At 41.9% G+C, this 144179-nt stretch overlaps 2 protein-coding genes, 1 long non-coding RNA gene and 1 pseudogene across 4 annotated transcripts; 3 read left to right on the forward strand and 1 right to left on the reverse strand.

The window, feature by feature from the left end:
• Nucleotides 1-42427: 42427 nt before the first annotated feature.
• Nucleotides 42428-42778, forward strand: LOC311626962 (mitochondrial import inner membrane translocase subunit TIM14-like; the record flags this gene model as incomplete). The annotated part of the gene is made up of 1 exon (XM_084892999.1): nt 42428-42778. One exon carries the CDS (start codon nt 42428-42430, stop codon nt 42776-42778), a length of 351 nt encoding a protein of 116 aa, XP_084749125.1.
• A 17501-nt stretch (nt 42779-60279) lies between these two features.
• Nucleotides 60280-101511, reverse strand: SP3 (Sp3 transcription factor). The gene is made up of 7 exons (XM_084892656.1): nt 100807-101511; nt 100045-100196; nt 99363-99491; nt 90167-91526; nt 70481-70673; nt 65086-65282; nt 60280-62005 (listed from the first exon to the last, which is right to left on the reverse strand). The coding sequence occupies exons 1-7, from the start codon at nt 100811-100813 to the stop codon at nt 61689-61691; spliced, it is 2355 nt and encodes a 784-aa protein (XP_084748782.1). The 5' UTR covers nt 100814-101511; the 3' UTR covers nt 60280-61688.
• On the forward strand, nt 85093-86061 carry LOC311626306 (RNA transcription, translation and transport factor protein-like; annotated as a pseudogene). The gene has a single exon. The product of its transcript is annotated as an RNA transcription, translation and transport factor protein-like (transcript).
• Nucleotides 101512-129058: 27547 nt separating the features above from the next.
• Nucleotides 129059-139788, forward strand: LOC311626808. The gene is made up of 3 exons (XR_014795772.1): nt 129059-129191; nt 130776-131041; nt 138799-139788. It is a non-coding gene; the product is annotated as an uncharacterized lncRNA (long non-coding RNA).
• The last annotated feature ends 4391 nt before the right edge of the window (nt 139789-144179 follow it).

Below are 144179 nucleotides of genomic sequence, written 5' to 3' on the forward strand. Positions count from 1 at the left end.
CCTCATCAGGGCATATGCCCAGGTTGCAGGCTCAATCCCCAGTGACTGGGTGTTCAGGAGGCAGATGATCAATGATGTTCCTCTCTCATCGATGTTTCTATCTTTCTATCCTGCTCCTTTCCTCTCTCTCTCTCTAAAACTCAATAAAAACATATTTTTAAAAAATAAGTTATCAAATCAAAATAATTAGACATTCTCTTCCTCTCTCTGAAAATACTCAAAATTTTACCAATGGAACTTTGAGAGACACAATAATGAAGCAATAATGAAACATTGGTTCAGAAGATAAAGGCTTTGACTAAAATCTGACTTTCACCTGATATATGTCTTTGGGCAAGTCATGGAACTCTGGTTCTCAGCTGCCTTATCCCTACAGTGAATATGCTGAACTGATCGGAGAAAGTAGCTTTCCTGCAGGGCCAGTTCAAGAAAAAGAAACATGTCAATGGGCCAAATGTGTTCCTTTGTTCACTCAAAATGCAAATCATTTTATTGATCCCCATGGCAAAAAAAAAAAAAAGAATATTATATCAATTATTTTATAGATAGAGGAATATTAATGATAATATAAGCATTGCTTTTACTCTATTAAAATATTAATACCTGGACTTTTTTAGAAGAGACAATAAGGACACGATCTTCTAATTTCTCAATCCTTACACCTGTTTAAATTGCACCCGAATATTCACAAAATGAGTTCATCACCATTACTTCTTTTCTTCCTCCAAAACACCCTGAAAGAAAAGCATAATGACCACCCCCATTTCACACATGTAAAAACTAGAGACTAGAAAAGCTAGAAATAACTTTTTAAAGACAGTGAATTGAAAGCAGAGTTGAAGCTAGAGTTCATTATGTACAATGCATAGCACAAATGTGACTTTAAAATATTGCATAACGAAATGTGTCAGCATTTAGAAGATTTGCATAGTTCTGTGAACTAATATTTTCCAAATGACCAATGAATAACATAAAATCATGCACGGGTAAGAGATCCATTCACGGTACAAGTTGGAGCAATAGGTTTTAATGTAACAGAATAAGAAAAGTTCATTGATCTGTTGTCAGATTTCATAGTCTAACTGACCTTTGAAGAACCACTGCTCGGGAGGTTTAGAGCAGTATCAAAGCTGGAGACCCACAGTCATCTGGAAAGGCTATGACAGGGCTACTTTCTTCCAACTCTGTATCTGTGTGGAGCTGGATTTTCCACATACTCTCCAACCTCGACCAAAACAAGATATCCCAGCAGATTAGATGCAGAAACAGATATGAGAATCCAGTCTTGTAATAAACCGGGCATTAAGGAGACTTACAAGAATGTAAACAATGCCACTCTTCTCACTAGTTTTTGTTTCAGAAAATCTAATTTTTAAAATTTTTTTAAATGTTAATTATGTTAACATGTAATAAGTGTATTACTGTGCTTGTTACTGAATTAATAAATAAATATTTAAACTTACATGTAATTAAAAAAATAGCCTTAAAATATATAAAGGGAAAAATATATAAAGCATAGAAATTGGCAAATCCACTGTCATAATGGAAGATTCCCACCCGTTATTATTAAGGCAAGTAGGCAAAAATGAGTCTGGAGAGTTTAGCCGTTAGGTCCTAGCAGAAAGTGATGCAGCACTCAGATGAGGTGAAGAGAGAGAGCTTAATTAAATATTCACAAGTTATGGGTAAGGTTAAAGGACCCCAACCAAGAATGGATGGCGAAGTACACCCAGGGCTAGCAATAAGAGCAGGCCCTTAATCCTAAAGGGTCCCGAGAGAGGGGCTGGTTACCAGCACCAGTGAGAGCTGTAGCTAACAGAAGAGGGTACCAGACAATCTCTCTGGCCTCTGACAGAAGACTGCAGTCTTTGCCAAATGGTCCAGCAAGAGGGAGCTGGATGTGTTAATATGCCGGCCTTTCCAATCTCTGCCCATGGCTCCCATTGGCTGATCCCAATGAAGTTTATATGATCAGCCTCCTGACAAACAAAGCAGTGTGAGGAGACTTAGGAAGCCCACCTGGAGGGTAAAGGCAGGAGATTCAGCACCGATATAACTGACTGGCATCATTTACAGCTTTGGTTTGCTGGATGAAAATAGAACCCTAGCTCCAACAGTTAAAGAACATGTGTTCTTTCCAAGCATACATAGAACATTGTATGACCACAATTCTAAGCCAACAAAGTAAGACTCAGCAAATTTCAAAAAAATCCAGGTCCACTAGAACCTGTCCACTGACCACATAACAATTCAATTGCAAAGGATTGGAAGTTAATAACAAAAGTGGCGGAGGACCCACATATTTGGAAATTTTAAGAACAAACCTTCTGGTAATGCAAAGAAAAAAAAATCAGAGAAATTTAGATATACTCAGAAATAAATGATCATAAAAATGCTACATATTAAACCTTGTGGATGTAGCAAAAGAACATGGAATGAAATGTGTATCCTTACAAACCTCTGATAGATAATACAAAAACTAAAAATTAAAGAGCCAAGCATCAAATTTAGGACAATGGGTAAAAACAAATAGGATGATAAAAATGTAAATGCAAAAATGAATGAAACAAAACAAAAATAAGATAGAGACAACCAACAACGCCAAGGGCTGGTTCTGTGATAAGATTAAAATGGACTTTTATCAAATCAATTCTTTTAAAAGATGAGTAAGCATGAATACACAAATACATGTTTCATATCTGCTCCTTCCTTCATGGTCTCAGTCCCCACATCACCAACCTCCAGCTGTCAGTTCTTTTGCTCTAGGAGAGCTGAAAGAGTGTGTTGGAAATTTCATCCTAAATGAGCAACGTACACAACTGATTAGGTGGCCTTATAGAGCCTGAGGAAATTCTACAGACTCGGCTGCACCTCCTGGCTAAGCAACAATCTCTGGGTTCTGTGCTCCTGGGCGCATGAGGGCCCCAGGGTGCTGGGAGGACAGGCCTCACCATCTAAAGGAGCACAAGGGATGCTGAGCACCTGAAGTAGAAGGAGCCGGGAAGTGAAGCTCCTGAAAGAAAAACCAGTGCCGGCCTGGGAGGCTACACAAGCAAAGGACAGTCAGGGACCTGCCTCCTTCCTTACTTATCCAGAGCCAGCCCTACACGTTCTACTCATGAGGCTGTGATCACCACTGTGGCTGCGGGATCTGCGGTTCTCTGTGACTGCTTAAAAACCTTTTTGTTATGCTGTTTTGTTGTGTATTTCCCACTTTTCTTCTGCTGCTTTATCATTCCTTTACTATAGGGAGTGCAAATCCCCTCGCGGTCTTGTGTTATCTTCACAGAATGGAGGCCCATTTACAAGGGCCATCTCAAGAAGTGGAGACCAGAAATAAAACACTCACCAAATCACCCAAACCCCGGGGTTTTATATCCGTGCAAGACTGTGAAGGGTACAAAGAACTGTGAACCAGGCGCACAGAGTCATTTCAGCTTCATAATTACAGATGGGAAACGGCATTTCAAAACCATAGGTGTGGAACTGAGGCTGGCAGAGGACAGAGGTGTGATTACACAGGTTAAATAATTGCCAACTGCATCAGCCATTATAAATTAGCAATATTAACACTCTAACTTTGAAATCAACTTGTTGTTAATGTATCTCTAACCACAGCTGAGTAAACTCTTAAAATGGAAATACAGTAGCTCATTTTCTCACATCAAAAGTTGATTCCAGTCCTGTTGACCCTTGAAATGATCAGTCATTAATCCACTAAGATATTCCATGTAGTTGGAGAGAAATCCCTGCATTTCAATTTACTACATACTCAAATCAGAATTCAATTAAAATTATCAATATTCGCCATTTAGAGAAACATCCCCCAAATAACTCTTTCAGTTCCAATTTTAATTAAAAGAACTCTCTAAGAATTGTATGTTCTGTTGCTTCCCATACCCATTAAAAAATAAAAATGGACTAAAAATGATTGACATTATCCTTGTGGTAATGCCATTAAAATTCTCACCCTCGTCATTTATAATCACCATAAATAAGTGAAATATTTGTCTCTATTTATTTAACTACTAAGGAAGGAGACTTCATTTGCTCCCCAGTAATTTCTTCAACATAATTAAACTCTGATTTGAATAAAAATTGTTTTTCGGTTTCGATATCTAGGTATGATGAGATCTCTATGGACCACTATAGTCTTTTTTTTTATCTTAAATTTTAATTTATTCCTAGAAAGCTACCTTCTATACTTTTTAATTCTGTGACACTGAAATCAGAAATATTTATAAACAATCTCTGAAGCTGCCCCATTAATACAATACATAATGATTTGACTGCTCCAAGGTTTGTGTTATATTAGCATTTGTATTCTTACTATCTATTAAATTTAAGAGATGAGTAAGGTAATAAATCTCTAGGCTAAAGCTTATTACATGAGACTGTAATTCTTATGCATTCTTTTTAAAAATTACCATAAACAAAATATAAATATTTTCTTGTTTCAACCTATTTTCCTCCTTTGAAACCTGGGCGTTGTTTTGGTAAAAATTGTAATATAATTCCATGATAAGTCTTCCTGCGAATAGTTTAGAAATACATGTATAGGCTTGTACTCAGGGTAAAAGGGTTTCATCTTATTTAAATAAAACATGGCTCACATGCAAGAGTAATACTGAATTTTCACCCAAAATTATCTAGCATGTAAATGAGGTGTAAATGAAGTGCTCCCAGAATAGGCATTAAATGAGCATTAAGAGGGAAGACCATAACAGTCCATCATTTCAATGGTCCCAGCCCAAAGGTGCTTGAGTCGCTTTGACACAACAGAGTGTGACAGCTTCATAGGCATTGTTTCGGGCCGCTGAGTCCAAACTCAGTGGGAAAGAGGGAAAGAAAATAAGACCCAGGGTCACTGACGGCTGTAGCCTGGGACCCTCGCCCTGGAAGTCACAGTTGATCACTTTTCCAGATTGGGCTCACCAACTCGGTCCACAGGAGGGAGGATTGCCTGTGGTTTCCCTTTAAGTAAACAGTGAGCACAGATATGGAAATAAGCCAATAGGTTGACTTTTTGTTTGAATCCAAATCCTGGACAATGTTCTGGAGATGCTCCCCAAAATGATCCTGAGTGCTCCCTGAAGCAGCACTGGGTTGCAGAGCCCAGCTTTGCCTCACATGTTGAAGGTGTACAGAGTGACTGTAATGATCATCTTCTCTATGGGGGTTTAGAATAAAAATGTTATGCCTTTTGCCAGCCAAGGACTAACATTTGCACATCTTTCTCCATAAAAGGAGTCCCCATACAGTAGTCCAACTTCAGTAATAATGCATCCATCAATATAGGAAACTAGGCCCAAGGCTATTATGAGATCCACACACATCCCAGTATTTACTAATAAGCCTTGAACATGGTAGGTAGCTCCTCAAAATTGTATTAAACAAGACAATCTCGAGAAACTTATTAATTATTGAGGATGGATTTATACCATCCATCCACCCACTTGTATCCAATCCCTAGGCCTGCAGCTGCACCATGTCCAGATGGAGATGGGAATGAAATCTGTGTCACAATATCATCACTCAGTTTATGAGAAAATTATCCATAATTTGACATTATTATTATCATCTCTACTTGTGTCATCAACCCATTAAATATTCTACTCCTTGGTTATATTGCTAAAGGAATATGTTTTAGATCCATAAGGAAATTAAATATATAAATGTCAGCACTGAAGATTATATTTCCAGAATACACACACACACCCCTTATACAAGAGACACACACACATTGATAATCATCTGACCTCATATATTAGTTTATTTTCCAAGTGACTTTTTTCCCAAGAGCAAACCTGGATTTTCATTATTTTTATGACATTTTTTTTAATATATGAATACAATGAAGTAATTTAACCTTTGCTTAATATTTAGGGCTAACCTTAGAAAAACAATTTACTGTTCTCAAACAGGGGTGCTCTCAGTTCAATGTACATAGAACTCCCTTTTTAGTTACACTGAAAGGTTTCAATTTGGGGGGAAGGAGTATCTGTTTTGAGGTTTTTTTTTTTGCTTTCTGAGGATTTGTCTCCTCAAACAAGAGAATGAAAAAAAAATTTTTTAAATAAATAACAAGAGAACAAAAGATTATTACCTCTCTCTGCTGGCCCAGTGTCTCCCTCTAACATTCTTCTTTCCACCTCGCCCCAACCCCCACATCACCGGATTTTCTGCTTCTAAAATGCTTGTTGGAACTGTTCAGTCACTCAGCTCTTCATTCTACAAGTATTTAATGAGCCTGTACTATGTGCCAGGCGCTGTCCTAGGGATAACATAAACCCGTTCTCAAGGAACACACAGCTGGTGGGTGCAGACAGACATTAGGCAAAGAATCTTATGAATAAGTGCAGCATCACCTCCAAGGTATGAGGGGGCAATGGCCCCAGAATAGAAACCAGGACTTGTCAGGAAGCCCTCCTAGAGCAAGTGATGGTTGAGCTGATTTCCTGAAGAGTAAACTTGGTGCACAATGACATGAGAGCATTCCTAGTTGGGGAAACACATGTGCAAATGCATTGTAGTGAGAGAGACCAAAGAGAACCCACAACAAGGGGTCCTTGTGGCTGGGACTCAGATCTCTTGCTCTCTATTCCAAGGGCAATGAAAGGCGGATGAGGTATAAGTGTGAGGGGACAGGTGACAACAAATTTTTGCATTTTGAAAATATCACCTTGGCTGCATAGTAGAGGACATTTTGGACATGGATAAGTGTATCCATCCAATAAAAAAAAGTGTGGCAGTAGATCTAATGAAAAATGATGGTGGCTTGGATAAAAGCAGGAGCTCTCAGTCTAGACTTCCCAGAAAACTGTGAATCAGAGTAGAGGGGAAAAAAGCCCATTTTTACTCTCACCAACTTCTGATTGAAATTCGGTATTTCCTTCCACAAAGAATGAAACACCAAGTTCCTGGAGTATCAGCACCACCTGCGCCTTTGCAACCAAGAGGAATGGCAGGTGTTTTCAGATCACATTAGCATTGTTGTGCATAGGTGAGGGTGTCATTTATGCTCATCACTACTGGAAAGTTACTGTGGGTGTTGGGCTTGTTACTATATAATGTTGCACAATGCATTCATAAAGAAGCACATGTTATTATAACTCAGTTGTTTTTTTAAAATACTTTGATATCTGTACTTTAATGTAATTGGTTTCCAGGGTAATCCTATGTATTTTACTTAATGAGATAAGTATTATTCTGAAAACGGGCCCACATGTTTCACAAGTAAAGAACCCCTGTGGGAGAATCCAAGATGGCTGCTCGGGTAGGCAACTAGCCGCAGCCGCACACAACAATTTTAATAAAATACAACTAAAATATAAAATGGACATTACCCAGAACTACAGGAAAGTCGACTGACTGGAAATCCAACAAGAAGCAAGGAGAAAACCAGAAGGAAGCACGGAGGAGCTGTAAAAGCCTAAGGTACGGAGACACGCAGCGCACGCGAAGAGGACGGAGCCGGAGAGGAGGGAGGCCGAGTGCCTGGCGGGCGTTCCCTAGCGGGAAGGAGATAAAACTCCGACTGTGCTGGGCCCCTGACTGCTCTGAACCCCAGATCTGGGCCAGACCCCGGGGACTCAGGCTCAGCCATAGGGAGCTGGGCTGTAAGTCGGAACCCCGGGGTAGCGGAGAAAGGAGGTCCCGGAGGCGCACACACTGCCCCCAGAGAAGGGACGGTCGGCTGTGCCGCGGGATTGCCCTGACGGGAAGGAGACTGGGGCTCCAGACTGCTGTGAACGCCACCTCCAACTCCACTTCCAACTGAACTGAACCCCAATACCGGGCTCATTGTGGGAGAGCACAGACTGTTTGGCAGCAGGCGAAAATCGAGGGCACCTTTCTCTCAGAGGCGCCGGCAGCGAGCACTGAAGGACCCGCATAGGGCGGGGCTGACGGAAGCCAAAGCTGCAGGCTCCACCCTGAAACCCCGTCCCATCTGTAACTGCGAAATGCGACAACAAAATAGATCACAAACGAAAGAAATGGAGGACAAAAAGCGTCTGGATATAGAGTTCAAATCTACGCTTATAAGGTTTTTTAAGAATTTCCTAGAAAAGATGGATAAGGCCTATGAGGATATGAAAAGAGATCAACTAGAATTAATAAGGAGTCAACAAGAAATGATAAGGGATCAACAAGAAATAAAGAATACATTGTCTGAAATAAAAAATATTCTACAGAGTCCTAAAAACAAAAGGGAAGATCGCAAGAATCAAGTCAAAGATTTGGAACATAAAGAGCCAGAAGACACTCCTCCACAGAAGCTAGAAGGCAAGAGAATCCAGAAAATTGAAGATAATGTAAGAAACCTCTGGGACAACTTCAAGCGAACCAACATCAGAATTATGGGGGTTCCAGAAGATGAGAGAGAGCAAGATATCGAAAACATACTGAAAGAAATAGTGACAGAAAACTTCCCCCACCTGGTGAAAGAATTTGACTTACAAGTCCAGGAAGCGCACAGAACTCCAAACAAAAGGAATCCAAAGAGGACCACACCGAGACACATCATTATTAAAATTCCAAGAGCAAAAGATAAAGAGAGAATACTAAAAGAAGCAAGAGCAAAGAAGGTAGTAACTTATAAAGGAGCACCTATACGATTGTCAGCTGACTTCTCAACAGAAACCATGCAGGCCAGAAGGGAATGGCAAGAAATATTCAAGGTGATGAATAGCAAGAACCTACAGCCAAAAATAAGCTACCCAGCAAAGCTATCACTCAGAATCAAAGGCCAGATAAAGAGCTTCACTAATAAAAAAAAGCTAAAGGAGTTCATCACCACCAAACCAGAATTATATGAATTGCTGAAGGGGGTTCTTTCAGAAGAGAAAGTAAACAAAGATAAAAATTATGAACAACAAATACGTAATTATCAACAAGTGAATCTAAAAACCAAGGAAATTAAAAAAATCTGATGAACAATATTAACTGTTGAATATAATAGAATCAGAGGTATGGAAGGGGAGTGAACTGACGATTCTTGGGGAAAAGGGGAGAGGGGGGCGTGGGAAGAGACTGAACATAAACTGTGCACCTATGGATGAGGACAATGGGGAGTGGGGAAAGGGCAGAGGGTGGGGTGGGAACCTGGTGGAGGAGAGCAATGGGGGGGCGGGGGGGGAAGGAACATTTGTAATAATATGAAAAATAAAAACTTATTAAAAAAAAAAAAAAAAAAAAAAAAAGAACCCCTGTGGGTCAAGGGGAGTGGGAAGTTGGAGAGCTATTTAGAAGGCCAATGTGGCATGACCTGGATGGTGTGCTAGGTGGGGGAGGCAGGTGTCTGGGATAATCCCTGGAGGCACGGTTTATGCAAGTGGGTGGACTGTGGAACTCTAGTGTTTTACTCAAGACAGAAAACACTAGAAGAAGATCACAAGAGCATTCATGGATAAAGTGCAAGAGCTTTAGTTAACAGAGTTGGGGGCATTCAGTTCAGCCATTTTTTCTCACTTTTGGGTTTCAGCTAAGTTGCAGATAATTGAGTAAGCTCAGTGTCACCATAAGCAAACACACATATATATAAACTAGGGGCCCTGTGCATGGGATTCATGCACTGGTGGGGTGTGGGGGGGGTGGGATGTGGGGATTGCCTGCTGTGGAGCACTGCTCATCCTGGGGTCTGCCAAGTAGCTGTGGACCTGCCATCTGAGCAGCTGCTCCCTAGTCCAGCATCTTCCATGGAACAAGAGCACTAGCCTCTCCAGAGGACCTGGTCAGGGCCAAGCCTATGGACAATAGCACTGAGAGGCAGCAGAGTAGGTCTCAGTCCCACTGTGGCCACAAACCCGCCTCCCAGCCTCTGGGGTCAATTCTGCGAGCTTGGCAGCAGCAGAACTGCACAGCCTGCAGGCATCCAGAGGAGGTGGCAGAGAGTGAGGAGGAGCCTGGGGTAAGGAGGCCAAGATCACTGTCCAAGTTCCTGCCCATTGGCCCGAGGATCACAGCAGGAGCAGCCGCTCATCCCAGTCAGCCAAGCAGCACTCTCACTGTGGCAGCACACTGACCACCAGGGGGCAGCTCTTGCATTGAGCATCTGCCCCCTGGTGATCAATGCGCATCATTGCGACTGGTTGACTGGTTGTTCTGTTTGTTCCGCTGTTCGATCGTTGGGCTTTTATATATAGGATAGGGATTGTTATCATGAAAATTACAAGCTTCTAATCACACAAAACTTCCCAGTTACAAAATATTTTTGAAATTCACAAATGAAACAGTTACCAAAAAGCCTGCCATTTCTTCTATATTATAGGATTATTTTCCAGAGGATTGATTCTAGTTTTCATTTAAACCTTTTAGTTAAGTGAGGGATGTCATCACTCAGTGTCTTCCCTGGGTCCCAGTTCTATCCTACTCTTCCCCCACCCCCTATTCATTTAAGACCAAAAAATTCTACTGCATCTCCTCAAAAAACCAGGATGACATTAACCCAAATATCCTCATTATTTATATTGCTGCACATGAGCAACATATTGACTTTGCCAAAATAATTACACAAACTTGAAGCATGAGTCACTAGCCAGAGAGTTCCTTTAGTGATTTCATCTAAGCCTCCTGCCAGCTCTCCCATCTGGCATCTGGCCAGGGTAGGGCTGCAAACAGGGGTTTCAATCCAGTAAATATTTCCATTTCTGTTTACCTTCAAAATTGATCAACCTTCTTAACACTAATGCATTCCAAATAAAGTTTTCAATAGGAGAGTATTATGCTAAATGAAATAAGTCAGAGAGAGAGAGAGAGAGACCGTATGATTTTACTTAAATGTAGAATCAAAAAAAAAAAAAAAAAAAGCAAATGAAAAACAAAACAAAACAGAAACAGACCCACAGATATACAGAACAAGCTGAAGGTTGTCAAAGGGGAGGGAGTGGGAGTATGGGAATAAAAATGTTTAAATAAGTAAATAAATCAAAAAAAGTGTCAGGTCATGTAGGTAATGGTTTGTCCTTGGCTCTGCAGAACTTGATAGAAATTTCTCATTGTCTGCTGTTTTTCCTTGTGCCTGTAGAAAGCACACTTCAGGCAAAAATAAATTCAAAAGCTGATAGGCTGTGTTTGAGAAGAGGTCTTCCCTGTCCTTGCCTTTCCCAGGTGTCCATGAACATGGTGCCAGCATTAAGGCCACTGCAATGACTTTCTTTCATCTGCTCACCAGGCTTCAGCTCCTCTTGGAGAAAAATCGCAAGGAAATCAAAGCCATGGAAATTTTATTTTGTTTCCCCCCATCAAGAACTCTATGAGGTACACTATGCTCAGTGAAATCCATTTCAGTTGTCCTGCTTCAAGTTTCCAGGGTTTCATACAAAATGTATGTATTTTATTTGATTAATGTACCTATTATTACTTTTGATCATGTGCACAAGAAAAATTATTTTTCAAAGGCAAAAATAGGCGGGCTCTACTATAAAAAGGTGGTTCTTCATACTATAAAGCACTTCAACAAAACTTTTTGCATCAAACTAGTTAGGTGTTTTGTTTTTTTGAGTGTGTGGATTTTTTTTTTTCAGGTTAAAATCTGTCTGGCTAACTAAACTTACCTGGCAATTGGATGAACTTAGCCAAGTGACTAGACACATTTCTCATGCTCTACTTTTTAGATCACCTGTTACATAAAAGATACAGAATCTATGTTGAAGTAAGAGAGAGCCTAGAAATAATATACAGTAGGTCCTCAGGTTACATCGGAGATCCATTCTTAATGGTGAGATGAGACATAACTCGATTTTCGCCATAAGTCGGACCCCACCTACATAAGTACCTGTGTCACTGACATAGAGCACATGCACAGCAGTAATGAAGTGAAACAGTAAAAAATTAAAAAATTAAAAAAATTAAATAAAGATAATTTCTGACCTTTACTTATGATAAATAAATAATAAAAAATATAAAGCACATATGTACAATACATACGTCAAAATGACAGAACTTTTTTTAAATGGGAGATGGCGACATAACCACAAAACAATGTAACCTGAGGACTGCCTATAGTGTCCTTGCAAATACCTGCCTCACACAACGGGATCTCCATCCTAGGGTAGAGAAGGCACATTTGTTCAACTTATTTACGTAACAAAGCAAAACATAATTTGCATGTGTGGGATATTTTGAACAGTCATTTGCAACGCTTCAAAACACAAAACCAGTAAAAAAAAAAAAAAAAAAAGAAAAGAAAAGAAAAAATAGGCATCAGTGTCTGATTCCAGACTACAGGAAGGGAGGAACCTCAGGAGCAGCTAAGCCAGGGTCTCTAACGCTGTCAGAGATCTCCTCCCTGCTTCTCTGCTTCTCTCCACTGGCCTGCTTCATTTTCACAGGTATCCTTTGCCTACCCTGCTAGAAGCAGAGCCTCTTGCAATTCAGATATGAGTACCTTCTCAATGTCAAAACAAGAAAGTAAAGAATCTCTTTTACTCTTCTACTAGCTTCTTTCTTTAAAAAATGACCTGACACCCGACTGAACTGACTGTTGATTGAGCATTGTCCAATGCACCAAAAGGTTGCCGGTTTGATTCCAGGTCAGGGCGCATACCTGGATTGTGGATTCAATCGCCAGTCGGGGCTCATATAGAAGGCAACAGATTGATGTTTCTCTCTCATGTCAATGTTCCTCTCTCTAAGCATGGCCTCAGGTGAGGATTAAAAATAATAATAACAATAAAAATAAAAATAACAAGGAAAGACTTGGATTGGCCCACTTTCAGACATATGCCCATTTTCAGACTAATCATTGTTGCCAGGGAATATGCTGCTATGATTGGCCCAGCTCATGCCAACTTCCTGCTGTATGACCAGCACAATGCAGGGAGCTGAGGTCAAATTTTAAAAGTGCAACTTCCTTTTGAATCATATGTTAAACCAACCATGTTCCAAAACAAAGTCTCCAAAGGAAGAGGAAATAAGCAAAGAAAATAATAAGTGCTCACCCATTTACATGGCAATCATGATTCTACAGTCTCTATCAGGTAAGTTGTTGCCCTGGTTTGACATTTTAAGATGCCAGAGACAAACATAAATTACTTTATATTGTCCCCCCCCCAAAAAAGTTATAATTATGTGAATTATTAATAATGATTCAACATGGAAAGAAATAATTCTAGAGAGCAGCAGTCTGCAGAGATACTGGTGAATGGGTACAGTTTCAATTATGCATTTTTAATTATGAATAAATTCTGGAAACCTAATGTATAGCAGAGTAACTAGTTAATAATGCTCTATTGGGTATTTGAAATTGGCTATGAGAGTAGACCTTAAATATTCCCACCACAAATAAAGGTAGCTATGTGAGGTGACGGATGTGTTAATTGGCTTGATTGTGGCAATCATTTCCCAATGTATACATGTATCAAAACATCATGTTATACACCTTAAATATGTACAGCTTTTATTTGCCAGTTATGCCTCCATGAATCTGAAAAAAACAAATTGATATAGCTCATTTTCAGGTTTTCACAAAAAAGGAATAGTTTTATAGCAGCATCAGGTGAATTCCCCTTCCCCTTCAAACATTCTCTGATATTCAAGTAGGTGTTCCTATAAGTAAAACAAAACATTAAAGATTCTTCTTCTCATGTAATATAATGTAATCAGCTATACTAATAATTTTAGAGTGCCATTAATGATCTTTCCACATAAAAATAAATGCTCTAGAATGATTCTAATTCAGCAAAGTCAGCTGTGCACATATCACTAAATGAAAGTACCATAAGCATGTGTTATTAGTGGAAGTGGCTAGTTCCTTCATCACACAGACATGTCTGGGCAATTCTAGGAGCCAATAGAAAGGTGTCCTTTCCATGCAGTGTTGGGCACCACCGTCAGTGGCACACAGGACTCTGAGCTGGAGGCTGACCAGCCCACATGCAGGCGACTTCCACTCTGGACCATCCTCTCCTTGGCTACAAGAATCATAGGATTGGGTAGATAAACTTAAAGGTGTTTTCCAGCTCCAAAATGATATAATTCTAACAGAAAATTCATTTGCATAATTTGGACATAAAAAGTGCCATTTGTTTTATCACGTAGAGTAAAGCCAGTTGTCAGCCTCTCATTTATTAAACTTTTACAGGCCCCCTTCCCACCCTCTGGGCCAGGCGGCAGGGGCATGGGATGAGTACTATATTGCAGTCCTTATCCCCAAGGAGCACACAGACTGGGTGTGCAGATGGGAGCAGGTGTGGGAAAAGATCATTGAAACGCAATGTCGCAAGGGCTCTGTCACAAGGGAGGTTAGCAGACAAGGAGCACAGGGAGGAAGTGACCAACTCCCCTGGCAGGTGCCTAACAGAGGAGGTGCTATTCGAGAGGAGCCTGGAAAGGTGAGGTCAGGAGACCATCTGTGCAGATGGCCAAGCTCGAGGAAAGAAAATCTGGGCAGGGGAGAAGGGCGTGCCAAAGGAAACCCTGGGCTCTGAGAAAGGAGTCTGGTGGGGATGGGAAGGAATGCTGGAGAGAACTGGAGCGGGGAGTTAAGAGACCAACCGAAGGGCTTGTATGCATGCTTATAAGCATAACCAATGGACGCAAGACACTGGGGCAGGGGGTGGGGGCTGGCAGAGAGGCCAGGGGAAGGTCAATGAGGAAACAAAGGAGACATATATACTACTATTTGTCATACTTTAAACAATAAAACAAAATTAAAAACAAAAAAAAGAACTTTTAACTGACTTACCAAGCCTTGTCTGAACGGTTCCCCCCTATTCATCCTTTCATCCTCACAACCCTCGAAGTAGACACTGCCATCACCCCCATGTTAGAAGTGAGTGAGGTGAGGCTTAGTGATGGTGAGGAACTTGAGTCAAGTCATCCACCCAGTAAGAGCCCAGCTATCTGATGTCAGAGCCTCCGGTGCTGGGACAGGACGCTGGGAGGCCAGGGGAGGGGTGAAAATCCTGACCTCTTCCTCTGAGACCAGGGGGCACGTGGAGAAGGTTAAGTAATTTGGAGTTGCTGGGGGAAGAAGGGCGTTGAGGTTGTTGAGAGTAGACAGCCTATGTAGTCTCCGAAAAGCCAAGCTTGGTTTATGTGAAAGAGTTGGAAGTGGGTAATGGTGGGAAAGCATGAGGCCAAAGAGTTCCTGGAAGAGGCCTGGGACCCTGAAAGGCTGAGAGAAGGGCTTGTGACGGGTGCAGCCCTAATGAAGACAGGGCCTTCCTGGGGCAGATGCTGCTTATAAAGTCAGGAAGCCCCAGGTCTTTAACAAGACCCAGCTGCAGAGCTCTGGTCTTTTGAAATTGGGAATTCAATACAATATTGGGCGGGGGTGAGGGTGGGGGGGAGCATTCTAATGTTTGCCTGTAGAGAGGTTTGTACTAGAACCTTGGTATTTATGGTGTGACCCCAATTCAGCAGCAGCATCTCTTAGAAGCTTGTGAGAAAGGCTGGCTCTGGCCCCCACTGGATTTCCTGAGTCAGAGTCTGCACTTTCACCAGGCCTCAGGTGGCTGCTGTGTGCATCGGGCGAGAAGGCCTGTTCCAGAAGGCAGCATTGCCAACCCCAAAGCGGCTGTTCAGGCCTCAAAGTCACTCAGGGTCTACGGTTTCATTGCCCTGATTCTCAAGACATAAACCTCCGGGGAAGTGCCTGAGTGGGCCATTCTAACGCAGCCTGGAGAGCTCCGTGCAGATGAAAGATGGAATGGATGACTCCCTGGTGTTCTCCGAAAGGAGCCGCAGGGGCGCAGCCTCCTCGTGCAGGAGAACATTCCCACCGGGTGTTCTGAAGCCTCGGAGCAGGGTTTCTCCCCTCATCCAGTCATTGCTGAACACCTACTGTGTGTCAGGCCCTCTCCTAGCTGCTGGGGAAACCACGGCAAAGGAAACATGAAAAAATGCTTGCCTCCATGATGCTTACGTTCTACAGGGGAAAGAAAATAAAGCCAATCAATCAAAATATGCAGTTGGCTAGATGGTGTAGTACGATGGAAGTGTGTAGCAGGAAGGGGTATAGACATTATCAGTAGTAATTTGCCCTTTTTTATTTATGTTCTTAAGGAAGAAGTTGAGTGTTTTATTGTTAAACTTTCTTGTTTTCCTACAAGACTGCTACTTCACTGTATAAAAATAGCACTAGCAAACTCAGTCTATGGCAAAATTAAGGTAGTATCATTTGGCATTTGACACTAAACAACTAATAAAAACTTCTCCACTGCCAGTTATTTCCAATGGAAAGATCATTATTTTGACCCAAATCAGATATGTATATTAGTAAGTTATGATATTATATAAGGCTTAAGATGTTATCCTTGAATTATATTACTTTTATAACTAGATTTTACCACAGGTAATTTCAGGAATTCTGATATTATTATAACTGTAGCCTCGCCTAAAAGTGATCGTGTGTTGTGAAAAAAAAAAAAAAAGCATATTGTGTTAATCTGTAATCATTAGAAAGTTAAGGGGTATTTTCTTCCAATAGCATTGTTGTAGCTTTTTCAATTGATATCACTAAAAGTTGCTATTTTTAATCTTCTATTCACCACTAATATTTAAGACAACTATATGCTAGGTCCAGTTGTTTCATGCTACTTTATTTAGAGGGTTCCATTTTCCCTCTTCAATAGGTTTTATGTATTTCTTACGCTTCTTCACTCATTGATTCATCTGGTTCTGAAGGGTTACTCAGTGTCATCTTGATCAGCCAACCATCTTCATACAAGATTTGTTGACAAGTCCTGGATTTTCTGCAAGAGCTCCATTAATTCCAGATACTTCTCCAGATGGAGGAGAGTAGAGTTCACTAGCAGCTTTCATACTTTCCAAAGCACCCAAGGCATTTTGTTTATTGAATTTTACCTCAATTTCAGGTAGACTACAATAAACAACATCTCCCAAAGCTTCCTATGCAAATTGCTGACTCCCACTGCTCCAATACCACTTCCTATTGTTATCCATCCATGTTTCTCTATGTATTTATGCACAAAGAACAGATTGGGGCAGGTGCACAGCCTCCGGACAGCACCTGCCCTCCAGCCCCGGGGGGAGGGGGGGAGGGGGAGGGGAGCATGGGCAGGGCGTCGCTGGCACCAAGGCTGTGCCCAGCCTGCAGGCCATGGCGAATGCTCCTCACAGCTGGGTGGTAGCTTGCACTTTTAGATAGTGGAGCTCTGTCGGCTTCTCTGAGAAGGTGGCATTAAGTCAAACCCAAAGGAGGTGACAGAACAAGCTAAACAGGTATCTTCATGGAAGAGCGTTGCAGACAGAGTAACAGCCAGTGCTGGGCCCTGGACCAGAAGGGAGGCTGGCTTGCTTAAGGAAGAAGGATTCCTGTATGGCTCGAGAGGAGTAAACGAGAGAAGTTAGGAGAGTTGGTCAGAGTCGCACAAGGCCAGAGGTTGCTGGGCCTTACAGAGCACGGTCAGAATTTTTGCTTTTACCATGAGTGAGTTGGCAAAGCAAAGAGGGTTTAGAGCAGAGGCGTGATGTGGTCTGACTTATGTCTTAACAGGATCACTCTGGCTGCTGGGTCGAGGAGGGGCAGAAGCAGGGAGAGCCCCTGGGAGCTGCTAAGAGTCCAGCCCAGGGCTTGGAGATGGGTGATGCAGCGGCTGTGGCGAGGAGAGGCTGGATTCTGGATATGGAGTTGAAGGTGGAGCCAAGAGGATTTCCTGGCCAGTTGACTGTGGAATGACTCCAGGGTGTTTTGCCTGAGTCACTGCAAAGCTGAAGTTGCCATCATCTGAAACGGGAAAGACCACAGGCGGATCAAGCCAAAGAAAAGAATCTGGAACAACAGAACATTCTGCAAAGCGCTTGAGGAAAAGCACGTCATGTTCTAATCTCACCTGTTCCAGGAGCAAGTCGTTTTTCGTTTTCGCTGGGAAAGGTAAGTTAGGTGTTTCCTCTCCCCTCCTTAAAAGCATGAGCGTTTCAGATTACCAAGCCGCTGCCAAATGTCAACAGGGAGCTGGCACCAAAAGCTCCTGAGCCAGTACATCCATCGCCCTGGGCACAAGCAGTGAAGACCAGCTCCCTGCGAGGGAAACGTGGGCTGGATCTAACCGGAGCCCGGCTGAGCACCATCAGTCACGCTTCCTGCACCCCTGCAGCATCGCGGTTCCCTCAGAACAAACCTTTAATGCCCGGCATCTTCAGTCCCAACTGAGAAAAGCCTTTCTGTGCCTACAAGGCCCCCAGTGGGGCCAGGAGAAGACCTGCCCAGGGGACAACGCGGCCAGGCTGATTGGCAGTTGGAGAACCCTTCTCTCCCCGCCCCCTGAGATATAATTGACATATAGCATTGTGTAAGCTTCAGGTGTGCAATGTGATGATTTAAAACTGTATGTGTTGTGAAACGTTTACCGCAGTAAGGTTGCTTAACACCTCACATAATTACCATTTTGTTGTAAGTTGTTGCTATGGTGAGGACAGCAACTTTCAAGTACACAATGCGGTATTGTTCCTACAATCACCGAGCAGCACAACACATTCCTGAAGCTAACTCACCTGGTAACTGGAAGATTGCACCCTCTCATTAACATCTCCCCATCTCCCCATCCCTTGGCCCCTGGCAACCACCATTCTACCCTGTTTGTAGGAGCTCAATGTTTTTAGATTCAACAGATAAGTGAGATCATGGGATATTTGTCTTTCTCTGTCTGACTTATTTCACTTAATATAATGCCCTTGAGGTCCAACCATATTGTTGCAAATGGCAGCGTTTCCTTCTATTCTATGGCTGAGTAATATCCCATTGTACGTGAATGCCACATTTCCTTTATTCATTCATCTCGCAGTGGGCACTTAGGGTGTTTACATGTCCTGGCTATTGTGAATAATGCTGCAGTGAATATGGGAGAGCAGATATCTCTTCAAGATAGTGATTTTCTATCCTTTGAATATGTACCCAAAAGTGGAGTTACTGGATCATGTGATAGTTCTATTTATAATTTAAAAATATATATATATATATATATATATATATATATATATATATATATATATATATATTGATTTCAGAGAGGGGAGAGAGAGAGAAACATCCTATCTAATAAAAGAGTAATATGTAAATTGACCATCGCTCCAAAATGGCTGACCTCATATGGACACAAAATGGCCACCACAAAATGGCCAGCAGGAGAGGGTAGTTGTGGGTGATCAGGCCTGCAGGGGAGGGCAGTTGGGGGGGACCAGGCCTGCAGGAGAGGGCAGTAAGGGGCAACCAGGCCTGCAGGGGAAGGCAGTTAGGGGCAATCAGGCTGGCAGGGGAGTGGTTATGGGGTGATCAGGCTGACAGGCAGAAGTTAGGGGCAATCAGAAAAGCAGGCAGGTGAGAGTTTGGGAGCCAGCAGTCCTGGATTGTGAGAGGGATATCTGACTGCCCATTTAGGCCTGATCCCAGTGGGACATCCCTCAAGGGGTCCCAGTTTAGAGAGGGTGCAGGCTGGACTGAGGGACACATCCGCATGCACAAATTTCATGCACCGGGCCTCTAGTCAATAATGAGAGAGAGAAACATCATTGATTGGCTGCCTCCTCCACGCCCCCTATTGGGGATAGAGCCTGCAATCTGGGTATGTGCCCTGACTGGGAATTGAACTGTGATCTCCTGGGTCAGAGGTCAATGCTCAAGCACTGACTCACACTGGCCAGACTCTATTTTTAATTTTTTGAGGAACCTCCATACTGTTTTCCATAGTGGCTGCACCAATTTACATCCATCAACAGTGCACAAGGGTTCCCTTTTCTCCACATTCTCATTTGTAATCTCTTATCTTTTGGGTAATAGCCATTCTAACAGGTGTGAGATGAAATCTCACTGTGGCTTTGATGTGTATTTCCCTAATGACTAGTGATGTTGAGCACCTTTTCATGTATGTGTTAGCCATTTGTATGTCTTCTTTGGAAAAATGTCAAGTACTCTGCCCATTTTTTAATTGGATTGTTTGTTGGTAGTGGAGTTTTTTTTTTTCATTTTGTTTTGCTTTTGATATTGAGTTGTATGAGTGCCTATGTATTTTGGATATTAAACTTATCAGATAGATTATTTGCAAATATTTTCTCCCATTCCATAGGTTTCTTTTCTTTCTTTCTTTTTTTTTTTTTTATTGTTCCTTTTGCAGGGCAGAAGGTTTTGAGCTTGATGTAGTCACACTGATTTTTCCTTTCATTGTTCATGCTTTTGGTGTCTGATAAAAAATAAAAAAAAATCATTGCTAAGACTGATGACAAGAAGCTTTCTTCTAGTTTTTCTGTTTTGGTATTTTTGTTAAGTCCTTAGTCCATTTCAAGTTAATTTTTGTGAGTGGTATCATATAGGGGTTCAGTTTCATTCTTGTGCATGTGGATATCCAGTTTTCCCAGCACTATTGAGGAAATTGAAGAGATTGTCCCTTCCCCACTGAGTATTCTTGGCAGCTGGAGGCCTCTTTATTGAACCTTCTTGAAAATCAACAAGAAATATGCCAAGAGCCTCTGACATTCAAATCTGGTTGTCCTCTTAAAAAAAAAAAAAAAAAAAAAAAAAAAAAAAAAAAAAAAAAAATCACTTAATTTTATATACCACCCTCTGAAGAACATTTGGCTTATATTATACAACTAGAGGCCTGATGCACGAAATTTGTGCAGGAGGAGTGGAGGAGGGGGTGTCCCTCAGCCCAGCCTGCACCCTTTCCAATCTGGGACCCCTCGAGGGATGTCTGACTGCCCTCTCACAATCCAGGACTGCTGGCTCCCAACTGCTTGCCTGCCTGCTTTCCTGAATGCCCCTAACCGCTTCTGTCTGCCAGCCTGATCACCTCCTAACCACTCCCCTGACAGTCTGATTGATGCCTAACTGCTCCCCTGCCAGTCTGATTTCCCCTAACTGCCCTCCCCTGCAGGCCTGTTCCCCCCAACAGCCCTTCCCTGCAGGTCCGGTTGCTCCCAACTTCCCTCCTCTGCTAGCCTGATCACCCCTAACTGCCTTCCCCTGAAGGTTTGATTGACCCCCACTTCCCTCCCCTGCAGGCCTGGTCTCTCCCAACTTCCCTCTCCTGCTGGCTATCTTGTGGTGGCCATCTTGTGTCCATATGGGGACAGCCATCTTTGACCTCATGGGGGCATCCATCTTGAGTATTGGAATCAATTTGCACATTACACTTTTATTAGATAGGATTTCGGCACTGGAATACTTTTTAAAAATCGTCAATTTTATGAGTTTACAGATGGTGAAAAAGAATATATAGGTTAGCCAGAGTTAGTTACACAGTTGGTTAGGGGCAGAACTGAAACAAAATTCCCACCCTGCTGACTCTGCCAACCCTGTCACAGTGATCTTCGGGACCCTGCCCAGCAGCTCACCACAAGCTACAGGTGTGCTACAGATAGGCCAATAACTGGCAGTGTCCACCAATTCTTGCAGAGAAAACTTTGACCTTGTTTCTTAAACTACTGAAATTACTGTAACATTTGAAACACTGGCAAAGCCCTCTAGTTAGAAATATGCAACTGTCCATTAGGCAAGCTTACACACTTTGACCCTCTATGAATTCTCACAGAATTTCCATTGTACACAGCATACTTGATTTCTTTAAAACGTTATTTGGTTAAAAGTTTTATTTCTGCTCTTATATTTAAGCTCTTCTACTTCTTTCTTTTGGGGTAAGGAAGAATGAATGGTCCATAGAGTATCGTACCATATGGATAGGCAATCAATATTACTCAGGCAACCCCAAATAACTTACACAATATGTTTTTCATAAAATCAAACTTTTGCTACTCTTCATTCACAAACACACACATCCACACACAAACACTCTAATCCCCTACAAATTAATTATGTGAGTTTCCAGAAATATTCATTAAAACAATACCCTGGGAATCATTCTAGCCTGGATTCCTGCCCCTTTAACACACAAAGGGGGGCATTCTTTTGCCTGTCCGTGAATTTCTGGAATATTGTACTGTGTTGATAAGTACATCTTGTACTGCTCATCCATCCCTCCATCTTCTTCCGTATTGTCAGAGTCTATGCTAAACGGTCCTTTAATACGTCACCCTGCAGTACTGACCAGTGACCAGTGCTGCATGCCACGTAACACCTCTCCATTCCTTGATTGGAGCACACAAAAGACTTCTCAAGTCGCAGGTCCTTGAAGTGCACATGGCTGTGTGACCTTGTGAAAAGGAGGGAGTGTCATTTCTGGACCCAGCACCGAGAAGCCCAGGTGGGATCCTCCAGGGTGATGAGGAGGCAACATACTGCAGTGATTCAGCTACGAGAGGGTGGAGCCTCTGGCACCGTGGGTTGAAGTGACTGTGGAGCAGAGTGCCCTGCCAGTTTGGCTGGGACATAAATGGAGCTAGAAATGAAGGTGACTGTGTGAAACCGCCGAGCGCTGGGGCTGCTTGTTGCTACAGTATTCTAAGGAGCCCACTGACTGTAGCTGGTATTGTTTCAAACCACTTGGACCAGGTATCCCCCTATAAATGTCCTGCACACTTTCCAGTAAGCCCCAAGCTCAAGCCCTGGGGAAGGACACACAAATCCAGGTGCACAAACCAGGGACTCCTCCAGGAGGTGCCTTCTACCTCAAGAAATGCCACCTGCCTCTGGCCCGCGCCACACACCTCTCCAGCGCTTCCAAACACACTCATGGGCATTCAGGGAAGACCATTGCTGGCAATGCCGGGTGCAGCCAGGACTCACTTCCAGGACCCTCCCCCCAGGCAGCTCATGCCCAGACTCCAGCTCCCTTAGGAAAGTATCCCGTCCTTGGCTGGCCTCCTGGATCCTCTCCAGCTCATTCAATGAGTTCAATTCACAGACAGTTTTTTTAAAAAGCAGTCTAAGACTCACTTCAGTACTTGCTAGAGGTGCTATTTTCTCCCTCAGTCCATAAGTAAACACTCATATTCCTGCATTTCTCTCTCTTCTACTGTAAAGGAATCAGCCACCCTCCATTGAGAGCTGACGCTGAAATCTGAAATGCAGTCCCGAGGTCACTAGGATGATCTCATAGGTTGTATCATCTGTTCCAGTGCCGGCAATTCCCAGGCAGATACTTCCAACCGAGCCTCCTCTAGGCTCCACTTCTGATTTTCCAGGGTTTCCTTGTCATTTGGAGCTGCCCTCTCCTATTATTTTTAGATTTGATTTCCCTTTAAGAATATAAAAGGCCAGGGGTGGGGATGGGGAGAATTTTGTTTCTTTTTAATTAAAAACAGATGACAAAGACAACTCAGTCATGGAAAATAATAGGAGTCACTATGTCTTGCTGGCTCCCATTCATGTATTTCCTCCACCAGCCCCGAATGAGCAGAGAAGCAACAATGCTAATTAAGGCTCCTCTGCCTTCCCCAGAAGATACACATTGTCTAAGCAGATGTCTAACTGGGATTCCATTGGGGAACTGCATATGCTGTTCTTCCCTTTCCAGCTCACAGAATGACTGTATTGTAGAGCTGGAAGGAAACTTGACTATATGTTCTGTGACTATAGGGAGGAGCCCAAGGCCAAGCGAGGTGACGGAGAGGGTCCAGCCTGTTGAGGTCTCTCCATTCCCACCTTCTCATCACTGAGCCTCTGTTGCTTCCACGTTTCTGAGCTGCCCTAACAGTCAAACTCAACAGAGAGTTCCTTCAAGTGAGGCCCCACCTTGTATGTTCTGCTCCTCAAGTTCTCAGGAACTCGCAGGCCAGATAGATGCCTCTGGGCTCTCAGTTGGTCTCCCACACACTCTTGTTTCAGTTCACCTCCTTTCCAATGATATTGTCTCTCTCTCAGTCATATTTAGCCTTGTGCACATTCAACGAGCTTGGATGGGTGTGTTCTCCCCTGTTTGTTAACTCCAGATTTACTTCCTATGCTTTATTTAAATTCAGTCTTCAAAGTTGCAGTATTCAATGTGTTTACAGTAAAGATGTTCTATTACCATACTATATAATAAAAGGCTAATATACAAATAGACCGGTTGCTATGATGTGTGCTGACCACTGGGGGGCGCATGTGGAACATGGCGGGCATTGGCCTCAGTGGGATGATGGAGCAGGTGAGTAGGGGCGCCAGACCAAGTGGGGGGGGGGGGGGGTGAGGCTGGTCTCTGTAATCAGCCTCTGGCAGTTACTAAAAATTCTTTGGTGCCGCATGCCCTGGTCCCACCCAGTGCTCACACCTGCTGCTGGCACCAGCCCTGATCACTCAGTACTATCAGTGGGTATGAGTGGCAGCTGCCAGCCCAAAATGCCCCTCAGGGCTTCTCCACTTCCCCTGCTCCTGAGGGATGATTGGGGCCAGCAACCGCCTCTTGCACCTGCTGCTGGTTCCCAGCACCAGTCCTAATTGCTAGGCTTGTGTGAGAGATGGCTGCTGACTTAGATCATCCCTGAGGGCTTTTTCATCTCCCCCTGGTCCTGAGGGGCGATCAGGGAAGCAGCTGCCACTCGCATCCGTTTTATGAGAGGAAAAATAGGCTTCATATTATACATTTCTTAGGTAAGATTGCTCTGCCAATGGAGCGCTGAAATCAAGAGGTCATAAAGTCTCCATGGCACCAGCCCCACTTGCACTTGCTACTGGTGCCAGCCCCAATCGCTCTACACTGTCAGCCGGTGTGAGCGAGGCCAGCGCTGGTCAGCACATGGGAGCAGCTGTGGGAGTGGGGCTGCTGGCAGACAGGGGACTAGGTCCATGGCAGAAAGGGTGGGAAGGGGTGCAAAGGATGGGCTGAGACCAGCCCCTGGAAGCCCAAAGTTTCTTTCAAGGTGCACGAATTCATGCCCTGGGCCCCTAGGGTATAATAATTCTAAAGTTCTGCTCTCTGTGCTCAGATAACTTACATGGCACAGAACCCAGCATTCACTGTGGCCATAGCATGGAATTTGGTTTTGTATTGTCAAACTCTTGCCTTTCTTCCTGTTTCTCCAAATGTAAGAAGGCCATGGGACAGGTGTGACCAGATGAAATCACAAACAGGTCATACACGAGATGAAGCCAGGAATGGCCTGATGAAGACAACCTCATGCGTGTCATTTGGCCCAGAAAAAGGAGGTGTTCTGGAATTCCTTGTCTCACTCACTAGGAAAATAAAGACTCTCAATTGTCAAAGATAGAGACCTAAACTAGCTTGAACAAAAGGAAAAAAATATTGGAAGACTAATAACCTCATCTGGGAAGAACATAGAAGCCTTTGAACATCAGAGACGGCTGGGCTAGGCTGGGACCAGGGACCGCACGCACCCAGAATGCTCTTTTCTCTGCAGCTCTCTTTGAGACAGCATTAGTTCTCCCAGGCCAGCTTTGTCCACACAGTGAAACCGTGAGCTCGCTTTCATCTCCAGCTCAACGACCCAGGAGAAATTCGATTCCTCTTCCCAATTCCAGACACACAAACCCTGACGAATGACTCGATTGGCCTGATGAGGGGCACGTGCTACTCCTACCTCTGGGTGTTGGAGGGCTTTCTCAGAAGAGGGGAACTCATCGAGGCTCCACAGTCACCTTCATTCGAGTCCACAACTTTTAATTTCCTTAACTTCCCTGAGCCCCATAAAATGAAAAAGTTTGAATGGAGCAAAAATAATACCTTCTTCAAAGAGCTATTGATCATTTTACATAGATAGCCAATGTCAAAAGCTGGTGCAGTATCTGATTTGTATGAAACATCAATAAACGTTCGTTTTCCTTTCAAGGTGAGTCTTAAAGTCAAGGAAGAAGTCAGCATGTTCAAATAGAGAGGAAAATTATTTGGATCACAGGGAACTGAATGGGAAATGATATACAATTCAGAGTAAGAGGCACTACAGGAGTTGTTAAAAGGAGGGTAATTGAGCCTTAAATCACTCCCACTCATAAATCACCCACAAGATCTATATTCTAGAAAAAGGAGGACCAGAATTGGCTATTGGGAACCTAGGATGTCAAGTTGACCAATTAATCTGCAGCTTGTGAGACATTCTTCGCTGTCGAGGGGAAGATTATCTCAGTCCAGTAACGTTTTAGGGCCCACATAAAAAGAACTGTAAAAGGTCTGGGCTTTGATGAACTCTGAGGAGCAAAAGCTGCATTTGCTCATAACTCCCTTTATAACTTATTGGAGTCAGGCCAATGAGCATACCCAGCTGTGCGAGGATAACTTAAATTTACTACTAGTTCTCCTAAAATATTCCCTGTGTTGTCTTCCCTCATACATCTCATCCTTAAGTTTTATGAGAGGAAAAATAGGCTTCATATTATACATTTCTTAGGTAAGATTGCTCTGCCAATGGAGCGCTGAAATCAAGAGGTCATAAAGTTTCCAGTTTTCCCAAAGCCTAGAGAGTTCAGTACATCTAAGATTCGGCATTTTTTTTTTGGTATTTGAATCAATTTGACTCACACCAACATCTGTTCTTGATAAAATAATATAAAATGTAATGTCTTCATGGTGGTGGGGAATCAAACTCCACCCCTCTCCTTGCTCCTCATTCCTTTTTTCCAATGTTCCCATAGTGTCTGCCTCTCTGGTTGGTAAGTGGCCATGATGCCTGACAACTCACTAGAACTCACCTGCTCCAGGCCCCCATTTCCCGAGACCCATGTGGGCTACTCATGGCAGTGGTCACAATCCTGCTTTTCTGAGGTGTGTGGCATCTTGTACAGCAAGCATGTCGAACTGGTGGCCCATGGGCCACATGTGGCCCTCAACGAATATTTTTGTGGCCCACCAATACAACAGTAGGTAAGAAATATTTTAATAAAAATTTCGTAACTTAGTTTTTACAATATCCTGTTACACATAATCTATAATGACTAGACCAGATGTCCTTCCAGATGACCTTCCGGATAAAGTTGTGGCTTTGGGGGCTGAGGCAGAGGCAGCCACAGTGGCGGGTGGGGGCCAAGGTAGAGGCAGCTGCCGCGGTCGTGGGGGGCCGAGCCCTTTGCATGAATTTCATGCAATGGGCCTCTAGTTATTAATAATGAACTACAAGGTTCGCTAATGACTGGTTTTGTGTTGCATTCATTTCCCTTCCACACTTACGCGCAGGCACACCATTTCTCGCCACTAATACTAGCTGAATATTTTAGCAGCCGATTGCCATGTCATTAGTCTTGGACTGACTTGCTTGGTGTGCGCAACAGGAAATGCTTCACTTTTGGAGAACAAGAAAAATAGTTTTATTTGCATTGTGCTTATTAATATGTGCAGTCATTCAGTGTCTGATAAAGTTAATGTTCGAGACAAAATATTAATTTTTATTAAAATGTCCTATTATTTTATGTTAACAATGACGCATTTATTTTAGCCCTTTGTATTCAGCATGTCTCTATTGCAAAAAACCTGTTTCTATGAAAATAGAAACTTCTGTTGTTTTGCAGCCCACATAAACTTAAACCTTGTTTATTCGGCCCGTATTAGCCTTTGAGTTTGACATGCTTGCTGTACAGCATCCCAGAGAGGGAGAGCACCAGACCTGGGAAGGTCCTGAAGCTCCAGCTGCTTAGGTAGCACCCTATTTGGATCAAATCAGAACAAGATTAAAGATGCTCAAGGGATTCTGAGATAGGCAGTGATCCAGGACAAGAGGGACAGGGAAACTGAGACAGACAGTTAACCAGCCAAGCAGTTTACAGCTATCTAGCAAATCGCAAAATCCTATCTGCCCTAAACCAAGGACACTTAAGAGTACATGGTTTACACTTCTCCCCAACCAGAGGATAAATAGCTTAAATTACCTGGCTCAGGGAGACAGATAACAAAAATCCAATTCGTGTCATTTGTGCCAACCACAACCAAGGATGGATAAAGTCAGGGAAATAAATCTCATTTTGGCACATTACCATAAAGCTAATGAATATTCTATTGAGATCCTCCCCCTAAACTGCCAGCCTTTAAAACCCTTCAGAGGAAGGGCCCAGTGCATCTCTCCTTCTCTGGAGCGACCCCCGAGCCTTTCCCTACCCCCTCTTCTTGCCAGGCATGACCTTTGCCTTTCCCTCTCCTAAGCTTCAGGAGCCTGTCTTTTGTCTCTGTAACTTGTTTCCTGAGCCCATTTCTTCTACGGCTCACTTTTACTACCTCGGCAACTTGCTAAATAAACTTTCTCTTATAATTTGAGTTCTTGGCTCTGAATTCTTGCACCGACGTCCAACTTCGCTGATAACAACTGGTGTCGTTTTGCCGCCAACATGTACACAATTCCAGTGTGTAGAGAAGTTTGGGAACCACTGCCGTATCACGCAATAATGCCCCTGAGATCAGACTTCCCAGAAAATATAAGAACAACAAAATACAGACGCGAGGCTAGGGGAGCAATCCTTTCCAGAATAAAATGACTAGAAGCTGCTCCCAAAAGTCCCTGGAGGATTGAGAACACACACTCACCCCCTTGAATGACGGGCCAGAGTCAGCAAGAAAGCGAATAGGTCAAAACAGGAAGGGTAAAGGTCGCTCCCCTTACCCCCACCCCCACCTGGAGCACTATCAGCATTGTCATTATCATCTGACTCCCTAATGGGGTTTGGTAAATAGCTACTGGGCAGACTGGGTCCCTGGGTGCAGAATGAGGAGGAGGAGGAGGAGAAGGAAGAGAAGGGGAGGAAAGGCCCAGGGGGGAGAAGGAGGAGAGCTAACCTCAGTCACTTTCTTATCTCACCTCACACAGCAACTCCATTTCCCAGTGGGCAGTGCACAGTCTGAGGCCAGGGCAGGTAGGAACTTGCCTCTGGTCACCTCTGTGAGTGGCAGAAGCACTCGCTAATCCAGATGTAAAAGGGGCGAGGATGCTAGGGGGCAAGAAAGAGGCACTGAGAGAGCAGATGGAAAAGTCTGGAGGCTTGCTGGGGCCAGATCTGTAGTACGATGAGGCCCTTCAAAATTCAACTGATCCACGTGTGATATTCTGGATCATGGGAACACGATGAGGGGGTTCCTCTGGGTTCCAGAGCAGCCAGGATGGGGGGTGGGGGGATGGCACAGGGCTTGGGGCAGGGGCAATCTACCAATGGGCACAGGCAGCTTTCCACCTTCAAACAACCAGCAAACTGTGATGCAAATACAGTGCATAAGGTCTCTGTGGTTTAGATTTAAATTTTTAAAAAGCCCTTTGGCATCCTCTTCAACCCATCTTTAATGAGGTCCCAGGTGTCTCAGCGGGGCCACCAGCACAAGCACATCAAACTGCATCCGTGGCTCCTCCTCCCTGCACCACAAGGCCACCCTGGGCTCTGTTTGGAAGCCGAAGCCAGTCATTGCTGCGTGTGAAGAACCTGGCAAGTAGAGTGGTAGGGGGCGAGGAGCTGCAGGTTTATTTCAAACTTCACATCTGAGCTGGGAGAAACACGCCCAGCATGTAACCAAGAAGCCCAGCTCACTGCTTGTGTCGCACGTTTTCAGTCTGCTGCGCAGTATCACAGTTTGGGCAGCTTCTGAGAAAATGTCATCCACACGCAGGGGTGCAAAGAGGGAGAGAGACAGGAAAGAGGAAGGAAGGAGAGGTGGGAGAGGGAGGAGGGAGCAGGGAGAGGAGGCGGGAGGAAGCCCAAAGGAAGGTCAGAGGATTTCGACAGAGCTGGGTGCCTCAGGAGGTTACAGTGAAAACAAATCACGAGTTTGCTGCTTCAGAGATGTTAACCAAATTCCGGAAGGAAAATTCGTGAAGAAAAACATGGGCTGCTATCGCTTGTCTAGGCAATGCTCTGGCGGTCACTGTGCACAGACCGAAGGAACTCAGCACAAGGAAAGGAGGCCAATGCCAGTGTCAGGCAAACGGGTAAGAGGCCTGGCTTGAATTTAAGCCAAACATCAAGCCATCAGTCAATACTCATAGGGTAAGAATAAAAACTGAGCTCTTCCCAAGTGAATCCACCCAAAAGCTGAAGGTTTGCACTGCCAATACCCCAGTTATGGACACAGCATTTGCAGTAGGAACAGCCAGCACTCACCGCTCATCATGCACAGCTCCTATCCTGACAGGATTCTAGATGCCATCACATGCAAGGTGCCAACTCTAGAACCATGTGCTTTTGTTTGTTTGTTTGTTGTTTTTCCTTCAACCTGAGTTATGGAACATAATAGGAATCTATAGACAGTCACGTGGACCTGCTGCTGCAAAACAAGATCCTTACGAATATTTTAATGTCAGGCCATAGAGCGTCCAAAAGCGACTTATCCTAAAGCACGTTCAGTAAATAGCGTCACACTGAAACTTGAGCAGTGTGTGAGAGGGTTCACCAACAGGCCTGCGTCCCTGGGACAGGCTGCTGGAGAACTGCTAGAGGCGTCAAGGGGTCCATTCTGTGCACGGCCACTGTGATGCCGTCATGTTTCTGGGTCATAAAGTTCCCATTATCTGACTCTAGACACACCACCCCAGGAGTGTCTGTGGGGTCTGAGGTTAGCTCAGGTGCTTGCTGGGCCGGAACAGATATCACCCAACATGCTCATCTGACAGGGTCCTAGGCAGCCAGGCTACGTCCTTGGGAATCTGCTCAAATTCCAGCACTGGACTGATTCTTCATTGTGTCTGTTCTCCAAAGTTGCCTCCATCCTGCCCGCGTTCCACCCTGACCCAGGGCCCCACTGCACGCCCCCTAGTCCCGTGTTACAAAGAAGGAACCAAGGAGACCACACAATGGTGCATGGCCAGTCAAGGTCTCTCAGACAGCCGGGTTCCAGAGCCCAGCATCTCCTTCTGTTTATGTGCCCTTTTGCTGATAATGTCAATCACCAACTTTTCCTGGGCACTTCCTATGTTCCAAACACTGTCCTAAGTGGTTTACAGGTGGCTTTCTCATTTAATTCTCATTGTTGTGAGATACTATTCTCGTCCTTTATTTACTTGTTTACTTATTTTGACAAATGGGAAAACGAAGGCACAGAAAAGAGAGGTAAATTCCCAAGATCTCACATTTAGTACTTGGTGGAGCCAGAGTTCAAAACTTGTAGCCTGGTCCCGGGATTCATGCTCCTGCCCAGCCAGTGGCTGCCTAAGAAACACACCTCAGGGTTGAGGGAAAGCAGTCATTGAGACCTGAAAGCATTTGAGAATTCTGCTCCCTGAACTCCGATCAAGACCATGAGTGGGCAAACTTCCATCTGGCTGCCTACATGAGGGACACAGGGATCCCGTATGAGCTGGGGCCCAATATATCAGATGTGGCATTGCCCTGGGAACCACCCTCTTGGCACAGGTGGGATGGTTCTCCACCCAGGTCAGCCCACTCCCTTTGTTGTCTCAACAAGATAGCGTCTGTTTACTTTACCCAGCACGTGGGTCTGCCCTGACTAGCACCTCAGGCGCTGAGCACTCCAGCCCTCACCAGGCAGCCGTAGAGCAGGCCGGCTGCCAGCAGCTCCCCCCCAATCCCTTCTGGAGGAAGCACGATTACAGAGGACATGCTTGTTCTAGGACCAATCCTTGCATTTAGATGAAGTGCTGGAGAGCAGAGTACCTGGGTGGTGTTGTCCTGGTAGCTGGCAGAATTTATTTCCTTGAGTTGCATTTAGATATTTTGCTGTGAACATTTATCAAAAATCCTTTGTGATGCAGTCAAATGAAACTCTTGCAACATTTGCAATGGGAAAAATTGAGGGGATATGGTCCAGTCCCCACAGGAAAGACCATATAAAAAACTTATTTTAAGCTGAGAAAATGTTTATTTACCTTGAGGAACTCCTATGTCTTATCATTTTTTGAGGATAAAAAATATGTCCTAATGGCTCATCCATCTCTCTCTCTCTTTTCTCCCCTCTCCCCCCCCCGCCCCCTCTCTCTCTCTCTCTCACACACACACACACATTCTCATTTTTTAAAGCTGCTAGGGCATTTGTAGCCTGTACCGGGCCTAAAACTTTGTTTATCTCATCATCTCCATAGGGAACAATTTAAGAACAACTCTCTAGTAAATGTTTATTTATCTATCTATTTATTTATGAATTATATGCACCTACCTGATTACATATTATTACCTGATATTTTAAAGCATAATATACACAAAGGCCAAATTCATTGCTAATGACTGAGGATATAAATCCATGTTTCAAAAAGCTTTTCTCTTTTTTTTTTTTTAATCAATATACTTCTATTGACTTCATGGAGGAAGGGAGAGGAAAAGAGAGACAGGAACATCAACGATGAGAGATTGAGTGGCTGCCTCCTGCACACCCCCTCCTGGGGATCGAGCCTGCTGGAATAAAACTCAGGACCCTTCAGTTCCCAGGCTGATGCTCTATCCACTAAGCCAAATTGGCCAGGGCTCCGAGAGCCTTCTTAAGAAATTAAAAAACGGTTTTAGCTTCTCTCAGCCCCGACCAGACTGAGCTGTCGTTGCATTTATGTTTAACGACGCTGACGAGGAGCTCGTCCAAGGAGCACAAGGGACACCAGCTTTGCCATGTTTCTCTTCCCCTGGAGATGAGACCAGATGACAAGCAAAAGCTGCTGCTTCTTTGCAGGAATATTTGGAAGCTCCTGTGCTCCTCCTGCGAGGCTGTGCTTACCTGGGTGACATAAAGCAGGAATCCACGCAACTGGACACACGTGGGAAGCGAGATGTCACAGCCTGCCCAGAGCAACGGAGCAACGGAGGAGGGGCTGTGGCCTCAGGATACCTGCGTCTCAGCCTCTGCCCTGTGTCTCCCGGAGATCCCCCTGGGGAGAGGCAGCAAAAGGAAGGAAAAGTGACAAGTGCAAGTGCGTGATCAACAGCCCCAAACCCTAGCTCTAAATCCCAATGCCTCTCATTTTAGGAAGAAAAGCATTCCTAACTAAACATTCTGTGTGTGTTCTCTTCACACCACAATTGGTCTCAGGTGTACTCACCCGTTTGGAACCCGCCTTTCTATATCCCTGTCCATTCCTACCTTTTCCTGGCCCTGACCTCCTACTCACTCTGTTTCCAATCACACTACTTTATTTGGGGGCTGTGTTCTCATGAAATCCTTTAGGAAATGGGAGTGCATACCTTCCTATGTCTAGTGAACAGAACAGACACAAACCTGAATGACTCCTTCTCAATGTGCATTTGGTTGTTTCAGCTCATCGTACGTGTGGGAATCTGTAAGCTTGGGGTTATTCCATGGACCCATCTCTCCAAACATTTCAAGATCATATTCAGAGGAATAAACGTGAGCTGGCAATGATTACGGACTGAACCTGTGATATTTAGACTTTAAGAAGATGTTAAGTATCTACCGAATCAGGGTAGCTTTGGTGCAGAAAACAGTGACTTTAACATACAGAATTTTGTTCTCTTATTTCAAAAGAAGTCCAGAGGCAGGTTTCGCAGGGTTAGACTGGCATCTCCGGGAAATTATCTGGGACCTGGCCACATTCAGGCACTTCTAGGACATGGTCTGCCTCCCTGGGATATACGGTGGCAGCTGGAGCTCCAGCCATCATGTCCACTTCCCAGGCTGGCAGCGAGAGAAAGAGGAGCAGGGAGCCTCCAACTACACACTGCAGGGGGCGCCACATCACTTCCCTTACATCACCATGGCCAGGCTACCGGGAGGCAGCCTGAGGTTGGGTGGGAAACACAGGCAGTGCCCATCAGGAGGATGGATGTGGGGATAACCACAAGCAGTCTCTGCCTTATCTGCTTTTCCATCAGCAAAGCACAGGCCCCAGTATTAGAACTGCATTCAGTAGAATTCTAATTCTAGACCATCAACTTAGAACTGATTCTGCCCTTTCCCTCCCCGCCTCCCCTCTCTATTTCAGACCCATTGTCTGACCCGGAGTATTTACAATAAGAATCATTCCAGAAATCACTGTCCATTGTCCATTGTAGAAGCCCTGAAAATGTCTCTGGGAATGTGGTTGATGCAGACACCCCCGAAGACCTTTTCTGTCTCATAGACACCAGACTAGGTATCTTCAGAAGACCTTTGAAAATACACCCGATTTTGCAAACCTGATCCCCCTTCAAATGCATTAAGTTAGCTATTTAATGAAACCTGAGCTCAAGTTAGCCATTTAGTGAAACCCATCTTATATGTGAATAATCACACTCGAACACATCTGTATCCGACTTTGAATTGTCCACTGATCAGACTTTCTGAATTGGTGCGATCTCACCGATGACTAAGAGAAAGCCTTTGAAACAAACCAGAAATACAAATCTCATGATACAAATCTCAGCATTTCCCTTTCGAAGCCTCGCCCCAGCCACTGCCCTGCGTCTCACGGCGATCCCACTGGGGAAATGGTCATGGGATTTTTGCTTCTTTCCCATTAACTGGCTCCAACAGCTGGAGATGTGGGCAGATGCTGAGTGACAGTCTTCTGCTGCTGAACATGAGTCAGGGAGAGAATTCATAGTGCAACGCACACATTTCTCATCTCTCAGATGCCAAATGTTCAAAGCATAAAAGACCTCAGCTGGTCACTCACCAGGGTAGGCTTGGCAGTGTTCCATCCATGAGCTCACACCACGGCAGTGACATCACACGCCAGCCAGGAGGGCCTGTGCAGTTCAGAGCCAACCAACCAGGAAGCTGAAAAGAGACAGCTTCTCCTTTGCTGCGCCTCACCTCCCTCACCAGACCAGCACTGCTTGCTCGCCCAAGTTGACAGAGGAAGTCCAGGAATCTGGAGAGTCCCATAGAGCTGCACCCTACAACATGTTGGGGCAGGGGTGGGATCTGTGTACCTTATGGGTGATGAAACTGCCATAAAGCGGACACTCACCCACCGACATTTACCTCCAACCTAGAAGGAGCAAAGGAAAGCTCTTTCTCTGTTTTATATTTTTCTCCCTCTGAGTTTTTAGGGAAACGGGGAACATTATAACATCAGGAGCCTACCTATCCCCTGAGACATTTAAATTGAAGCTGGACCAAGCATTACCCATGTATCACAGGCAACAATTTCACCCTGGCAGGAAAGTGGACTAAGTGACTTAATGGGTATTTTCCATCTCTAATTTCCATGATTAAAAGAAAGAGGTTGAGAGGGGTACATGTGGAGCCTATTGTGAGTTTGCCAATGAATCCTAATTTAGATCAAAGAGAGTCTATGTGACACTGAACCATAAACACCCTAGTGTGCGTTACTTCAAGGAAGTTGTTAGTGTGTCCCCGATGGCTATTATGTGATATAGTTGCGCTCTAGAGCCTGCATCCTTTAATTACTAATATGGAAGAAAATCCCATATAAGAGGGAGGAATGTAAATGAGACCTCTGCTCTTTTGAACATTTTATGCATTCGCCAAATTAAAATTTGCTGTGGACTTTGGGTTTTCCTGATCTCTGTTGGTAGTGATCATTTGGCTCGTGGGATTAAATCTGACTTTCCAAAAACCATTTCCGATCAGTGCGCGGATTTCAGATCTTTATGTACGCTTTGCACTGAGGCTGGGATCATCAGAACCAGATTGAGAACATTTTCTTTGAAGTTTTCAAAGGTAGGGAAGAAACCCTCTTTTATTCTCATCTTTCCTCATGCTAAGCATTGTTCAGGGCAAGCTGAGGGGGCTGCATGGGAGCGGGGCCCATGGAGACCAAGGCACAGCATCACACCACACGTATGCACTACCCCCGGCACATGCATGCAGCTTCCGTGCAGAGAGGACCCGTGTTCCAGGGGCGCGGGTCTGGATCGGTGAGCGTGACCGCACTCACTGATGTGGGGCTAGTCCACACTGGGTTTTAAAGCACAACTTCAAGATGAGGAGAACCACAAATGTCAACTCACATAGCACGGCTTTCACGGTATTCCCTTCTCTGGGATCCCTCAGCTCTCGTGTACAAAAAGAGGATTGGTAACAACTTCGCACTTAACATGAGAGGTGAGTGTAGGACCAGGCCTTGCACAAAAGCAAGGACACTTACTAGACAGAATGATTACTAAGGGATTAACCATTCAGGGAGACCAGCCATGCCCGAGACTGCATCTTGTTCAATAAAGCAAACTCCTTCCTTGCCATCTGTCTCATACTACAAAGAGATAATAATAATAAAATCATTGCTTAATGAGTAAACTAAGTAGAGGATAATTCCCTGGTAGATCATATTGATGTTCTTCTCCAAAGGATGCCAAATTCTCAATGAGGCAGAGAACACAGGGGAGAGTGCGTGATCGTGCACAAATGGGAATGCCTAAAATCAAAAACCAGTGCAGCATATGTCAGTATTTAAATCCCCATCAAAGAAACATCCAACTTTTCAGCTGTAACCCAAATATAAATTTTCCTTACCCTGTCAATTAGTAGATTACAAAACTTCTGTAGCAGGAAGATCATTCTGCCAGCAAAGCCGGCGTGTTTGGAATGGGTCCAGGCCAGACAGATGGTGTGGAAAAGGGGTGCAATGAGACGTTCCCCACGGGCAGAGTCAACCGGTTCTTCGTGCAGCAAGCGTGACCTTGGGAGGGCGGGGCCCCAAGGTGAAGGGTGTCTCCCGCACGGCTGGAGAAGCATGCCCACGTCTAGGGTCACCGAAGCAGCCAGTGACAAGCACGAGGATGGGCTGGCGAGGGGGAGGCATTTCGAGAAGGAAAATATGCAAAACATTAAATGACTGGAAACCCTGTTCTTTGGCACCTAAGAAGTGCCCCCCATGACCTAAGCCAGTGGGCGTGAAGAGCAGAACCATAACTCCTCCGAGCAAGACATGATTGCTAATTAGTAACCCAGGAATGCTGGCCATACTATAAACAGTAAGTGATGTAACCACGAGGGGAGACAAAGGATGTGTGCTATGCCGTTATTCAACGCCACCTGCACATGTCGGTTTATTTGCAAAGCTGGCTCGCTTACAAACAGCACCTACCGAGCTGCGCAGGAAAGCCTGATTCAGAAGTTGGTAACTAATGAAGTTATCATGTACAGAAATAATCACAGCCCACTGGGTTTTAAAAGCGGCTTTTGCAGTGTAAACACTGAGGTGGGCAAAGGGGGTGGGGCACGGGGACACCTGTGATAATGTAAACAAGAGATATAAAGTTTAACATTAACAAAGAAGAGGTAAACACTAATTGATGACTTTTTAAAAGTTTTTAAGGAAATTAAATTCCCTTTCATCACGATCATAAGAGCAAATCTAGTTCATTAACACATATTTTTAGGTAAAAGCGCCTTTGTTGTTGTTTCTTTGAATTAATAGTAACCAGCCACCTGGTGTAAGCACCAACAATGTACCTCATACTTTACCAACGCACTTAATCCTCATAACCCTGAGAAGTGGAATTGCTCTCATCACTTTAGAGGTAAGAAATTAAAGATCCAAGAAAAGCCCTAGCAGAGTAGCTCAGTTGGTTGGTGCGTCATCCCCTACACCAGTGCGTCGGCAAACTGTGGCTCGCGAGCCACATGCGGCTCTTTGGCCCCTTGAGTGTTCTAACACCACTTCTTCAAAATAGACTCGCCCAGGCTGAAAACTGATTTCTGCACGTGGGCCACGAAGTTTCAATTGCACTGTACGTGTGCCCGCACGTGGTATTTTGTGGGAGAGCCACATTCAAGGGGCCAAAGAGCCGCATGTGACTCGCAAGCCACAGTTTGCCGACCACTGCCATACACCAAAAGGTTGTGGGTTCTGTCCCTGGTCAGGGCATGTGCAAGAGGCAACTGATCGATGTTTCTCTACCACAGTCTCTCTCTAAAAGTCAATTAAAAAAACAACATATCCTCAAGTGAGGATAAAAAAATTTTTTAAAAATCCAAGAAAGGTACCTGGCCAATTCTGGCAGAAACTCACAGCCTGGCTGTTCCCACCCCGGGTCTGGCTGGAAAGCCTGTTTTCTCTCCACTCCATAGCAGTGATCCCCTAAGAGGGAGTGAGTGGGCTTCTTGAAGTTCCAAGTCAAACTTTTGTCTCCAAGTGGGAAGTGCCACCTGATGACACGCAGATGTCCCAGTGCCAAAGAGCCAGTGGATTGATGTTCTATGATAGTTCCTATTTTAGCTCGTTCCAGGGCTCGTGGAGTGTGATTGTGCAGCATCAAATGACTTATGCCCTAGTGTGAGTTGGAATTGTAGGTTTTATGCAGTTCTCTATAAAATATAAATATATAATATAATCAATAATATATATGTGTATACACACACACATATATATGTATATATACATATACATCTATATCTATATCTATATCTATATCTATATCTATATCTATATCTATATCTATATCTATATCTATATATATATTTCAGAGAGGAAGAGAGAGATAGAAACATCAATGATGAGAGAAAATCATTGATTGCTGCCTCCTGCACACCCACTACCGGGGATTGATCCCGCAACCCAGGCATGTGCCCTGCCTGGAAATCGAACTGTGTCCTGGTTCATAGATCAATGTTCAACCACTGAGCCATGGTGGCCAGACTTCAAGCAGTTCATGTAGTTCCTGCATGACCAGGAAATGCTTCCACCTGACACCTGTCTTCTGCCAGGTGAGAGCTATGCAACCCGGAGGTGGTCACGGCACTTTTGATCTTCACGGTGCCCTCCCTCTGTTATGTTGGTGCACGCTCACAAAGGTGGGAGGTAGGGTGTGCTAGACTGAAACAGTGGAGGGAGGAGGACACTGAGGCTATCCTCCCGATGGTGCTGGACTAAATTCTTTCCAGCTGCTTTAGCAAAAATGGGCTTTGCCTTCATATAGAGCCTGGCTTTTCTTTGACACGATCTTGATGGAACAAAATAGGAGAGAACTCACATGTCACGCTCTGTCTACAATGGCCCCTATTAGAGAGACTATAGACCTGGCAGCACATTTGATGCTGTAGAGATTTCAGAGCCAAAGCACAGCTGACCCGCCATGCCTGCAGTGAAATTTTATGACTAGCACCACTGTTTTCACTTCTGTATAACCCGTAGGAAAGATGATCTAATGATTAAACCAACAATGAACTTGGTCATCAGTTTAAACGCTTCAATCCTGGCCCCTGCCCTATATTTAAGCCCTGTGAAGAGAAGAAGGGAAAAAGTACAAAGCCTCATGGAAGTAACAATTGCCTATTTTAATGTTGGCAGCGTATAAGTGACAATTACGCTGTTAATTGATAGCTATTTCCATGAGTTGTCATCCATGTAGATCGTCCAGATTAGCAATGTTGCTTTTGCATTGTGATTAAACCACTGAGTAGTTGCATAAAAACTGCTGTGTTCTATGGTCGGTGCATTCTAACTATTCAGAGGCGAGAAGGGACAAGCCCCTGTAAAGATAGTGACTTTAAAAGAGGCCAGGAGATGCAAAGTCTTGTTAAAATGTTAAAATGTGGTTTTAGCAGAATGCTAGATGAATGAAATGCCGTGTTTAACTAAAGAAGTTTCTTTCTGTGTAAGCAAAGTACTGATTGGATAGAAGGCTGTAAAAGAGGGAGAGACAGCAGAATGGTTACCAAGCAAACCGAGGGAAATAGTAGCCCTGCTTAGAATGAGGCTAATAGAACCCATATCTGTCCCTGGAACACTCTTCTCTCTCTCTCTCTCTCTCTCTCTCTCTCTCTCTCTCTCTCTCTCTCTCTCTCTCTCTCGGATTCAGAGCTGGTTTCTTTTTAGGGTTAGAGATCAGACCAAGTACAACCCCAAAGAAGTCTATCCTAAAAAAATTTGAATCAATTCACAGCCCAAGACTGAATAGTAATTGTTAATGCTATATCTAAAAATAACCTCTACCTCTTACTTAAGTTTTCTGTGGCTTTCCAATTTTGCAAGAACAGATTGAATTTCGAAGTTTTTCTACTGTAGCCATTTGATTAGTAGCATAAAAAGTGATATCAAAATCTGCCGGAGCAGCTCAAGGCCCAGCGGGCCTCTCCAACCTCAAGGGGCCGTCTTGGCCACCAAGTATCAGCTGCACAAATCTTGGGTGGACTGATCTGCTGAAACTAAACAGAGTTAGAAGCTCTGAGTTATACCTTCGTTTCTGCATGAATTTGGACAAAAAGCATTCATGTTATCAAGTTTCTCTTTATTTCCTCTTAAATTAAGTCAAGCCTGGGAATAACTCTTAATAAATTGGAGCAATATTCCTTTCTTATCAACTCTACATATACCTTTAAAAATTCACCTTTTTGTGGTCATCCCGATCGATGCCTCTCAATTATGGGCCCTACTGCCCCACTGGCTGGCACAGGGGCTTGAGTAGGTTTAGCACGCCCCAAATTATTTCCTTTCTCCTGAAAACTGCACTCCATGGAAACCTTTGGAAAACCACCCCTTGTATACACCTTTCCCCATGGGTTGAGTAGGACAGTCACCGCCTCCCAGGCTCAGGGGTGGGCACATCTCTTGGGCATGACCAGCCAAGTAATTCCATTCCTCTGGCCACAGTAAATGGATCAAGGGTGATCGTTGAACCCCATCAGTCCAGTAAGAACCCATCGTGGAACTTTATCTGATACTCCTAGAAAAGAAACAGAAAAATTTTCATTAAGAGTTATTAGGAGAGCCGAAACCGGTTTGGCTCAGTGGATAGAGGGTCAGCCTGTGGACTGAAAGGTCCCAGGTTCAATTCCGGTTAAGGACATGTACCTTGGTTGCAGACACTTGATTTGTGAGGGTTGTGCAGGAGGCAGCTGATCGATATTTCTAACTATCTCTCTCCCTTCCTCTCTGTAAAGAATCAATAAAATATTTATTTAAAAAAAAAAAAAAAAGGAGTTATTAGGAGAATGTAAACTCAAAGACATAGGGCCACCACATGGAGAGAACCTGACTGAGAGGGGCTTGCAAAAAGCAACGTAGAGTCAAGGTAGAAGGGGTGGTCCTTCAGGGGGCAGAGCTTAACAACTTGGTGACTATATGATTTTTACTGGAATTGAGCAAATAGGCAAATATATTGTAGATTTTTTTTAAAAAGGCAAGTTTCTTGCTGTCAGAAAAAGAACTTAAAAATAAGGGAAGAGGGGAAGTTAACTGAACAGTCCTGAGATTTTGATTTGGAATTGGAGGTACTAGAATTAATTCATGTTTTGTTTTAATATATAGACAGACAGAGAAATATAGATGTTTGTGAGTGCATGGATTAGGATACTTCCTAGCCTTGTCTTCTGAGGAGGCCTGGAAGCAACAGCACCCCAATAGTAATGAGCACACCCAACACCCAGCTCTTAGATTCTAATTATCATTCTCCAAGAAAAGGAACCAGGGCTCCTTGGAGAAGCAATTGATTTCATAGCTGAGGTAGAGAAAATGTGAGTCTGTAGTAGCTCATGGTGCTAAACAGCAGAGGAAGGTCCATAAAGGATGGAGGCAAATCAGAGGGCATGAAAGAACTCCCCTGAGCTAACACTGGACCAATATGAGCAAGAAGGTAAATAATGAGAGTCCTGGATTATAACCCTAGAATTAAAGCAATCCATAAGTCCATAATTATACCAATAAATAATTGAATTAAAAAGTGGAGAAGGGACAGCTCTTTCTTACAGAAAAATTTCAATCAATAATGTAGATGAAGAAAGGGAAATTGAAAATTACTATTAGAATAATTGATCTCACCCATATGTGGAATCTAAAGAACAAAATAAACTGATGAACAAAATAGATCCAGAGACATAGAAACATAGAAAAGACGGAGGAATCTCAGAAGGAAGGTGGGGGGAGTTGAGTGGGTGAGAAGTGATTAACCCAATAACTTATCTATAATAATAAAAGTGTAATATGCTAATTAGACCGGACAGCCTTCCAGACGAAGCCGGGGCTGGGAGGGCCGAGCCCCTTGCACAAATTTTGTGCATGGGGTCTCTAGTATACATATATGCATAACCCATTGTCACAAATAGTATGGTGAAGGCTTAGGGAGGGGGGAGAGAATGAGCTAGAAGGGGTCAATGGGGGTAAAAGGGGCATATCTGTATAACTTTCAATAATAAAAGTAAAGTTTTTAAAGGAATAATATAATTACCCTGTTTCCCCAAAAATAAGACAGTGTCTTATATTAATTTTTGCTCCCAAAGATGTGCTAGGTCTTATTTTCAGGGGATGTCTTATTTTTCCATGAAGAAGAATACGGTACATTTATTGTTAAATGAAAATAAAGGAAATTTATTACCTGTATACGGTACGGTAGTACGGTAGTTGTCAACACAAACCAGACAAACTGTGAATCCTACAGTATCAAGAATTTACTCATTTATTCAATGACAATCATGTCATCATCTTCTGGAACATCATCATAACAATCCAGTTCCTGAATTTCCTGGTGAATTTCTTGTGACTCCATTTCTTTCAGAATCAGTGGACCAAATCTCTCATGTTTAGCCTACGGGGGCCTTATTTTCGGGGGATGCCTTATATTTCACTCAGAAGGAAACCTGTAAGTAGGTCTTATTTTCGGAGGATGTCTTATTTTTGGGGAAACACAGTAATACTATTGCAGGCAATATTCACCAATGGTTTCTAAAATTGGAGGGCATTTTGGTCCCTGCTGGCAGTGCCCTGGCTTTCTGGTAGCGGCTGGGAGCTGGTGGGGCGGGGAGCTGGTGAGCGGGGAGCTAGTGGCCTCGGCCTTCGGGGCTGGGATGAGCCGCGCTCTCGGCGGAGGTAGGAGAGCCGGGCCGGAGCCATGGCCAGTGCAGTGGTAGCATTTGGATTGACCATTGCTGCTGCGGGATGTGCAGGCCATTATGTTTTGCAAGCCATAAAGCATATGGAGCCTCAAGTAAAACAAGTTTTTCAAAGTCTACCAAAATCTGCCTTTACTGGTGACTATTACAGAGGTGGGTTTGAACCTGAAATGGCAAAACGAGAAGCAGCATTAGTATCAGGTGTAAGCCCTACTGCCAATAAAGGGAAAATAAGAGATGCTCACCGAAGAATTACGCTGTTAAATCACCCAGACAAGGGAGGATCTCCTTATATAGCAGCCAGAATCAATGAAGCTAAAGATTTACTAGATGGTCAAGCTAAAAAATGAAGTAAATGTATGGTGAATTTTAAGTTATTAATCATGTATATGAAAACAGCTTTTTGTAATAAAAGAAGCTAAAATAAAATAAAATAAGTGGGCAAAAGTTTGAGGAGAAATAAGAAATTTGCATAGTATCAAAGTACCCCCCCCCATATATCTATTAATTATAAAGGGAGCTATAAGACCTTTGAAAAAAGGTTAACACTTCAGATCGACATTACCAGAACATGACATCTGACATCATATGGTGAACTGAAAAGAGTATGTCATTTTTGAGGTATTCTTATCACAAATGTATGACCTCATTGAAGAAAGTCACTAGATAACACTTCAGATCAACATTACCAGAACATGATATCTGACATCATATGGTGAATTGAAAAGAGTATGTCATTTTTGAGGTATTCTTATCACAAATGTATGACCTCAGTCTAATCATGAGAAAACATCAGACAAACCCAAATTGAAGGATGTTCTACAAAATAATTGACCAGTACTCTTTAAAAGGGTCAAGGTCATGAGAGACAAAAAAAAAAAAAAAAGATTAAGAAAATGTCACAGAATCGAGCAGCAGTGATATCTAAATGAGATGTGAGATCCTTGATTGGATGCGAGGACAAACTTTAGTGGAAAAATTGGTGAAATTCAAATAAAGTCCTTAGTTTGTTTGTATTGTCCCAATATAATTTCTTAGTTTTGATCATTGTGCTATTGGCATCCAAGATATTAATGTTAGTGGAGGCTGGGTAAGGGACTTGCTCAACTATTACCATTTTTGCAACTTCTCTATAAGTTTAAAGTTATTTCAAAACAATTTGTCAAAAACTGTAGAGGGTACTATGGTACATCTACACAATGGAATACTATGCTGCCATAAAAAAGAAGGAATTCTCATCATTTGCAGCAACCTGGATAGAATTATATATATATATATATATATATATATATATATATATATATATATAATATTTTTTTAGAGTACATGCTGTAGCCCTGTCTATAAACAATCACCGAGGTTCTACTAGAAGAGTGGTATGTTATCAACCATTAACAACTTAGCACCAACTTATTAACCAGATTAATTCCTGCTCCCTGCGAGGGTTTTGGAGAAATGGAACAAGCAATTTTGAATAAAGGATAGGAGGAAGAAGTTGAAGTCTAAGAAGAGAGACCCGGATACTGTGCTGATTTGGGCGGGCCAGCTCCAAGGTCCTGGGTAAAGAGAAGTAAGAGGAGCAGAAAGAAAAGAAGAATGCCACTGTACCAAGAACAAATCTACCCAGCATTCCTGTCTGCAGCCACCCTTTGCAGTAACAGTGTCAGCCTGGTTTACGGCGCACATCCGAGCAGGGCATGGGGCACGGCTCTGCAGCCTGTTCCGCCCAGAATGATGCTTTTCTCTAATTATTGCAAATGTTTGCAGTCCCAGCCCTGCATCAAGATGATTTTCAAGCCTGTTTCACATGGAGGGGCGAAAGCACACTTCCACTTGATACTTCCACTTTGGGGAATGAGACAAGGGACCTCGTTGCCTTCCACCCCAACTGTGCACCCAGCCCCTGTCACACAGTCGCCGTCCTGACACTCGGGCTCGTTTTGGAGGGGGCAGGAGACAGGGGACAGGAGGCTGCGGCTTGGGAAAGGACTTAGCAGCGGTTGTCCATTATTTTTAATGATGGAGCTGCTGGAGCAAAGTCTCCACCGGAAACGGTGTGGACTGATCGGTTGTTCAGGTGGCTAGAGGCGAGGGCAATGGAGGAAGCTTCCCTTCTATTAATACCTTGAGAACAAAAATCCAAAATAAGATATCTTTAGCCTGTTTCCGGCTACATTATTTACTTAAAAAAAAAAAAAAAAAAAAAAAAAAAAAAAAAAGTACTGGGGTCAACGTTAGGGAAGGCACTGTTATGTGCCCCTGCTGCTTTCCGGACGGGGTCACTTTGCAGGATGGCATCTAACCTATTTTGACAAGAGAACGTGACAAATCAGTCCATTCTCTCGTTAGAGCAGTACAGGGAGGCTCGGAGGAAACCCCGCCTGGCCTCGGCGTGTCTTACCTGAGAAGACAGGGAGCTGATGCCCACTTGGGTTTCGCCCGAACTTTTCTGCCGCTTTCGCTCTGGCCACGGGCTGCAGCCGAGGCTCACTGTGGGCCTGTGAGCTGCCTCCCGCTCCGCACAGCCGCGCACGCCCTCCGTGAGCCCGGGGAGGGTGCACATTCCACTCATTGCAGGAGCGTAGGAGATTGTCAGCAGCATTCATTTCCTTGGGCTGTTCTTGCAGTGTTCCCCCTCAGTGACATAACACAGGTGCCGAGTAGAGAGGGGGCAGCCGCCTAGGAGCTTTTAATCTGAGGCACCATCTGCCGCCCAGCTTTCCCTCCCAGTAGTCTGCTCCTGCCCAAAGTATTTGCATAGGTTCCGCTATCGTGTCTCCAAATGGCCTGCTCAATGCAAGCGGCATCCATGGGAAGGAGAGCACATTAGTAGCCCTTTGCTCAGTCATGCAACAAACAGTTAGTGGCTGCCTGCTCTACCCAGCCAGGCCTCTGCTGAGCCAGAGGGAGCGGTGGTGGCAGGGATAGACGCTGGGAGCCTCCTGTCTCGGGCCTTTCTTATCGATCCATTTGTTCTCATCTTCAGCTATTTTCACTCCTGCAGGAAGCCTTCCATGAGTCCATCTCTGCCTGAAGGGACCCTCTCCCCTTCTCCCATGATGCTCTGTGGGTACCCCTGTCCACTCACCACTGAAAGGGAACTCCCCATTCCCAGAATCTCAAATAGGGGCAAAGGTTAGTTTATGTCTCAGGATCTTTCATTTTCATTTTTGTTGTCAAGGACCACATAAAAATAACTTTAAAACGATGTTTTCTGCACTACTCAAAGGAGGGGGAAAATGGATATTCATTGCACAAAATCTCAAAAAGAAAAAAAAAATCAAGTCTATATTGCTCATAACGGCAAATGTGGCTGTGGGTCATGAACCTGATCTACATCACTGAAATCCATAAAAATGGTTACAACTTGTTCATAAAACACCTCTTGCGAGACTTTGCGTGAGAAACTTTAGATGGTAGTGAAACATCGGGTAATGGGGAGAGCTAATTAACTCTGGCCAAGGTGGGACAGGCGCCTCTTTATTACCTTAATCAGGCATGGTACCCCTCCACACACACCTCCACTCACGCCTTCTTCCCCGAGTTTCCAACACTGAAGAGCTGAGGACTAGACCTGCTACCACCTGACTTGGCCCAGATTTATTTTTAACTTTCACTATGCACCCTCTTATGTCTTGCACACTTGGGGTTACCCATTAGAATAATTTCGATAAATAGAGCTTATCATTGAGAATCAAGGTTCCCAAGTCCCATGTTCAAAATTTGAAATTAAAGCCAGACCTATAAATCATAATGAAAGACGTGAAATGAAAGTGAAACTAAAGAGGAGAAAAAAATTATCCAACAGGTTAAGAAAACTCTTTTATGTCTAGTTTATCTCATAAAATATGGAGTCTTGGGGAAATTCATAGTATCTAGATTCCGAAAGCCATTTTTATTCTTTCTCCTCCTTGCATTTTTTTTTTTTTTTAATCCTATGTTCTCAGGTTTCGCCGATCCCTTAGCCATTTGGATTACCACGGTATTCAGTATCAGCTTGAGGTCTTGACAAAAAAAGTAGAGACCGTTTTCCAGCGTGGAAAAACGTTTGGTAAGTGCTGACAAAATCCATTTGCACATCTCCAAGCGGGGCTAATTTTGAGATGATAAAATAAAATAAGATTACTGCGAATCTTGGCTTCATAGTGACCCACTGGATTTCACAAAATAATTCAAAGGGAGGTCGGGAAATCCACCACTTACTCACTGTCAAAGGCATGTTATGAAGCATCGCGGCTAGTGAGGAGTTAGTAGGTTCATCTGTGAAAACGTGGCTTCCTCTGGGTTTCCCCACCCCAGTCTTCTGCTCAGTACTTACTCTGTTGACAGTTCCCTTTCATGCCTAAGAATTGTTTCCGTCATCTTGAAACAGGAAAAGTAATTAGCATGTATTAGTAACGAAAGGTGTAGAGACATGGATGCTGTAATTATATATCACGATAAAGGATATAATTCAATGTCCTAAAAGGCAGCTTGCCTGAACACATGTAGGAGATGATTTGGGGGAATGTTTTCAGGGACGTAGCAATTTGATAGTTGGAAAATAATTTAGGCAGCAAGCAATGTGGTCTGCTTACCCAAACCACAGAGCAAATGTAATTAAAAGGGGGAATGGAAAATATTCTGGGTTTGACTAAGAAATTTGGGTAGGGACTTTTCTTACTGACTACATAACCTTCTCTTGTTACAAATGTCAGCATAAAGAAGTACACTGATGCAAAGAACATGAAACGATGGCAGATCACACTTTCCAGTTAAGACGAGAAGACAGCCCCAGGGTCTTGAAGCAATAATGTCAGCATAACTAGGTCATATTTTACCATTGCATATCACCGATGTGATAGTCAAGGCGAGAGGGATCCGTTATTTTCCTTTTGTTGAGGTCGGGTTCTCCAACAGGAGGTAGCTGAGGTGGGGTGAGAGCATGAGAACCAAGAGGTCTCTGGCGCCAGGAGCTGAGACAGGGGCTGGAGGCGCCACGGAGTGAGTTGGTTATGCAGGTGTATAGTCTTTTTCTTTGAGCTGAGACTCACTAGTGCCATCAATTCATATATCTCTCTAGGGTAGGAATTGAGAATAAATCCTACTCAGTGGGCCTCATCTGCTCTACAAGGCACAGTAGGTCTTCCCAGTAGTAGGTTTTGCTGGCTGGGCTGCCCCTCTTCTGGAGCAGTGAAAATGGAACAGAAGCATCCCAGATGGAAGGACCAGAATGCAGGGTCCACTTACTCATCAGGCACCGTAGGCAGAGTGCCTATGTTCACAATAGGATGAGGGGTCCATGAAAATGTTTTTAATTTCTCTAAAAATCAGCAGAATACCCCTAACCAGTTTGGCTCAGTGCATAGAGCGCCAGCCTGTTCACTCAAGGGTCCCAGGTTCGATTCCAGTCAAGGGCATGTACCTTGGTTTGGGGCACATCCCCAGAAGGGAATGTGCAGGAGGCAGCTGGTTGATGTTTCTCTCATCATCGATGTTTCTAGTTCTCTATCCCTCTCCCTTCCTCTCTGTAAAAAGAAATCAATTTTATATATATATTTAAATCAGCTGAATAATTAATCCAAAAATTACACTCCTAGGTATAAACCCAAGATAACTAAATCAGGCACTCAAATAAATACTTACACACACATCTATAGCAGCACTTGTGACAACATGCCCATTAATTGATAAATGTATAAGCAAAATGTGGATATCCATATAAAATGCAATATTATTCAGCCTTATAAAGGAATGAACTACTGCCCTGGCCAGGTGGCTCACTTGGCTGGAGCTTCGTCCCCTACACCACAAGTTGTGGGTCTGATTCCCAGTTGGGTTGAAAGTTTGCTCCTGATCAGGCTGTGTACGGAAGTCAACCAATCGATATTTCTCTCTCTCTCTCTCTCTCTCTCTCTCTCTCTCTCTCTCTCTCTCTTTCTCTCTCTCTCCTCCTTTCACTTCCCCTCTCTCTTTCTATAATGAAATTTCATAAAATTTTAAAAAATCAATAAACAGCCCTGGCTGCTTTGGCTCAGTGAATAGAGCATTGGCTCATGGACTGAAGGGTCATGGGTTCAGTTCCAGCCAGGGGCATGTACCTCAATTGCAGGCCAGTGGAGACAAGTGCAGGAGGCAATCAATCAATGTGTGTCTCTCACATGAATATGTCTCTGTGTCTCTTCTCCTCCCTTCCACTCTTTCTAAAAATCAATGGGGAAAATATCCTCAGGTGAGGATTATTTAAAAATATTTTAAAAATCAATCAATAAACATATTCTCTCTCAGGTAAGGATTTTTTTTTTTTTAAAGTTGTGTTTTTTGTTTTTTTTAAAGGAATGAAGCACTGGTACATGCTACAGTGTGGATAAACCGCCAAGACTGTATGCTAAGTGAAAGAAACCACTTATATGAAAAGTCCAGAATAAGTAAACTTAGAGAGACAGAAAGCATGTTAGTGGTTCTCAGAGACTGGGAGGAGAGGGTAATGGAGGACAATTGCTTCACTGGTACAGGGTTTCCTTTTTGGGTAATGCTTTGTAACTAGATAGAGGTGGTGGTTGCACAACATTATGACTGTATTAATGCCAATGAGTTACACATTTTAAAGTGGCCAATTTTATGTTGTGTAAATTTTATCTTGATAGAAAAAAAGAAAACAGTGAACCCAACCTGGGTTATATTAATCTCTGTACAATATAGTCATAAAAAACAATTTTTCAAGAGGGAGAAAGAGAGATAGAAACATCAGTGATGAGAATCATTGATCAGCTACCTCCTGCATATCCCCCACTGGGAACTGAGCCCAAAACCCAGGCATACGCCCTGACTGGGAATTGAACTACAACCTCCTGGTTCATAGGCCGATGCTCAATCACTGAGCCATTCTGGCTGGACATAAAATATAATTTTTTTAAAAATTAGAAAAGGGCCGAAACCGGTTTGGCTCAGTGGTAGAGCGTCGGTCTGCGGACTGAAAGGTCCCGGGTTCGATTCCGGTCAAGGGCATGTAACTTGGTTGCGAGCACATCCCCGGTAGGGGGTGTGCAAGAGGCAGCTGGTCAATGTTTCTCTCTCATCGACGTTTCTTGCTCTCTCTCTCTCTTCCTCTCTGTAAAAAATCAATAAAAATATATTTTTTTTAAAAATTAGAAAAGGACCCACAGGCAAAAGCCCCAGAGCGCACAGAAGTCATTATGCAGCTCTGACAGACAGCGAAGCTCAGAGGCAAGGCATGAGAGCAGGCAGCGTGGCTGCCACCGCACGTGAAGGGCCACTTATCTGAGGGGCTGACAAAGCCAGCCGAGGACCAACAGAGCCACCGGCAAGACTCAGGATGCCATCTGAAGTGCCAGCAATGTTTTAAGGAGATGATATTTATAAAAGATCACTCTGGGCTGCTATGCAGAGATTGGACTAGTTAAGTGTCATGACGAGTGGTTGTGAGCAGCCCAAGTTAGAGGGCATTGCTAGCTGGGCTGCCCACAGAGGTGTAGAGATCCATGGCCTTGGAGACACCTGGAATATCAACAGAACCAATGGGGGGGTGAGAGGGCCAGGGCTGTCAAGGTGAATTCTCACTTTCTGGCATGGACAGTTAGATCCTATAATGATGCTATTCATTAAGGTAAATACTGGGCGAGGGGCAGACATTCAGAAACTGGGCTTTGAACACATGCAATTTGAGGCACTTGCGAAACATCCAATAAAGGGGCCAAATAGGTGGTTCAGTGTCTTGGCTGCAACTCAAGTGAGGAGTGGAGATAAAAAAATTTTTTAAAAAATTGGAAGCTTTTTCATATATGGAATAAAAGGGAATTCCCAGGATGAATGAGATCATCCAGTAAAAAAATAAAAATTTTAAAAAAGTGGGAAACCCGCTCAGGATCAAGTCTTGAGAAATCTGACATTTAAGTGTCAGGTGTGAGGAGAAAAGCGGGAAAAGGAGAGAGGGGAGAGGTGGGAAGAGGCAGAGGGGACGTCAGGAGGGCCAGGGCTGTCACACAGACCGCTTCAAGACGTGGAGAACGGCCGGCCGACCTGAACGCGCGTGAGGTCAAGCAGGATGCGAACATTTCATGTTACAAGGCTTAGCGACATGAAGGCCTCTCTTACCTTTCCAAGAGCACTTTCGGTGGAGCGATGGGGCAGACCCGAGATGAGAGTAAACTGAAGAAAGCAAGAGAAAAAGTGGACAGAGAACGGCCAACTCTTTGAAGAAGCTCATTGCGAAGGAGAGGAGCAGGTGATGGTGAGACAAGCCAGTTCCTGGCTTCCCCTAGCCGTGCTGCCTGCCCACCTCACAAGAGGGACAGCAAGGCACCAGAAACTTGGCCAAAAACAAAGGAGTTAGCAACCTAGTGCTAATTCTCAGACACCAGTGACGAGCATGGCCTAGGCCCTTTGCAGCTGGAGGCCTGTCTAGCAGCTTGATAGGAGCCACGCTGTGATCCTGTTCATTTTATGATGGTTTGCAAAGGGATCATCTTCCCTGACCCGGCACAGCAAAACCAAAGAGGAATTTTAAGTTTGCAGCGTGCTCCCAGCAGCTCTCGGGTTTTAGGGCAAAGCAGAGAACAGAGAGGGTATGATCACACTGGGCCGGAGTCCAAAAAGCCACCTTCAAATGATGTTGGCTCAAGAAGCAAGAAGTTGCGTCCTGTGAACTTGAGCGGTTCTCCATGTACGGATCAGGAGGACGCCCAGCACTCGATGCTAAAAGCTGAGCCGGTCCGATTCTCCTGCGCATTCCTCCAGACCAGCTGCTCTGAAACTGCTCACTGCCTTCCTCCAAACCACTCCTGCCTGTGTTCTAAGTTTAAAGTCTGGGACACAAGAATGTCTCAAAAACTGGCCTTCTATCCTTTGCCAGTTGAAAAGGGAACCAGCCCCGTAGAGAGGAGCCCAGATACCACAAAGCCCCTGGCTGTGGGTGGGTTTTCCCCTCCTGCTGTGTATCATCAGTCAAATAGGATTTTTCAGGGCCAAGCAGTACCTTCCCCTTCCTCACCAACGACTAGAAAGGTGGATGCATGTGTTACTGCCTTGTCGTCTCTGGTTTCCATTTCAGGGTTGACTCACCGTCTCCAGGATTAGAGTAGATTTGAAACTTTGGCCAGAAAGACATCCTATAAATAAGCAACTTTTCTTAGCTGCTTTTACCTGTCCTGGATTTTACCTATCACGTTATCCTTGAGCCTAACACTTGAGCCTGAGCGAGTAAGCCCCTACGTTCCCTGTTTGAATGTCATACGGTGCCTTCATGCACATAATCCGTGCCAAGCGGAGGGCCTTGGCCAGGCCCTGGCAGGCTTGGAGTGCGATGCTCCAGATATTGTAACTCTGGACACTTAGCAGGCGTATCCTGTAGCTCTTAGATGATCATGGTTAAGGAGTTTGGGGGTTGAGGGGATGGCAGGGGGAGCTACTCTTCTCCAAACTTTGAAATGAAAGGGAATATGTTCTTCTAATAGAAAGAGTACAGGAGCGCAGTTTGGCGTGGCTCAGCCAGGGCACATGCCTGGTTGTGAGCTTAATCCCCAGTAGGGGCTGTGCAGGAGGCAGCCGATTAATTTTTCTCTCTCATCATTGATGTTTCTATCTCTCCCTTTCCCTTCCTCTCTGAAATCAATAAAAATATATTTTTTAAAGAGGACAGATAATTTTTTTTTCTAAACGTCAGGAAGGTAAGTAGTAGTGAGAATGTCCTGCCTCTCTGATTAGGTCCTTCAGGATAGAAACTATGATAATCGTTTTATCCCAAATGCTTGTTAGAGGAAGGAAAAAATGCCATCAATCCTATTAACTCTATGAAGACAGATATAGTACTTGGGATAATCACCCAGGTGATTCAGAGATCTGGAATTGAGTCCACATTCTCTAGCATTTCTTATGACTTTGTGTGATACTTTACCTAGGCCTTAACTATAAGTGAAGATAATGCCTATTCTGCTTTATCCATAACACCAGAAAGATCAAATAAGGTTGTATGTGGGAAAGAAAAGTAAATGGTAGTCAGAAAGAGGACAGAGGTCTATTTAACACTTCCATTTAACATTAAGCTGCCAAAGCAATATTTTTTAAAGGAGATTATCAGAACTGAAAATGAAGAGACAGACCTTTTCCTATTTTCAAATAGACTGCCTCCATAACAAATAAAAAAATAAAAATAAAAACTTTATAGAACCTACAAACTATTAAAACTAGCAAAAGAAGTATGTAGATAAAATCAAATTTACAAAAACCGATAGCATTTTATGGTCCAGCATTGATCAATTTACACATTTAACTTAAAAAAACTTACTCCCCAAAGCAACAACTAAACAAACAAAAACTGCATAGAAATAAATGTAAGAAATTATATGTAAGACCTTTCAAAGAGAAAATAACTTATAAAGGAATATTAAAGTAGATTTGAATAAATGGAGATAAAGAATGTTCATGGGTAGAAAGATAACATTCTTCCTCCAAATTAATCTACAAACTCAATGTAACTCAAAAAAAGTCCTAACTTCTATTTCAATGGCACTTGACTTTTCAATGGCACTTGACAACTGAATCCTATAACTAATGGAACGAGTAAGAGTTCAAAAACAGTCAAAACTATTTTGAAGGGCAGGTTAAGAAGTGGGTGGAGATTTGCCCTACCAAATGTCAAAACATGCAAGACATGGCATTGATCTTATGGTCTCAGCACAGGAAAGACAGAAAGGAATAAAGGAATAGATTGACACAAAAATGGAAACTCTGATAAATGGCAGAGATAGCACTATAAGTGGGGAATGTTGGGCCATTCAATAAACTTTGCTAAGACAATTGGCTATCCCTATGGAAAGCATATACTTAACACAAGAAAAATATTATTTCAAAGTGGATTAACAGGATAAATTGAAAGGTAAAAAATATAAACTTGTAGAGAAAAATATTTTTATGACAGTAGGCAAAGAATTTCTTCAGAAAGACACAAAGTTCCAGCCCAAAGAAATAAAACATCTGTAAAACAATAACACACATATAAACAAAGTTCAAGGGTAAGCCTCCGACTGGGAAAAGATAACATCGGTCCATATATCTATAAATCATGTACCCGGAATTTATTAAAAGTGTTTAAAAATCATTGCTAAAGTGCAAATAACCCCCAAGAAGCAAGAGGACAAAAAATTCAAATAGGCAATTGCCTTTAGAGGAAACATAAATGAATTACACACTTGATGAAAACATGCTCAACCTCACTAGCATGCAGGGAAATGAGAATCAAAATCAGGAGTTAGCATTTCACACCCATCATATGGACACACACACACACTTTACATATATAGCAATGGCAATACTGGGGGTCTCTGCAAGAAAGTTTCCCATTTGAAGTCAGTTTAGGCAGTTGGCTGGTTGCTTAGTGACTACTTGTGTTAGGGTGGGGATGGAGGGAGAGAGATCAGGGTAAGAGACAAGAGGGTAGAGACAGTGCAGTAGCCTATACTCCCAGCCCTTGGGTGAAGAGAGCACCATGGAAGGCAGCGAGCTGGCTTGAACCTTCTTTACATCTGATCCCAAAGGGCTGTGTACTGCGTGAAGAGATCCTTGCAGCGAGAATCCGGAGGAGCACCATACTAGGGCAGGGGCTGAATGAGTTTAAAGAAAAAAAGTGGAACCAGTAGGAAAAACATGCATTGTTTCTGATAGTTAGTGAAGGTTTGGTTAAGCCTAGTGGTACAAGGCTTATATGTACAAGGCTTAGTTCTTCTGATTCCTCTTTAACGTCTTAGTTACACTGGCTTGTTTTTCTCCCAGATGAATTTTAAAACATTTTGTCAAATTCCAAAATAAAATTACATTGTTTTTCATTGGGAAAAAAAATTATCTTCCAAGGCCAAGGACTGGGGAAAGTGTGGGAAAATGTGATTCCTATATACTGCTGGTAGGTGTACACTGTGGAGATCAATATGGCAATAAATATCTGGTGAATCTGAAGAATATTCTATTGGCCAGTGAGTGAAGTTCTAGATACATACTTCAGAGACACACACCATGCACAAGCAAACATGTCACTGTTTATAGTAGTCAAAAATTGGAAATAACTAAAATATGCAAAGCAAATGGATAAATTGTGATATACTTATTCAGTGAGCTACAGCATTTAAAATGAATAATTTAAAGAAACTTGTAACATGGATACATCTCAAAAATGAGTAAAAAACAAAAAACAAAAAAAAAAGTCCCAAAACATTGTGTACAGTGTGCCATTTAGTTTAAAAAAAACATGAAAGCAATTCCATTATGCACACATGTAAGCATACAAATCCATTCATGGTATTATTTGGATAAACATCAAATTCAGAGCAGCAATAATCTCTGTGGGTGAAGGGGAAAAAATGGAGTCAGGGCTCTATAGATTTCAACTATAGCTATCATCATTTCTTTTTAAAAGAAAACAAGCAAATACTTATAAAACGGTAATTGCAAATGTTGAATATTGATGAATGCTAACCATTTTGTAAACAAATGTTTGCTGACAACTAGGAGGATCGAAGTGAATGAACACATTAATACAGAATGGAGATTATTTCCAGGTGTGGGAGGAATATTGATTTCTCTGAGGCTTATTTACTAATACTTAACTATGGGCCAGGTATTATGGATGTGTTTTGCATGCATGAACTTATTTAATCTCCTCTATCACCCTAAGAAGATGCAACTATTATCCCCATTGTACAGATTAGAAAACTGAGGCTGAGTGGAAAGGTAGTCACAGTTATATAACTTGAAACAGCAGGGCCAGTACATAAACCCAGGTGTGCTAAGTCTAAAACCTATGCACTACATTATAGTGAAAGTTATTAAATGATTAAGGATGAAAAAGCCACAGAAAGTTACCAAGAGTAAAAGTGAGGAAGATCCAATTAGCTAAGAATTTGTAAAGGATCAGGGTGAGGAAAACTAAGTGGGTTTACACAATTAAAGGTAAGGCCCAAACCAAACCTGCGTCTAAATACCTAGTGGAAATATAAAGAAAAGATGATGTGGAGTTAGAGATTAACTATAAAACTAATCCTGGGGGGACTCCTCCCCCTCCCTACGTGGGAGTCAGTTCTGTGGGACTCTCTCCCTCTCCCCGTGTGGGAGTCTGTACGTGTTCTTCAATAAATTTCCACTTTTGCAATAAAATAAAATAAAACTAATGTTGGCAAAGTCATTCCTTAAGACCAAACACAGACACTGCCCTTTGATAAGTGTGTGCTCAGACTGAAGATGGACTTCTAAGCCTTCTAATCAGTTCTCTTGGAAACATTTCACTGGTTCTTCAAGGTCCATCCTGACTCACTCACACAGCAAAACTAAATTCCTGACTCCTCTAAGCCTGACTCATCCGGCACTAACCACAGCTTTGTTGTTATTTTCTGCAGGACCAAGACATCAACGATTTCAAACCACTGTAGAGAAAGAACTGTCTCTCAGATGTTTTAGTTGGCATTATTTGGTAGCAAATAACAGCTTCCCAAACTTAAAAAACTAAAGGTGGAAGTGAAGCAGTCTCTGTAAGGTTTAAAAGGTGTCTTCAGGAAATCAGGAAAAGGAAATGCAAAATGGCACAAAACACTGGAAAAGTGGTTTTCAGGAATCCTGGGACCGCTTTCTTCATGTTTTTCTCTTGGGGTTGTATTTCTCTCGTCTTTGCCTTACTCTTTCTGCTTCACATACATGTTCCAAATGCAACCTCCCAAGACATCAGCTTTCCGATTCCAAATTCCCAGAAATCATTTACTTGGCTCAGATTTGACCAGATGTCCACTCCTTGTTGGATCACCTAAACAGCTCATCCCTAAAGGTGGGAGGAAGTAATATTCAAAAAACGGGCCAAAAGTTAGTATTCCCGTTTCTAGTAATTGGAGGCTTAGACTTATCTTTATTTGGAGAAAAAAAAGTGCATTTCTTTGACGGCCTTTTCCAATTTAAGGTTGGAACCATTACATGCTAAAGTTTCTTTCAATTGAAATGAACCTAAAGAGTCTTTGGTTGGCTCCTAGAAACATTAAAATAGGAAAGAATTCTACATCAGGGTGTGATTTCTTCAAGACACTATTTTTTTTCTTCAGATTCCATCCTTTGTAAGAAGCAGTCACGTCAGAAACATTGTCCATTATCAATTTAGATTCTAAAGTTCACCTTCCACATTTTTGCATTAAAGACAAAATAACCGCCTTAGCTGGTTTTGCTCAGTGAATAGAGCATCAAACTGTGGACTAAAGGGTCCCTGATCAAGGGCACATACCCGGATTGTGGGCTGGATACCAAGTAGGGGGCGTGCAGGAGGCAGCCAATCAATGATTCTCTCATCATTGATGTTTCTCCCTCTCCCTTCCTCTCTGAAATAAAAACATTAAAATAAACAAAAATTATCCCTTATTCTGAAAAAGAAAATGCATGAACCATAATCAAATGGAAAAATGCAAAATAATGGTCTTTTTACTCAGAAAAATGAAATCTCAAGAATTAGCAGGAGTGGAAAAAAAAAATACAAACCATTTATTGAGTCTTTACTATAAGCCAGACACTGCTAAATGCTTACATTTTAAACAATTTTGATGTGTACTATTATTAGATATCCTTTTTATGATGATGAAAATTTCAAGGCAAGAAACTACCCAATATCACATCTAGTATGTAGTTTAACATGGACTTAGAAGAGAAGCAAGGAAGTTAAAGGCTGGGAGGTGGGGAGGAAAGTCTGAAGGAAATAGAGGACCCCCCCACCCCATTTCAGTATATCATTTTTAATACTAAAAAAAAAACAAAAAAACTTTAAAATATATAATTAAATTATATGAATCATGTTACATTTTCTTAAACTTCAACTCCAATTTTGTTATGCATTTTTATCTGGGTAGCTTAGTGGTCATGTAAGTTCTATTCTCTGGCAATATTCATCAATATAAGTATCCTTGTTAGAGGCGTTTTCAACCATTTTCTCAATCCTGACTCAGCCACGATCTGTGCATCCTTCTTCTCTTCATGACCAAACTTATATTGTCTGCTTGCCGTCTCTAGAGCCTCTTGTCTTGTGCCCTCAGTCAATTACTGTGACCCCCAAAAGATTGGGAATCACTGGTAAAGATTAAATTCTGAACCCCTTTTTCAACTTGATAGCCCCTCCTCCAAAACGTTGACACTCCATCTCTCACAAATTCCTGGGTACCTCTATTCTTCCCTTTTTGCTAATGTCTCTGCCCGAGTTTCCAAAACTCCTCCATGCAGAATCCACCAAGTTTCTAGAGCATTTTGTATCTGCTGCTAGTATAAATTTACCACAATGCATGTGATATGCAAGTCTACCTGAACAAGAAACTGGGCCAAATCAATATTATCTTTGTGTCTCCAACACTAAATAAAGGAGGTGATTTTACTAAACTATCAAATCTTGTTCCAAGATATCCACCAATTTGTTTTGTGCTCATTGACAACAAAGGAATTACTAGCCCTGGCTGGTATGGCTCAGTTGGTTGGAGTGTCATGGTGTGCACTGAAGAGCCATGCGTTCGATTCTAAATATCCAGGTTTTGGGTTCCATTTCCCATTGGGGCACCAGAGCATGTATGAGAGGCAACCAACCAATGTTTCTCTCTCTCCCCTCCCCCGCTTCCTCTCAAAACATTTATTAAAAACAAGCAAACATATCCTTGAGGGAGGGAAAAAAAAGAATTACTACTCATTGATGGCAAAAAGTTTTAAACATCTTTTACACTGAAAACAACTTTTATCAAGTTAATAGCATACAACGAAAACCAAATTATCTACTCATAGGCAGATGAACATGTCAACTTACGTATTTTAAAACCAAATGTTACTACTTAATAACCCCAAATTTCAAACAATATTAAATATAAAAATTAAAAAAAAAACATTTTTGGATCATGAGCAGTCAGTATGAGGATCTGAACTACAATTAAGACACTAAGGAGATACTTGCTCCATTTAGATCATTCTAACCCAGGACTGTTTATCATTCACTAGAGAAGCTGTTACACATTCCCATACCCAAGATGAAGACCTAGTAGGTCATGGATGAAGCTATGTGGACATTTTAAAATACTCCCAGCATTTTCTGCAGAATATTGCCTAAGAACTATTTTCCATGAAATGTATGGCATGCCTTCAGTTTTATATGTACATGTATGTTTAATTTCTAAGCAACTTCACTATTTAAAATATCTTAAGCTATTTTGCCCAAAGTTACTTACAGAGAACCTGACTTTCTGCAACAAGTTTATGCCATTGAAACTTCACATGCTTTTTTGTTAACGGAATTGCTTTTTAAAGTCCTTGACTCTCAATTCACAAAACAATGCAATTTTCTTAAGTGATATTTTCTTTAAATTAAGGCATAGAGTACAGACACCTAGTCCACTAGATGAGTATATTCTGATAAGTAGGAATTATTTCTATGTAAATATACTGAATGTATCTTAACTCTAGCATTTACAAAAATAAAGCAATTACAAAAAAAACTATTAAAGAATATACAGGGGTGAGCAAAAATAGGCTCATAGCTATGAATACATGGGTTTATTTTTATATTATTTACCATATGAACTATAAGCCTATTTTTGCCGACCTCTGTATCTATAATACATAATAAATTTTATAACCAGAAAAAAAGACTTCAGAATAATTCTTCAAATATTGTTTCCAGATTATATTCCATGTTTTTTTTTAACACAAATATAGAAATATTTAAAAACCACATATTCTGAGGATAAATACCAACTTTGACTTCTTGTTAGGTAAAGATCCAAAGTTCACTGGTATATTTCTAGTGAGCACTCCAAAAACTCCAAACACTTATTTAAATAATTTTTAAGACTACTTACTTTCTTCATTGCACTCATGCTCTAAGAACTGATAAAATATGCTTGAAAACTCGTAGATCAAAAAGTATTTAAATTTTACACACATACTGTAAAATTTCAATACTTAAAAACTCTATACCATCCCTTAAATTTAATACTTAATGAGTATTTTGCTTAGTAAGCAATCTCCTAACATAATCCTTTTCATACATCCTAAAAAAATTACTTAAAGGAGTTTGAATATTCAAATTCTAATCCTTACTTCAAAATAATTGTACATTCCATTGATTTCTGTAATTCCAAGACCTTATATTTCATATGACAAGCTAAAGTTTCATTAAGAAAAACTTTATTTATGTTTATATGTATATCTAAAGTTGTCCTATGCATTCAAAGATATTATTGACAGTGTCACATTGAGCCTGGAAAACAATGGAAATCTTTACTCCATTGTATACATGTGGAGAATTGGATTTTTAACTTAAAATTACCTAAAATATAGTCATTTATTTGTTAAATTTTAATGTTAAATTTTAACATTTGTTTTTTGTTAAATTGTTAAATTTTCCTTTCCTCCTACCCTGCCTTTATCATAATTACATACATAAATTCAAAATATAACCTTTTTAATAATTCTTGCTATATTACCAAAACTTGTTATTCTTTTTCTAGAATCTTCATGTAAATTCAAGTTTTTGATAAATTAAAATATTCTGCACATTGCTTTAACAGGGAGAATAAACAAATAAAAAACAAGACTTGCAAAATGGCATTGATATTACTCAATTTGGGCAAAGAGATAAAATATATTTTTTTCCAAAGTCTTATTTAATAATAATCTCATTCATCAGTAAAAACTTAGTAATCTGCTGGTTCCTCTATTCTCCTTTTTAAGCAAATATACCTGTTTAAGAAAATTTTGATGTCTGAAATCAACACTACATCAAATAAAAGGCTATATTGAAGAAAAAACCACAGATTTTCTTCCCCATACCACTGCAATATTTTAAATGCATAGGAATACAACAAACTCAAAAGGAAAAAAAAATAGTGTTTTATTAACTATCACACTGTTATAATACACTTTAAACGTACAATAAGGTAGCCTTTAAATTTGAGGTGGTCTTAAGAATAACAAATGAACAGAATTCCAAATTTTGAAATAGGTGAACTGCTGCAGTTATAGGTATACATTTAGGAAAATTGTATAGCTCTTACAAGACCAGCAATGAAACTTTATTTTGTACATTTTTAATAATTGAAAATATAAACAATAATTAAAAAATAAAAAGAAAATACAGCATAATAAAAAACATACGTTTCTCAATTAAATGTACTGAATACATATAAATTTTAAGGGAAGAAGCAAAAAAAAGAAAATGGTTGATATTTAAGTGCAGACTGACTACCTAGACAAAAAAAAATACTTAAAAAAATATCATAAAACCACTAGTTTTCTATGACTAATATCCATATGGTTGGAGTATTGTCACTATGGAAGTGATTTTGTTATGTTTGCATATGTTATACTTTACTGGTAATTTACATGATGGCTTTTAAGGCCCTGGCAGACATGGTTTTTGGAAACAAGATTGAATAAAAAAATCAATGCTAAGACGCAATACACCTTATTTTTTTTGGTCCTCCAATATGCAAGAAAAGGGATATCTCACTAGAACATTTTCTTACCACCCAAATGCCTCAACCTATACATTTTTAACTTTTTTAAACATTGGTTATATTGCCCAACTTCGTTATTGAAAGAATATTAACAAGACATTATTTTGGCAAATTAAATCTTAAACATGGCTTTTCAACAGGATTTAAAAGGTGACTATCCCTAGAGTTCCATGTTAAAATGTAGTTTTCAAAATCTTACAAGAGTAATGCTTAAAATATTGTACATAGTTAACCTAATTAAAATAATTAGCTTCAAAATGACAAATTGATAAGCTAAGTAAAGCCTACACTATGTAACATTTGCTTGGAAACTTGATTTGTCAGTTATGCATAATAAAAATTCCAGTCATCAAGAAAATTACAAAAATTTTTTATCATAACATGATTTCTTTCACCCACCAACTTTTTTATCTTACAATAGATAAATACCAACATGTTCTCATTTTTACACTAAACCACACAGGATTGATGCATTTGGTTAGACTACCATTCGCATTAAATTCAATTTTCTTTATATAACTTGGTAAAATTTCATTTCTTCTAGATTCCAAAAGTACCTACAAAACCCATGCAATTTTACCATTTTTAATATACTATGGAATATCATACAAAGTAAGGCATTTCAGTGTCATGTATAACCAAGTTACTGTCAATCCAAAAATTTTTGCACATCAATAAAAAGATATCTAAGAACTTAGGAACAATATTCTTCTCACTACTGTATAAAAATAACCACAATGAATAAGTATTTGTGTAATATTTACTCCATTGTCTCATTTCCAGAAACTGTGACAAGCTGTAAAGGTATTTCAGTGTTGGTAAGGATATCTTGATTGCTGGTGGTGGAAGTATTAACAGTTCCTATCCCTGAAACAGAACCTTGTTGAATATTTGCAAGGATAAGTGTTGTTCCTCCTGCAGTAATCAAAGTATCATCTCGTGCAGTTTCCACAGATGCCAGCACTGTACTGCTAGAGTGAATACCTTTTTTATTCTGATGTGTTTTAATATGTTTGGCAAGGTGATCACTTCTCATAAAGCGTTTTGAACATTCTGGACAAACAAATTTCTTCTCACCTGTTAGAAATAAAATTAAGTAACTTAATTTTCAGAATTCAACAATAGACTGATAATTCCCTGAGAAAGAAAATAACCCAACACTGACAGGCAAGGACAGGGAACAGAGTTCAAATAACATTGTGTTAGTTTCATGAACTGCCTCTGCAATTTTCTGATAGAATATTTCCCCTCAAAATAAATGTCATCTTTACTTTTTTATGAAAAGCAGTCTTCTAAACTTATTAGTCTGTCATTCAGATATTTTAATATCTCAACTATGCTAATAGTTTGTTTTAAAGCATGTTACAAGGTATCAGCTAAAAAATGATAATCTGTAACATACAGGAGGTCCTTAAGTAAAATTGTTTTGTTCAGTTGTTTTCTTTTAATAACGAGAAGAAAAAAACAATTGACTTCAAATAGAGCCACTGTTTTCCCCTTGTCTGCGTGGATTTTCTCCAGGTACTCTAGTTTCCTCCCACACCCCAAAGACATACAGGTGTGTCTGTCTGCACTGTCCCAGTCTGAGTGAGTGGGGATGTAGGTGTGAGGGCACCCTGCAATGGAAGAGGGTCTTGCCCAGGGCTGGTTTCCACCTTTCAAACAGAGCTGCTGAGAGAAGCTCCAGCCACCTGCAACCCTGAACCTGACATAAGCAGGTTGGAAAGTCGTGTGTGTGTGTGTGTGTGTGTGTGTGTGTGTGTGTGTGTGTGACAGAGAGAGAGAGAGAGAGAGAGAGAGAGAGAGAGAGAGAGAGAGAGAGAGAGAGAGAATGTGTATTTTAATGTATTTCAATGTTTAATATTAGCAGTGTAGTGATGTTTTTTGGTGTGTGTGTGTGCTTTTTTTTTAATCTTTATTGTTGAAAGTATCAGATGTCTCCCTTTCCCCCACTGATCCCTGTTAGCCTATCCCCGATGTAGTGATGTTTTTGTGATCAGAAATATGCCATAGGAACTTATTAACTCTCACTTATGTCAGCCAGCTGTGGTAAATTGTTTTTGATAAACATCATTTCACACTTAAAAGTCTCAGTTTCTACTGATGTCATTGAGGACTCACTGTATTCCTTTAAAGAAGTTTATAGTTTTAAGCTATATTTAAGGTTATTATTAACATGTTATACACATGATACTAAACCTCCAACTCTTCAACCTGAATTCAAATACAAAGAGTACTTCTAGATAAAAGTAAAAATGCAAACTTGAGGTCCATTGAGATTAAAACCCCAAGAAATGGCTAGCTGACGACTTCATCTGGAATAATTAAGAGCAAACCCAATATATCATGTTAAAGTTAATAAGACCCTGATGAATAAAACATTTTTAATACAAAAGACAGACTAAATTCTATTATGAAGACTTAATATGTAAGAGGATTAGAAGGCAAAAGGCCAGCCTGAAAAGAATCTACAGAGAAATCCATCATCAAATCTAGTCTTTTCTTAATTTATTTTCTTTAACATGCCTTATCCATTTCCTGTTCCAGCACCTCTACTCGAGGTAGGTTCTCAACAGACCTCACGTCTGAATTACACTGCAATGACACCCTTGTCTTTATTCTTCTAACTTAACAAATCAATACCAGACAAATTTTCCTTAAATACCAAATATTATTACAATACAAAACTTTACCACTGTAAGTAAGTGGTATGGGAATGCAAGGCTAACTTGACTTGAGATAACTAAGATTATGGCTCAATTCTAATATCTAAAATCTCATCTTCCTTCATACCAAATGATCCCTCACCTCTTTTATTCACATACTATTCTTCTGAGTCGGTTATTTCCCAAAGTTTCTCTTGGAACATTAGTTCTGAGAGATGTTCCATGGCAAATGGCACAAAGATCAAAGATATTTGGGAAATGCTACACACACTACACCCCCCCCCCCCCCCCAAGAGGTGCATGGTGCTTGTTAACGTTTAATTAAAGGTTGTAAAAGATGCTGCCTTGAAACATCTTTTACCCAGTGTTTTCCACACATTTGGTTACAGACCTTCCCCTGAACACCCCCCTCCCCCCATTTCATTGACTTTTATATCCTGCTGACCCACTGAGGAAAAGTCTGTTATAGGGTCATAAGACCAATCCATTGCCCAAAAATCCCTTACTATCCCAAGCAATCATGATCTCTGTCTCTAAGCATACTTTCTTGCACTTTCTGTTGCAGTTATAAACAACTCATCTGTCTACCTACCTACCTGAAGAGACAGAAACTTTAAAACAAGTAGAGCATCTAATATGTATAATACTAAATACTTCACAGGTTATTTTATGTAATATTTAAAGCAATACAAGAGGTGTGAAAGCAGAGACAGCTTATTTGCTTAATCTAACAGAGTTCATGGATTTGAATCCAGATCTAGGAGACTTCAGGATCCATAATGTCCTCCATTTCACCATGCTTCTTGTTTCTAAGCTCTCTAGGACTGTAAGTACATTACATATTTTTTCAATTCTTCAGTGTTGAACATAGACTGAACACATTGATCATTACACGGTAGCAGAAGAAATCTATAAATTATAAATTAGGATTAAGTTTGGGTCATTCGTAGGCCCATTTCATGTAACAACCACATACTATATAAAAACAATTAAATGGAAGAATCTTAATATCAACAATGCCTTGGTTATTTCTCAATGAAATATCTTTTGCTTACATCAGACATTAAAACAGAGAAAAGGTGAAATGTCTAACTTTGTCAGAGGAAAAGGAATTATTTTTTATTAAAGTGTTGCGGAAGATGAAAGAGTAAGATAGATAAGCAACAAAAGCAGACAACTAACTTAAAAGGTTTAACATAAAATAGCATAAATGTGGCTTAAGATACTCAATAACATTAAAAACAAAACACTAACTAAAAAAGAAAAGTTAACCAATGTCTGCATAAAACAAATGTTATTTTATAAGATAAGTCATATTGGCTTGTTTGACATTAGTGTTTTTAAACTGGTGTTAATAAAGATAAAAATTTGATGTGATTGGTCACATTTTTAAAATTCAGCTCAGGTATGTGTTCTAAAAAACAAAAAACTTTCAAGATAGTATACAGCCCTATAATTCATTTTTGTCTGTTAAAAGTAAATATTAGTAACCTGTATGTGTTCTTCTGTGCCTCTGTAATTCATCACTTCGAGTAAATCTTTTACCACAGAACATCCAGTTACAAACAAAAGGGCGCTCCCCAGAATGCCAACGTAGATGAGCTCTCAGATGTGAGGTCTTCCCATAGACTTTACCACATCCTGGTATATGACAAATGTGTTGCTTCTTTTTCCCAAGATTGGTACCTCTAAAAAACACACACAGAATAATATATACTTACATGTAAATATTCAAATGGATATTACCACTTATATATCATCATGTTACATTTCATATAGAAGACATTATCACCATGAGATCAATCAGAAACCAAGACCAATTAACATCAATTTCAATAAAAAATTTTTCAAACATGTTAATTTTACATGTTGATTTTACTCAATAATTAAATTGCTGTCCAAATGTAAGTATGTTAAAGTATTACATAATTTAAAAGGGTATTTTACATATTTAAAAAAGTGTAACAAAGCTACTGATTATTCTGTCAGAACCATTCACAAATTCTATGCATAAGCCCAATCCCAATTTAGTAGTATGGGAAACTAAGTGGTCTACTCAAAGTCATGCTATTGGCTAATTTAAAAAGGAAATAAACCAAGCATGAATACAAAACTAATCACAGGTACAATTAAAAGGTAGATAGGCACATTATGCATATTTACTCATATATTTATATGGCCACACCCTGAATATACACTGGAGAAAGTTTTTAAAAAAAATTTTGGACAACGCTTTCTTAGCTCCCTTAGCATTACATGAAATAAATATAAATAAAAATTATCTTTACAGTTAAAATTTCCTTCATATTAACCATGCAAAGATACCCCAAATTATACATCAACGATATAATAAAATACAATTTCTCCACATCACAAAATTTGACATTTGTTGTATTTCAGTACTGATACCAAGAACAGGGTTTGGGAGATATATGCTTAGATGGGTGAACAGAGGTATCTTATACTAAGTAAGAAGAAAACTTTTTTTATTCCATAACTGATATTCAAATAATCTTAAAACACTACAAAATGATACTACTACAGCTTTTAAAAAATTAGACTAGTTACTGAATAAAAATGAGTTTATAAAAAACATGTAACATTTCAGACTCACAATTGTCAAAGCCATATTATATAAAATTTGCAATGTTTTTCTGAGATTAACAAAGGTACATTTAAGAATCCCCAACTTCCCCTCCTCCCCCAATCTCAGTCTAACTTATAGCCTGCAAAACTTCCATAAGCCTGAAAATCCTCCTGTATATAATACACCTATCATTTTTCAAATTTTACTAGAAAAATGCGTATTTCCCCACATTTATATTTTAATGTACTCACACTCAGTAGCATGTGAAATTGCCATAGGACAAACAGTGCTAAACGGTGCAGTGCTGGCTGTTAGATGCCATAGGTGTTCTGAACAGGGAGACATCAATGTGGGCTCCAGTAGTGAGAGAAGGCTTCGTGGAGGAGGTGGGTAGGATTTAGATAGAAAGGAGGGAAGGCATTCCAGGCAGAGGAACAGCATAAGTAAAGACAAGGAGGAATCATGCTGTTGTCTCAAGGGCAAGGATGTCATACTCTAACACAATCCTAGTTTCTGCTCCAGTCCACCCCCAATTCCTACAACTCTGTTTAAAGAGCTGAGCTGAGTGAAACAGGTCTTTCTGGCTCACCTGTAATGCCAAAGTCTTAACCAAAGCCAATATGTTTCCTTTAATTTCGTTTTTTAAATTTAGCATATTCTTAAGTAGCCCTAAGAAAAAGAGCAATGCTTGTGGCTCCTGGTGTGCAAACCAATTTTATATATCGTGTTCACCATAGCAATTTCACAGAGAACCCCATCTGGTTCACTGTTATACTCTCCTAAGACTACCAACTCAGGTGAATCATGTGCTTTTATAAACTCAAAAGTGCTATTTTACTAACTTAGCAAAAATTTAGCTTGAGAACACTAACAAAGCACAAAATTGTAACAAAATGCAGCAACAAATTTGGGTTCTCAAAGAACCAAGAAGCCAGAGAAAGATAAAGATATTCCTCATAATTAAAGATATTAAAGGTATTCCTCATTATAAGGAAATAAGAAATATTCATTATTTGGAAATAGGACAAGCATCTAAGAAAGAAAATAAAAATAGAGATGGGCACACATAAATATATAATTTAAGGGAAAAGCTCAAAATGCAGTCCAAATTTCCATTTAAAAAGGAAATTCTATTCCAGATAAGAACTAAATGTGCTAGGCATGAATTTATGGTATGTGATGATGTAAAGGAAGGAAAAGAATTGAAGTAAATTTCTCAACAAACTTCAGGTAACAAAAGATTTAGCCATACGTTTTCATCATAATCATACCTATAATACTTACTATATAATCTGAAAAACCGAAGAATTTTAAATTTCTACTATTTTTGAGTGCCTAAGCATGCTCCAAATAATTTAATCATGCCAAGATAGAGTGATAGAATAAATAAACTAAAAGTAGAGGGATTAAGAAAAGCTAAATAATCAAGTCTTTCTTTTGCTTGGGATGGAAGAAATGAGACACAGACTGAGCTGACAAAGAAAACAGATTTTTGCAAAATAACTTAATTTTTCGAAATATGGATTGATGTTTAATCTACACAAAATCGACATAACAATGCCTTTAGAATGTATTTCCCTTTATTAAAATTTTTTGTCTCTTCCATTAAAGTAAAAAATTTCTGAAGGCTTGTTCTACTTAACAAATATTGGCTAAATGGCCAAATAAATACTGTTTTTTATACCTCATTATATTTTACATCCTGTTCAAAAGGGCAAACAAATGAAATTTAGTTCTCTAAATTACACATATTTTATTTAAAGAATATGACAGAGAAAAATGGCTAATAACCTAAATTTTTTAAAGTACCACCTGTCTCACCTATGCTAAACATTTTGGAATATTTGGGATTTACTATATATACATATATGTTATGATTTTATTAGACAGCAATTGTCAATGATACAACTGTGCCTACTATATACATATGAACATATAGAACTCATATGTTCAAATGAGTTCTAAGAAACAATGTAAAAGATGTCTTACAAACATCAATTTTGATTTCTTAGAATAAGTTATTTTAAAATGAACTTACAAAACTTCTAGAAAAAATATAAGTCCTTTTATAATTCTCAGATTGAAAAGATTTTAAAGACGTCATACAAAAACTGTTAACTAAAAAAGATTGGGCTTAAAAATGTTTGCAAACTAAGTAATGAAACTCATTCTTCACTTGTGTAATAATGCATTTTGCGAACCACAGACATAAAGTTGAAAGTCAATGTAAAATCAGAAAAAATGTCTGTGTATGACAAACACACAAATTAACAGATTCACAGAAGACATAAACAATGCACAAAATAAATTTTAAAAAGGTAAAATAATGTTCAATCTCACAAATAACAAATATACTAAATAAAACAATACTGAGGTATTACTTTTCATCTATCAGACTTTAAAAGGCTTGAAAAAAATTATAAAATCCATTATTGGCAAGGGTGTGGAAAAGCAGATATTCTCATATACCACTGGTGGAAGTAATAAATTGGTAAAGCCTTTCTAGCACACAAATCCCTTTGATCCAAGAATTCCATTTTTACCAACTTACACTGATGAAACAATCAAACAAATGTGCAAAGATGTATGCATGAGAATCAAAAGGACAATAAAATCCCCCCAAAAAAAGACGTTAAATTTTTATGCATCCATACAATAGACTACTATACAGCCATAAAAAAACTGATGCAAAATATATAGACGTGAAAATGTGGTCACAAAAATTTTCAAAATAAGAGACATGTAAAGTAGTGAGAATAAAATAATTATACTTTAAAATACTTATAAAGTCTGGAAGGATATATATATATATAAATGTCACAACCATTATCTTGAGGTGAAATAGGATTTGGGTATTCTTTTAATACTCTCCTCTACTTCTGAATTTTTATGAGCATGCATTAGTTTAATAAACATTTTTAAAAGATTTCCATTTTAAAGAATAAGTAAAACAAGCCAGACCTTGATCCTCAATTTGACTTGCATAAACAATTATCTTGAAAGTTCCTCTAAAAATAAGTCAATTTCAGAAGTTATTGCCTAACTATAAAAAGTTCCATTTACTTAAACTGAGCAAACTATTTCAAATAAATACAATTTCAAATAACTGAATAATTACCAGTAAATACAAATATCTAAGCATCAGATGCAGAAGTAAATCCACTTAGGAGGCAGTATAGTGGTAAAGTTCTGGATCAAGAATCTGGAACCAGATATCTGTTATATGTGCTCATCCAAGCACTCACTTCTCTATGCCTCACTTATAAAACTATCTAATCTCTCACTGTTAGAAGTTATTTATTGCTAACTGACTGACCAATGTTCAAATCAACTAATAAGATTTACTCAAAGGCGAAGTCTTTTTATCTCAAACTCATTAACTATCAATAGCATTTTTGTCTGTTTAAACAGTGCATTTTTGAGAGAGGTATGTTAAGGCCTTTCCCTATGACTGGGAATTTGGTTAGTATATCTTTATAGTTCTCAGCTTTTGCTATATATATTTCAAAGATGTGAAGGAAAGATACCATGACTACTAAATCTTGATGAAAACTTTATGTTATTAAGCAATATGCCCCTATCTATCCATTTGATGATTTTTACCTTAATCCTACCTTGCTGTCCAAGTTCTCTTTGTTAACATTTGCCTAATCAATCTTTTTCCATCCTTTTAGCTGGATTTTATGTCCTTTAAATATGATCTGAGTCTCCATGCCTTAATTACTAAGCTTTATCCATCCATATTTAATATAATTACTGGTCTGTTTTGAGTTTATTCTTGTCATGTTATTCTGTCTTAATGTTTATTTTTAAAAACTCTAAATTGAAATATTACAGTTCTACTTTTTAAAGACTTCCATCATTAAGGCTTATTATTTATCTGTTGAAAATAAAAATGCTTATGGTTACAACTATTTCTGAATGTATGTTTATACAACTATTCTCAAGCCTAGAATCAAATTTTTATCTGTATTTATGCAAATTCCACTGCCAATTTGCAAATAGGCTGATTTCTGACATGAGCCTGTCAAATGGCATCTGTTACACTGTTGTTTTAAATAACAAAAAAACCCTACATAGCCAACCAAGTAATTTTAGTTTTAAAAACAATGTTTAGATCTGAAAATTTTAATTTCATACATTTTGTTAACTTTTTCTGCAACACTCATACATACATACACACAAAATAATCATGTAATGAATAATATCCCATAATTAAGTGATATAGCATGCACTATTTCAAAAATTAGGGTGATGATATAAGCAGTCTTTAAAAAAAAATGTTTAATGTGTGCATACCTCCCACCACCATCTTTACAGTTGGGACAGGTGCAAGCTACCCTCCGAAGTCTTTTTCCTTCTTGATGTTGTTGGTCCCCTTCTTCATCTACCACCTGTACTCTTAAATGTGTTAGGTCATTGGTATTCAATGTAGAGTCACCACTGAGCTGCCACTCTTCAGGATCAGGTTCTTCTTCCTTGATCCTAATATCTAAAGATGAGAACAAATACAGATCAGCAGCAGCACAATGGCCCAAAAAAGAAAGCATGAGATCTGAGCCACACTAGGGTAAAGTGAGTACTGTACTATGTAAAATTGCTCCTTATTGTGGCTTATCCTTTCAAAACAATCTCTTTATTCCAAATACCAAAAATGAAGCCAACAGGGGAATAAAGCCACAATCAGCTCACTTTTTTAAAAGATTAAGAAAAGCAAGCTGATTTTTTTTAAAGCAAACTCAATCATAAACAATCTGAAACTTCAATTGTAATTGTTCAAATCAGGCAAAAAAAATCTAATGGTCAATTCAGATTGGAATAAATTTTAAACCTTAAACCTCTCTTTCACAACCTATATCAAATATGCATAGTCTGTAGGTACTATGTGAGTGCAAAAAAAAAAAAGGATGGCATTCACTTGAAACTGTTAGTCACATACTTAAATTTTGGAATCAATCATTACTAAAATATCTAAAATGGCCACATCACTGTAGAAGGAGGTATAGAGAAGTATGAAAGTCAGTTTCTGTTTGGTAAACAAAAAGAGCAATGGTGAGGAAGAGTAAATATGGCAGGAAGTTTTATCATTTTACTCAGAAGAGCTAAACATCTTTAGTTATTCAATAATGACATATCATTTTCTACTAGAAACTAAGAGTTGTATATTTTTCTTAGAAAACTGATTCTATTTTAAAGAAATAATACATAATTTACAACACTGAATATAACGATTTTCAGTAAAATAAACCTATAAATTTTTATCTTGATTTATGAAAGCTAAAAATCTTAATGAAAATTTACCATTTTAGATCTATGTCACTAATAATTGGCAAAAATAACTCAAAATACCAAATGTACCCCAAAACTCCTAAATTTATACTAAAGTAAACTAAAATATATAACCAACAATCAAGAAAAATGGCTCAAATAGTTTAAAACTAGTGTATTTTATCAGAAAACCACAATCAAGAATCAGGGGGAAATATGAGAAAAGAAGGGACCTTCAGGTGAGTCCTGTCAGTCCATTCCCATCTCTCTTTTGCCAATCCATGTTCGAATAGCCTCCCAAATTTTCTTCCTAATATAAACTCAATGGCATCAATACACTAATTTCCTATTTCCTACAGTGTAAAGTCCAAACTCATTAACTTGATAGTCAATCTGGCCCCAGCCTACTCTTCCAACTTGAGTACTGAAACACTGGAATTCTCATCCTTTTCAGAATACATGTTCTTTCTCAATGTCATGCCTTTTGCCTGGACTGTTTCCTAGCTCTTTCTTTTTTCATCTAAGTAACCTCTATTTATCCTTTAAGACTAGTTCAAATGTTATCTCCTTTATTCAAGCTTCTGATAGAATTAATTATAATTACTGGCTCATATATCCCTTTAGATAATGAATGCTTCATTCAAAAGTGCTTAGAAAATACAATCTGACTGAATGAACAAACCTCCCCTAAGGAGGAACTTCTAATATAGATATAGAAGTTCCTGGAAAGACTTTGCCTTCTGCTTTTCCATGCTTTCTGCAAGTTATATAAAGAGAAAAATTTTATAACTTAAAGAATCAATTCATATGCACAGGTCCACACTAAAGACACAAGGTTACACCCAATTTTTTTTAACCATTTCACTTGTTCATACATATCTAGGATATTTTAGAATTTTAATCACAAAATTAATTAATCTAATATGTTTTAAATAAATCCCCTTTGCCAAATGCATACCAATTTTATACAGACACCTTAAATGTAAGTCTTCAGTACTAGGCAATCAAATTTACTTCTTTCTCGATATCTTAATATAAACGACAGGAAAAATTTTTTTACTGTGCTGTATTAATAGCCCCCAGTTATTCTTAGAATAACTACTATTTATAAGACTCAGGAGAATAGGAAATAATAATCCATCAAAATGACTCATTAAAAGATACTCGATATTATAGATACCAGAAAAATTAAATAACAATGAGATGTCCGATACACCCACCAAAACAGCTAGAACCTTTAAAACAGGCCAGGCCAATTGTTAGCAAAGTAATGGAACAACTGAAACATTCCCACCTGGTGAGCAGGTGTGTAAATAGATGTAACAACTTTGGAAAATCTAATGACCATATCTTCTAAAGCTGAACTTATGTATGTATACCTTATAACCAAGCAATTTCATTCCAAGAGAAATGCATAAACACGACATAAAAGTACAAAAATTCACCCTAAACTGTAAACAATTCATATCCACTAGTACTGAAAGGGAAAATAAATCATGAGCCCTGGCCGATTTGGCTCATAGAACATCAACCTTCGGACTGAAGGGTCCCAGGTTTGATTCCAGTTAAGGGCACATGCCTGGGTTCCTGACTCGATCCCCAGTAGGGGGGTGTGCAGGAGGCAGCCAATCAATGATTCTCTCCTATCATTGACATTTCTATCTCTTACCCTCCCCCTCTTCCTTCCTCCCTGAAATCAATAAAAAAATTAAATATATTTTTTAAAAGAAAATAAATCATGACACATTCATTCATACAATGAAATATGTTAAAAGAATGAAAATTAGCTTATAGGCAACAACAGGAATGAATGTCAATTTTAAAATTGTTTATATAAATAAAGTAGCGTTGCCCATTAAGCTCAAAATCGGCAACACTACTTTATGGTGACTGCCTACTTTTAACAGGGTAATGAATGAGTACAGGGAGATTTCTGAGTTACTGGTAATACACCATTTCTTAATCTGGGTGGTAATTTTTCCTATATGGTCATTTTATAAAAACTCATCAATTTACACACACATGGTTTATACATTTTTCTGAATGTATATCATTCTTTAACATAAAGATTATTCTAAAGAAAAAAATTTTAAGTAATTTATAAGACATTACTAAGAATTCTGTTAAAGACAGTCAATCAACACCTTTTGTTGTGGCTTCATCTCTAGTTCTTATATAATCAACTAGACCCTACCCCACAATAACAATTTTTAAAAAAAGAGGGGGAGGGGGCAACACTTAAGATGAATGTACTCTAAAACTTAAGTCCATAATTTGAAATTTAGAATAAAAAATTCACTCAACATACATGAGAATGACTACAATGTGCTGGTCATGGTTCTACGTTCTAAGGATAAAACAGTTAAGAGTTAATTAAGTTTATGCCTTTATCGAGTTTATTTTTAGTTGGAAGAAGAAAAAACAAATAAACAAGTAAATACACAGTATTTTATGTGGTGGTGAAGTGTTATGGTAACCAGCAGGGTAAGCAAAGGTAGGAAGCGAAAGAAGGGAAGGTCAGAGAAAGCTTTGCCAAAGTGATGACCTTTGACCCTTAAGAAGGCAAAGGAGCAAGCAAGGGTAAAGTATTGCAAGCAGAAGAAAAAGCAAGTTGGATATGTTTGTGCTTGGTGGGTTCAGGGAATAGCAAGGAGCCTGTGTGGCTAGAATGAAATGAATGTGGAAGAGAAATCCTATATAATAAAAGTCTAATATGCAAATTGTCCCCTGGACCAGGAGTTCGACCAGGGGGCAGGGCCCGCCAGCCAACCGCCTGCAGCCCCTCGCCCCCACTGGCCCCGCCCAAGCCAGCAGAGGAGACAGGCAGCTTGGGGAAGGGAGGCCCCAGCCAGCAGCTGGCAGCCACTACGAGACCCTACCCATGCATGAATTTCATCACTGTGCCTCTAATAAGTAATAAGATCACAGGAGGGGACAGGTTAGGATCAAATCATATATGACCTTATACATTGTATATTACCTCATAAGCCATTGTAAAAGCTTTACATTTCATTCAGAGTAAGGGAAACCACTGAAATTTTAAGAGTAATATAATTTAAATTACATTTTGTTAAAATAAATCCTGAATCACTCCAGGTACTATATTAGAGAGACTACTGCTAGGAAGTAAGGGTACGGTGACTAAATAAATTAGGTGGCTACTATATCATCAAAGCAAAAGATGACAGTGGCCTAAAACTAGGGTTGATGTGGAAGTGATGAGGAATGGTTAGTCAAGAAATATTCTAGCCCTAACTGGTTTGGCTCAGTGGATAGAGTGTCAGCCTGCAGACTGAGGGATCCCAGATTCGATTCCAGTCAAGGGCATATACCTCGGTTGCGGGCACATTCCCAGTAGAGGGTATGCAGGAGGCAGCTGATCTATGTCTCTCTCATCGATGTTTCTAACTCTATCTCTTTCCCTTCCTCTCTGTAAAAAAAAAAAAATCAATAAAATATGTATTTTTTTAAAAGAAAATTATAAAAAAAAGAAATATTCTATAGGTAGAGTCAAAGATATTTGATATAATAGATTTGACAATAAGATTTTATGTGAGGTGACAGAACAAGAAGCTACAACAATTCTAAGATTTTTGTCCTAAGCAACTAGATAAAGTTGTCATTAATGGAAATAGGATAGGCTGAAGGTAGAAAAGATTGTGGGAGAAGAGTCTCAATCAAGGGCCCATTTTTGGATATGAAAGCTTTGAGATGCCTATGAAATATCCAAATGATGATCAGGCAGGTGATGAGTGAGTCTGCAGCTCAGATAGAAATATATCCTGCAGATATAAATTTGGGCATCATCAGCAGAGAGTTGGGTTACTGAGAGTCAACTGGAATGGAGTGTAGATAGGAAGAACCGCTGGGGCACTTCAAAGTTAAGTAGAGAAGATTAAGTGAAGTAAAATAGGGCTGAGAAATTATTTTGGATGTTACAATGTGATAATCACTGGTCATCTTGACAAGAGCTGTTCAACAGTAGAGAAGTGAGGACACAACCCTGCCTAGAATAGATTCAAGAGACTGGAAGGGGATGAATTGGAAACAAGAGTTTTGTTAGGAAAGCAAGTGTTGTAAAAATGACAACCGAGCCATGCCAGCAAGGGCTTCCCCTTCTATTTTTTTACAGCGGTTTTCCAAAGCTTTTCTACCCAATTGGGGACTATACAGTAATAGGATTATTCTTCCTATTAAATCTAGAAGTAAAAAATTTATAGGATTCAGTTAAGAAACATAACTGGAGCCGTAACCATTTTTGGCTTAGTGGATAGAACATTGGCCTATGGACTAAAAGGTCCCAGGTTCGATTCCAGTCAAGGGCATGTACCTTGGTTGCGGGCACATCCCCTGTAGGAGGTGTGCAGGAAGCAGCTGATCGATGTTTCTCTCCCATTCTAACTCTCTATCACTCTCCCTTCCTCTCTGTACAAAAATCAATAAGATATATTTTTTTTAATTCTAAAAAAAAAAAAAGGAAAGAAGCATAACTAGAAATAGTAACTGATCTTTTAATATGACTTATAGAAGGCCTCATTTTATAGTCAAACCACAAATATATGAGAAAAAGTAAATGTGATTTTCAATTAATATACTGTAAACAGTGAAATATTAACTTTAATCTGAAGTACTTTTTAAGGGAACATTGTTCTATTAGATGATGATGATTACGTACATGTAAGAATTACTACTTGTTAGACACCATTGTAAGCATTTAATATATATTAACTTCATGCTCCCAACTACCCTGAGTTTAATATAGTAATATTTTTTTCCCCACTTTCTAAATGAGAAAACAAAGATGTTTAGTACTTTGCCTTAAGTCACACAGTTGAAAATGGATAGAGCCAGGATACAAGACAAAGAATTATGTGAAACCATATTGCAAGTGTTGGTATAGATCATCAGTTCCCTACCAGGGATAGTTTCCAGAAATAGCAGGCTTAAATTAGCTTCCCCTATGAATATGTGATTTTAATTGTAGTTTGATCAAATTAATCTAAATTTAAAAATCTGGGGAGGACAAAGAAAATGCTGTATATAATACAGTGGAATACTGTGTGACCTTTAAAAGGAAACCCTTGCCCAGTGGTTAGTGTCCACCTGAACACTGATGGGTCTCGGGTTTTTAATTCCTGGTCAAGGGCACATACCTTACCCTGGGGTGCAGGTTCGTTCCCTGGCCCTGGTCAGGATAGAAAGAGGCAACCAATCTCTTTCTAAATCAATAAATACTTTTTGTTGCTGTTGTTAAAAAAAAAAAAAGAAAGAAAGACTCATGGACACAGACAACAGGATGGTGAATACCAGAGGGAAGTGGGGATAAGGGGAGGTAAGAGAGGGTAAAGGGAGATTAAGTAATGATGGAAGGAGACTTGACTTGGGGTGGTAAACATACAATATATAGATGATGTATTGTAGAAATGTATACCTGAAACCTATAATTTTATTAACCAAGATGACCCTAATAAATTCAATAAAAATAAATGTTTAAACATGAGTATAAACAAGCAAAAAAAGAAAGTTTATTCTACTTCCCAGAATACACCTGTCCCCTCCCTGCAGAAGATAACCAGAAAATCCCATCTAGTTACAGCAGCAAGCCCAAAGGCAAAGGGTCTATGGATGATAGGGAAATAACCTATCGGGTCCAGGTGTGGTCCCTCTTCATTAAAACAACAAGTTATCTACTACTCTTTACACTTATTTACTCATGTAATTCATCTACTCAAAAACTTGGCTCCTTAAATTAAAAATATTAAAATCCTCACTAGTCGTAGTATTCAGTGCTCTCCACTCTCTTACAAACTGTGTCCTGTTAGCCCTCTACTCATACCATTACATCATTTCCCAAAGTGGTCCTCACAATTAACCCAATGAAATACTAATCTCTGGAGATGTGTAATCTAAAAATGAAAAAGGATGCTGCTTCCTTGCCTTAGCAGTTAACTTATTTAATAGTGCCTATAAATATCTTAACCCTTTGCACTCCGAACCATTCTGGACATTGGCTACCAGCTACTCCGAACCATTCTGGACATTGGCTACCAGCTACTCGACGCTACTTTGCAAAACGTGCGTTGAATTAACTCAATTCCCCGTAATCACTAATAAACTGCAATGTCCCCTGAGAGGGGTCATCTGAGTGATATGCTAGAATTCCGATGTCCCCTGAGAGGGGACAGCGGAGTGCAAAGGGTTAAACATTTTTGAGTGGAATGTTAGGCTATTAAGCTGCCTCCTGGATAGGCTGCCTCTATTCTCAATTATATTGCTTTTTGTCTTATTAGTAAACATCTTCCCCTCATCTCTCTTCCTATCCAAATCTAAATTCATCCACTGAAGTTCTCTATTCTCTATGTATAGTTTTCCCTGATAACAGGAGCCCTCTTTGATTTTCCACTTCTCTGAACTTCTAAACAATTATATGTATTATGCAATTAGTAACATTACATTGACTTATATTGTCAATTTCACATTGGTTTATATTGTTGATTACTGCTCCATGTGTCTGCTTTAAATACCCCCAACAAGTAAGTCTCTAGGGAATATGAACATGTACATACTTCTCTTTTAGGCCACACAATTTTTTTAAAATGCTAATTATTTCACTAAATACAGTTCCATCATCCACTTCTCCTTTCTCTAAAGTTCATGAGCTTTTACTAACCCTTTCTCCCAAGCAGGCTGCCAAAATTTAAGCACCAAGGGCATTTATTTTAAAAAAAAAAAATTGTCTTTCTCCTTCATATTCAGTAAAAACCAAAAACTTAATTTAATACTACTAGATATACTCTGAAACTGATCAACTGCCTTCAACATATTTTAGGTGATAAAGCAGAAAATAGTCTAAACAATCAAAATCCATCTTCAAGGTTTTCATAGAACCATAAAATGCTCTTGACACTTGTAAAACAAGTATTTACACCCAAACCAAGCTGTTAACTATAAGCAAGACTCACTAACCCAAACATCACAGGGAATTTTTATATCAAAATTAAAGTCTAATCTTTCTTGCATATTGTTTTCTTTTTAAAAATTATAATCCAAAATGTCCACTAACCAAAAACAGGAGAGGATAAAACCTTTTTATTATAGCAAAACCTTAAATTTATATAAAAGTAGATTATAACAAAGCCCAGGGTATCCATTACCCAGTTGTGACAATTGTTCAGCTACATCCCACACTACCTCTTGTGCTATTCTGAAACAAATACCAGACATAACATTTCATCCACAAATATTTCAGTATGTACTGCTCAAAGATTAAAAAACTCACATTTTTAAATTCTCTCATCATGTTATTCTACAATACATGAAAGTTATAGTGGAGACATTTAAGTCTTCTAAATTCCCTCATATGTAAGCAAGACTAAATTTAAAATTCTTTTTACTTCTCTTGTCTCCCATCTCCTCCCCTCCTTATATAGGATGGTTTCTGAAACAATTCTAAATGCCAGTAGGTTTTAAAAAGGTAAAAATTTAATACAATTACACAATTGAATGAAATAAACAGGTACCATGCATCTGAACAATGTTAATTATTTCAAAAGCAAGTAGGCAAAATTTACATTATGTGTTATCCCACAAATCTATATTTATTCTGTGTCTATTACTGATATTTCTTCATTTCTTAAAAAACAAAAACAAAAACAAAAAAACAGAAAATTGAATAAGAAATTATTGCTGAATTCCAAAAAAAGACAAACATGTTATGTAAAACACAGAAGAATATGGGTGCTATTAAAGTGGCAGCAATTTAAAAACAAGCAGGGGGTCAGGAAAGGCAATGGGGCAAGAAAGTATCTGAGCTAAGTCTTAAAAGACATTAGTGGGAAGATTAAACCTCTACTCTCTGTTACTAAAGTTCAATACTAAGATACATACATACCATTTACCACACGGTTCTCAAAGGGAAAAGGGAATTTTGCCATCCAGAGGGCATTTGGCTATATCTGAAGCCATTTTTTATTGTCATGACTGGAGATTAAGGGGTGCTCCTTTCATCTAATTGTGTAGAAGTAAGAGATGCTGCTCACATCATTCACCTCACTTCATCTCATCACATTGATATTTATCAACTCAGATCATCAAAAGAAGGTGAATACATTACAATAAGGTATTTTGTGACCACATTCATAGAACTTATTACAGTATATTGTCATTGTTCTATTTTATTGTTGTTAATCTCTTAATGTACTTAGTTTATAAGTTAAACTTTATCATAGGTATATATGTACAGGAAAAAACATAGTATATAGAGTTTGGTGTTATCCGTGGTTTCAGGCATCCCCTGGGGATCTTGAAACATATACACCACAGATAAAAGAGAGACTACTATAAATTTTTTTAAAAAAATTTTAAATGCACCAGAGAGAGTAGAGGCTTGAAAACAGATTCAATGTTATTATAATGGCCTAGGAAAATAGTAAAAGCCAGATTAACAGCCGAAACCGGTTTGGCTCGGCGGTAGAGCGGTCTGCGGACTGAAAGATCCCAGGTTCAATTCCAGCCAAGGGCATGTACATTGGTTGCGGGCACATCCCCGGCAGGGGGTGTGCAAGAGGCAGCTGGTCGATGTTTCTCTCTCCCTTCCTCTCTGTAAGAAAAATCAATAAAATATATTTAAAAAAAAAAAAAAAAAAGCCAGATTAACAAAAGGAGAAAGAAGAGGAGAACAGGTCACAAAAATATGGCAGAGCCCTAGCTGGTTTGGCTCAATGGATAGAGCATTGGTCTTCGGACTGAAGAGTCCCTGGTTCAATTCTGGTGAAGGGCACCATCTCAATAGCAAGCTTGATCCCAGCCCTAGTGGGGGCATGTGCAGGAGGCAACCAATCCACTGACAGTTTCTCTACGTCTCTCCCCCTCCCTTTCACTATCTCTAAGAATCAATGGAAAAATATCGGCAGGTGAGGATTAACAACAACAAAAAATGTATGGCAGACATAAAACAAAAAGGGCCTATATTTCTCTAACAGGAAACAGAGAAGTTAACCCTACATCTGCATTCTGAACAGCTAAAAGTAACTGGAGAAATAACACAATTGTGCTAATTACTTGGGGTGACACCCAGTAACCCTTGCAATTCTACATCTCACCAGCAATTTCACTTTCCAGTTCTCTCAAGATAACCAGTTCAGACCTCCTTTCTTCTTAAATTTCTAACCCTTGCCCTACTCATCCATCTCAGCTTGTTTCTTAATACAAAAGGAAAAGAAGAAATCTGACAATAATTACCTTATCTTCCTACCAACATATCTGCATCTGCAGAGCTCTATCCTATCGATGTCTTTCCCATTAAAACATGATTATCCACAATATTATGTGGTCAACCATTATACCTGTATCCTATATTTCATTTTGCTTGCCTTCTTAAAAACTTCCTCTTCCTGCCTCAATGTCTACTCTTTACTGACATTTCCAGAAAAGCCCTTCTATGACCTCAAGTCCATCTCCAGCTACCATCTTCTATTTCAATATTTCTCTTAACAGAGGGGGGAAAAAACTTAAAGAATTTGTCTATAATTACTGTAGGTACTTCTTTTCTTCCCTTAACCTCTTTTTCTACTCAGGCTTTACTTCCCAGCAATCCACTGAAACCACTTGTCATCAACAACCAGAATCTCTTGTAATCAACAACCAGAATCTCATTCTCTATCATCTTATGTACCCTCCACAATACCTGAAAAATTAAGAATGCTCTCCTACTTTAAGTAGTTTATTCAGTTGGCTTTCAGAATTATCACTCTCTCCTGGGAACTCCTTGTTTCCTTTGCCAGCTTTCTCTATCTCTTGCCCTCTAAATGTTGAAGTTGTTTTAGTGTTCAGCCCTAAGGATTTATCTCAATTTGGTTGTTTCCATTCCTGAATTTCTATTCGCTTCTTTAACAAATCTGCTATGCAATTTTTGCTTCAGAGGAAACAAAATAATTGTTTCTAATTCTGTTAAAATTTGTTCAAGCTTGGCTTTTACCACCTAAACCAACAATTTTTAACCTTTTTCATCTCATGGCACACATAAACTAATTACTAAAATTCTGTGGCACACCAAAAAATATATTTTTTGCTGATGTGATAAAAAATTAGGTATAATCTTGATTCCTTCACTGGACAGCTATTGTTGCGTTGACTGCTGTCATATTTTTAATTTGACATGATAAGGGAAAAGAGGTCAGCACCCCTGACAATATAGTCAGGTATTGTATGTCTTAAAAATTCTTACGGCATACCAGTGTGCCCCTTGCAGCCCATCAATTGCAAATTGCTGACCTAGACCATAGTAAACATTCTAGTGTCTGGAGTTACAATGTCTTATTATTTCTGTCCTCTATTGTTTCTCCTGGTGTCTCATAGCCTCAAATGCCTAGTCACTTGATTCTGTGCTGGACACTGCATTTGGAAAACCTAGAAAAATAACTTAAAGCTCAGAATGATACTATCTATGATATTTCTAATCTCTATCTATATTCTTCCTCTACTAAATTATTAACTTTCAAACCAGTTTCACTTCAAAATCACTTGGAGACTTTTAAAATACGTCTTTCCCATTAAATTAGAATTGGGAGGAAGATGAACACAAACTGATGGCATTTTTAAAAAGATCCCTGTGAGATTCTACCATGCAGCCAAATGTTGCAAAACTATTACCCAGATTTTTTCATCTGGTCACATCTATTTACAATAACTCCAAAAACTTTATCTTTTGCCCAACCTGACCTTTACATTCTGATATCCAACTGTGTTCTTGAACCATCCACTTGGATATCTAACAGGCATCTCAAAATTTAACAAAGCCAAAACAGAAGTCTTAATTCTCCCTTTACCCTGTTCTTCCCCAGACTTTCCATATACCCAGTCTAGCCAATCTCACTACCTTCTTTTTCAAGTATTACTGCATTAGTCTTTTCAATTCATGGTCATTAAAACTCCCACCCCCTTCATCCCTATCTGCCACAAGGATCTTTTTAAAATATAATCATCAACAGGGGATAAAAGGGAGAGATCAACCAAAGGACTTATGTGCACACATATGAGCCTAACCAGTGGTCAAGGACAAAAGGGGGATGGGGGCAGGAAGGGGGGTAAGGGGATTGGAATGGGGGGTTGAGGACAAGTATGTGATACCTTAATCAATAAAGAAGTTTAAAAAATAAAATAAAATATAATCAACAAACAAAAAGAGCTAGTGGGGATGTGGAGAAAAGGGAAACCTAAGTGCACTGTTGGTGGGAATGCAGAATGGTGCAGCCACCGTGGAAAAAAAACAATATGGAGTTTCCTCAAAAAAAATTAAAAATGAACTGCCATTTGACCCAGTAATCTCACTTCTAGGAATATATCCTAAGAATCCTGAAACACCAAACAGAAAAAATATATGCACCCCTATGTTCATAGCAGTGTTGTTTACAATAGGATCTACAAATAGTCCAAGTGCCCATCAGTAGATGAGTGGAGAAAAAAGTACTCTTCCCCTTAGCGACAGCATAGACGGATGGACCTGGAGATTATTATGCTAAGTAAAGTAAACCAGTCAGAGAAAGACGAATACCATATGATCTCATTCATATGTAGAATCTAATTAATGAACAAAATAAACTAATGAACAAAACAGAACCAGAAGCACAAATACATGGAATAGACTGACAGATGGAGGTGGGGGGAGGGGGGCTGAGGAGGATGGGGAAATGGATAAAAGAAGAGATTAGCCAAAGAATGTATATGCATAGCTCATGGACACAAAACAACAGGGTGGTGAAGGCCAGGGGCGGGCAGGGGCTGGGTGGAACTGAACAAAGGTGGGAGGAAATGGAGGACATCGGTACTAGTATCATTAAAATAAAGAAGTACTACATACCTATTGTTTCACTGACCAAAAAGTAACAAATAAAATTATATCATTTCCCTAATCAAAACCCTCCAATATTTTCCTATTAAATAGTAAAACTCACCCTAGCCAGTTTGGTTCAGTGGATAGAGCATCAGCCCGCAGACTATAGAGTCCTGGGTTTGATTCTGATCAAGGGCACTTACCTCAGTTGCAGGTTTTATCCCTGGCCCCTCTCAGTATGCATGTGGAAGGCAACCAATCAATGTGTCTCTCTCACATCAATGTTTCTCCCTCTCTGTCTCTCCCCCTCCCTTCTACTGTCTCAAGAAAAATATTTTTAATGGAAAAATACCCTCAGTGAGGATTAACAAACAAAAATCCAAAGTCCTTACCATGGCTATATTATGGCCCCTGCCAACATCCAATCTCATTTTCTAACACCAGTAAGCTCCAGCCACCTTGCCTCATTCTCTCTTCTTGGAATACTCTTTCCTCTAAATTTCAATATAACAGACTCCCTGAAGGGGTGCACTGAACACCAGGGGGCAGCTCCTGCGTTGAGCGTCTGCCCCCTGGTGGTCAGTACGCATCATAGCAACTGGCCATTCGGTCAATTTGCATATTAGTCTTTTATTATATAGGACAGTTACTTATATGCACATTATAAATTTCTGTAAAAAGGCTAAAACTATCCTTTATAAAATTATCTTCCTAAAAATCACAGCACCCTTTACCCACAGACCCTTCTACCCCATCCCACACCTCTATTTCTTTGTTTGCATGCTTAGTATTCCATTTCTTCTTTAACGATATAGACAGTAACTACCAAGAATTACTGCCATGATTTAAAACACAATAGAAAAAAAATTGAGTTCATGACAATACTCCAAAAAGAAAGAGAATCTCTAATGACAGCTTAGACACCAACTCATTCCGAAAATAAGTAAAAAGATGAATTTAATAGTTTATTCTGCCTTTCTTGTACAAACTGTATTTTAGAATACTAAATACAAATAGTTAATAAGAGAAAGTTCTTTATTGAGGAATCACAGCTATTAGTACAAAAGGATGGGGGGGGGGTAGAAAAATCCCCATTTTGCCAACTTAATGAAGTAAATGAACCCAAATAACAATAAAAAGTTACTATAGCCAAAACCGGTTTGGCACAGTGGATAGAGCATCGGTCTGCAGACTGAAAGGTCCCAGGTTCAATTCCAGTCAAGGGCATGTACATTGGTTGCGGGCACATCCCTGGTAGGGGATGTGCAGGAGGCAGCTGGTCATTGTTTCTCTCATCATCGATATTTCTAGTGCTCTATCCATCTCCCTTCCTCTCTGTAAAAAATCAATAAAACATTTTTTTTTTTAAAGTTACTATAGCCAATAGTTGAAAATCTGAGACTAGGAGGCACATCAACCAATTTAAATACACAGTCCTTGTTTGAATCTTAATTTCAACAAATCAATTTTTAAATCAATTGTGGCAAACAGAACATTGCAAGGATATTAAGAATTAATATTAAGGGATTGCTATAAGTTTATGGTATTGTAAATAATGTACTGTCCATATGCTTTTTAAAATCCCTTATTCATTAGAACAGCAGTTCTAAAACTTAATTTGACACCAGAATTGCTTTGTATGTTAAAAATTACAGAGGACTTAAAGGACTTTTGTTTATGTGAGTTATACCTATTCACCAGAGAATGGGCATGAAGGAGAATGAATGAAGTGCCCTTTAATTCTTAATTAAGTATAAAGTTTAAAAATCCAATTTTGTGGTGATTCTATCCTCTCATTACTAATTTTAAAAAACACAGCTACAGGCTCCTCTCCCCTCCTCTCCCGGCCGCAGCCCGGGGGCAGAGCGGGACCCCAGGACCATGTTCCACCACAAGCTGACGGCCCTCGACTACCACAACCCCGCCGGCTTCAACTGCAAAGATGAAACAGAATTTAGAAACTTAATTGTTTGGCTTGAAGACCAGAAAATCAGACACTACAAGATTGAAGACAGAGGTAATTTAAGAAACATCCACAGCAATTACTGGCCCAAGTTCTTTGAAAAGTATCTTACAGATGTTAGCTGTCCTTTCAAGATTCAAGATCGACAAGAAGCAATTGAATGGCTTCTTCGTTTAGCAGTTAGACTTGAATATGGAGATAACACTGAAAAAATATAAGGACTCAGTATCTGATAATACAAAAAATGTTGACAATGCAGCAAAAAATGCAGAGCCATTGATCAATTTGGATGTTAATAATCCTGATTTTAAGGCTGGTGTAATGGCTTTGGCTAACCTTCTTCAGATTCAACGTCATGATGATTACCTGGTAATGCTTAAGGCAATTCGCATTTTGGTCCAGGAACGCCTGACACAGGATGCAGTTGCTAAAGCAAATCAAGCAAAAGAGGGGTTGCCTGTTGCTTTAGACAAGCATATTCTTGGTTTTGACACAGGAGATGCAGTTCTTAATGAAGCTGCTCAAATTCTTCCGATTGCTGCATATAGAAGAGCTCAGAGAGCTACAGACAAAAATTAATGAAGCCATAGTAGCTGTTCAGGCAATTATTGCTGATCCAAAGACAGACCAGACTGGGGAAAGTTGGAAGATGAATCTTTTAGGATTTTAGCCTCTCACCTATTTAGTACAGTTGGGAACCATGCACACCGTGGTATGTGTTACAGAATCACACATCACATTTTCAAGGGAAGAATCCCAGAAAATTGACTATGTTGTAGAGATTTCCATCATTGCTTTTTCTTTAATAAAGTTTGGGAAAGCAAAATAAATAAATAAATAAATATATAAATAAATAAATAAATAAGTAAATAAAATAAAAAACACAGCTACAACTTAGTCTACAACTATGCAGTTTTCCATGGGTAATAGAAATTCTAAATATTAGGTTTTTGCTTTAAATAAGTATTGATTTCTATAAACCTCTCTTCCTAACTCAATTACCTAACTGCATTTTAAATATGGCCATTGTTAGAGGATAACTCTGTATTTAGATAAAACAAAATCTGGTAGAAGTCTAAAATTTGACACAAAGTCTTGGCTTGAATTAGGGAGAAGTTTTCTAACTAGAAAAGACATTGGAAGATACGTAAATTCACTTTGTCTCCTCCCCCAAATATATATATAACAGCAGACAAAGTAAAAATAAACTTTAAAAAAAAGAAATCCTCTAAAACAACTTCATTCTCAATGGGCAAGAAGTGAACAGAAATAAAAGCAGTGAATGTGACTGTAGTTTTGGGTCTGATGAGCTCTATGTTTCAAGAAAGATGAGGGTTTGATTTCTAAGGCATAAGAGGCTCTCAATGTAACTCCTTTTGATAAGGAGGGGCCCAGAGTCAGATTCACTGCTTAAAACAGACTAGAGTAGAGGGTCATTTTTGTTAAAAGGGAGCTTAGAAGTCAAAGAAATTCCAAAGTCCCAAAATGTGCAATCTTGTGTATGTGGGAAATTGTTACATTAATTCCATACTTAACAAAAATAAAAATGCAATGCAATTATGTCAATGTTTTTAGCATTTCATCTAGCAATACTATGTCTTAATAGATTAAAATTTTACCCTGATTTTCAGGTGGGGGGGGGGGGAAAAACCCACACACACACATCCTAAAATAATTTATCTCCCTTCGTACCAATTAAAAGACAGTACAATCCAAGGGCTGATTTTCCTATTACCAAATAGTCCCAAAATTAAAATTTCCTGTTTTTTATTACTAAACTAGAGGCCCAGTGCATGAAATTCCTGCCGGGGAAGTGGGGGGGGCGTCCCTCATCCCGGCTTGTGCCCTCTCACAATCTGGAACACCTCGGGTAGGGTCCCTTGGCCTGGTCAGAGATCAAGGCCTATTGGGGGCTTTCCTTCTGCCAGCTGCTAGCAGCTGGCCCCATCCTTGCTGCTGCCACTGCTTGCCATCTGTGCAGGGCTGCCCCCCAACCCCTTTCCCACTATTAGTTGCCTCCCTCTGCAGGTGACAGGCATGGGATGTGATTGCTTGGCTGGCCTGGGCGTCCCTCTGCAGAGCAATCTCTAGTCAGTCCCACACACCCGCCACAGCATCGCTAGCTGGTGGCCTGGGCCTCCCTCTTTGAGGTGATCAATTGTGGGGCTCCATAATCGATCGCCACATAGAGGGTGACATGGGACTCCCTCTTTGGGGCAATGGATCGCGAGACCTCCCCCTCCCCCCCATCAAGCCCCCCACAGAGGATGACCTAGGCCTTTCCCTGTGGGGCAATCGTGGGGTGATGGTAGACCCCCCCCCCCCCACCGGCCAATCACATGGCACCGGCCTTGGCTGGCCTGGCACCAGTGCATGTCATAGTGTGGTCGTCTGAAAGGTCGTCCAGATGGGTCGTTCAGCTGTTCTGTCCTTCAGTCAATTTGCATATTATCCTTTTGATATTATAGATTATTATAGGTATTGGACTACCAGTTTCGGGCCCCATCCCTGCAGGCCTGAGCTGAAAACAGCAATCCAATATCCTGAGGGCTCGAGCCCTGGGCGGGCGCCATACCACTCAGGCTCATCCTGGCCCCCCTGTGCCTGCTGCCACTGCCGCTGCCACTACAACTGCTGCTGGTAGCACTACTGCAGAGGAGGAAGAGGCTCGTGCCGCCACAGCTGTGATCGCCAGCTGTGAGCCCAGCATCTGATGTCCCTCAGTCAGCTGAGCGGTGCTCCCGCTGTGGGAGCACACTGACCACCAAGGGGCAGCTCCTATGTTGAGCATCTGCTCCCTGGTGGTCAGTGCATATCATAGCAACCGATCGTTCAGTTGCTTAGGCTTTTATATATATAGATAGCCAAAACATAGAAACCTTGTCCATCAACAGATAAATGAATAAAATGTGGGGTATTCAAACAATGGAATATTATTCAACCACAAATAGAATCTCGAAAATATTATGCTAAATGAAAGCCAGATGCAAAAAGCTATTTATTATATGATTTCATTAATATGAAATAGAATTCCACTGATATGAAACGCAAATCCAGAAAGACAGAAAATAGATTAGTGACTGCCAAGGGCTAAGGTGTGGTGTGTGTTGGGGGGGGCGGGGGGGGGGGGGGATTGGAGGGGTGAGGAGTGACTGCTAACAGATATGGGAATTGGGGGGGGGGGGTGAAAATGCTCTAAAATTAGATAGTGGTGATGGTTGTACAAGTCTGTGACTATATTAAAAATCACTGAGTTGTATACTTTAAAGGATAAATTTATGGGTTGTGATTTACATTTCAATAAAACTATTTTTTTTAAAAACATTTAACACTCAAGGTTCAAGATTTAGTAAAAATAACCATTTAGATGGGTTTAACAAGAACATTCTTTAGTGAAATGCGTGTTTAACTACATTTAAGTGCAATATCATAAAGAATATAACTACTATAGTTTTGTGCCACTGCTTTGATTTGTGCTAAGACACAAGCAGTTTTAGCCACCATCAACGAAAATGTCAACACAATAAAAAGACAAATAACTTCAGTATTACTATGAAAAGGAGTTTGACATCAAGGACCTCTTTAAAGAGTGATAGAGATCCCCCAGGGGTCCACAGACCACACTTTGAGAACTGTTGCTCTACACCACAGCTTCAGAAGACGCAAGTGCAATTAAAAGCTGTCCAAGAACAGACCTGAGGCTTTAAGACAATTCCAATTTTCTAAGCATATATCACAAATTTCTCAAAAGAAAAAAGGCAGTCTTTATTGTGATGGAAATTATTTCAGTAAATTAAATTTAAGCATCCCAATTTAAGAATTTAGAATCACTAACTTAATGGAAGGTTAAAATCGCCACAAAATCTCTCCCTGCCAGAGTGACTTAATTGGTTGAGCTCCTCCTGTGCACCAAAAGATTGACAGGTTAATTCCCAGTCGGGGTATAAATCCAGGTTGCAGGTTCTAGAATATGAACAGTAACCTATCCAAGTTTCCCTCTCACATTGTTGTTTTTCTCTTTCTTTCCCCCCTTCTCTGCCCCTTCTTCTTTCCTGTCTCTCTAGACTCAATGGGTAAGAATTTAAATATTAAAAAAAATTAAAATCTCCACGAAAGAACAAATTAAAAGTAGAAGAGCAAAAGGATTTAGTACAACACAGTAAGATGCTTTCTAAATAAACATTATAACACATTTCTTTTAAAACTATACTATTTAATTCTTTTAAAACTATAAAAGAATTTCTTTTAAAACTATACTATTTAATTCTTGCACACAAAAAGAGTAGACTTCTGAAATTTCTACCCCATACTATAAATAACATGTCTAGCACAACTAAGTTCAAAGCCACTACACACTTGTAAGAATAAACTGTCAGAGAATCAAAGAATTTTAGGTCTGGGAAGCTAACTTAGATATAGTTACTTAGTCTAACAACCCAATTTTACATGATGAGGAAACTGAGTTTGCAAGAGAAAAAGTAACTTGGCCAAAATAGCACAGCTAGCTAGCTACTAGCTGAGACAACAGTACCATGTTTTTATTTTTACTATGCCAATCAGATTCCCCAATTAGATATAGTGCAGAAAACACTGAACTTATATCACACCAAGGATGACCAAGACACTTTATCTGCCAAATAAAAATTTTGTAATGTTTGACAACACCAATCATATGTGAAAACAAATACAGAATTGAGAAAGGAAAAATTACAAATATAATGGCATAATGGAGAAATAAATCCTTGACTTCAAAAACTACAAAATTTCAATGAAGAACAATTTGGAAGACACTTTGATGTCTACTTTTCATACAAATTTAGGGCAACATATCTAAAGATACTGATAAACATCTAAAGCAAAATATTCCCTACATATTGACAAATCAGTGAACCTATCTATGGTTACAATATGACTTAAGACTTACCTGCAGGACTGTCAGCATTCTCTCCTGGGTGTAGCTGTATACCAGTAGAATCTATAGAGTTTACTGTAACTGTCTGTAGATTTGGCAACTGACCAGTGCTTAGACTAACTGGAGTTGAAGTCAAGGCTCCACCTGCTGCAACCTGACCAAGCGTAAGTGTCTGAACAGGTGTCAAAGTTATTTGTTGGGCAGCAGTATTCTGTATTTGCAAATTCTGCAAGTTCTGGACCCCTTGTACTTGAAATGTTTGCCAAGTTATTTGTCCAGAAGGGGTCACTGTCTGTGCCTGAATTAAAAAGGTTCCAGGATTCAGCTGCAACTGAAGATTTTGCAAAGCCTGTTGTGATATATTTTGACCACTTGCTTGCACACCATGGATTGTCTGTGGTGTAATACCTTGCACAATTTGGGCTTGACTGGTTGGCTGCTGAGACTCTTGAAGTTGTAAATGTTGTACAACAGGCTGTGCTGTAGAAACCTGAATATTCTGAGCCTGTGTCTCTTCAGAAACAGGCGACTGGATGTAATTTCCCTGAAGATCTGAAGAATGGACTTGCCCACTAGAAGTAGTCAAGCTATTTGTGTTTTGTTGCAATATACCTGTACTGTCTATAGTAACAGGCAACTGTGATGAAGAGGACGTTGGCACAAATAAATCTGTATCAGTATTAGTTTCATTAATATCAGGAGAAACCCGCTCACCAGTCCTTTCTGAATTGTCTGAACTATCCATAGCTTGTCCTGTATTTATCAAATGTCCATCGGCATTAATGCCTGCAGTCATTGTCTGAGAACTGCCCGAGAGTCCCAAAGAATCTAGATCGACACTGTTGATTGGTACAAAGGTAATATTTCCTGGCAGACCAAGAGGCACATTAGCAACTACTTGGGTTTGGCCAGGAAAAGATGAACCACCAATTGTAACTCCCTGAACCTGGACTTGACCAGTCTGTGGTATGAGATTCTGAATATTAGCAGGAGGTGTTCCAGAGGCAAGCAAGGTTTGATTAGAGCCAGGAATGATCTGAATTTGACCACTTTCTTGATTTATACCGCCATTATCTGAAGTTCCTGTGAAGCCAATCTGAACCTGTTGACCATCTGTTGACTGAATCTGTGGTATTACTTGATATTGAACATTGGACACTGTACCATTCGATGACTCTGATCCTGGTGCAACTGAAAATATTTGTTGATTCTGCAAATTCTGAAGGGGAAGAACATACTGCCCACTCGAAGTAGCAGCACTTGGAATCTGTACTAGATTACCCGCTTCATCTTTTATAGTTGTAGGTGTGGCTGACAAAACCTCCCACCGGTTTGGTGCTCCTCCTAACTGTACAGCAGCCAAATCACCTGTCTGGATGAAGAAAACAAAAACTGTTTTGAGATATATACTTGTAGTAGAGTTAAACCAGTCCTCAAAACTCTACAAACTGACATAAATCCTACTACCTAAAAATAAAAGTTCTCTTAACACAGTGGAGTTCAAATACAGAAGCAGTACTATATAACCTACAGCCTTGGCCAGTTGGTTAGAGCATCACCTGATACGCCACAGTTGCAGGTTCGATCCCCCAACAAAGCATGTACAAGAATCAACCAATGAATGAACGAATAAGTAGAACAACAAATGGATCTTGATAGGTGAGTTTGGAGTTCGGGCTCTCTTTCTCCCCCCCCCCCCCCCCCGAATATTTTAAAATTTCAGAAAATAAACTACAATAATTATCATTTCCAACTTTTTTATTATAAAAATAACCCATGCTATTTGAGCAGGAAAATTTTTCAGTAAGCAGTCTTTGCTTTATGACCGCTAACTGATCTTTTATTCCCTCATCTATGATCTCTAATGCTATACAGTTAAAAATAATAGAAGTGGCTAGAAAAAAGTATAAACAGCTCAAACCAGACATACCTCAAACACTGAATTCAAAAAATATACAATGCACTAAAAATATCAGGTGTATTATATATGAGAAAAAAAGAAACATTACTAGTGCAGTGTTATCAAACCATGTGAATTAGGTTTGTATATTATTAATTTAAATCTTTAATCAAATAATTCAAGTGACTCTTTGATGGCATGTTTTAATGCACTCCAGAACAAACTCCTGTCTAGGGATATTCTATTAGCAATTCTTTATTTTTCCCATGAATTACTTTTTAAAAAATGACACCTTTAAAAACTTAACAAGGAACTGTGGCTTTACCTACTATTCTATTTAAGTTTACAGTCAAGTGCCCAGTATTTACATTTTGCAATCTGTGACCTGTTGGAATCTCAGGTATCATCCCAATACTTTAAAATTAGATTGGAAAAACACCAGTGTAGAAAAGCAAAAAGCAATAAAATTCTACATGTCAATGTCAAAGGACAGAATTCTTTTTAGGGCATAGTAACAATAATGTCTAGCATTTGAGCTTTTTTTTTTTAATGCCAAGAACTCTAATTGGGGTTTATAAGATTTTATTACTTACTCCTTTCAACAATACTGAGGTAGTGTTAGCATTATTCACATTTCACAGAGGAGAAAATTGAGGGACAAATCACAGAGCTATCAAGTGCCAAGACAAGATATAAAACTAGGCCAAGTCTAACTATAGAACCCAGACCCTTACATACTATTCCATACTGTCACCCACTAAGAAATGGGATAAACACATGACTAATGAAATCCTGTATTAATTACCATCAAAATAAAACGATTCCTATCCCACTTCCTTCTAGATCTATGTGATTTCCTAAACCACCACAAATAACTAGGCAATGAGAGCAGAAGCATATCTAGCCCAGCATTCTAAACCTAGGATCCATGCCTGCATTTCAAAGGATCTTTGAATCCTCTAATACTGTACCAACTTTTTGAGAAAGTGAAAAGTACAATGGGGGAGGGGATGATAGGGCTCAATCATATTCTCAAAAGGGGTCTATGACCATAAAAAAAGGTTAGACAAATACTGTTCTCGCAACATAACCCATTCCACATTTCTATTACAAATATTACAGAACCAGAATATTTTAAAAGTTTATTAAAGAAACTCGCTACCTAATTTTCATATCGGAATAGTTAATATATATTTCAATGGATAAAACCACAGTATTAATGACACAACTCAAGGTATTTGTGCATATCTGTCAAAATGAAATAAGCAGATGAGAAATTCCATGAAATAAACTATCTTTTTCGTCAAATGGTTCACATCTATCTAAGCAAACAAACACATACATGCTACTACATGTGAAAAGTATATACTAGCCATATGATCAAAACACTATTTGGGAACATAGAAGCCTAAAAAAACTATTATCTCACATAAGATATATTTAAAGTAATTTTAGAATAAAATTTAATAATTCATTTGGGTAATTAGAAAATAGAGACAGAGGAATTACTAGATAGAGTAAGTCACAGACAAAAAGAAACATGTAGTTTGATGTTTAAAGAGAAGATCCTGAAAAGGCTCATATTCAGAGAAAAGGATAACAGGACTAGACATTTTTGTCAGGGCCTGTAGTAAATGGCTTTGTATATTCTGGTAAGGAGTTTAGACTTTATCCTGCAGACAGTAAATGAAAGCTATAAAAGGTTTTTAAACAAGTGGTACAATCAGATATGTTTCATAAAGATAAACTAAGGCCCAGTGAAGGAGACTGAAAGGCGGAAAAGAATACAAGCAGAGAAACTGGGACTCATTACAAACATCTAAGCCTGAACTAAAACAATGATCACTTAAATACTACAATCTTTGTCCTAGCCGGTTTGGCTCAGTGGATAGAGCGTCAGCCTGAGGACCCAGGGATCCCGGGTTCAAGTCCAGTGAAGAGCATGTACCTTGGTTGTGGGCTCATGAAGGAGGCAACCAATCAATGTAAGACACATCAATGTTTCTGTCTTTCCCTCTCCCTTCCACTCTCCCTAAAAATCAATGAAAAAATATCCTCAGGTGAGGATTAACAAACAAAAAAATATAAATAAATAAATAAATACAATACAATCTTTTAAATCTATCAAACTTGTCATTAAAATGAAGCACCAAACATTAATGTCACACATCATTCAACTTCTATATGGTATAGCAATTAGAAGGTTAAGTCATCTTTTCTTATGTTAAAGTAACAATTCACATTTCATTTCAGTCTCTCTTGGCATTTTAAATAAGCTAAAGACATGTTAGTCTGTACTTTATATTGAAACCTGCAGTACAGTATAATATCTAAAATCCAATCCTTGTTAAGGTTATTGATCACCTTTAAAGAATCAACTGTTGAAATTTTTTCTGACCAGCATTAAATTTATAATTATTTAACCTATATAAAAGAATATAGTGTCTCAGATACAAATTAACTATATATTACTAGCATTTAGGCCTTTTATCATCTTTTAAAAAGTTAACTTATGACATATAAAGTATTCATTTCACAGGAAAATAAAAGGGCAGATATTCAACCATCAGTGAACTGCTTTCTAGTCAAGAAATTCTTTGAAAATAAATACAACTACTCAAATGACAATTCTGAGTAAATACTACCCAAGCACACCCCTCCCTCTCCAGAAGCTAAATAAAAATAAACTGTAGTACCACGTTTTCCCAACAAAGCAGGTTATTAATTGAAGGGAAATCCCTTCTCAAAAAAGTAACTACAAAAAAAAAAAAAAAAGGGAAATCCCCAAACCTAGGACAAAAATGATTTGAACATTTTTTAATAAACTGAAGGTGAAAAACATAAAAATATTTATGCCCTGGCATGTGTCTCAGGTGTTTAAGCATCCGCCCTTGCACTGAAAGGTAGATAATTCCAGGAATGGGCACATAAGCAGGTTGAGGGTTTGATCCCAGTTGGGGGGCATGTATGAGGCAACCAATTGATGTTTCTCTATCACATCAATGTTTCTCTCTTTCTCTCTCTCTCTCTCTCCCCCCTCCCTTTTCGCTTCCTCTCTCTTTGAAATCAATAGAAAAAAATGACCTCAAGCGAGGATTAAAATTTATGTATGTATTATGTATGTATGTATGTATTATGTATTATGTATTTATGCATTTATTAATGTGGTTTATTTGTTTATTTGGCCCAATGCATTTATTAATGTGGCTTATTTGTTTATTTGGCCCAAGCCAGGGGGTGGGGAAAATAGCTAGGAATAGCAAGAGATAATTTAATATAAAGGAGGGGGAAAAAAACAGCAATAAGCTAGCTGGTTTGGCTCAGTGAATAGAGCATTAGGACTCTTCTGGACTGAAGAGTCCAGAGTTCAATTCTGAGCAAGAGCCTGTACTTCAGTTGCAGCCTCAATCCTGGTCCTGGTCAGGGCATGGGGGAGGCAGCCAATCAATGTGTCTCACTCACATTGATGTTTCTCTTTAAGTCTTTCACTCTAAATATTCTTGGGTGTGGATTAATAAAAAGAAGAAAGCAATAAAAAATGTTTTTCTTTAATGAAATAATTTAGTTTTAAAAGATTTACTAAATGTTAATTTTTAAAACCCTCACTACAGAATCTTTTTTTAAACTGATTTTTAGAGAGAGGAAGAGAGAAACATCAATGTGAGAAAGAAACGATCAGTTTGCCCCACTACAAGCCCAAACCCGGGCCCAACTTGGGATCACACCTGCAACCTAGGTATGTCCTCTAACGGGGAATCAGATGCTCCAAACAAATGAGCCACTCAGAACTAGTATTTGGTTTAGGATCAAGATAACCCTTCACATAAGCTTCAGACTAAAAGAAAAATCCACCCGTGTTTCTCTCAGTAACTTTTAATATTCTCATTGGACAACAAAATACTATCTAAATACTTCCTGTATTTAGGTGGAAGTTGGCATTACTGTAAAAAGTTTTAACTGAAGGTACTCTGAGGTTCCTTCTGCATATAAACACACACTAGTAATTACAGTGACAGGACCACAACCCAGAGTAGCCCTGAAACATTACTACGGCAGTTCATTACAAGGACATTCTCCAGTACAACCAGGATATAAAAATGGGGTGGAGGTGGGGACTTGGGGATAAGAGAAAAGAAAAAAAGGTTTATCTTCTCAGATAATATGTGTAGATAGGGAAAAATAAAAAATTCATACCACTTACTGCATAGCATTTGAAAAGGATTTTAACTTCTCACTTCCCACAAATAGCTTTATATGAAAACCAAAGAGGCAAGCAAAGAGTGTAACCAGAAACAAGAAAGTATGAAGCTAAGGTAGAAACAAATGAAAAACCATTCTTAGGTAAGTTTCTTGAAATCATCAAGGAACACTAAAGAACTCAGACTTCAAATAAAAACAAATACCTAATGAATTCATTACAATGACAATGTAGATTTTTTTTAAGTAATGGTAAAAATAACCTCTTTTTAAAAAATAAGCTATTATTTATTTTTTAGCTCACCAACATTTGTATACTAAATGAACACTTAATTTACAACCTAAAGTGAAGGTCAGGCAACAACTTTTATAATATGTACTTGTACAGCTTATTACACTATAGTACAAATGAAATAAATAATCCATAAGTACACACAAATGCAAAACAGACAAGTTAATATGTCACAAAGGTCTACTTTACTTATACTTTGTTCCCTGATTTATTACAAAAATTACACAAAAAAGGAGGACCTATGTAATTCTTCCAACAATAAAAATTTTTTTTAAATTAACTACACAACTTTTAATAATAAAGTAGAAAAGAGCCTTGCCATCAGTCCCTGGTGTAGGGCAATACAGGTGAGATTGTTTTGTGATTAAATCTATTTAGTACAGTACTAAGGGTATCTATCCATTCTTGGTCAGGATCCAGGATGAATCCATATAATATTAAAACAAATTCTAAATTTGAAATATTTAAAGCAAATCTCCAGTGCAGGTGATTGGCTTTTCAATAACCTTTTAATCCTAAAATACCAAACTAAACTGGCATAAGATTGAAATATATATATGTATTTAACTGATTTTAAATATAACAATACTATATGCAATGTGGTACCCTGGACTGGATCCTGGAACAGAAAATGGACAATAGTAGAAAAACTGGTAAAATAAGAATAAAATTTGTCGTTAATAATAGTACTGTATCATTGTTAATTTCCTAATTTCATACCTAAACTTGGTTAAGTTGCAACTAACATGTCTATATTAATATTAGGGGAAGCTGGATGAAGGGTAACCCTCAAGTTCTATCTTTGCAACTTTTCTGTAAATTTAAAATTCTTCCAAAATAAGAATTTAAAAAAAAAAACACAGCTACAAAATAAAGCTGTCTGTAGATGTCTCAAGATTCCCAGTAATTTGAGTAATTAAAGCAGATGACCTAAGCATATCTTCAGGTGGAAAAAAAAAATTGCCCATAAAATCATTACCGTAAATTCTCATTTTCTGAGATGCACATGTCGGAAATTCATTTGAACAAGAAAAATAATTTTCCCATTTCCTAAGGCAAATATATTCAAGCCAGTCTTACCAATTTTACTCAGTGAAAAATTTTCTGTACAGTTACCAAACGAAGAAAAAAAATGCTCCGATTCTAGTTCATGTTCATCTACAGGGAAATATATATCAGTAGAGAGTAGTTCAGAGTATGAGTTGAAGAGGAATGGAAACAACTTTTCTACAAGTGATATATGACTACAGTAGGCTAAAGCTGGAGATAATATTCCATTCCTGGGACTGAGATTCATGTAAGATTCACTCATACATGTACATACACATATTTTCACCTTCACTTCCTCCTTTACTTCTCCCCTCCCCCATCGGTGACCTGATACCTAAACTTGGTTAAGTTGCAACTACAAAGTTTTTTGTTCTAACTGAAAATATTAAAAAGTAGAAGCAATCTGGCTTGCAATTTTACTTATGCAGTAATTTCATTCTGTCTTGTCATTGTAGAGCTAGAGAGATGTAGTTAAGGTTTATCAATCAATCAAAAATTAAGTTTAAAACTTAAAAGTCATACTTTTTTTAAGACACTAAAACCATTCATCTCTCTCTACAATATAACTTGAAGCACTAAAATTACAAATACAACATTTAACAACATAGCTTAACTTTGGCTTCACTTTTAATGCCTAGAAATGTTAAGAATATCCAGCAGACTATATCAAATATCAAACGGTTTTTGTCTTCTGTGACTACTTCCAAATATCACTACACACAAGTCAATTCCTATAATCCACCTCAAAGGAAAATGCTTCAATTACTTTAATAAGTAAATACATCTACGTGTTACACTAATGCAACAGCAATGATTCCAGCAAATATAAAAGTCACAAGCAACAGTGCTAAAAGCTGTTTTCCTAGATCATTTGAATTAAGCCCTCAGATAACCCATCAGCTCCTCCCCCTGCTCCAGACACTCTAAAAACAATACAAAAAAGCGTCTTACCACGTCCCATCAGACAAGCAATGGTAACAGGGCTTTACTAACTAAATTCAACTGTTTTAAGTGTGGTGTGCATTAGCATGCATGGAAGTACAACTTCTTACATGTACTTTTGTTTCTAACACTGGTATCCAGGTTCAATTTCAAAAGCCAAAATATTATCTAAGTAACTTCAGTGACTCCAACAGCCGCTAATTAAATGTTTCACTTATTTATTCGACTTGTGAAAAATTACTGCAAAATAAGAGTCTGCAAAAACTAAAATTCGACCATTTAGAATGGCCACTGAAAAAGCACTTCAAAGTACCCACTCCTGCATACAAAAAGATAATTCAAAGAGTAAACCTTCCTTTTTTCTTTTTAAACAATTTACGGTTTAAATCAGTAAGCTCTAGTAACTTCCAACCGAAAAGGCTCCACGTTCAAAAACCCTAAAAACTAAAGACGCTGTGCCTCTGGCTGATACTATCTATGGCCGATAGGCTGTGCTTGGAAATTCTGTGGTGTGCAGGCAAGGAGTTCTCGGCGGCGATATGAATTACTCAAACATCCATTTTGGAGTCTCCCACCCCCGCCCTCCCAGACCTCATTTTGTAGTGAACGTGGATCGAGGTTCCGCAGCGACCATGTAGGGAAAGCCTGGGCTGGCTTCGGGCCCCAAACAAGCCTGCGGAGGAGCAGGAAAGGGCGCGCTGGCCGCGCGATCGGGGAAGGCGCGGGCGCCGGGGAGGGCGGCCTCGGGGCGGCGGGAGCGCCGCGGGCCTGGGATGGCGGGCGCCGGGCCTCGGCGGGGGCGGGCCGCGCGCGCGCGCGGGACTTACCGCTCCGGATACGGCGGCGGGGTCCCCGGCGGCGGCGGCCGCCTCCTCCTCGTCGTCGTCGCCCGGCGAGGTGGGCCCAATCTTGCTGCAGGTAGCGGCCAGCAGAGCGAGCGGTGACGGCTGAGTGTCCTACCCCCGAGGGGCGGGTTCAGAGAGGGAGACAGGGGGAGGGGTGGCGGTTAGGGCCGGGCCTGCCGCTCGCACAGGAAGTGCGACCGGTCCTCGCAGGCGGCGCCCGGGCGAGCGCCAGCCCGCGCTCACGGCCACGGCCTCCTCCTCCTCCTCCTCCTCCTCCTTTACCTCCTCCTCCTCCTCCTCCTCCTTTACCTCCTCCTCCTCCTCCCGCACGCCGGCTCGTGTCCTCCCGCTCGCACGCACTCCCGCTCGGGCGTCCGCGGGAAGGCGGGCGGCGGGCAGCGCGCCGGGCCTCCACCTTCCGCCCGAGCCCACCTCCGGGAGGGCGCGCGCTCACACACACGCACACTCACACACAAAAAGGCGGGCGGCGGAGAGCGGGCGGGAGGGGGAGAGCGGGCGGGGTCGGAGCGTTGGCGCCTCGGGCGGCCGCTCCGGGGCTGGGGGAGGGGAGGGGAGGAGAGAGGCGCGGAGGGAGGGAGGGCAGAGCGAGGGGAGGAGAAAGCGGCGCGAGGGGGGAGCCGGCCGGGGCTCGGCCGCGCCTCACCTGGGCCGCCGCCGCCGCCACCGCGCCGTTTCCGTGCTGCTGCTGCTGCTGCTGCTGCTGCAGATACTCGCCGTGGCCGCCGCCGCTGCCGCCGCCGCCGCTGTCCACGTCTAAGGCAGCCATTTCCTCTTGTTTCACAGGCTTTTCAGGAGCTGCAGGCACAGCGCGGGGGGGAGGGGGGAGAAGGGGGAGGAAGGCGGGTGGAGGAGAGGGAGGGGGCCCGCGGGCCGAGTCGAAATTATTCCGAAAGCCCGGACCGGCTCCCCTTCCCCTCCCCCACCCGCCCCGCGGCGGCGGCGGCGGCGGCGGCTCCCTCCTCCCCTCCCGCGGCTGCCCCCGCCCGCCGCGCTGTAACCCTCCTCCTCCTCCTCTATCCCTCCTCCTCCTCCCCGCGCTGCCCCTGCCCCCTCTCCTCTCCTCTCCTCCCCTTTCCCTCCGCGCCGCTCGCTCGCACTCGCGCTCGCTCCTCTCGCACCGTCAGTCACTCACACGCCCGCCGCCCGCGCCCGCGCGCGAGGGGATGCGCTCCCAGCGGACCGGGCCGGCCGGCCTCCCGGGGCCCGGCGGGAACACGGCGCTGCTGGGGCTGGAGGGGCGGACCGTGGCGGCTGGCGGGGAGGGGACTGCGGCTTTCTGCCTCTCACAGACACTCGGTCGCACACACGGGGCCGGGAGCCGGCGGCGGCGGCGGCCCGGAGCGGGCTGTGGGCGGCGGCGGCAGCAGCAGCAGCAGCAAGGGTTGCTCTCTCGGCTTTTACGTACCGGTCATAGTGTGTTTAGGGCACCTCAGGCGGGGCTCCCCGCCGCCTTACACATGGTGAGGAGCGAAGGCGGCGGCGGCGGGAGAGGATGCGGGAAGCGGCGGCGGACACGGCCGGAGCGGTCCGGGGAAATTTTTTTTCCTATTTTGATTGACTGTGCGGGAAACACAAAAGGTGGAGCCTCCAGCCCAAAAGGGGGGAAGAGGGTGACAGCCCGCCCGGAAGTCCCGCCCCTCTTCTCCGCGTCCATTCGCCGCCACGCTCGCCGTCGGCGGTGCTCATTGGCCCGGGCGCCCGTCCGTCGCTCAGCCCGGCTGCGCGCTTCCTGTTTGCCCCGCGGGTGGAGGGGAGAGACAATGAGCGGCCTAGGCGGTGTAGGTTCCCGAAAGCGGCTACCGCTGGCCTATCGCCCCGCTGGGCCCGACTTGCTCGCCCGCTGCCGCTGCCAGACCCGAGGCGCAGGCCTCTTCCGCCTCGCGGGCGCCCGAAGCGGGCCTTGCCGAGCTGCGGGGGAGCTGGGCTGAGGAGGAAATCTTTCCCCGGGGGCTCGGCTCCACTCGACGCTTCCTCCATCTCGGCCGGATCTCCCCTGGGCCTCGCGCGCTCGGAGTCGCCGCTTCCCTGCGCTGTCGGGAGGCCGCCGCCGCTGCCGCTCAGCCCCGGGGCTGCTGCCGCGGCCGCCGCCGCTACTGAGCGAACCGGACCCGCCCCGCGAGCCCGGGGGGAGGGAGCTGGTATTGGGGGAGACACCCCTTCCGAGGCTGGAGGAGGATTTTCTCTGACTTTCAGCGCCCAGATTCAGTCCCAGCCATCTCGGCCCCATCCCCCTAGTCCCAGGTTTCCTTCCACTTCATCTCCCACTTTTGTGTACCCTGGAGGCAGGCACTTAAAAACAAAAGAAATAATCCACCTCACAGAGAGCAGAGCTTTCCTTCTTGCCAATGGCACCGAAGCAGCCACTTTCAAGTATATTTAAAACGTGGCATGGGTGTATATATAAATACACACACACACACACATTTTATACATATAATGTATATATATAATTTTAAGAGGTGCAGGATACTTTTTATTTAAAAATTCAGTCACATCATCATATTCCCTGTTTCTTAATCGTCTTGGTAACAAGTCAAACGTGGAAAAAAAAACCAACACATGCCAACATGTTTTAAATATTGAATCTCAGCGAGTATTTTTTTTTCTTGGAACATTTTAGTTATACTTTAAAATCTCGTCTCACTTATTAGATTAAGTAAATACTCCTTTTCTCTTTGGCATCCTTGCTATGTTGCTGTCATCCTGGGGAGGAAAATGCTGGTTTTTTGTGTGTGTTTTGCCAACTAAGAGAAATCTATCTCTGCCTATTGCCAAGAAAGGTTACGTTAAAGAGGTGGAAATGCTGTCCACAATAGCCTTTTTCTAGAAATCTGACTCAAGCAAGAATCCAGTTGCTGGGATTATTATATTTTGTGTGACAACACTGTGCCAAGGGATGGGGTTGTAAAGCCCGGCACTTAAACTACATTTGTGTGTGCCAACTGGAAAGAACTCGTAATCCATTTGTGAGTGATTCCCAGTTCTAAAGCACATACTTTTGACCTGTTCTCATAGGATAAGAGAAGTCATATGGTTACTTGGCACCCATTTGTACAAAAGATAGACTTCCAGGGAAGTGACCTAAAAATCACAAGCAGGCAAAGCAAGACCATAGGAATCCAACAATGGGCTTGATCTCTTCCAAAACACATTTTAGTCTCATATTTATAAGTAGAAGAATAACTTTAAAAGCTAAGTAACATAAACACTATACTATTTTACACTTTAATTTTAAAGGAAATAAGCTGATTGGGGGGGTAGAAAAAGAGGGGGCTGAAGAGGAAGACAAGTGGAGCTGCAGAGGAGGGAAGTCATAGTATTGTCTCTCTTCTTAGCCTATAGATCTGTGGGATAGAAGATAGCTCTCCCGCCGAAACCGGTTTGGATCAGTGGTAGAGCGTTGGTCTGCGAACTGAAATCAGGTCCCAGGTTCGATTCCTGTCAAGGGCATGTACATTGGTTGTGGGCACATCCCCGGTAGGGGGTGTGCAAGAGGCAGCTGGTCGATGTTTCTCTCTCATAGATGTTTCTAGCTCTCTATCTCTCTTCCTTCCTCTCTGTAAAAAATCAATAAAATATATTTTTAAAAAAAAGAAGAAGAAGATAGCTCTCCCTAGAAGAGTTGTTTTTTCCCCAGCTATTTTTCCAGGAATAGGGACATATGTTATGGGTCTAAGATACCACCTCCATGCCCCTTTTACAGTCTTAGTCCAGCCACCCGTAGAGAGTAAAGTATTTGGCCACAAGAATTCATTTCTTCATTGATACCACTTGACAAATGAAATCATTTTGAAACTTTTAATCTTTCTGGAAAAAAAAGTAACTTACCAGAGATAGCAATTCTGCTGTTAATATGATGGTTTTAAAAGATATATGTGCTGAAAGCATCACAATCAAATTCAGAGGACCCTCTCAGATCGCACTTAAAAGGGTGATTGCCATGGAATATTAAGAAGGTTGGAAATGGTCTCTGCAAAAAACACCTTTTCTTAACTATTCCAGTACTACAGTCAAACCTTGAAATACAGTTTATGTTCATTAAAAGCTGCCTGTTTTCTCAGCAGAGGTTACCCTCACGATGATACCTACTGCTACATCATATAGAAGTCCAGAATTGCAGTTCCTTATCAGAAAAGTACTGGGCTGGAAATTATTTATACTTTTTCCTTTCCAAAGATGATTTGAGGAAGTTCTGTGCTGGCCACTGTTTACATCACAGTAGGAGATCTGGGTGTCAATTGCTTTTCCCTCATCCTCAATTTCCTCACTTGGAGAGTATTATGCTGAGTGAAATAAGCCAGTAAGAGAGAGAAAATATCACATGCTCTCACTCATATGTGGAATCTAATGAACGAAATAGATCCAGAGAGCCTAGCTGCTGTGGCTCAGTGGTTGAGCATAGACCTATGAACCTGGAGGTCACTATTCGATTCCTTGTCAGGACACAAACCCAGGTTGTGGGCCACAAATCAATGATGTTTCTATCTCCTCCCTTCCTCTGAAGTCAATAAAAATATTTTTTTAATAGATCCAGAGATATAGAAGCATAGAAAAGACTGCGGAATGTCAGAGGGAAGGCAGGGGAGGGTGGGTGAGGAGAGATCAACCATATATACATAACCCGTGTAGACCATGGTGAAGGCCTAGGGCAGAGGATGGGTGGGCTAGAAGGGGTCAGTTGGGGGAGTGAGGGGAGAAGGGGACATATGTAATACTTTCAACAATACTTAATTTTTTTAAATCTTATATGTTATGTAATTTTCTTAAATCCTTTGGAAACCAATGAATATCTAAGGGCCTTAAAGACTTCCATAGATCTGCATGAACTCTTTCACCCATTTTTAATCCCCTTTTTCTCTACAAAGAGAAGAGACCACTAAGCAATGCTTGGTTCACATCTACAAGAGACTAGCCATTCCGTATTAAAAACAGCCAAAGCGACGCAGGTGGCAGCCACCTCCTACTCAACACCACAGCTGCCCGCAGACCCCTCGTGAAACCCAAGATTGTCAAAAAGGGGAGCAGGAAGTTCATCCAGCACCAGTCAGACCCACATGTCAAAATTAAGCGGAACTGGCGGAAACCCAGAGGCACTGACAATAGGGTGCGTAGAAGATTCCAGGGCCAGATCTTGATGCCCAACATTGGTTCTGGGAGCAACAAGAAAACAAAGCGCATGCTGCCCAGTGGCTTTCGGAAGTTTCAGGTCCCCAAGGAGCTTGCAGTGCTGCTGATGGGCAGCAGACCTCACTGTGCTGAGGTTGCTCACACTGTCTTCTCAAACAACCGCAAAGCCATTGTGGAGAGAGCAGCCCAGCTGGCCGTCAGAGTCACCAATCCCAATGCCAGGCTGCGCAGTGAAGAAAATGATTAGACAGATGGTTTAAATGTAGTATTTGTGTTACTAAAATCAAAATTCTGCCATCTGACATTTTGACAAATAAATAAATAAATAAATAAATAGATGCAGCCAAAGCTCTGGTTAACTCACCACCCCTAAAGGACTGCCTTTCCTCCCATCCCCTACTCCTTGTCTCCTGAGCATCTATTACATGGACCACATGAAATTGCCAATATTCAACCTTTTTTTTTTTTTTTATCTAGAAAAAGTAGCTGTTATGTATAGTTTTACCTAAATCAATGTGGGGGTTTTTTAAATATATTTTTATTGATTTTTTTTTATAGAGAGGAAAGGAGAGGGATAGAGAGTTAGGAACATCAATGAGAGACGAGCATTGATCAGCTGCCTCCTGCACACCTCCCTACTGGGGATGTGCCCACAACCAAGGTACATGCCCTTGACTGGAATCAAACCTGGGACCCTTCAGTCCCCAGGCCGACTCTCTATCCAGTGAGCCAAACTAGCCAGGGCCAATGTTTGATTTTTTTTACTTAACTTTTGTTTCTGTGATTGTGACCCTCCTTTTTGACCTGCCCCCCCCCCCCCCCCCAATTCCCTCTCCCTGTTAACATTGAATTTCAGGATTCTTCAAGTTTGTTCTGTTTACATAATCACTACCATATTTCAGAAGCATTCTAGCTGACATGATATATACTTAAGTATACTTAACCCCCTTTATATTTTGTATCTTCCCTACTTTCTCAAAAATATACCTTAAAAATCATATCTCTTGTCTTATATTTTCTTTTAACTATATTTTTATTGATTTCAGAGAGGAAGGAAGAGGGAGAGAGATAGAAACATCAATAATGAGAATAATTGATTGGCTGCCTCCTTGCATGCCCCCTCCCTCCCCAACTGGGGATTGAGCTCTGACTTTCTGGTTCATAGGTCAATGCTCAACCACTGAGCCATACCAGCCAGGTTTGTCTTATTTTTTCTTAATCTACCAAAAGGAAGAGGTAAAATTTTGAACTTTTACTGCATGCCAACTCTTTCACATATTTACTCTGTTCAGCCCTAGGAGTTAAGTATCATAAGTTTATCACTTTATAGGTGAGGAACCTGATGTTCAGTAAGATTATGGGACTTGTTCAGTTTCATTTTCAAATACGTGGCAGATTCAAACCCATATGTATCAGTCTTACCAGTCAATATACCAAGTCTTAAATGATCTGCTTAAAAAAATTCAACTACATACCCACCATGTAAAAAAATTAAAAAGATAAAAAATAAGATGAAACAGGTACATATTTATAAGGAAGGTCATTTTTAAAGCAAGTCTTTAGCATGTGAGCTCCTTGTGTTAGAGATCATGCTCTAAATACCAAACACATTGATGTTTAATATTAACAGAAAGATTGTCAATTCAGTTATCTTGTGGGAAAATAAAGGATGAATAAAAAATTACAATTAAGCTGTATGAAAAAATTTATTTGACCTTTTAATAGTCACCTCGTTCAATATTTATTTCCCAAATGAGTTAGGCCCTCGTTTCCACTCAAACTCCACACCAACAACATCATGGTCCAAAAAGGACTGATGTTTTTATAATTCAAGAAATCCTATTCTCTTCATCCAGGCTATTGACATCCATGGGTACTCTAAATTTCCTAGTTATCCATAACACTTCCAAAATCATCTTCATGTCAATCCAGGAAGTTTAGTCCACTGACAGATTTCTGAGTTGGTGCAACTTTCTGAGAAAAGATGGTTTACGTATTTCTATGTTAATAATCTGCCTTAGAAGGATTTAGAATGCTAGAAAGTGTCTTATTAATTACCTTTCTTAGAATAATATAGAATTCTAGAAATTATTTTGTAAATTAGCAAATGTTTCGAGGAACTTTACTTAATAATACTAACAAGTGATCTAAAGTTATTAATAAACAACCTTAGATGCCACTGAGGTGTGTTGTCCTTAAATGATAAGCAAGAGCCTGACTGGCGTGGCTAAGTAGTTGAGCATTGACTTATGAACCAGGAGGTCACAGTTCAATTACCAAGGTTCATGCTGTAGGCTCCATCCCCCAGCATTTAGCATTTCTATCTCTCTCTCTCCCTCTCCCTTCCTCTCTGAAATCAATAAAATATATATATTTTAAATGATGAGCAACAACCTTCACTATGAAGTATATTCATACTTCATGATTCAATCTCATAATGAATTTTTTTCTATCCTTTAATCCTACAAATTAGACATATTCATTAACTAGTCCCAAAAGAACCAAGGCTTACAGAATGTAAGAGGAAGTAGAGGGCGGGGAGTTAGATAAAGAATAAGGTGGCTCCGAGACAGGTTTGGCTCAGTGGATAGAGCGTCAGCCTGTGCACTGAAAGGATCCAGGTTTGATTCTGGTCAGGGGCATGTAACTTGGTTGCGGGCACATCCCTAGTGGGGGGTGTGCAGGAGGCAGCTGATCGATGTTTCTCTCTCATCAATGTTTCTAACTCTCTATCTCTCTACTTTCCTCTCTGTAAAAAATCAATAAAATATATATTTTTTTAAAAAAGAATAAGGTGGCAGGGGGAAAATTGAATTGAAAACTATTTTTACCTGCCTTGAAGGAACAGAATTTTTTCATTTACCTCTAAAATGGCTGAAATCCTGCACTATCTCATCATTCCATTTCAACCCAAGAAGTGGAGTAAAAAAATAAATGTCCCTGGCTGGGTAGCCCAGTTGGTTAGAGCATCATTCTCTTGCTCCCCTCCACTCCTTCAGTCAATCAGTTGCCTGGGCATGTTTATTTTACTACCTCTGCCATGGAGTCACTTATTAATTTATTCTTTTTGTTTAAAATAATGATTATGCACTTTTTTAGGCAAACAGAGTACTAATAGAGAACAATATCATAATAATTATAATATACTTGACCTAGTTTAAGGAAACCTTGCAAATACAAATGGATACCCATTCAAATCTTGGTCTCCTCTCCATACCAAGGGCAATTACCACTTAAAATTTAGCATTTATCATTCCCATGCAATATTTTATAGTTTTATTTCACAAGTACATATCCACATAGAGTACAGAATATGTTTGTATGTTTTAAAACTTTATGTAAATGGTATTATACTGTTTATCCTGCTATAATAGCTTCTTTCACTCATTATTTTTGAGATGTATCCATGATGAATCATTTCTCTTTTCACTTATTTTAAATGTTATTTAATGAATATAGCATAATTTATGAATCATTGTGGATTACCACCATAACACTAGATATTATTATACATATATGTATTATGTGTATATAATTGCATTTAATTTTTTAAAAAATTTATTTATTGATTGATTTTTAGAGAGAAAAGGAATGAGAGAAAGGAGAAACATTGATGTTTTGTTCCACTTATGCATTCATTGATTGATTCCTGTATGTGCCCTAACCTGGAATCCAACCAGAAACCTTGATGTATCAGGACTAGACCCCTGGTTCCTAGCACAAAGCTGCCGAAGTGATAGAAGCACCAAGTGAGTTTTTGTTCAAATGCTTGGTCTTTGACCCAGAATCTTGACACAGAGCTCCTAAATCCCTTGGAATTTCCTGGATGATAGAAGCATCTTTTTTCCTAATGAGGCAACTTTGCGTGGGCCCCTGGATGGGGGCTGGTCACTAGAAAGACAGGCCATGATTAGAAACTTGGAACTTTCAGTCCCCGTCCTCCCACTTACACCCCCCTCCCCGCCCCCAATCCTCCAGAGAGAGCTAATCAGTCATGCTTACATAGTAGAGTCTCCATAACATTCCCCAAAGTTTGGAAAGCTTCCAGGTTACTGAACACATGAAAGTGCTAGGAAGGTGGCATGCTGGAGAGGGTGCCTGCACTCCTTCCCCATACCTCACCCCATGTCCTCTTCATCTGGCTGTTCATCTATATCAGGGATTGGGAACCTTTCATTTTTGCCCAAGGGCCGTTGGGCTGTTTATAACATAATTCGAGGGCCATACAAAATTATCAATTTTAAAATTAGCCTGTTATATTTGGTCACCCATTTAATTAACTCACCCATAATGACTTGGCCAAGGTCTGTGGGCCTGACGTCCCCCATACATCCTTTATGGTATATGTAATCATATTTGCCTGAATCCTGTGAGCCATTCTAGCACATTATCCAACCCAAGAAGGGAATGTGGGAACCCCAATTTATAGCTGGTCGTTCAAAAGGACTGGTGACAATCTAGGACTTGTGGCCGGTGTCTGAAGTGGAAGACAGATTTGTAGGACCGAGCCCTTAACCTGTGAGTGCTGACGCTAATTCCAGGTAGACAGTGTCAGAAGTGAATTGAGTTGACCCAGCTGGTGTCAGAGAATTGTTTAATGTAATAAACACACAGTTGTTGACCAGAAGATAAGATTATTCGAGTGTGCAAATACAGAGAGAAACAGGGAGTTTTTCCTAGGCAGATCCCTTACCATCTTCATAGGCCTCTGTCCATTTCTCTTCAAACAGCAACAAGTCTCTCCATCTTCAAAAACCCTCCAAATTGTTCTTTATAGTCTTTCTTTCTTTCTTTCCTTTCTTTGTCCAAGGTCTCAATAACTTGTTGTCCACTGCCTTCCTAATTTAATACGACACTCAATTTCTGTCTTACCAAGCTACTCAAAACTGCTATCTTAAAAGTCTCCAAGGATTTCCTTATTGCCAAATCCATGGATTCCTCCCACCCTCATTTTTATTCCTTTTCACCTTTTTTTCAGCATTTGACACTATATACATTTCCTCTTTAAAACTCTGTCTTCCCTTGAAAGGCCATCTGCTCTCTGTTTTTTTCTAAAATGAGTATTTCTCTGTATCTTTGCAATGCTGCCCAATGAAACGATCTGTGATGATGGAAACGCTTTATTTGCACTGTTATGACAGTGGCCACTAACCCGCTGTGACTCTTGAGACTTGGAATGTGGCTAGTATGATCAAGGAACTGAATTTTCAATTATTTAATTTTAAATAATCTATAATAATAATAAAAGCATAATATGCTAATTAGAAGCAGCCGAACCACCTTCCAGATGTCATTCTGAACGTTCTTCTGGACGAAGCTACAGTGGTGGGGGCCGAGGCAGAGGCAGTTAGGGGCAATCAGGCAGACAGGCAGAGTGGTTAGGGTGATCTGGCAGGCTGGCAGGGGAGCAGTTAGGAGCCAATGGTCCTGGATTGCGAGAGGGATGTCTTATTGCACAGGATTGGGTCTAAACCAGTAATTGGCTATCCCCTGAGGGGTCCTGGATTGCGAGAGGATTCAGGACCGGCTGAGGGACTTCCCCTCTCCTTCCCCCCCAACACCCCCCCTATCCAAGCATGAATTTCATGCACCAGGCCTCTAGTTTAAATATAAATGGCCACAAGTAGCCAGTGGCCACCTAAATGGACACTGCAGCTTTAAGGTTTCTTTTGCTCCTTCCAGCCCCTAAATGTGAACATTACTCCAGATTCAGTTTTTTATTCCCGAGCTTTTCTTTACAAATTCATTCCCTGGAAGCTCAACCATTCCCAAAACTCCAGCCCTGCCTCTAAAATCAGTCCCAAATCTTGCCAAAACTGGTTTGGCTCAGTGGGATAGAGCATAGGCCTGCGGACTGAAAGGTCCCAGATTCTATTCCAGTCAAGGGCATGTACCTTGGTTTTGGGCACATCCCCAAATAGGAAGTGTGCAGGAGGCAGCTGATCAATGTTTCTCTCTCATCGACGTTTCTAACTCTCTATCCTTCTCCCTTCCTCTCTGTAAAAGTCAATGTGTGTGTGTGTGTGTGTGTGTGTGTGTGTGTGTGTGTATGTATATATATTGATATATTTAATATATTTTATTGATTTTCCACAGAAAGGAAGGAAGAGGGATAGAGAGCTAGAAACGTCAATGAGAGAGAAACATCGACCAGCTGCCTCCTGCACATCCCCTACTGGGGATGTGCCTGCAACCAATGTACATGCCCTTGACCAGAATTGAACTTGGGACCTTTCAGTCCGCAGACCGATGCTCTATCCACTGAGCCAAACCAGTTTTGGCAAAAGTCAATAAAATATATATTTTTTTTAAATAAAATTAGTCCCAAATCTTATCTTTAGTTGTTACCAGAATTCCAGTTCTATATCCTCAAGCACTGTAAATTCCTTTTGAATGTCTCACTTTTACTTCAAACTAAGAATGTTCAAAGTTAAACACATAACTTTTTCTGCAGACCAGCTCCCCTCTCCCTTAGGACATTCCTGTCTCCGACAACAATGTCCTCTTTGTTTTCTCAGGGGCCCAGAGGTGACGTTACCTTTCACACATTCCTCTCCTTCTTCTCCCACTGGCCCATTGGCAGCCGTTTACCTGGTGCTAACACGTTTTCCTGCAGACTCTCTCTCAGCTGCCCGTTCACTGAAACCACAAAATGTATTGAACCCCATTCGGCAAGATATTGCACGGCCCCTACCCACTAGAAGCAGACAAACCAATTAAGAAACCAACTAGAAACATAAAATCAGATATTACAGAAGATAAATAAAGTCTAAAGTACTCTAGATGTGTTAAAAGGTGCGCTCGGAACTCAGAAACCACTGAGGATCAGTCAGCTCCCCCAAGAGATCAAAGCATGCTAGCCCTGGCTGGACTTTCCTGCTCCATTCTGAATCTGCCACCAAATAACTCTTCCCCTACTGCTCAACAAATGTCAGTGATGCCCATGATTTACTTACTGTATGCAAGGGTCCCTCTCTCACAACTCCTCGCTACCCTATATTTAATCATTCTTACCTCTGAGCAGTGAACTCACCCTGCCGCCAGCATCCAGCATCGTCCTTCCCTACCCCCAACCCCAGGGCTCATGCAAATTCTAACAAGCCTTCAAGCTTCAATTCAAGTCTTAACCTCTTTCCATAAAGCCATTGCTTCCAGCAATTAATAATGGCCTCGCCTTTAGCTTTCCGTTACCCTTGTAATTCATGGCGGCATTGTCACCACTGTTTTAATCATTAGCATTTTGTGCACAAGCACCCCTCACCCTTCTGGCGTTCTTAGGCAGCCATTATCAAGGAAGGAGAGCAGTATGGTTTGCAAACAAAACAGCTCTTCATTTGTCCCACTAGGACATTTTTTTTTTAAGCTATCACATTAACTTAGTTGACTTTCAAGTATTAAAGGAGAATGTTAGATTTCTATGCTTTATGAAGGGAGACATATTGTTTAACAAGAGTTCTATATGAGCAGATAGAATATAATCAACAAATATCTATTGAATTAACTCACTGATTTCATTAAGCCACGAATTTGGATTCTGTTAGGACTGAAGTTTCAGACTTCCTATTTTAATGGACAAACTGCTGATAGTATGACCTGGCAATTATAAAAGGGCCAGAAATGTAATATTCATCAACTGGACAAATTATCAAAACCTTATAAGGAAATATTTAAATGTTTTTATTATAAGCCATTTGATATATAAAGTATGTGTAATATATATGCAAGTTATAAAACTTAATTAGATATAAATGGGGTGATCTTATCACCTAATTTAAAATATTCCTGGTATTGATAACTACCCATAATTTAAGGGTTCTATCATCCTTGACAGTGTATTATTATTTTTTCTCTAATTATATGTATTCCCTATAATTTTTTTAGCCTAGTATATTAAAAAAATAGACTTATTAAAAAAATAGACTTAATTTTTAAATTTAAAATTATTACTTAAGTTAATATTTAAATGCTGTGGTCAATATTCCTTTCTTATAGCATTTTAATTTATTTCTAGTATGCTTATTTACTCATCTCTTGAGTTTTTACTCTATTTTGAACATTCTGATTTCACATTATGGTAAGATAATCTTTCTACTTCATATTTCCTCCACACTGAATTGAATAAACTACTTACCTGCTTATGCTCCTAGTCTACTCTCTTCAATTCATTCCTTCTTTGTATTGACTGTCCCTCTGTCTGGTTTTGTATAGTAGCTTACTGAATGTTCCTTCTTCTAAGTCACTGACATATAAAATTGGTCCTAATATTGATCCCTGAAGCTTTGTAATCCACTCCATTCCAAACTATGCCACACTTTGATATCAAAGTCAATGTTTAATCTACTTAAGTGGTTCATCCCTATACCATACTTCTCTAACTTCTAGATTGGTTGTTTATATGGCATTCCTTTCATGGTGCTTTATCCCAAGTAATTGGTTCATAGCTTTCCTCAGCTAATATTTGTCATTAGGCCCAAGGCTATTTCACAACACTGAGGCAGGTAAGCTGTGAGTCCCTGACAGCTCTTTAAATTAAATCATAACTTTCTGGCACTTCCAATAATTGATTTTCTAGAAAATTTACAATACCCTGTCATCCATTGAAGTTAATCTTAGTAATTCTGCATTTTGTACTCAGGTGAAAAGAGATATTTAGGGAATGGGCAATAATTTAATGTGGATTTTATTTATTATAACTGATATAGACACAGTCAAAGATAAAGTCAACTTTGTCATTATTGATTAGTTCAAAATCTACTAAGAATGAAAAAGAAAATATTTAAATTATGACAGTCAAAATCTAGGAGAGTAATAAAAAATTCATAGAATGATACATAAAAAGGAAAGTTTTACCATATGTAAATTATAGCTTACTTTTTAAAATAAATATTATATATATATATATATATATATATTAATTGATTTCAGAGAGAAAGGGAGAAAGAGGGGAAAAAAAATCAATGATGAGAGAGAATCATTGATTGGCTGCCTCCTATATGCCCCACATTGGTGAATGAGCCCTTAACCTAGGCATGTGCCCTGACCAAGACTTGAACCATGACCTCTTGGTTCATAGGTCGACGCTCAACCACTGAGCCACACCAGCTGAGCTAATAGCTTACTTTTTTAAATGGAAGAAAAAAGTAGAGAGAATCTTTATTTTAAAAATCTCATACAATACTGAGTGAAAGACTGAGAATAGCATACGGACTGTACATAGTAGAGTTGAACAGAGTTTAATCATAGAAACTTTTGAAGAGATCAGAGCATACAAGTAGAAAAGAATCTTTTGAAGGTAGGTAAAATCACAGATAAAGCAGTTGAATGGAGAGAAGTACAAACTTTATAAGACCTAGTTAATGTATGTTAAATGTGAATGCATAGAAAGGACAAATTAATAAACCCACAGGGCTCCCCACAAACACAGCTGGTTTGGCTCAGTAGTTACAGTGTCGGAATGAAGTACAAAGGGTCACAGGTTCGATTTCCGGTCAAGGGCACGTACCTAGGTTGCAGGTTCAATCCTCAGCCCCAGTCGGGGCGTAAGAAGGAGGGAACAAGTCAATGTGTCTCACATCAATCTCTCTCTCCAGCCCCACTTCCACTCACTCTAAAAAAAAAAAAGAACAATTCAACTTTCAGGCAACAATCCCCAGGTCACATCCCTGATTCTAAAAGGCGCCAACCTAGCACTTACTCAATAAAGCTGTGTATAGAAATATTTTCTCAAACACTTGTAAACTGCCTGCTTTATAGAGTTTCCTTGTTGGTGACCTTATTTTGCCATCCAGCTTCAATATTAATTCAGCATGGAAGGGGATGGAGAGATGTTCCAGCCTGAGCTTAAGCTGGGCTCAGAGCCAGGATTCAGATTCGTCTGGGCATGCCTGATGGGCTTGCCAGGAGTCTCTCAGCATGAGGGATTCGGGAGGCACATAGGAAATAACATCCTAAGGCAGTGAGTGTCAAGGGACGCATCACAGATCCCAGAATCTCCAGGGAAACTTAAAAAATATGTACACTATGTACAAATGTATCCCCCATCTGTGTGTGTGTGTGTGTGTGTGTGTGTGTGTGTGTGGTGCACACTACCAAAGAGAACTACTTTGGCACCTCAGAGTTATGCAGATCAGCCTGCTCTGGGGACTCCAGACAAAGCACTGGGGTGGCTTCTATACATGAGAGTCCCCAAAGCTCTGGCAGTGTGGCCCTGCTAGGTAGTTCTGAACACCAATGGCTTCTGCATTTCAGGAGCTGTTTGCATGGGGAATTCTTAAACCAGGTACCATTTGCCCTCGCTGATTTGGCTCAGTGGATAGAGCATCGGCCTGTGAACTGAAGGGTCCTAAGTTTGATTCTGAGCCCACATACCCAGGTTGTGGGCTCAATCCCCAGTGGGGATGGGTGGGAGGCAGCCGAGTGTGATTCTCTCTCATCATTGATGCTTCTATCTCTCTTTCCCTCTGCCTTCCTCTCTGAAATCAACAACAAAAAAAATAGATTTAAAAAACAACAACTAGGTACCGTGAGTCCTGGGAGTCCAAGAATAGGCTACTCCTGAAAACTGCACACAACTTACTTTGTGTGTATGTTTATTTTTCTGGAAATAGATCCTATAAGTTTCCCAGATCCTGAAAAGAGGATGTGATCCTCAAAAGATAAGAACTGGCAACTGCCAAAAATAATATTGGGGTAAGCAGATTTTCTAAGATTCTGAGAAAGCCACTATGGTAGACATGGGGCAAAGCCGGAAAAATACTACTGCTCTCTCCGTTAATGTGACATATTTACCGCCTGCCACCAGTGGCCTGCTAAAACAATGGTTATGTGAAAAAATATGAAATCCCACCTGTGCTTCAAGCCCACCTCAAATGCTCCCACCTCCTCCTCAGCCAAAAATTATCGTTCCTTTGCCTAAGCCTTGTGTCTCTCTCATAACACAACACCTTATACCTTGTATTTTAGATATGTGTACACACACCATGTCTCTTCTGCAAACTATGAGCTTGGAGAGTAGGAATCGTGTCTTGCCCACGTTCTTTCTTACGGTGTCCAGCAGAGCATATTTACTTAGTTATCACTGGATGAAGGAATGAACAAACCATAAATCCATCCTATCTGCCAGACCTTCTAACAGCAACCAAGTCCCATTTCTTTGCAAGTTGTGTGCTTTAAATGTATTTCTTATAATGTGTGTTGTTGTGTTCATTGATTTGCTTCTTTATACATCATCTGATATTTACCTGTCTTATCTGCTTACTTGGTCGTAAACCACTTAGAGGGCAAAGATCACATAGAATCCAAACCCTGTAAACCTACATGCTTCTTGGTGAGGAAGATATGGCACTAACCAGTGAGTTCAGTGCCCGGACCAGCACACCCAGGAGAAACTCTGTCCTAAGAAGACACAGACCTGAATACACAGAGGTTGGTAGAAAAAAAAAAGAAAAAGAAAACTATTAAAAAACAACTACTAGTATTAGTAGGAGTTAAGTAGAAGAGCAAAACCAACAGATTCTGGACCTGAATTCTGAAGAGGAGATAAACCAGAGAGAGCAGCCTGAACCTGCCTGCAGGAGAGTGCAAACAAGAAACAGCCCTGCGCCGAGAGGGTGGGGCTGGGGGCCCCGCCCTGCAGAACGCTGGTGTTGGCTCCAGGCAGGTTTTGCAAGAGCTGCGAGGGTTTTTTTCTAGCCCCAGTGCCCGATCTGGTTTGTTTCCTGTTTGTGTGGAGCTTTTCTCGTGTCCAAAAAAAAAAACAAACAAAAAAACCCTGACTGCACCACTCTATGTAAAATGATGTTCATGGAATCATTTTACTTAGTCTGCTTGTCACAGGCAGAGCAGAGTGTTTTTAAACAGATCTGAGCCTATCCCTGGTTATCCCTGCACGGAGACCTGGCAGCTTTCTCCCCGTTTTCTTCGTCTCCTCTCAGTTTAATATTTACTTGCATATTCACTTACACATTAACACACCCTTAGTTCTCCGCAATCAGAGTCTCTAGAGGGTTGCATGACTTTGCTGGCCATTTCAGCTTAATGACTGAGTGGTTACATTATGGTTACCCTGGGGATGGATGTTTATTAACAGATGACGTGCAGGGTCACAGATGTCAGACCAAACACCCATGGGCAAGGGTCAAACTAGGGAGTGTGCATAGTAGGAGGGCAGGCCAATGAGTGATTGGCTACATGGCTAGTAGTTCAGCTAGTGATTCTAAATGAGCCCCTCCTGCCCGGAGACTGGCCCTCGCACACAGGGGCAATTTGAGGGTGAATGCAGTTAGGTAAATTAGATAACCTCACAGTGCTCATTGAGCTTATCACATGTTTAAAGTATTCACTGGTCATTCAACAGCATGTATTGAGTGCCAATATGAGGGACCCATTCCCAAACAGAATAAAAATCCCTGCCCTGGTGCAGTCTACATCCTAGCAAAACAGAGCCCCATCTGGGCATCATCTGTCAGTCCTTGTGGCAGCTTTGCACCTTCTCTCGGTCTGAACTCCTGGAGGTCACTATCTTGCTTGCCTCGGTTGCTTCATTCCCTGGGCCCCAGAGGAGTTTGTTTTCAGCTCCCCAAGTCTTTGGAGGGGCTGGGTCTCTGCGTTTCCGGGGCCTGTGTCCGATCTGAACTTCTCCCTATGTGCACGTGCACGGGTTAACCGGGCATGTTCCCCATCACAGCAGCCTGCATCTTCTTAGGTTCTGGCCCTCGGGAGTCTGTGCCTACAGAGAGACACTTCTAGGACAGAGGGTGGGGAAAATAGGAGACCATCTGGTTTAATCCACTCACCTCCCAGGCTGAGACTCGGAAAAGCAAAGTGCTTTGCCAGCATCACGACACAGGGGGACCTGGGCTTATCCCGGCCACTCCCTCCCAGGCTAGTGCTTTTCCATCACAGCGTAAGAGACACACCCTGAGGGCTCCAAAGGCCAGAAGAACTAGAAGTGGCTACAGGACAGAGGGGCCACAGGACACGCGGTCAGGGAGCTCACACTTGAAAATAATGCCAGGGAGAACTGAGTATCTTGTTAGACCTGAAATCCGCTCTAAGCTAGGTGTAGGAGCACATTGTGTCACCTCCTCTCCGTCACCCCAAACAGGACAGGGCATAGGAACTGGAGCCGGCTGTCCCAAAAGCTACCGTGGCCATAGGCCAGACTAAAGTTAGAATTTAACAATCCATTTATACAGGGTTTTTTTTTGTTTTTTTTTTAAGTAATTGTTTTCTGTTTACCAGCATGAGCCAATTTTGAAAGGGTCCAATGTTGTCACAGCTGGGCTGGACTACGCTAAGAGGAAAAAAGAATTTTTTTTAGATCTTATTCAATATTGGGATTACAAACACAAGTTTCCGAGCCAACAAGGCTATGAATCTAGGACAGAGAGAGTGAAATCACAGAAAACTCAAACTTGTTTACCATCTTAAAGAACTCCCACAGCCCTGGCCAGTGTTGCTCAGTGGTTGGAGCATCAGTCTATGCATTTGGGGGTTTTGCATATTATAACATTAGTCTTTTAAAATTCAAAGAAATGAAACAATGTGTTTCTCTTACATTGATCTCTCTCTCTCTCTCTCTCTCTCTCTCTCTCTCTCTCTTTCCCTTCCACTTTCTCTCTTTAAAAACAAAAAGAGCAATGGAAGAAAAATATTCCTTAGATAAGGATTAAAAAAAAAGAATTCCTACAAAATGTAAAACTTTAATAAGAAACCATATGATTCTTTAGTTTTCAACAATCCTTATCATCTCATCAATTAGCAGTTAAGTAAGAGCATGGGTTTGGGGTCAGAAGACTTAGATTCTCTACGTACCAGTTTCATGACTTGGAGTGAGAGCCTGAACTTTTTAAGCCTTGGCCTGTCTACTCATAAAATGGAGATAAGATCTGCCTCATCTTCCTCTCTGCATTGTGAAAATTAAATGTGAGCACTCTTCATAAACTATAAAGCACTGTAACATTTGAATGATCTTTATTAATAAACATTCAACTTGAAGACTTTCTTAATTAAACCCAATCTTAAATTTAGTAACAATATGAACCTGAAACTCTGCTTTGGGGAATTCTTTTCTTTCTTTCTTTCTTTCTTTCTTTCTTTCTTTCTTTCTTTCTTCTTTCTTTCTTTCTTTTTTTTTTTTTAATATATTTTATTGATTTTTTTACAGGGAGGAAGGGAGAGAGATAGAGAGATAGAAACGTGGATGAGAGAAAAACATCGACCAGCTGCCTCTTGCACACCCCTACTGGAGATGTGCCCGCAACCAACGTACATGCCCCCGACCGGAATCGAACCCGGGACCTTTCAGTCCGCAGACCGACGCTCTACCACTGAGTCAAACCGGTTTCGGCTGCTTTGGGAATTTCATATGTTGCAGCATCAATCTTCTAAAATTCAAAGAAAGAAAACAAATTCCTACAGGTATAATCATATGAACAAACATACTTTTTCTTTTTTAAACAAAAAACACATTTTTCTCCTTTATCAAGCAAGGAAAAGCTTAAAGAGAAAGAGCCACGGGGGTGAGGTTTTGAATACGCACTTTATGAGCAGCCGGACATTGTTTCCTTAATTGCTGAGAGATGGGAACAAGAATCAGCACTAGCTGCTCGCCCTCCACATGGGCCCACACTGTGGACTGCTGGGAAAACCTGCTCCTTCCGAGCCTCTGCTTTCATTTCCACCATGGAAATGCCTGTTGCTTGGTCCCAAGATGCATGAAGACCTTCTTTGCTGAGATAAGCAAAGCTCGGCCACTTTTGTATCTTTGATCCCAAGCTGACTCTACAGACTTGGCCGCCCCCACGAGCTGAAGGATGGGCAGACACTTATGCGTACGCACAGACCGGAGGGACGCTCTGACAATGCAGTGATTCTGAAGTCCACATCTGCTGACCTTCAGGGCATCATTATTTTGTTTTATTTTTAAAATTACACCGTGCTCAGCACAGCCCTTGGGTGTCTGTAGAGACAATGAGCACATTGAAACGAATAAAATATCACAGAACAACAACTAATAGCTTGGAGTACTTGTTAAGAACCCATAAAGTAGTCTAATCCTGGGCCCCTGGGGAGGAGCAAAGTCCTTTAACCACTGAGACTGGGACACCTTAGTAAAAAGGGACTTTTCCTGGACAATGCAATAGGAGCAGGAGCTGGTGGAGGGAGAATTGGAGAACAGCAGGTTTTATTAGTTGATTAGAAACGCATTTTCCCCAGCAGGCCCACAAACGGTCCCACAAACTGTCCTGATGACCAGCCGTGAGCAGGGGCATATTTGAGATGACCCTTCCTTGAGATGTATAAGCCACTCACTGAAGTCTTCTCTGCTTCCCTTTCCTATCAGACTTAGACCTCATGTCCTCTGCCTTATTTTCCAAATAGGAAAGGTTCTGTATTACTTTAAAACCAAAAGGATACTCCCCTACTGCACATGTAGTAATCCTAACACTAAGTAAAAATGTATCAATAAGCATACACATGCATGCACATACCCACAATGCACTCCCACAGGTCTGTCTTTACAGGCCCGTCCACAGATGATGACACAGGATCATGTAATCCAGGGGTCCTCAAACTTTTTAAAGTGGGGGCCAGATCACGGTCCCTCAGAGAGCTGGAGGGCCGGACTATATGAACTACTAATTCCTACTGTAACACCTTGGCTGCACTCACTGCCCAAAAAAACCTGGCGGGCAGGATCAGACTCTCCTGGGGGCTGCATGTGGCCCGCGGGCCGTAGTTTGAAGACCCCTGAACCAAATACAACGCCAGTCCACTAGGCATCCTTAAAGAAAAGGGGTACTTTAATTTTTTTTGAAGCCTCCGCAAAGTTTTGCGTTGCTATCAAAATACTTTTGGAAATTCTGCGATGTTTCTGCTTTTCCCTTAGCTTCTTATTTCTGGCAAGGACTAAGCCCCAAAATATCTTTCCTCTGGGACACTGACATAACTGTCCCAGAGCAGCTGCCAGGCCCGCAGCTACTCACAGGTCGGGGATAGACTTCGGAGGAAGGCCACTTGCAATGTGAATTGTTTGCATCAAAAGCCCCACCTCCTGAGATTCTCTCAGAACAGGTGTGCAGGAGGGGTTAATCTTCCTGGATTCTCTCATTTTCGTTCAAGCCTCCATCTGCCGTTTCACTTCTGTTTCTTCCCTCCTTTTGTCTTGGCCCCACCCCTCCTCCGGGTTCTATTTTAGATGTAAGGGAGAAAAAATCCCCCCCCCCCCCCCCAAGTGCTCTGAAGCTGCATTTCTCCTCTGCTGGAGAGGATAAGGAGAGGACAGAGGTCTCCAGCGCCGCTGGCTGACAGGCACCAGCTGAGCGGCTTCCTGCAGACGAATGGAAACGAGGGGGGGGGGACCCACTGTGTAGCCCAGGCAGCTCACCTCAACATCAGCCCTTCTCAACCCTGGTTGCATCTCAGAATCTCCTGGGAAAGGTTCCCCAAAATACCTTTGTCACAAAACAAAAGAACGTTTGTCCAGGCCCATTGAACTGACTCCCAGGGCCTGGGCATCACCGTTCCTTTAACAGCTCTGGATGATTCTGTTGTGCGGCAGGGTGAAGAGCCCTGCCTGAGAGTCTGCCTGTGGATGTTATCCAACCCTGAGCTTCCTCCCTCCCTTCCAAGTGCTCCCCAGGAGACTCCTCGGCCTGTTCTCACACCAAAGATTCCTGGGAGCCAGGAAGTTGAGTACAGTGGCCCAGGGAATATGGGTTAGCTTTGGAAGGGAAGGCGGTTGAAAAGAGAGGTGGTGTGGAGGCATGTTGGGGTGGGAGAAGGGAAGGACTACGGAATGGGGACACTGAAGACTTGGGATCTGTGATGCAGACTCTGGGAGATGCAGGTGATCCTCAGCCAGCACAGGACGATTTAAACGTTCAGTGACATCTCTGCTGAAGGCTTAGGCAACAGGACCGAGGATGACTGTACATGCAGATCGTGGTGGAGAGACTCACAGCGGCTGCCAAGGACTCCTCTGGGGGAGAGGGGAGGAGGGAAGGGTTCCTGAAGCTGCAACCCTCCACAGTCCCGTAAACCTCCCTCCTCCCCCCCCCCCCCCCAGCTGCTTTTCCCGCAGTTTGGAAAGAAGGGGGAGGCCCCTCCTTGGAGCCAGAGTTCTAGCCAACCCACAGGGGTTCCCAACACCCCCTGGTTGCTTAGGCAACTTGTGGTCACCATCTCACTCTCGCAGGCCCGTGAGCGCTGGGAGAGGGCCTGCCTGTGCTCAGCTCTTGCTCGAGGCTCTTGGCCACCCGCCTGCCTTCCTCTGGCTGCCTGCCGCTGCTGTGGAGCTCTTGGCTTGTTTTCTGCAGGAAGGGCCTCCCTGCCTCCACCCACCTTTCTTCCAACCTCCCTCTCCCCAGATGTCTCCGACTTTACGTGGGAAAGCGTGTTCTTACAGACTCTTAAAGAGACTCTCAAAACCCTGCCCTCCCCGCAGCCTCGGAGTCCCCTGCCTCCAGGCGGTGTGGGAAGGGACAGGGAGAGAGCATGTGACTGTTTTGCATTCTCTGGGCAGAGCTGCTCCTGTTTCTGGGTTTCCCCTGGCCGGGTTCTGACTTGTGAGCAGGGGCCCAGCCACAGGACTCATGCAGAGGAGCCCCTCGGGTGGGTTCCACTCCGAAGGACCAGGCTTTTACACCTACACCCCCTTCTTCACTCAGCCTTGGTGCTTCCAACTTAGTGAAGTCCGCTTCCTTAGAATTTGGGATGTGTTTCTTCTTTTTATTTTTTTCCAAAGAAATTTAAGCAAAGACCAAATGAGAGTCAATGATCGGTCTTCCAGCTAATGATCCACCAGAGCCTCGGCTTGAGCTGTGCCCCAGCAACAAACCCGTATGTGTCAGCCACATGCAGGCCATCCGGCCAGACCCCAACTCCTCAGGGACTGGGGACAGCCCCTTCTTAAAGAGCCAGCATAATATTAATGCATACGTGTGCCTTCCAACTTCAAGAAGAGTGTTTTAAATGAAGTGAAGACCTACGGTAACCTACGGTATTTGCATTCTAATCCAGCAGTCAGGTCTGGACACTGAACGTGCTTTATCTTTAAACCTTGTCGGAGTGATCGCATACCACCGGAGATAGGAACGCCCAAAGGTAGATCCTCCAACCGCAGGCAACTAGCAGGGAACACCTGCCTGAAACAGTCCTGCTGCAGGGATTTCTCTCCCTGTTTCATCATTAGGAACCAGAAAAACATGAAATGTAAAAAAGGGCTTTAGTTCTAACCAATCCTCTCTACTGAGCTCCAGGCAAAACTAGAAAATGGGCCAGGCCAGGCTGCCAGGCCCCCCTCCGCTCCTGTGAAAGCTAAGGACCCAGTCAGGGATACCCTCCTCCCCAGCCCAGGGTGGGTGGGAGCAGCTCAGGGGTATATGCAGCCTAGGAATGTCTGTGTATGGACAGAAGAGCAGGAAAATCAGACAAGTGTGTCAGGGAGTTAGTATGATAATTATCGTGATAATCATAAAAGTAATTATGGCTACTAGGATTCTTATCCTGGTTCTGCGTAGAGGTTTTGTGACCTTGGGCAAGTCATTTAGCCTCTCTCTTTCTTCACCTGTAAAGCAGTGATAAGTATCTACCCTGCCCTTGTCCCATGGTTGTCATAAGAACCAGAAGAGATTATGTTTTTTTGGAAGCTATAAAATTGTTTTTTAACCTGTTTATATGGTCCATTCTTTTTAAGGCTACTTGATGTCAATAGACATTCAATACCAGGTACCACACCTAAATATACCTAGTAAAGAATATCTCAGTTATCTATTGATAGCTAAATTTGTAAGACTTGATGGGCACATCTGCTATGTTGCATTTTTCTTACAGTATTCCAAACTGTTGCTGGGGTATGTAAATAGCCTCACTGCATAAAGACAGATTTCATGGCATGTGTTGAAGTGACTTCCACCCAGTGGTGTGGTGTAGTTCCCATGGTCCCACAGGGGTGCTGTGCACAACTCTGAGTGGGTGGTGCAGGCCTCTAACTAGACCACATAAAAATTATGTCTTCCCTCACTGCACGCAGCTCTCGCTATGATTTGTGAATAGGCTGCTCAATGAGTTCAAAAAAACATTTCTTTCTGGCTCCAGCTGGCAAGATGTCAAGATTGAAAAACACATTTCCTGGTTCTCTTCTTGCCCCAATTGGGATGGATGACCCTAATTCTCACCACCCCATTTCCTTACGCCATTAGCAGTGATTGAATCTCTGCCCACACCAACGAGCCCCACACAGACGACTGTAATGCACAGCAGCACCCATAATAGAGAGAACTATGTTGTGAAACTTCAAATTTACTTTTAATTTCATCTCTGACAGACCAAATAGAAGCCATGACTCATGCTTTGCTGTAGCCGCTTAGCACTCGCTGGAAATGCAGGCATCGCCCGGTCTGTAGAAGCTGCCCCCTCTCATTAGCCCCTGGGCAGGCTGCCCATCTCCCTTCCTGTCCAGAGGAAGGGTTCGCCTTGACAGGAGTTGGTTTAGAAAGGACAGCTGGAGGCACTGGGGATCCAATAGGAGAGAAACAATAAGATAACCACGTACCCTCTTACTGCACTGCACATTCCTCCTCTACACATCTAAGGCATGCTGAGTGAGGAAGGAGTGTTATGAAACACACAAAAGCATTACAAGCAATATTCAACTTCTTAAGTGACCAGGCATGGTTGACCTGCTTGCTATACAGTTTCAGAGTAGGAAAAGATAATAACAGCAACATCACCATTGACTATTACCCCTTTTTATCCTCACAATAAATTCATGAGGTACCATGATCCCCGTTTTATAGAAGAGGCAATAGGAGGCTTAGAAAGGCTGAGTAACTTAACAATCCAGAGAAAAATTTCAACCTAGATTCATCCAATTCCCAAGCCTTTGCTTTTTACCGAACTCAGCTGCCTCCCATCGTCCTGGGAGTCAGCTGGGAAACCTCCAGGAGGGTGGGGTGGAACTGGACCATGTGGGCAGTGTATGGTTTGGGCTGCCTTGGGGTGAGGGGGAAGGTGAGAGGGCATGTTCCCAATTATAGAGTTTATATCCCTCTGGCTTACAACACTGCCCGGTGCAGTTGGCCAGTGAGCAACACGGGTTTGAAATGCACAGGTCCACTAAAACGCACATTTTTTTCAATACATACATACAATACTGTCAATGTGTTTTCTTTCCTTATGATTTTTATTAATAACATTTTCTTTTCTCTAGCTTGCTTTATTATAAGAGTACAGTATATCATACTTATAACATGCTAAGTACGTGTTCATCGATTGTTTATATGATCAGTAAGGCTTCTTTCTGGTCAACAGTAAGCTGTTAGCAGATAAGTGGGGAGAGAGTCAAAGTCACACGTGGATTTTTTACTGCATGGAGCATTGGCATGTTATTCAAGGGCCAACTGGACAAGGACAGAAGCTCAACACCAACTTAATGAATGAATAAGGAACTGTACAAACAAAGGCAAGGAGATGGGTATAATTTGGAGAGCAAGAGCTGGGAAAGGGAAAATGAGAAAGTGGAAGAGGAAAGAAGAGCAAAGGGACCAGATCGGAGCACAGTGCTCATTGTGGCAAAGCGTGGGTTATGAGCTTACCCCCACCAGATGGAATAACTTAATGGGGGGCTAGCATTCTAGGGTGAGGAATTCAGATCTAGTTCTATCCATTGTCGTAAAATAAATCCCTAAAGAGGGGCCCGACAAGGTGAAAGCCATAATTTAGAAGGATTAATCTCACCTAGTGAGCAGGAGGGGCTGGAGGTGGAGGGACCAGAGACAGGGAGACCAGCAGACGACAGCTTCCATCACGTGGGAACACCGGGGAATGCGCTGAGGGGGGGTGAGTGTGAGCTAGAGGAAGAGCCAGGCACACACCTGTGTCTTAATTAAACAGACAAGAGAGTTAGGCATCCTACCTCGACTGAACTGTTTACAAGCAGAAGACAGTAAGGAAACATACAAACTCTCTTCATCCACAGCATGAATGGGGAGATATTCTGAAACTATCCAGCGCAGCTTCACTGCACAAAGAGTTACTTTTTAAAGTCTTTGATCGCCAGGTTAAAGGGATTGTCTACTGGTCTGAGTAAGTGGTTGTAATTGCTTTTAATGATCTTCATTGACTTGAGGTGTTGGATTTTTTTTTTTTCTTTTTTGTTTTGTTTTAAATCAGTTCCTTTGCCAAACTTGGGTGGACCCTCTTGCTAATAAGAGTCATGAACCATAGGTGCCCGTTGCTATAGAAACTTCCCCAGCCAGAGGGGAACAAGGCCAGGTCTTCTCCTTCTGAGGGACCTCACAGGAGGGTCAGCACTGGAGACACAGAAACGGAGGCTTCCCAAGATCTGAGCCTTGACTTCCGAGGAACTGGGAGAGCTTTCCCTCTGTGTTCTATACAGAGCGGGCACTTAGCTGCTCCTAAGAAATGCTCAAGAGCTGCTGAAGCTCCGTGTGTGCCCAGCCTCAGTTCTCTGGCTATACTTTGATCCCATACACCCATAGGGGTTTTGCCTTTAAGAAATGTACCTGAGGCCCTAACCGGTTTGGCTCAGTGGATAGAGCGTCGGTCTGTGGACTGAAAGGTCCCAGGTTCGATTCTGGTCGAGGGCATGTATCTTAGTTGAGGGCACATCTCCAGTGAGGGGTGTGCAGGAGGCAACTGATGGATGTTTCTTTCTCATCGATGTTTCTCACTCTCTATCCCTCTCCCTTCCTCTCCGTAAAAAAAAAAAAAAAAATCAATAAAATATATATTTTTTAAAAATGCACTTGAGGGCTCTTAGATGTTGGCAGTACACTGTGAACAGAAAAGGACTTGAAAGTGCAGATCTGTGGATGCCCAGTCAATCACTCAACAAGGTATTTGCTGTCTACTGTATACCAGGCACTGTTTATACCACTAAAAACGTATCTGTGAACAACACAGGCAACCCTGCCTTCGTGAAGGTTACCTTCTATTAGAAGGAGGCAGATAATCAACAACAAATAGAGCAAATAACTACATTAGTAGGTTGGAAAGTGGTAAGTGTTGTGGAGGAAATAAGGAGTGTGGGGAGGAGGAGCAGTATCACAATTTTAATTAAGCTCGAGTAGGCCTCACTGAGATTGTGGCACTGGTCAGAGACCGGCAGGACATGACTGTCTGTGTTGTCCCTTAATTAGAATCCTAAATTTAAAGTCCGTCTTAGAACACAAACTTAAGGTAAAAATAAAACACTAGCCTCTATCTGGTATAAGCCAATTTGGAGACAGGTCCTTTCATTATGACGCTAATCAGACACACATTTTCTACACTTCCCTGTTCACAACAAACGCAATCAGAAAAAAATACCATCTCCACACCCCTGTCCGTGTAAAAAGCTCCCCTGGTTAAAAATCTGGTCCTCCCCGGCAGTGCCAAGCTTTCTCTGAAAACTACAATAACAACTACTCCCTTATCAAGACTCAAAACAGAAACCAGAATCTGCAGGAGAAAATTAACTAGCCAACAGCAAGTCTTAGCATTCATCTGGCGGTATGTGAAGTTAGGAAAATTCCCTCTGCCGGGAAACCGTCCGCTGTCTCACCGCTCACCCAGCCACCTTTACTGCCCACTTGGTTCCACACTCTGGCTTTTAGGGGGGAAGCGGGGAGAGGCGGGGAATTATGTGTTCTATAAATTTGATATCTGTCCAACCAATGATCACAAGTCATTTCTAAGCGCATGTTGTTAAAATGTAACCTCTCTTCCAGATTGAAAGCAATTGTAATACAGATGCTTATTTTCAAGACTTTCCGATTCCAAATGGCTCCCAAATCTAGGGATTTGGTCTTGAACAGAACCAACTTAGGGAAAGGTCCTGCGGGAAGCATTCACGATTCTTAAAACACAACACGTGTCCGAGAAATTAGAAAGTCCATAACGTGAGTGGGTGCTACATGTTTGAACTGAGTGTGTGAGTGGTGTTCATGGCTACCAAGTGGCTCTGCTCACAGATTCATCTGTCAGAGCCAATGCCGCCACCTCCGTGTGTCTCCCTCCTGCCCGCCTTCCTCTGGCAGCTCATACATCTCACTTCTGACTTCGCTCCACACAGCTCAGGCCTTCCCCAATTCTGAGCTGCCAGCACAGAGGGCTTGGCTGGGGCACTCTTAAATATTCACGTAAAAGGAAGGAACTCAACTTCTGCTTTGGGGTCATTTAGTAACAGTTGCTCTATTTCTTTTCTTCTATTAAGCAATCTATTTGCACAGAAAAATATAACCACCGAGTGATTTTTTTTAAACCAAGTATTAAAAGTAATGATAATAAATTAAAATATGCCAGGCATTTACATAACCTACCATGCTCACTGGGCACGTCTAGAAATGTGTTGTGCGCCCTTTCAGAGGGGAAATAAACAACTTAAATGACTAAAAAAAAAGTTATCAAATAGAGAAGAAGAAAAAAGGAGGAGGAGTAGAAGGGGGGAGGGGAGGAGAAGAAGGAAGGGAAGGAGGAGAAGGGGGTGGGGGAGAGGAGGAGAAAAGTATGGCTTAATTGTGATTTGCCTCACAAGGAACACTTCCTGCTTCAAGCAAAACTACTTCAGACCATTGGGCACATTGTCAGGTTGATGTTGACAATGCGCCCTGTTTATTTTCTCCATCTTTGCCAGACACTCAATTGCAAGGCTTGGGGTGGAACCAATAAATATATCTGTTAAAGCACAGGAAGAAAATGGATGTTTTCTCCCTCAGGGAGGCTCAGTGTACAAACATTTTCCCTTTGACCTATCCATTCTGAGGCTCCACTCAGGACTTTCCACATCCAGAGCAAACTTGACCTCACCATAACCTCGACCACCCCCAGCTGTGGGAAGGCATTCACTGTGAGGAGACCGAGCAATATGCCCAAGATCCAAGTGCCGTGACCGCTCCAACACTGCAGCTCAGGTCTGCTAACCGCTGAACAGGCCAGTGCTCTCTGCCCAAGGCCATGCATGTAACTGACAGAAGGTAAATGAGTCCCTGCTTTCTAGCTTCCAGCAACGCCCAGCTTCCCGCCCTCCCCCCCACCCCTCAACACATCTCAGGTCTGTGAACAGGCCATTGCATCCAGTGTCCCTTCTAAGTCATCTTGGTTGAGCGCTGCCTGTCTTAGCTGTAGGGCTGAAATTCAACATATTTAACAACTGGTACGACCCAAAGCACCGACCTACTGAAGGGTCAGGGAGCTTGGGGGTGGGGGGGGTTGGACTCAGGGATCCAGGAAAGCTCTGGGTAGGCAGCTTCGGAAGGGAAACTTGTGATGGATCCAGCCTCCTGCCATTTGTATACTGTGTGTACAGTGCTTTCAGTTTGTCATTCATTTGACAAATATTAAATCCCTACAATGTGGAGAGTCTCATGGGAAAAACAAAGGCAGGCAGACATGCCCTCACAGCCTAGCCTACTTCCTGGTAGACTACATGAGAAATGTACCTCAGTCGCTGCTCTAGATACCAGAAAGCGGCCTGTGTTTTAAGATAGGTCCAGGAAAATGGGTGTGGCAGACAAAAAAGGAGGGATCTTTCTGCTTGTTGATCAGAGAAGGTTTTTCTGGAGCGCTCATTTCAATTACAGCGTTTAAAGGCTGGGGAAGATTTTGTGAGTGAGAGCTAAAAGGGACAGGTTGCGGGAAGAGAAGTGGCACACGCAGGTAAGAAATGGTAAAGGAGGGAGGGAGGGAGGGTTAGATAAGTAAAGGCAACACACAGCTGTGGTCAGCCCTCAGTGGAGGTGGCAGACAGGTGAGGGGGTGGGAGTGATCCCTGGAGTTTGAGGCAAGTTCCCCGGGGAGCCCTCTCATTTCCAAATTGGCCAGGCACTCCCTCCCTCAGTTCTCACCAAACTGAAGAGCAAGCCGGCATCTGCCCAGTGGCCTGAGGAAATCCAGTCCCTGCCTGGCTCTGAGGAGGCAGGCGAGTGCTGGCCACTGAACGCTGCCCCTGGACCCGCTGCCTGGGAACAGGATGCATTCTCCCAGCGGCGTGGAGGCAGCCCAGGCGCTGATCCAGTCCGGTTCTGGGGCCAGAGGGGCGCTTGGCCATGGCGGTGGGTGCTCCTGGCACTAACTCAGTGTGGGCGGGAGGAGGGAAGGGGAGGGCTGGTAAAGACAGACCTAAAGTAGGAGTAGGCAGAGAACACCGCAGAAGGCATCTGAGAGGGATGGTTGATTCTCAGAGTCGGATGCAGACACCATTGGGAGAGATTAGAACGTTGTTTTCTCTAGAGTAGATGGGTCCCTCATAACTTTAGTTGAATGACAGAAACTAGTGACCTACTAAATGTAAGAGCATCGGCTCAGGGTTCCACCAATCGGGTCCAAGTCCTTTCCCTAGAGCACATGTGTCAAACACAAGGCCCGCGGGCCAAATCCAGCCCGCCAGGCCTTGCAATGTGGCCCGCACCGCGCTGTCATCACTGCACTCCGCTGTCAGTTTATGACATTGTCAGTTTATGACTGTTCAGTAAACCATTCGGCCCGCGATTTAGGCTGGATTTTAGATTTTGGCCCCTTCTCTGATTGAGTTCGACACCCCTACCCTAGAGTGATGCATTGGCAGCGAGGGCATGGATGCAAGGTGAAGTTAGGAAAAGGGAAATCGGTGAGTAGCAGTTTATCAGTGCTACTCCACCATAATTCAGGAAGACAGTACTCTGTTCTCCAGACCACAGAGTCCTAACAAGAAATACCTTAGAGCCGTGGTCGGCAAACTGTGGCTCTCGAGCCACATGCGGCTCTTTGGCCCCTTGAGTGCGGCTCTTCCACAAAATACCACGGCCTGGGAGAGTCTATTTTGAAGAAGTGGTGTTAGAAGTTTAAGTTTAAAAAACTTGGCTCTTAAAAGAAATTTCAGTCGTTGTACTGTTGATATCTGGCTCTGTTGATTGATAAGTTTGCCAACCCCTGCTAGAGCAAATGCACATGGGGTAACTGGCTGCCCTGCCTGCGGGCTGTGCTCCCTGTGATCACCCACACGCTCTGCCCTTCATCTGCCTTCGGACCTGCAGCCCAGTTTCCCGAGGGGACCTGTGTTAGCGTCTCCTGTGTACAAACCAGAAGTTTTCAAACAAAGCCTTCCTCCTGCTGCCATGTTTCTCAGATTGGAGTCTTTGATCACATTCACAGAGGCCCATGAATTCTTTAGAATAACTTTAAATTTAGTGTTTTCATTTTCAAGATGAATAAAAATTTCAACATAAGCATTACCTGGATTGACACCTTTTTTTTTTTTAACAGAGTAACAGCATGTAATAGCAATGCCCGGTCTGGATTTGCCTTTATGGCTGTTTTTAAAGTCTCATAATGTAAGAGTGAATTTAATGTTACCCAAACTGGGATATAGTCAAGAGTCTACACGTTTTCAATTTTGAGAAAGAGTCGCTGTTATAAAGAATCCAGCAAGCTGGCTTATACATCCGTCTCATAAGTTTGGCAATGATGAACTGATCCTTTCCAGCTTAACCACTCAGAGGGAAGAGGCCCGGAAGTCACTGACTGTAAAGGTGAGGATCAGATCTGTCATATTTGTACCAATATTTTGCCGATCAGTAAAGCAGCCAGATGGCCCCCTGAAAAGTTCTGCTCTCTTAGCGGGACAGATGGATTGGGATTGGTTAATCGGAGAAACCAACTTTAGATTTGAAATAAAAGGCTTTTGGTCCTAAAACCCTTAATCGCTGCTCTGAAATTTAGGCAATAAAATATAGGCCAGTGTTTCCCAACCTTCTCTCATGATGAGAATCACCTGGTGGAGTTGTTAAAACACAGATTCCTGAATCCCAACTAAGAAGTGCTAAACTAGAATTTTTGGGAACATATAGGTAAAATTGCATACCTAACTTAGTGCTCTGTATATAAAATCTGTCTTAGAGCACTAGTTAGGTATACAATTTTACCTATATGTTCCCAAAAATTCTAGTTTAGCACTTCTTAGTTGGGATTCAGGAATCTGTGTTTTAACAACTCCACCAGGTGATTCTCATCATGAGAGAAGGTTGGGAAACACTGATATAGGCAATACTACTACTCCTGCTACTACCATCACCGCCCCACAGGGATGTTGTGCTAATAATTTCTGGCTTTCTGTCACGCTGAGTCTGTGTAGCCCCACTCCTGGCACAGGACTCCAGAGGCTTACAATCCGATGAGATGAGAAAGAGGGGCATGGGAAAGAACAGCGATTAGGAAAGTCTGGAGACTAGCTCTGGTGGAGTTAGCCAAGTTTCTTTGGGCAAATAGTGCATCTGGGAGTTGCAGTAAACACTTGGGATGCAAGTTGCAAAGTAACGGAGGGGACTCATTGGCTCTTATGGCTGGGAGTGCAGGGTGGGTCAGGCTTCAGGGGTGGAGGCAGCGGCTCTGCTCTGCCCTCGGGTCAATCTCTTCGTGCCCCTCTGCCCTGCCAGGCACAGCATTTGGCCCTCCCTCAGGCTGGCTCTCCTCAGGGGCGCAGGATGGCTGTCAGCAATGTGCAGGCTACATGTTCTTCATCCGGGACGCTACTTAGGCTCGGCTTTCCAAGCAAGAGCTCCAAGATGTACCCCGATTTGAGTCCTGGACGTCTCTCTTCTCCAACATCCCCCATCTGATCTATCTGAAAGTTGTTGGGTCTACCTTCACAATATATCTAGCATCCAATCACCCCTCGCCACAGCCGCTGTTACCAGCCTATTGCCAGCCACTGGCATGTCACCGGATTATTGGGGTCAGTTCCTAACTGGCCTCCCTGCTTCTGCTCCTGTCCTTGGCACAACAGCCCGAATGGTTCTTGACAAATGAAAGTCAGACCAGGTCCCACTGCTCAGAGTCCTCCTGTGGCTTCCCATCTCACCCAGTGAAAGCCAACAACCTGTCAGGGCGTGATCTGGCTCCCCGGTAACCTTTCTGACCTCAGCGCCTGACACCCTCCCCCTCACTCACCCCCACTTGCCTCTGGTTTCTATTAACAAGCCAGGTGCGCTCAGCTAATGGCTGTGGGCGCTACTGGCTGTCCCTCTGCCGGGGGTGCTCTTCTCCCAGAGAGCCACAGGGCTCGCTCTCACATCACGCTGCCAGTGACGCCAACCCACGGCACCCATTGGAAATCGCCAGGCCCACAGGCCTCCTGCCCTCAGGATCCCCGCCCTTAATTATTTTTTCCCACCGTTCTGCCCACCTAGTATGTTTATTGCTTTGTTGACCATTTCCTCCAGCTAGGATGGAAGGTATTCTAGCCTATTTGTTTGACTGATGTTTCCTCAGACCCCAGACTAGTATTTAGTTGATAGCAGGCGGTAAAAAAATTTTTTTGTGAAATGAACAAATGCATTGGACTGACCTGGACACCCAGTCTACTGCTGAAGTCTTGGGCGGGAAGGTACCTAAATCCGTAAAGCTGGGAATAGGACCTACCGAACTGGACTGAACTGGGTGTCTCCAGAGCTTAGAGTTTAGATGATGCTCCAAGAAAGAAACTGGTAAGAATCGACAGGAGATATTGAATATCATTATTCCTGGGTCCCATCGCAAAACTACAAATCAAAATTTTGAGGGGCGGGGGAATCAATCTGCTTTTGAAAATATTTCTTTCTTTCTTGTTCTTTTTCATTTTTATCTTTTTCATCAGCAGCCCTAGGTGATTCATCTAATCACTAAAACAGAACAATTTGCAGAATGTGTCAATGCTTGGCAGGCTCAACACAGGTGCACTGTGAAACACGACTATGCTACGACAAAGAACTGAGATATAAGGAGTGGTACTGAGCGAACAGAAGAGAGAGTGTGTACATAGGAGAGGAAAGATGTTCTTGCATTTAGCAAAAGGAAACCCAAAGACCAACATTTGGGGGGTGTTTCTCCAGCACTGGCCAAGGGACGAAGACCAGACCTAGGGATGGCAGATAAGCTGGCCCCTCGCCAGCGCTGTGAGGTAATCTTCAAGCTCTGCAACGTGAAATGGTCTACAAAACCACCGGTATTAGTCTGTTAGGGCTGCCGTAAAAAGCGAAACCTACCAGCTGGGTTAAACTACTTCTTGTCTCAAAGTGCTGGAGGCTAGACGTCGGAGATCAGGTGCCGGCAGGATTGATTCCTTCCTGGTGCGGGTCCCGGTGTGGGCTGTGAAGGGGAATTCCTTTTGTGCTCCCTTCTGGCTTCTGGTGGGTTGCTGGCAATCTGTGGGGTTCCTTATAGAGGCATCATCCGATCACTGCCTTCCTCCTCACATGATGTCCTCCCTCTCTGTGTACACATTGTCCCTTTTTACAAGGACACCAGTCATTTTGGATCAGGAGCCACTCTACTCTTCATCTTAACATATTACACCTGCAATGAATCTGTTTCCAAATAAGGTCACATCCTGAGGTATTAGGAGTTAGGACTCCAACATGTGAATTGGGAGGGGACACAATTCAATCCATAGCACCATCCTTTTCTCCGTTGTGAGTGTGTGATCTCACCAACCAACTTTCTGGTTCCCAGGAGTGTTCCCAGGTGCCCGGGATTGAGCAGTGAGGGTCCTGGAGAACACATCCATGAGTCTTTTGGTCACTGGACATGCATGTCCCCATTGTGAGTGGTCATTCTGTTCACTTCAGAGTCTTCCATGAGTCTGGCTAGCATGAATCAGTTCCCGAGAGCCCGGCCACTGTAGTTGCACCGACAGTGTGAGTTGTGGGGACTACACAGCTGTCAAACCCAATCTATCAAACGTGATGGATGCCATTACAAAGGGGGTAGAGATACCTGAGTCGCAGGTGGGGATTCCCAGATATTCGACCACAGACAGTCTATCCTTTCACTGGTCCATCTTCCCCGAACAACAGGCGTTTTGAAAAGTGGTAAACTTCTGAGAGCTCATCCTAGGGCCAGAGTAAATAAAGCTGTCAACCAGGAAAATGCCCCCCTGCCTTGACTGAGCTCTCTGACAAGACAGCCAAGTACCTTTAGTATCTGGGAGCCTCCGCCGAGGAGAAGAAAGGTCTTGATTTCAGCTTCAATATTCTTGCCCGTCAGTATCCTTTTCTGGCCTCATCAGCTGTCTTTCAGGTCTCGCGCCCCTAAAAAGAATGCAGGGCTAAGACTTCGTGGAAGATCTCAGAAGGCCCAGGCGTTGTCATAACCTAGGAAAATGTTTTCTTTGATACGCTTAGACATTTTATCAATTGATCTCCTTGTCTATCCATAGGAAAGGACATAATCAAATGGCCTTAAAATGGCTCAGTTATGGTTGGTTACATATGTAACATGAACCCTCTGGGCCAACACTAATTCTAAGCTGGAGAGTTTTAGATCCAGGCTAGGTTTTTATTTAAAACTCAAATCACAACAGCCAAAACTTGAGTACAATGAGATTCCCAAACCCTAGTTGTTGACCCAGAATTTAATCCCATGAACTTTTAATACAGGTAGAAGCCCTCTTACCAGAACACTACTTAACCAGCTCACTGGCTTAGCCTTCACTCTCTATCCCTCTCAAACCCCCACTGGGGTCAGGTGTACTGAATGCTAGGAGGCTACTGTTTAACACAGTATTTTTCAAACTGTCCGTCTTCATGTCAACTTACTGGGTTGAAATAAATTCACTGGGTCATGACTAGCATTTTAAAAATGAAACAGAGCAGAATGGTTGAATAGTATGCTTAGAATCATTTATTTCTTCTAAAATGTGTTTACTGCCTCATAAAACAATGAAATATAAGTGGGGAGAAACCCCGAACAAATAAAAAGAGACATGGAAAATGATATAAAAATAAAGTCAAATGCTTTAAAAAGACTATAAAGGCAGGTCACTTAAAAATAAGTAATAAAAACTGGCGTTAAATTAGTTTTGAGCTAGAAAACTGTAGGAGATGAGGAGGATATTGTAAAGCCTAAAAGAACTCCACATGGACACTGTGCTATGTGTCCTTAGCTCTTTCCCCTCAATAGAGAAACAAAGGCTACAAGTCCTAAACCCAGTCTATCAAGAGTGGGGTTAACCCAAGGAAGAAAATGAGTAATTTCAATCAGATCAGCCACGCAGTAAGCCCAACACCCAAAGACTGGGGGATAAATGTATAATTATGTACTTTAAGTAAAAATAAAAAGTTTAAAAAAAAAAAAAATAAAAAAATAAAATAAAAAGTTTAAAGTTCAATATGTTTTATAATTTCAATGACACCTGATAAAAGGAAATACATATATTTTTAAATTTGGGCCAGATCTTAAAGTATGATGAAATAGGATTTGAATACTATAAACTCATTGCACCTATCAATGAAGACAGAAATCACAAAGCAACTACCTTGGCCATTGTGTTCAGTGGTTGAAGCATCGCCCCGCATGCTGAAGGGTCTCCTGTTAGATTCCTGGTCAAGGGCATGTAGATTTGATCCCCAGCCCTGGTCCCCTGGTCCCCTGGTCCTGGCGCATGCAAGAGGCAACCAATTGATGTGTCTCTCCCACGTCAATGCCATGTGTCTCTCCCCCCACAACCCCTCCTACCTTCCTCTTTCTCTAAAAATATCAATGGAAAAAAATATCCTTGGGTGAGGGTTAACAACCAAATGAAATCACAAAGCAACCCCTTAATGTATTGTATCAAAGAATGACATGATTAGGGCAAGGGCCAGGGGGGGAAAAAAAAGTTCACACCAGGTAGGACTATGCACTTACAAGCTAAAGATTCATGACCAGCCCAGATAACTGATTTTCTGCCAATCTTTCCCTGCCTCCTTGGCACTGTCCTCTTGCCCCACTACAATTGGCTCCTCCTTCGTGTCCCACTGGCTGCTGCAAGTCTGTCTGCCGAGGGAGCTACCAGGGCCCCGGACATGATTCTCTGTGTGTTTTATACATGCACGCCCATCAGAAAGACCCAAAGCTCCTGAAAGATAAGGACCCAGTCTTGCCTGGTATTCTTAGCACCAGCCTGGGGCCTGGCTCTTGGGAAGTGCTTACTAAATATTCGTACATGAATGACTCTGTGCAAAGATAAAGTACTGTCCTAATTTTCAATAAAATGGAACGTAAGTGGAGTCATTTGGAAAAAAATGTAAAGTGTTTAGTAATAAAGGCGGGAGGCACTGGCGCGGCACAGAAAGATCGCAGTGCACTGGACTGTCACCGCTTGGTTGGAATAACCATTGAGACCATTCCCCTCGCTTTGCCTTCACTGTGGCCTATGAAGCCTTCGGTGGTTTTGCTTCGCTGCCTGGGAACTTGAAACTGCAGAAGTAAGCCCCTAAGTAGGCAAGACTAAAGGAAATGTCTTTCCACTTCAAACTGATGAGCTGATTTTCTAGCACAAGTCAGAAACGATTGGCTGGTCTAGGGAAAATAAACAGAGCAAAACTACTGCTTTATCCTCAGGATTTCCCCCTCTCTATCTCTAACTATCCAAAATGTGATCATTTTTATCAGCTAGATTATACACACAGTGTTTTCCCCGGGCTACAGAGAAATGCATACCAACTGTGAAAGAAGTTGGAGAGGAGTAATCATTATAAAGCAGCAGAGGGGAACCCACTCATAACCCAGCTAACTACACCAGGGCATCAGCTCTGTCTGGCGTGTTCACATGGAATCTGGGCCTGGGAGCGGAGACCCACAGGCGAGAGGGGGAACTGATGCAATAAACAACACTCGTTGATGATAACATTCCCAGGAGAGGGTCATGGGCAGGACAGGGCCCTAGTTGAGATTCTCAGAATTTGGGGTCATATTGGAAGCCTGCCCCTGGGGACCTTCAGCCCACTGGGGCTGGGCCAGCGGCTAGGCCTTCAGGGAACCCTAACCTTTCTCCCACCACTTGTAGGGGTTCAGGGAGGGTGGTTGCTGGAGCGAAGGCCCTCCTCCTCCAGGGACGCTCAACCCCTTCCACCTGGAAGGGGCTGCCACCCGGTCCCCTGCAGGTTTCCCACGCGGGGCACCGGCAACGGCCTTATGTCCAGAAGCAGAGCCCTGGGCGGGTGGCTGTGGGCTGGGGCATGAGAGGCCCTGCAGCCCTGCACCCAAACCCGAGCCCAGAACCCAGCGCACCCCTCCTGCCCGGCATGGGAGCAGGGTCAGCGCGGGAAGCAGGCGCCGAGCTCCCGCCGACCTCAGGCTCCCGCCTCCGCCCGGCCCCTCCGGGCAGCGCGCCAGCTGGGCCACGGCCCACGGCTCCCCGCCATCTCCGCCCCCTCCTCCCTCCTCTCCTCCCCCTCCGCCCCTTCCTGCCTCCCATCCCCCACTCTGCCGCCTAACCTCTTCCCGCCTTCTCCTCCCGCCCCTCCTCCCCCTCCCCGTCCTCCCTGCACCGCTCCGGGCCCCACCGCCTCCCTCCTCCCTCCTACTCGGTGCGCTCCCGGGGCGGCGGGCGGGCGGGGGGCCCCGGTGGACACCCCCCCCCCCCCCTCCGGGGAGCTGGAGGCTGAGAACTCCAGGCCCCGCCGCTCGGACCCACGTCTGCAGACGCCGGGCCAGGGACGGCCAAGCGGGTTAAGGGCGCACGTGGGCTTCCCAGGAGGATCCTGAGGCCAATGCAGCGTTTGCACACGCGGCCCTTCCTTCGGGCGGGGAACCAGAGGCCCGATTGCAGCTCCGTGCAGACAGCGCCCGGGCGCAGCGGGGCCCAGGCGCCGAGGGCAGCAGGGAGGGTGCAGGTCGCCAGCAGAAGGCCCGGGCAGACCCCGCTGCTGGAGCTCGGCCTCTCCCCGGGGCGCCGCGCCCTCCCGCGCTCCAGGCCCCGGGGCTGCCAGAACCCCCATAGCGCCTTCCCCTGGGTTCCCGGCTTCGGGGGAGAATAGTGGAGCCAGTGTGCTAGGTTAGGGGAGGGGATTGCAGCCCTGAGCTCGAAGGATTTAGAGCCAACAGGATGAGCTGACCGAAAAGCAAAAACGATGTGCTCAAGGGAGAAAAATCGGTAAAGGACCGTGGTAGGCAAACTGTGGCTCGAGAGCCACATGCGGCTCTTTGGCCCCTTGCGGGTGGCTCTTCCACAAAATACCACAGCCTGAGCGAGTCTAGTTCGAAGAAGTGGCGTTGGGAGAAGTTTAAGTTTAAAAAATGTGGCTCTCAAAAGAAATTTCAATTGTTGTACTGTTGATATTTGGCTCTGTGGGCTCATGAGTTTCCAGAGTAAAAAGATTCGCTTAAACCTCGGCACTGCCTCTGGCTGGATGTAGGGCTTCCATGAGTCACTGAAGCTTTTCGAGGCCATTTCTTCATCCATCCAATGGGACCGCGATCCCTGCCCTCGGGCTTTGGTGAGGAAAAACTGAGGACGCTTGTGACACTGTAAACTTTCCTGTCTTCGCAGATTCATGGCCCCATCCGTCTGTCCGTCCGTCTAAGGAGAAAAACGGATGGCTTAACCCTGCCTTCCAAGGAGACCACAGTGAAAGTCCTGTTTCCCAACACTGTGAGCAATGGCTGAAGGAGACCCAGGGGCCTGTGTGACTATTACACAATTCTTGCACAATTGTCTTAACCAGGGTACTCATATTTCACCATCATTAAAAAAATGGCTTGTTGTGGAGTGCATCTGAGAGGAGGGAATGTTATGAATTAAAGGTTATATCGAAATAGTGAAGAGATTGGGTGAAGATTATGAAGCATTCAGTTAAACCAAATAAAACAGTTTGTTGTGTCGCTACAGAATTCCTCGCAGCCTTCGGGATGTGTACCGTGACTCAGCCTCCCGGGAGCCAGCGTGTCAGGACTGACGGCTGTCAAACACCAGGCCTGTCCTTTCTCACAGCCTCACAGGCAGGCTGTCCTAAGCTCATTCTAGAATTTCTAAGCTTTCGGACTTGAGACAAGTCGTGGGCATTTCACCTTCCTCAGCTATAGCCAAATGCTTGTAAAGAATTAAACCTTTCAGATTCTTATACTAACTTATTGCATGCCTCTGTGCCAGACACAGCACGGGTACACAAGCATATATAAGCAGCACTCCAGGTCTCAGGAGAAAACAAACAGCTGTCAGTTGGCTTAGGGCAGGGTTTGGTCTCAAACCCTGGTAGATGCCTACGAGGGAAGAGCAGGGGAAGTATAAGGGTGAGAGGCTGGGACTGCAGAACCAGGAAGATGGGGAGCCACCATGGAGCATGTCACTGACATCCAGGCCAGGTGACCACTAATCTTTCAAGAGAGGCCAGAGGTCTGAATTTTTATGTGAAATCACCCGGTTTCACACTTTTACTAGCAGAAAAGCGCATGCAGGACCTCAAAACTCTTTCTGTGGGCCTGCAACCAACTACCCATGTCACCAAAAACCACTCGGAAGTATGACAATAACGCAAGAAGGTTGAGAAACACTGCTTGATAGCTACAAAAGTGTAAGCGCCAGGTGAATAATATTTAATCTTCCTAAGTACCCAGAAATAGTTATTATGGGCACAATGTGTGCGGGCCTTATTGTTTTGACTGTAATAACCTATGTGAATAAGTCGTCAGGCTACTGTACTTTGGTTTATCCATAAAACGAAAACAAAAACTAAAAACTTGGCTCTGCCTGAGTAGCAAAACCAAAACAAAACAAAAAACTAAAATTTCCCCAGCAAAGCAAATGAGGGGAACTGACATGACTGTGGAATTCAAAATATTGTTTTATGATCCCATCCCCTTCAGGTTCTCAGAATACTTGAGTTTGGGGAGGAATCCCAGTCTACACACATACTATATTTGTGCAATTGCCAATTGTGTTTGAAAACTGCTGCGCAGTACAGTTTGCATTAATTTTGCCAGACATGTCACCCAACGATAGTTTTTTTGTTTGCTTTTTTAAGGGATGGAGTTTTGATAAAGATGCTATAGGGTCACAGAAGAGGGGCCCAAATACCATCCAGCCAGTTTGGCTAAGGTTACTTCAAGGAGAAATAAACAGGCAGATGATTAAGTTGGCCAAGAGCAAAAATTAATTTATTTTCATTTTCAAATTTGTTGAGAGGGGTGCTAGATTGGCGAGGAACAAAAAAAAAAAAAGTAAAAAAAAAAAAAGGAGGGAGAGTGAAAATTAACAGCCCCTACTATGTGCAGGCTGTGAGGAAGTGTTACAGACACGGAGAGTAAAATAGGCATGAGATTTACCCCACCCTTATCTCCCAGCAGATAACCACGCTCTCTGCCCACTTCAGGGACAAAGTGCATGCGAAGTCAGCATTAGCCTTTACCTTGCCTTCATTACAGAAGTGGAGTCTTCCTCCCCTGAGCCACATCTCCCATTCGTGGCCCCGCTCTGTCTCCCCTCTTTAGAGAAAGAGCTCCGGTTAGTCACCAATACCTTTTCTTTGGCCAAACCCTCAGTGATTAATTTTCAGTATTTTTCTGAAGCACCTGACACTGCCTTCCCAAGCTTCCTTTCCTGGAACCACCCTGTTTTCCGTTTTGTGTGTTTCTCCTATTTCTCTGGCTACCCTTTCTCTGGCTCCTCCGTGGGCTCCTCACTCTCCCTAACTCTTTTCCTTCTGCTCTTGTATCATTAAACGTTAATTCTTTTCCTCCTGGATGAGTTCTCCATGCCCACAGTGTCTATAATCACATGTTTCTCAAGCCCACCCTCTGTCCTGAATTCTAGGTCAGCCTGTCCACAATATATCCTAAGACAAGACATATCTCCAAAAGGGATCCTGCAGATCCCTCACACTCAACCTGTCAATGACTGAGTGCATCACCTTTACCCCAAATCCTGCTTGTCCTCGCCTCTTCCTGCCCTTGGTTATGATGGTTGTTACCTCACGAGAAACCCAGGGGTCATTATCATAAGCTCCTCTTCTTCCTCCACCTCCCCCGCCCACCACCACCACCACCACCAAGAGGGTCAGTCATCAAGTTGGATCTCAGTAGTTTATCTCCTCTTCACTTCACATAGCTTTGGGTTAGTTCGTCTCTCATCTGGACCAGGCATTCAGTAGTAGCATCACTTACCACCCTAACACCGCTTACTCCGCCTCTAGTCTTCTGACGGCTGCAACAGTATCACCAGGATGACAGGAGACATACCACCGTTCACATCACTGTCTGCTTAAAGTCCTGGAGGGCCTCCTGCCATCATCAGGACCAAGTTGAAACTACTAGCTACTTTGCCTTGCAAGCAAGGTCCTCTCCAGCCTCACTTCTCACTGCCTTGCTCTCTGCGTGTTATGCCCCCACAAGAACCATGACTGTGTACTCGTGTGGTGGCTACTAAATGTTTGCAACTCGGGATCTTTGTCCGCATCACGCCTTCTCTAGAAAGACTCCTATCTTCCTCACCTCAGGGGCCCCTCCTGGTCAAGTGAGCCGCCTAGCACAGTATCCGTGAGATGGCTTTGCAGGCGCCACTGCCTGCCTCCACCCTACAGACTCTTTCTTTTAAATAATAGATATTGTTTTATTGATTTCAGAGAGGAAGAGAGAGATAGAAACATCAATGATGAGAATCAGTAATAGGTTGCCTTCTGCATGCCCCCTAATGAGGATTGAGCCTGCAACCAAGGCTTGTGCCCCTGCCTGGAATCGAACCTGAGATCCTCAGTCCTCAGGTCAATACTGTATCCACTGAGCCAAACGGGCTAGGGCACCCTCCCTTGTTGATCATTTAACAGCCTCCCCCTCACTGTTGCCAGACTCCTTGCCTTTCATCCTCTTGGGCCCCGGGGAACCCTGATGTTTGTCAATAGTGAACAGATGCGTGTCAGGGTCAGAAGGGCTTGCAGCCAGTGTTATCTTATTTTGGAGAAAACTGCCTTCATGAAGAGAGCCTGGTTCCTCTGATAGGCTCTTGTCCTTTCCGGTTCTGCTCCCAGCCAGGCTGCGGTGGATCTTCCCGCATAGAGAGGGCAGACCCCACCTAGCCATCCGCTGAGGTCAACTGTGGCTCCATGGATATTGTTGGTGCGGATGAAGCTAGCTTGAGCTTTCATGTTTCTCAAACATGTGCTTATTAAAAGAAAAACATTAGCCCTGACAGAGTGGCTCAGCTGATTGAGTGTTGTCTGTGCACTAAAGGTTGCCAGTTCAATTCCCAGTCAGAGAACATACCTGGGTTTCAGGTTTGATCCCCAATTGGGAAGCATATGGAAGGCAACTGATCGATGTTTCTCTCTCTCTCTCTCTCTCTCTCTCTCTCTCTCTCTCTCTCTCTCTCTTTCTCTCTCTCTCCCTCCCTCCCCCTTCTCCTCCCCCTCCCCCTCCCACATACATACTTCTTTCTAAGCACATCCTCCGATAAGGGTTAAAAAATAAAAATAAAATATTAAAGAAATGATAACTCATATGGTTTGAGGATAAGGCAAAATCATGAAGGCTGTTCACAAATGCCTGTAGTTGGGAAACATCTGTGCAGTGAATAGCGTAGGCCTGCATCAAGGAGGGCACTGAGCCGGGACTGGGATGAGTGAGAGAAAGGGGAAGGGGACCCTGGAGGACTGGCCTGAGCCAGGTGGGCCTTCCCTCACGTCACCACACCCCACACTCTTCCCCGAGTGTAGCTTTGGCTGCACTGTAACATAACAGTAAGAAAGCCCTAACATTCTGGACAAGAAGACCCCCTGGAGTTTTCAGTGGGAGGGAAGGAGTTTTATGACACTGTGTCCTGCAGTGAAGGCAGGGCAGGCATTGCTTTGGATGCGTGACCCCGTGTGCACGGAGGAGAGGGGCATGACTGTCACTCTGCAGCAATAAATTGCCAATTTAATGATCTAGTGATGTCCTGCCAACTGTGAGTTATTTGGTATTTTCTGCAAGAAAACATCCCCAAATTGTCAGCAGTCTCCCCTGCGTCCTAATTATTGTGTCACTAACTGTGTTGTTCCACGTTTTTTCCCTACAAAATGGGTGCCTCGGCATGGGCTGATCATAGTTATCGCTGTTTAATGGCCAAATCTGATGGGTTTACAGAGAGCTTCCCCAGCGCTGCCGGCCATCTGGGCCTCAGGCATCAGTGCCAGACAAATGTGAGCTGAGGAATCCTGTCCCAGCTATTTGTCAACGCCTCAGAGAAGAAAATGTCAGGAGCGCATGACAGTGGTCAAACTAGTTATGAATTTGAATTTAGCTGTTCTCCTTCTAAGGATTTTAACTATATGATGTTAACCATCTATTCTCTTTAAATTTCATATTAACAAGACTAGATAGTTTAATTTTTCTACCATAATTCTTGCTCTACCAACCATGGATAGGTTAATACCAAAGGAACCTGAGATTGATTCTACAACAATCCTAGCTAATAAAAAGGTAATATGCAAATTGACCACCAATCCAACACACAAGATGGCCACCCCCATGTAGACACAAGATGGCCTGCAGGGGAGGGCAGTTGGGGGCGACCAGACTGGCAAGGGAGGAAAGTTAGGGGTAACTGGGCCAACAGGGGAGGCAGTTAGGGAAAACAGGCTGGCAGGGGAGCATTTAGACATCAGTCAGGCTGGCATGGGAGTGGTTAGGGTGTGATCAGGCTGGCAGGCAGAAGCAGTTAGGGGCAATCAGGAAGGCAGACAGGCTAACAGTTGGGAGCCAGCAGTCCTGGATTGTGAGAGGGATGTCCAACTGCCCACCGGGATTGGGCCTAAACAGGCAGTCTGATATCCCTCTAGGGGTCCCAGACAGGAGAGGGTGCAGGCTGGGCTGCGGGACAACCCTCCCACCCCCACCCCCCAGGTACACAAATGCACCAGGCCTCTAGTAATTACATAAACAATAATAGCTAACAGTTAACAA

Source organism: Pipistrellus hanaki (genome assembly GCF_964339955.1).
Source record: "Pipistrellus hanaki genome assembly, chromosome: 8".
NCBI classification, from domain to species: Eukaryota; Metazoa; Chordata; class Mammalia; order Chiroptera; family Vespertilionidae; genus Pipistrellus; species Pipistrellus hanaki.

What these genes read in the sequence shown, in the direction of transcription:
- SP3 (XM_084892656.1), bottom strand. An exon ending in CCGCCGCCGTATCCGGAGCG is followed by an intron (nt 91,527 to 99,362) that starts GTAAGTCCCGCG and finishes TTCTTCATCCAG; the next exon opens with ACAGGTGATTTGGCTGCTGT. An exon ending in TGTAAAGATGGTGGTGGGAG is followed by an intron (nt 65,283 to 70,480) that starts GTATGCACACAT and finishes TGTGTTTTTTAG; the next exon opens with AGGTACCAATCTTGGGAAAA.